Source organism: Crotalus tigris, unplaced genomic scaffold, assembly GCF_016545835.1.
Source record: "Crotalus tigris isolate CLP2741 ecotype Arizona unplaced genomic scaffold, ASM1654583v1 scf7180000024506.7606697, whole genome shotgun sequence".
Taxonomy (NCBI): Eukaryota; Metazoa; Chordata; class Lepidosauria; order Squamata; family Viperidae; genus Crotalus; species Crotalus tigris.
Genome location: NW_024100678.1, coordinates 2,402,742 through 2,546,920, shown reverse-complemented (window position 1 = coordinate 2,546,920; position 144,179 = coordinate 2,402,742). Strand labels below are relative to the sequence as shown.

Here is a 144,179-nt window from a genome sequence, read left to right as displayed (position 1 = left end):
TTAATATCTTATTCAAAGCAGAGTTCTCAAGAGCCAATTATGATGGAGAGCAAATATTCAAGCTGAGTAACAGATCTACAAAGAGTTCTATGGGCAGCTCAATATATAATTGTGTTTGCTTATTTATTTTGTCATATCTATATGCTGTCCAACTCACAACAGATAAAAGAAACAAAAAATAAACATAAAAATAATTAACACCATAAATATACCCTCCCATACACAATCTCAACTCCAAATTAGATCAACCCTGAGTATATTTCAAACAATTGAATATCCAGCTGTTGTACCTATTGCTATACAATCTGAGGGTTAAAGCCCACCCATCTGGAAGGTGCCTAGGTAGAGTACATGTATGATGGCTGCTCCTGAAACTTTTGAGTCAACTAAATATTTAACTAAATTAAGCAGGTCAGGTTTCTAATTCCATCATTTGGGAAGAAGCTGTTGGTTCTTAAGAGAGCCCAATGTAATCTTGCAGATTTTGGTTGGGTTGAAATCCTTTCCCATTTAAATGGCAAAAAGCCTATAATGCAGCAGTTTGATTTTAAGTTAGCATGCTGTATGAGCACGACCACTGTAATTTGTCAAACATGGTTTATGGCTTGCTGGGCCAACACCCAGCTGTGATTTTTCAACAAACCATAGTTAAGGAAAACATAGCTTTATGCAAAGAGGAATGTCAACTATTGGTTCTGATAAGGTAGAACCTCTGTCTTTACCTTTGGTTCAGCTGTGGAATTTTAAGGGTGGGAGGAAAAGGCTAAAGTGACCAAATCAGGTTCATAAATGGTTCTTGAAGAAGTTACAATTTTCTTTCATTTCTGAAGGTTCCCACCAAATGATCTTTACTCTATTAGCTTGAAATCTAATTTTCATACCCATTTTTCTCCTCTTGATGCCTTCAAAATGTTATTTAAACCACCATTATTCATAAATGTGGGAGGTATCTGGCTGTCCAAAGTTGCTGAATTACAATTACATCCCTTATTGTTGGCCATGCTACCTAAAGATTTGGACTAAAATAAAATAATAAATTTGGAATACTTTGGAATAAAATATATTCCCAGATATGCAATTCATTTTATATTTATATGAGAGATAAGTTAAATAATACGCCAAATATATCTGATGCCGTTTGTTATGTCCTGGGCCGGCAGGCACAGGCTGCAGCGATTGGCCCCGGCAGACCATGTGGATGCCCGGGACAAGTAACGCTGCTCCGCACAGCGGGAAAAGATCCTTTGCAATGATTGGCCAGCAAGGTATTGTGCAGGGAGGCTATAAAAGGAGGCCACACCATTTTTAAATCTGTTTTGTTGGTGTTTGCAATAAAGGAGAGCTGTTGGAACTCGTTGCTTCATCTCAATGCCTCTTTTCCTGAAACAGAACATTGGCGATGAGGCAAACAGATTAAGAAGCCAAGCTGACTCACCACAGGGGGGCTTGCAGCTCGGAGAAGTGTGGCTCCTGGGGATTGACTTAGCCTGCCAGCACTGAGACGCTGGAGGTTGAGCTCAGAAAAGGGGGGCCCTTCTCAATCCTTGCAGCAGGAGGTGTGGATGAAGTTCCTGGGCTGAAATGATGGCAAAGATAGGCTGCTTTCAGAGTTTGACACAGCTCACACAGAACACTGGAGCTCGTACATGGCCCGGGTGGAGAACTATCTCCAGGTGAATCAAATTCATGAAGATGACCTCAAAGCTGCCATGCTGCTGTGTGTGTGTGTGGGCAAGAGACCTTCGAGATTGCAGAGAATCTGGTCGCCCCAGCACCACTGGAATCAATCACCTACACAGAATTGAAGAGGATGCTTTGAGAGCATTTTGAACCCAAGCTCTCAGTGATTGCCTGGCAACACATATTCGAGCAGAGGGACCAGAGGCCTGGTGAGTCTGCAGCAGAGTTTGTTGCAGCCTTGCGACAAGCAGCTAGGCCCTGCGAATTCAAAGACTTGGAAGAGAGACTGAGGGATCGGCTGGTCTGTGGTCTGCGAAGCCGGGACTTGCAGCAGAAGCTCTTTGTGAAGGAAGACCTCACGTTCCAAGATGCCCTGAGGGAAGTTTCAGCCAAAGAAGCAGCAGGCAGAGCTGTGAAGGCCTTGCGGCTTGCCAAACCCCCTCAAGTTCCAGCCACCGTCCATCAAGAGGTTGCTCACAAAGAATCCTAACAGGATCCAGAATTGGAAGTGGACTGGCTGCATCAGACTCTAGAGAGAAGGCCTCATGGAGGGAAGGCCCAGCCAGCATCATCCCCTCGGTGCATCGGTTGTGGAGGCTGCCATCACCGCACAGACTGCCGTTTCTGCTCCGCCATCTGCAGGGCCTGTGGGAGGCAAGGCCACATTGCCTCCATCGGTTTGGGTCACCAGAAGGAACGTTACCCAGAAGAATTGCCTCAGAAAGGTACCAAGGTCCCCAGCCAGAACAGGGTGGGCTTCTGCGTGTCACGTATGAGCGTTTTTAGAACGGGGGTCCACAGGCCACTTAGGAAGAAGCTTCACATTGACGTGAAGTTGCAAGGGGTCCCTTTGTTGATGGAGCTGGACACTGGGTCTGCTCTATCGATCATCTCCCTAGACACCTTTAACAAGGTCTGCAGCAGAAGCGGCCTACGGTGAAACTCAGGCCGTCAAACCTCATCCTCACAGATTTCCAAAATTCCAGAGTCAACGTGAGGGGGGAGGCCACACTCAAGGTGCAGTGTAGGAATTTTGAGGGGCTAGTGGATGTAATTGTGGTTGGGGCAGACCGTACAAGTCTCATTGGACTCGACTGGTTTGAGGCCCTGGGAATTCAGGTGATTGAAATACACACGTGCAAACAACAGGCCTGGCTGGGGTCTGCAAGGAGTTTGCAGATGTGTTTAGTCCAGAACTTGACTCCTACAAAGTCCCTCCTATTTCTCTGAGGCTAGACCCAGCCATAGCCCCCATTAGAATCAAGCCACACAGGGTGCCCTTTGCCTTAAAGGGTGAAATAGATGCAGAGCTGGATAAACTGATTCAGCAGGGTATCTTAAAGCCTGTGGACAGTAGTCCATGGGAAACGCCCATAGCTACACCACTGAAGGCCAATGGTGAAGTCCGAATCTGTGCAGACAACAAGTGCATGCTTAACAAAGCGCTGCAGCAGCATTCATACCCAGTACCAGTGGTCAGTCACATTCTAGCCTCCCTCAAGGGGGGCCAGATCTTTGCTAAGCTTGATCTGTCTCAGGCCTATCAACAATTGCCAGTTGATGAGGAAACGGCTGAGGCCCAAACTATAGTGACTCACGGGGTATTCAAGGTAAAAAGATTGCAATTTAGAGTAAACGTGGCCCCCAGCATCTTCCAGAGTGTAATGGAGCGAATGCTCCGAAATATCCCTGGTGTTTGCCCATACTTTGACGATGTTCTCATCGCTGGGGACTCAGCTGACAATTTAGCCAAAAGGCTGAGAGCCATTTTGCTACGTTTCCGCCAAGCGGGGCTGAAGCTTAAGCAAGACAAGTGCAAGATCGGGGTTACCTCCACGAGTTTCTAGGATTCCGCATTGATGCTCAGGGCATCCACCCTGCTGAATCCAAGCTGCAAGCAATTCAGCAGGCCCCAAGCCCCAAATCCAAGGGCGAACTTTAGGCCTTTCTAGGACTGCTAAATATTTACCAGTCATTCCTTCCTCACAAGGCTGCAGTGGCTGAGCCGTTACACTGGCTCTTGGACAAACAGGCCCCTTGGCAGTGGACACAAGCACATGAAAAGAGCTTCAAAGTGCTCAAGGCCTTGTTCTCTTCAAATGTGGTCCTTGCGCACTTCAATGAGAACTTGCCAGTGTGCATCGCCTGTGATGCGTCCCCTTATAGGATTGGGGCTGTGTTAAGTCACTTGAAGGCTAATGAAATGGAAGTCCTAACAGCATACTACTCTAGAATCCTATCATCAGCTGAACGCAATTATGCACAGATAGATAGGGAAGCCTTAGCCATAGTGGCTGGCATAAAGAAGTTCCATGACTTCGTATATGGCCGCCACTTCATGGTCTTTACAGACCATAAGCCACTGCTGGAGTTGTTCACAATGAACAAACAAACCCCACACATAATATCCCCATGAATGCTGAGGTGGTCTATCTTCCTGTCTGCATATGACCATACACTGGTTCACAAGCCAGGCAAAGAAATGGGTCATGCAGATGGTCTCAGCAGATTGCCATTACAGCAGATAGAGGCAGATCCAGCACCTGCCAACCGCATCCTGTCTATTCAGGATTTGCCTGAATCTCCCCTCAGTGCTAGGGACGTGGCTGCAGAAACAGCCACCGATCACACGCTAACACGCATGCTGACCTGAGCGTTGTCTGGATGGCCTGACACATGTCCAGGCTCAGAATTCCAGAGCTTCTGATGTGAATTTGATGAAACAAATTAAAGATCAAAGTCATACTCATATAAAAAGAGTTTATAGTGTTTTAGTGGAATTGGATTCAGAAACAGAATTAGTTAAAGATTGTATGGTTAAGTGGGCTCAAAATTTTGATGAGCCGATTTTATTAGATACTTGGGAGACAATTTGGGTGAGGAATGTTAAATTTACTCAAGCCCAAAATTTACGAGAAAATTTTTATAAAATGTTTTATAAGTGGCACCTTGATCCACAAAAGATGTCTTGTATGTATCCAAATCTGCAGCCTAAATGTTGGAGGTGTGGTTGTTTGGATGCAACATACTATCATATCTGGTGGTCATGTAAAAATATAAAGGTTTTTTGGATTAAGATATGGTGGAATATTCAGAAAATTTTTAACAGAAGGATAAAATTTACACCACAATTGTTTCTGTTAGGTATTATTGTTGATTGTAATGATAAAGAAATTATTTTAATGTTGAATTTAATTACAGCGGCAAGGTTGCTGATAGGGCAATATTGGAAGAAGGATACTTTGCCTACTTTAGAAGAATGGTTTTTTAAAGTTTCTTATTTATCTGAAATGGCAAAAATTTCGGCTTATCTAAAAGACCAATCGCAAGAGAAATATATTTTGGTGTGGAAAAGATGGGTGAATTTTATACAGAATAAATATGAGATTAGAAAGTATTATTTAGCTTTTGAATAATTTATGCTTAAGGGTAATGATTAGAAGTTTTGTTTTGTTTTTATGTATTGGAGTTAAAGTATTTAAAATTTTGTTTTTGAATGTATTTATAATTGTTTGATGTTTACTTAAGATGTATGTTTTTTCTTGTTTTTTTAACCCTGTATTCAGCTCTGGGAAGGAGGGGGGAGGGTGAGGGTGGGGGGGAGGGGGGAGTATTTTATTGTAAAACTGTAAAAATTTTCAATAAAAAAAAAGAATTCCAGAGCAGAGGAAGCACGAGATTTCCATCTTCAAGGGGTATGTTCTATGGGGTAGCCAGGTAGTAATCCCAACCTCATTGAGGACTAGAGTCCTGTAGTCTCTGCATGAGGGACATCCGGGAATAGTCCGGATGAAGGCGTTAGCGCACAGGCATTTTTGGTAGCCTGGGCTTGACAAAGATGTCGAGGCCCAGGTCCACAAGTGCACTGTTTGTCAACAGTCAAGGCCAGAGATGCCCCAGGCCCCAGTTCATAGGTGGGAGGAGACTCATTCCCCATGGTCGAGGGTCCATATAGAGTATACTGGGCCCTTTTAGAGTCAATTCTTCTTAATTCTCATGGACAGCCATTCCACGTGGCTAGAGGTCATGCCTGCCTTCTCTACTACCACTGCTAGGACCATCCAGGTGCTAAGAGGGATCTTCACCGCACATGGACTTCCAGATGTCCTTGTCTCCGACAACGGGCCCCAATTCACTTCGTTTGAGTTCAAGGCGTTCCTCCAGGCCAACATGATCCAGCATGCCACATCTGCACCGTTCCATCCAGCTTCCAACGGACAGGCTGAACGAATGGTGCGCACAACCAAGGATGCCTTAAAGAGGATCACTCACGGGATCACAGGCTAGCGGACTTTCTTCTGTGCCACCTCACCACACCTTGCACAGCTACTGGGAAGAGCCCAGCTGAACTCCGCTGGGGTTGCCGCCTCATCACGAAACTGGACAGATTGTACCCAGACCGGGTGGCTTCACAGGTGTCACAGCCGCGGGCACCTATGAGACTACAAGTGGGCGATCTGGTCTGGGCAAGGAACTATGGACCAGGACATCTCTGGGTCACAGCAATAGTATGCAAGGTCTCTGGGCCGCTGTCATACGAAGTGGCCTTGGACGATGGCTGTGTGATCTGACGTCACATTGACCACCTGCACTGGAGGCTTCCCAGCAACTCTTCCACTCCTGGCTCGGATCTTGGTGGGAGGAGGACCACAATTACGATTGGGGACCACGGTCTCTCCAACATCCCCAGGCTTCAGCTATTGCTCCAAACAGGGAGTCCGCAGAAAGGGGGTTCGCCATGGAGGCAGCTCCAGCCTCTGGCACTTAGGCCACTCCAGCTGCTGGCCTAGGGCTCAAGGGACAGTGCTCCCAAGAGGAGTCCATTGTGGACTTGGGGAATTCCATCCCACCACTGGATTTGGGGAATTCCACCCCCCCCCAAGGAACCCTGGCTTGGATTTAGTAGATCCAGCCAGTCAGCAGCTCGGTGGGTCCCCTGGGTCTTTGGGGCAACAAAGTCCTGGTCTGCCTAGCCTGGCAGGCGAGCTGGCAGGCCAGGCACACACATCGGCCATGAGAAGATCAGGGCGGGCCAGAGGTCCTCCCAAATACTTACAAGACTATGTACGGTCCTTGTCAATTCATGGGCAGGCCTAGTAGTCTGGGTTAAGTAATGCAGCTCAAGGGGAGTGGGAACATGGCGGTAGCAAGACTGTAGTGTTGTGTATATATAGATGCAACATAAGCAATGCAATGGAGTGTTGGAGTATTTAAAATAAGTGTGCCTTATTATTTTAGCCAAGGGGGAGGGGTGTTATGTCCTGGGCCGGCAGGCATAGGCTGCAGCTATTGGCCTGGGCAGACCATGTGGATGCCCGGGACAAGAAAGGCTGCTCCCAGCCTTGCATGCACATGCACGGCGGGAAAAGATCCTTTGCAATGATTGGCCAGCAAGGTATTGTGCAGGGGGGCTATAAAAGGGGGCCGCACCATTTTAAAATCTGTTGCATTGGTGTTCGCAATAAAGGAGAACTGTTGGAACTTGTTGCTTCATCTCAATGCCTCTTTTCCTGAAACAGAACACCGTTGATACATCTGATATTCATGGTTTCAGTAAGAGTAACCAGGATTAGAAAACTGAGAAGCCATGAAAATAACTGAAAACTGCCACTCCTGTAGAATGGTACAAATATTAGCCAAAAGTAGGAATAAGTTCAGAGATTTTTGCTTGGACTGCAGCTTCTGGAAAAGCATCTGTTATCCCACTTCTTTTCATATGGCTACTATTGAAATAGCAAAGAAAGATTTATGCTAAAGGATTTTTTATCCTTTGCATAAATGTACTACTAAATTGGCTATAAGAGTCAGTTAGTCTAGTGCCTAAGGCACCAAACTAGATACCAGAGACTGTGAGTTCTAGTCCTACCTTAGGTGTGGAAAGAGGTTGGGTGACTTTGGGCCCATCATTCTATCTCAGTCCATGACATCAGGCTCGGATGACAAGCCAGTTTGTCAATTTCTGTTGCAACCAATGGATCAATGGTGCAGACCCTGAATTTGCAGGGAAAAATGGTAGAAAGAAATAAAATATTACTAAATCAGCTCCAAATATAGGAACTGGATTAACTGTATAGATCTGGTATGTTTAACTAGAAAGCACACCCCAAATCATCAACCTTTTCAAAGAAATAAAATTCATTAGGAAAGAAAACAAAAAATGCAAACACACTGCGACAACACTGAACATCAGAAGAGATCATCTATATATCATCCAACAATATAGATACCTTTGCAACGTCATCAAAAGGTGCCTGACCACTCAACCCAATGTAGCAGAAACAACACAAGCTGTTGAAAGGATAACACTGCTATATATCAAAAGCATCTCAAAAACCACCAACAGACTATTACAATGATTTGGCATCAACCTAGCACACAAACCAACTAAAGCACTCCAAAACACCCTAAGAAAAATAAAAGACCCAGCAGCCCCAGAAAAAAAAAACAGGAGTCATCTGCAATAGACAGTGTAAGGACTATAATAGCTACTATGTAGGACAAACAGGCAGAAGACTAGAAGAGTAGATCCATGAACACCAACTAGCAGTCAGAAGACATGATTAAAAACGCCTTAATTTCGCAACACATGGACAGGTTTAACTGTAGTTTTAATTGGGAAACTGTGAGCATCCTAGACCAAGCCAAGTCCAATAATGCTAGAGAATTCCTGGAAGCCTGGCATTCAGACAAACTGGCCATAAACAGGCACATAGAGATAAACAATATCCACATACTGTTCAAAGGAGACAATCAGAAAGCAAAAAAAGGAAACAAAAAGACCAAAATACCTCTGCACCAACAATCAATAATCAGATGAGCAAAGATTAACACCAAGATTAGCATTAGAACAAGAATCTAGAAGCAAACAATACCCCAACAGCCCAAGGAACCACCAAGACCATTCCCACCAATACTGACAGAGCAAGCCACGAGCATATAAAATGAAAGCAAACCTCACTCCCTTCTAGCACTGAAGTTGTTACCTAGTTTGATAATGAAATGTCTGCAAGAAAACAACCAAGCTCAAAGCAAGGACCCCACGGTTCAACCCTGAGCTACAAAAATTCTCTTCTATTGGTATAGGCTTAACTACATTATTCTTTTGACCATTAAGTATGAAATAATACATAATCTAAATCTCATATCCTATCTAGGATCACCATTTTTTAAATTGTCATTACATCAGACATTTTTTTAGTATGATGCTGAAAATGGAGCATCATGTACCGAGCTGGAGATGTCTCTTAAAACAAAAGGATGTCCCTTAAAGAAGTAAACTTATTTAAGATACAAGCCACTATAGGTAGGACCATATTGCCACTGCCTCTCGTCCTCCCCACCTGCTCCATCTGCCTTTCAAAGGAAGAATAGACACATTTGGTGGGAGCTGGAGATGGCGTGGTCTTTTGGGGCATTGGTAAATGCAGAGGCCCGGCTCTCTAAAAAGCAAGCAGAGAATGGAGCAAGAGAGAGGAGCATAGCTTAGCTCTGTACAGCTGCAGGGCGCTCACAACAGGGCAGAGTTCTCGCAGAATGCACTCTTTGTTCCCAGCCTTTAAAGGGTAGGAGAAACACTTATGCATGGCAAATTAGCCCAAAAATGTATTTCTCTAAAACACCCGATTGTCTAGCCAGCTCTGCAGCTGCAAGGATCTTTCAGGGAGTGAGTGAGTGAGAGAGAGAGAGAGAGAGAAAGAGAGAGAGAGAGAGAAAACGCGCACACACCACACACACACACACACACACACACACACACACACTGGTTTGGGGAGTGGGGGACAAGGTGGCAGGGAGTAAGAAATTTGGATTGGGGGGGAGGTGAGGAAGAGGAAGATAAATTGCATTTTTTTGTCCAAAAGCTGCAAATCTTTTATCACAAGAGGAAAAGCTGGGAAAGATCATGTCAAGGGAAGTATGTGTGATGATATTTAAAGTTACAAATTAGGGGAAAACTAAATAATGAAGACATGCTGGATAGATTGAATAGGACAGTAGTTCAGTGCTCTGGCCATCTTGGAGATTCACTTTTTAAAGAAATAAATATTTTCAGAATGTGCAATATTTAATCAAAGCACGTTGTAAGCATAATATGGTTAATTGCCATTGTTGCATTCATATCCTCACAACAATTCTTTCTCTGTTATTAATAAATTATCAATTTATTGCTAACATATTTTCCCTAATCTTATTACACTTGATTTCTGATAACACATTTATATATTAAACTTACATATCAATATGTATTTTCCCCATGCTAACACATTTTTATATACTGTAGTGAAATATTAGATATGATTATTATTATTTTGCTTCATGTTTCCTATTGCTGAAGTTAGCAGTTTCCCTCCTTAACCCCTTCCCTTTACATCATATCCATATGGTCACATGATCAAAATCCAGACACTTGGCAACTGGCATGTACTTGTGATAGTTGTAGTGTCCTGGATCATGTGATCGCCTTTTGTGATAAGCAAAGTCAGTGGAGAAGTCAGATTTACTTAACAACCTTGTTACCAACCCAATTACTTCAGTGATTCACTTAACAAATATGGCAAGAACGGTCATAAAATGGGGCAAAATTTACATCTTGTTTAGCAATAGTTTGGCTCAATTGTGGTCATAAATCGAGGACCATCTGTACTTTCCATGCCTTAATTGGAAGCCATAGGAATTAATGATAACTTACCCAGTAAGCATTCCAATTATATCATTTAATCCATTTTTTTATTAATTTCATTATCCCTTGTCTCTACAGAGGTGTCTAATGCCTATGGATGATTTATTCTTGAATAAATACAAGATTGACAACAAAGCTTTAGCATCTGGGACAACTGAGCCTTTCCACTATGACCATTGAACTTCTTCCTTGAGGCCCAATCTTACTTCATTTATATATTTATTTTGCAAAGTGCTTTTTAAATAGCAGTAGAAAAGTTCACTGCCATTGTTCTGATCCTGGTGGGCAAAATTAGGAATTCTGAATGAGATGGATTGGAGGAAGTTCTCATTTTCTCAAATGTGTCTTGGAAATGGGGACATGTACATCAGACTTGGGATTAGCGTATTCATTTTCCCTTCTACTGAGTATAGCAGTGGTGGCAAACCTATGGCACACGTGCCAGAGGCAGCACTCGGAGCCCTCTCTATGGGCACACGTGCCATTGCCCCAGCCTTGCCTCCCCTTGCGATCCCCTCACCAGCAGCCCCCCTGGAGGAGAGTCGTCCCCGAGTGTGGCCCACACGGAGCAGTGCAGCCAAGGACATGGCAGCCAGGCAGTGTAGACAAGACTCTGCCCTCACGCCCCATCGTGCATAGTTAATGCTGCGGGGTGCGGGCAGAGGCCATGGCTGCCATGGCATTGCTGGGCGATCTGCGGTAGGCCCTGGAGGCGGTGAGTGGCCCTGCGGGCAGGCAGGGTGGGAGTGGGGCAGGGGCAGGGCCAGTTTTTTGGCACTCAGTCTCTAAAAGGTTGGCCATCACTGGACTATAGCATCTGATCACACTAAAGATATATTTTATATCTTTATTTGTTTCTCACCTTTATCATTTTTATAAATTATTCAATGCAGTGAACATATCCAATGCACGTATATGGCGATTCTGTCATCCAGGTCATAATTATCCCAAAAGTGCTTTTTCACGAGGCAACCAGACTTCTTCAGCTCTGTTATCCAATGCATCTTTCTCTTCCTATTTTCCCCACAACAACTACCCTGAGGCTGAGAGAGAGCGAGAGAGCGAGAGAGCGAGAGAACGAGAGAGAGAGAGAGAGAGAGAGAGAGAGAGAGAGAGAGAGAGAGAGAGAGAGAGAGAGAGAGAGAGAGAGAGAGAGAGAGAGCACTGCTGGATATCTTTTTTCCCCCCTTGCGTCCACCTTTCCCAGCATTAGAGCATTTTCCAGGGAGCTATTGTAAAACTGAGTAGCTTATTCCAGTTAGTCCCTTGAGGACCATTTACCAGCAAGTTCCAGCCATTTGAGAGCTATTATTGTCAACCTGAGAAGCAAAAGATAAAGGGATTCCTATTTTGCTTTCCAGCCCTGGGATTCCCTTGTAACCTCCCAAATACTAACCAAACCTCCTTAAGCTTCTGAGCCCAGATGAATTCCACCAAATACAATCAAATACAGGTTCACACTTATTGGTGTGAAACTATTAAAAATGTATATTTTTTAAATTATTGGAATCATTTCATTTTAAAAAAGAGAAGAGGAAAACAGTCTTTTTATGAATGATGTGTCTACTGTGTTATTCTCATTATTATTATTATGGATCATCGCACAGTCAGCCAGATGTTCAGACTGGATTTGGCATTTTGTCTACCTATCGAGTCCTTACCCAGGACCTGGGATAGGCAGATGTGGATGTTTGATGGTATTACAGGTATCGTCGCAGAATGGAAGCAGTTCCTAATAAGGCCGCCTTTTGCAATTGACTAATAGCGAATTTGTCAATGCCAATGGTGTTCAAGTGGTGCTCCAGTTGTTTTGGGATTGCACCCAAGGAGCCTATGACTATTGGTACTACCCTTGCTTGCTTTTGCCACAGTCTTTCTATTTCTATTTGTAGGTCTTTGTATTTTGTTATCTTCTCCAGTTCTTTCTCTTCTATTCTGCTGTCTCCAGGCACTGCCACGTCCACTATCCAGACTTTTTTGTCTTTCTTATCGACAATTGTTAAGTCTGGGGTGTTATGTTGCAGGTGCTTGTCTGTTTGAATTCTGAAGTCCAGAGCAGTTTAATTTTATCATTTTCTATGACTTTCTCTATTTTATGATCCCACCAGTTTTTGCTTACAGGCAAATGATATTTTTTGCAGATCTTCCAATGCACCATTGTTGCGACTTTGTCATGCCGCTGCTTGTAGTCAGTCTGTGCAATCTTCTTGCAACAGCTTACCATGTGGTCCACTGTTTCTTCAGCTTCTTTGCATAGGCGGCACTTCCTGTCTGTTGCTGTCTTCTCAATTTTGACTTTATATGCATTTGTCCTTAAGGCTTGGTCTTGTGCAGCCAGAATTAGTCCCTCGGTCTCTTTCTTCAATTTTCCTGCTCTTAGCCATTGCCAGGTCTTGTTATTATCTGCTTTCCCAGCTATTTTTATTATTATTATTATTATTGTTGTTGTTGTTGTTGTTGTTGTTATTAAATCTATTTGGTTACTTTTTGTTTATTGTTATATTTTACCAATTAGTTTTTGTAAATTGCACTGATAACAAAACGGAGCATAAAATATTGGGCAGCATGTAAATATTGTTAATAACAAATAAATGCCAGTAAAATGTGCTCTTCATGTACGCCTCAGCATTAAAAACCCTGATCAGTCAGAGGAGGACTCTTTAGCATCAATTACTACACCCTTCCATGCTATAGGAGCACATCTTGAGAAATTCACATTTTTTAAGAAAAATGTACTCAAGAATGTATTGGATATTATTTAAAAGCAATTTTCTATGCAGATTTTGTAAAACTGCAAATCAATATGTAGGGAAGTAGAATGTTTCTGATTTATGAGCAGACACAAAAGTGACATAATCCAGAAATGAACTCTGCCATCCATGCAGAATAAGTACTATCCATTGCAAACAAATAGCCTGCTGGAGAAGGATATATCTGCTTGATTGCCTGGAGCCATTATGTGGTGATGCACCAGTGTTAGAATGTTGGACTAAATCCATAAAGAGCCACATTCAAACACAGCGTCAGCCATACAACTCACGGTAAGTTTTGGACAATCACTGTTATTTAGTTCAGCATATCTCAAGGAAGTGTGGAAAAAAATGGACAAAAGAATGCTACATACAGTATTGTGAGCATTTTAATAAAATAAAGGATGTAAACCACCTAAATAAATTATTTGATTGCAACAGGTTGCAACTGTCTGAACTCAAATGAACATTTGTAAAGACAGCATAAAAAGCAAAGGATAACAACAATGAAACCTGTCCTGCCAATTTCACAGTTGGGGCATGGCCAGGTGCTAAATACTGTATCATGACTTCCAACTAGTCTTTAATAACTAAAAGTGGATGCACTGCAGTATAATTATTATTGTAATTGAGTTCACCACCACATCGCTTTTTGGGCAGTAACATCAAATACTGTATCTATCTTGAAAAAAAACAAAGCATTATTATTTAAAAACACTAACAATCAATACAGAAATGAATCCTGATGCAGTACTGAAAACATTCATACATTAAACACAGAGTGTTCCATAATAGCAGATCAGGACATTTAAAATTCATTAAAAAAGAAGTTATAATAAACAACAACCTTCAAAAAATTTATGAAGGAGCCTAAGGATTTGCAAAAAAAGACATTCCAAAGTTTTGGCACAACTATTGAACAAGTCCTGTTTCTAGTATTCATTAATCTGATGGGACAGATCATGAAACGTATCTTGAAAATCACACAGGAAACTGTGATGGTTCAGTTAACAACCTGAGGGAAAAGATGACTCTGTAATAGAGCATCTGCTTTTCATGATATTTGCTTTGACACGAAGATCTCAAATTCAACCTCAGGGATCTATGATGAAAACGATTAAGCAGCATGTGATAGAAAGACCTCTGCCTGGGAATCTGAGTCTTTGGAAATCCATCAGACCCCCTGTGATAGGAAGTATTGAATTATTATTGTTGTTGATGATGATGATGTTATTAATCATTGCACAGTCAGCCAGATGTTCAGACTGGATTTGGCATTTTTGTCTACCTATCGAGTCCTTACCAAGGATGATGATAATAATTTATTTTTATTTATTAAATTTGTATGTTGCCAAATCCTTCCAGACTCGTATCAGCTTACCACAATATGTAACGTTCATAGTACAATTAACTCATAGCCCTAAACAACCCCTATATCGGCGCTTTCCAGTTTTGGGACCCTAAATAGCATTGAACTCCAATTCACCCACAATTTTGATCACATTCCAGAAGCAGCTGAAAATGGTGTTTTCCATGAGGCATGTAGGGGTTGAAAAGCCACATGCTTTTCAGCTTGTACACCTGACTTGTATTAATATGTATTGTTCTATTAGATATCGTTAGCCACCAAAAATCTATTCATGATTGTGATATAAATGTGATTAATAAATAAATAAACTCCTAATATTCCTAATTGTTAATCAGGGTGGCTGAGGATTATGAAAATTATTGTCCAACAAATTAATACCATAGCTAAAATTGACTTTGTTATATAGACACGTAGTCAACTTTGTAAAAAGGACCTCTTCAGTAATGTGAAGGCTCTTAGGCAGAGATTCTGGCTTAAGAATTTAGGCATCATAGTCAAGGGTAGTGTCCCCATTGGTCAAATAACAGAAGGTATGTGAATGTATAGAACCAATTTTAATTTATAATTATGCAGGACTGGAAAAAGACAGTTTAAAAACTGTCATCAACTTGAAAAAATTGTTTTTTCATCAGACTGATTCTATTTGACTAAGCCGGGCACATCCATACAAGGATTCCTTATCTATTCAAAAGTAGACTATTGTGAATCATCTTGATACCGCTTTGGGAACTGAAGGACTGGGAAACAGATATGTGGAAGTGCCTTCAATCTCAAAAACAAGGCCAAAGAAGTTTCTGAAATAGAACAACAATCTGATTGCTAGAGGGTGAGGCAAAACGGGTCTATATAACCCAAGGAGTAATACTTCCTTCAATTTGTTTTCTGGAACAAATCATATTTTTTTTCCTTTAGATCCTGCAACAAAGACTATTTTATCTCTATTTTCAGTTTCAAGGACAAATCTAGCTGAAAGCATGTGAAACTCTTCCATCTGAATGTTTCCTTGCAATGCATATTTGTGAGATGTGTGAGAAGCTGCTGGTAATGGAGGGACTGGTTCTTTGAGGTTTGATTCTAAAGGTTGCAAAAAGACATGACATTTCTATTGCCCATAATCACTCCCTGATCTCCCCACTTGCATCAAGATACTGAGTAATAAACTAACAATAGGTTATCAACAATGAAACAGAAGCATCATTCAATGTACCCATTTGGGTTTCTGCAAAGTAGTACAGCAGGATGAACAAAGTCAGGGACCCAGAGGAGTTTTATTGTGGAAATTAGCATAAAAGAACCCTGTTGGATCAGAAAACATTCCATCTAATTCTGCATTTTGCCATATAAGTTATCATTCAGAAGCATTCAGGAAACGCCTAAGCATGGACATGATGTTGATAATTTTCTTTTGATGTTGCTCCATTTGCAGGTGATTTTCAAGGTCTGCTGCCTATGATTCCAGAGACAGTAACCAACCAACAACACTCAGTCCATTGATAGTCTGATTCTCCCTAAGTCTGTTCATTCCTTTTAAAACCATCTATATTTGTTGGAAACAAATTCAATATAATTTGTTCTATAAATTGTGTAAAGAAATACTTTTTTCAGCTCTACATTTTTCTATAATTAATTTCAATGGATGATCCTGAAACCTAACTTTATAAGAGAAATATCTTTGGTTGCAAATCAATTAATTGATGATGATTTGGGGAAGTAAGGCCCATAAGATTTGTATTCTATAGTTTTGAGTCAAGTTTGATGTGATCCCATAACTCTTAAAAAAGAAAAACTATTCATCTTTTCCAAACTACTCATCTTTTCCAATACATTACCATTTTTACTATTTCATTGGCTCAATTCTTCCAAAAATCAAAATATTGACATTGATTTAAAAATTAAATAAAGTGTTTGTCTGTCTTCTGGATGTAAAGCTTTCATTCATGTACTATTCATGTCAATAATACCACTTAAATCTTTTAAATGTCCACTAGCTTGTATTATAGGCTTTGAAAATCTAATCCTATTGGGTGCCATCCTGACATAATGAATTATACTGCCATAATTCCTAGTTAGTAATAATGGAAAATGCCATGATAAGGAAGGCTAGTATATTGGGAATACAAATAAGCACTAATAATGAAATTATAGATGATACATTGATTGACCATCCATAATCTACGTATGAAAATTTGTTAAGCATAGTCCTAATAATTGCCCAGTCCAAATTCAATGAGAAGATAAGGAAAGAAATGTACTTAAGAAAGTTGAGCAGGAACCTTTAATACTATGGCAGCAGTCTGAGCTAGCCCATAAACCATTCCATCACAGTGTTCTTTCTTATAAAAGCATTTTATTTATATAATACTTATTTCTACATGTGCATCTCAATATGTAAACTAGCACATATTACATGCAAATTATTATCATGTTTTAAACTCATTTATGCCACACATTTTCCCTTTTTTGGCAATAATCTCTTGTCAGCCTTTGGAATTATAACGTCTATATTTTTTTCTCTCCAAAAGTTGCATCCATAATGCAATTAAGTTTTCACATGTCAGTATTAGCTCAGGGTTTTTTTTTCAATAATGGAGAGGCGTTAAATGAAAACAGTTGTATTTAAAAATAATTCCCATACACATGGATCAGAAAGAAGGATTAATCTAGAATTCTGTCAAGTTTAGAAAAAGAAGATGGAATATTCCTTGAAATGAATACTTTTTTATATGAAACGTGGAGATAAATTTTTACCATATCAAAAGTGTCCCATCCTACACAATGCATGAATTAGCCCTAAGTTATCTATCTAATCAAGATACAATGCCAGTGGGGGTTGATTAAAACAATGTGCTAATTTTAAAAAAACAAAATGAAATTCATGGGTAGTAAACATAACTTCTGCTCCTTTTTACAATAATAATTAAGAAGTGTTTCAAAGACAAATCTTGTGGCATCATAAAAGCAAATTTATTATTATCTCACTTTTTGTTGACAATGTAATCATCAGATATATGGAGTCTAATCCCATGAGAGGATTATTATATAAATATAGCTTTGCTAGAAAGGGGAAGGAAAAAGGAGGGATAGAGAGAAGAGTTGTGACAAAAACATATTAGCAATAACTTTATAATAATGCCCTTGATATCTATATTGTATGAACTCCTTGTCACAGCAAGCTTCTTTTGAACAGATGTGAAAGTCAGAGGATGACCACTGATTATTTTTTAAAAATAATTGACACCTGTGGATTCCAGTACTTGTCACAGGGTGACAGATCAGAATCCAAAGTAGTAGAATAAAGGGCCACTGCAGCCCCGTCATGCGTCTGTCCTGGGCCATCCTCCAGCTGCAGCAGCATCCGCTCAAGACCCAGACAACAATTCCAACCAAGTCCTTTGCACAGATTTCTCTCTCTCTCTCTCTCTCTCTCTCTCTCTCTCTCTCTCTCCTTTTCTTTTTAAATCCCCCCCCTTTTTTTTCAAACATATCATTACAGCGAAACAAAAATGGTGGGACAATAACGCCATTGATATAGCCTTTTCATCACCCGCTCCCCCCTCCTTCCTTGGTGCGTGCCAGCACTCTTTCCACCCGCCCAGAGCTGGAACCAGTGCCAAACAACCTCTGCTAATAAACAAGAGGAACCAGATAAACCAGGAAGACAATAGAGGGATTTGTTGCATTTAGAGATGGTGGGAACAATGTCAACGTCGCGCGCAGCTGCATAGAGCCCCCACACACTTGCACCCAAACTAGTATGATTTATGAAAGGTCAAGGTTTGTCGTGTCTCAAATGGCCCCCTCTTTACATCATTTATTAACCCTTCCTGTACAATGGGCCCTTATTTTATAGGGTGAAGGGTTTGTATATTCAGAATTTCTTTGAGGAACTGAGGAAGAAGCACACAGAGATTCAACTGTAGGCATTCTTCCATTTTTGTGCTCCCATGGATGATGGCTGGTATGAAATAGCAGCCCGGTTTATAAAATTGAGGATAAAGCAACGCAAATTAATAACAAACATTGGGGAAAAAGAATAGCCCCAAAGAATGTGCCCCAAAGATAAAAGATTATAACTGAGAAAATGCAGAAACTGAAATGGAGAGGACTTAAAGAAAAGCATGGTGTGATACAACAGATTTACATATTAGCAAATCACATAGAGTGAACAATAGGTGTGAATTATTTTTATTGCTACTTTTTTACTAGTCTGATAAATAAAAATTATAAAAAATGTATTAACAGAATTTAAAATTTGTCCCTTCAGTTATTTATTCATTATTTTCAGTTTACAAATATTGACATCAATCAGTAGTTACAAAACAGCAATTGCCACTCCAATCTCTATATTCATTTTATAATTTGAGAGTTTCATTGACAGTATAATTGGCAACTTTATAGGGGATTGAGTTTTGTATCTTTCCAACATCTAGTTGCTAAAATATATTTGTAATCTGCAGGTGGTCCTGGGAAAAATATGTAGGCATTCTTGATTAAATATATCAAACTCTGAGGATTAATGTGTGAACTTATAAGACTGATCATATTATTTTATTTTATTATTTTAAATTTATATGCTGCCCATCTCAATATCCAGAGTGTCTGTCCACATATCACACATAAAACTGAAAGGACTTTCATATCCAATCATTTGGAATTTAGAATTAATTAGCAGTTCCATAATTCTATACTAGGAAAGGCAAATATCTGTGCACTGTAATATAAAAAAGATAGTAATTCTGGTGTATTTGGATATTATTGGAACTCATTCTGCTCCCTGAGGAGAGTTCCCCAGCGCCATTTGTGCTGGCCTTCCAACTAACCAAGAAGGGAATGCATCCTGCCAGCTCCTACCTCCTACTCAGATTTTGGTGCAGTGCTTTTTCCCTTGACCACTTTAAAAAACACTGTCTGCCATTGTGAGGGTAAGTTGCATAGTGTCTCTTGGGTCCAGTTTAAAAAGACAGTTGCAAAGGTAACATGGATGAGAAGTTTAAGGGAGGGGGGGAAAGCTTAGGAATTGGGAACCCTGTCAGTGGGAAAATCCAACTGCAAGATACATTAACAATGATTCTTTAACTACGGTAACTTGGCAAAGTTAATCTACTGCCCCAACAGAGATTATAGAATTTGACCAAATTTGACAAAATTGACTTGGATGCTATAAAATTTTGTAGGTGAACAATGTGCAACATGCCCCAAACATTCCCCGAGTTATGGCTCTTGAGCCAGAAAAAGTTGCACATCATTTTTTAAAGCAAGTAATATTGATCTAATCAGAAATTTGTCAGAATATAGATTCAGGCACAGGCATAGCAAATAAGAGCAGCTATATTTTAAAGGAGAGAGATCTGGTCAATGTGGCTCAAAACAACTGGCTGGGCCAATGGGATGGAAACTATTTAAACAAAGGAAAAATGTCTTCCTGAACATTTTCCATTTTGTTCTCTGCTTGCCAACAGAATTATTTCTGCCCTTGCTTTGGCATCTCGGCCTCAGGGACCCTCTATTCTCTCCCCCTCTCTTTTACACACACACACACACACACACACACACACACACACACACACACACACACATTCTTCTGGAAGCTGATCAGGGTTTGAATGACACCCCAGATGACTCTTTGCTATTAATTCTTGAAAACAGAAAGAGCTCCTTGTTCTTATTCCCTGGGAGGAATTACAAGGAAGGAGGCAGCAAGCTGAAATGTTCCTGGCTTAACCCTTTCTCTGACTTCCTGGGATGTTTCATAGAGCAAGGGTGCCAAAGACACAAGTGCTCCTGCGTGATTCTGGTTTTCCATGATTGTTCCCTAAAAGAATGAGTGCCTTGCCAAAACATCCGCCAAACACCCCTCATATCTATTTTACACATACATGCTAACCTTCAGCCTAGCAAACTGTTTTAAAGATATTCTCTGTCACACTGATTATGATACCAAAACCTATATTGGACTTTATGGTAAAAGTTACCTATAATCTTACAGTAGATAATGTAAGTCTGGGAGGGTAAGGGCTACTTTTTTAAAAGCTATTAAAACTGATGTTCTAGTTCATACTAGAAACTTCTTATTTTACATCAGGGCAGGAAGGGTTAAGAACAAAGGAATAGGAAGCAAAGAGGCACACCTGTCCTCTTTCATCTTCTGAAGCTGGAAGTAGGCAAAGAAATGGATCCTTCAGCAGTTGTAGACCTTGTTTTCTTCTTAAACACTTTCTAAAATAGTTGGATATGTTATGTTGACTCTCTAATTAAGTCTTCCAGATCAATCCAAAAATTTCAATAAAATCATACTGCATAGCTATTCTACCTTTTCTTCATGCACAAAAGAACATATGAAAAGTTGAAAAATTTACAAATAATGAACAGATATATCTGGGTCCCCACAGAAAATATTATGGGCAATTAGCCAGGTAGTGTATACAAAAAGCCTAATCTAGATGCATTTTGGTTCCCAAAGTCATAAAAATCATTCCAGTTACTTTTGCCTATAAAAATTTAAAAGAGAGAAAGATACAGCATGCAATCCTTCTGGTATACTGTATTCCACAATGAGATACATGATACTGATAATATTCTTATGTTCTTCTGTTAGAATGAACTATCTGCAAGTAGGCCTATCAGTATGGTTGGCACAGAAGCAATATTTTAATTTGACAAAGTAGTCCTAATAATCTATGGTGCTAAATGATCAGAAGCGATCACTAGACCCTCATTCCTCTATGTAAGGGAAGCAGGCAAATGTTTGTCAGTAAAGACAAAATCACCATAGTTTGAATGCAACTTGAGAAAAACACTGGGAAGTATAAACCTGAGTTTAGTCTTTAATTATCTTAAGATGGGTTCATTTGGAATACTTTCTTAAAAGTCTTGCTAAGGTAGGGCAGACCATTACGAAATGATTGCATGTGCATGCACAGATATTTATTTTTTAAAAAAGAGCACGGAGCCATTTGTGCCCCAAAAACATTTTTGGAAATAAAAGTACTTTTCTTTTGTACCATCCCAGCTTCCTATGTACTTATTATTGTAATGTGAAAAATTAGGTGAAGCAAGAAGCCTGGGCAGTTGTGTGTATATGTGTTGTGTCCGTCACATGCTGGCTTCTCTGAGTGCTATCCAGAGGCTTATAGATTCCATTAGAGAGAAGGACACTCAATCGCACCTTCAAATGTATGTATGCATGCATTCAATATTAAAAGTCCGCCTCCATCTGTTTATCATATATTTTTAAATAAATACAAACATTACCAAAAGTTAATGTTCTGTTTTGTTTGTGAAAACAAATTCAGTCTTCCTCCTTTATTTCATCCTTGTTTCTATCCATCCATCCATCATCTAACAGCTATCTATTGCCAACAAATTTCCAGCTACCTTCTAAAAAGAACAAAACTGAAGTTTCTTTCAATACAGAGAAGCATAATACAATATTTATAGCATTTTTGGCAAGCAAGAAGTAAAAATATCACAGATGTCAGTAAAATTCAGAATTGTACCATGATTTTGAATCATGATCTTCTAAATTCATCTCAACAAGTGGTGAATAACCTGCAGATCATAAACCTTTTCTGATCATTCCATCCCAAGTCAGCAGAGATACAACATTTCATGGCAGGAAGCATATGTAAACTATAATATAACTCCTAAAAGATGTTTTGGAAGACAAAGATACCCAGCCTGAACATATGATTCTTCTAATCCTAGAAAATTACACTGTCCAAATAGGACAGACACAAGGCATGCGACCTATTCCATAACCGAGGGCCCTTTCCTTCACTCTTTATGCAATAAACCACAAAATAACCAAGCATCTGTACTGGGAGCCTTGAGGAGCAGAGCAGACTGGCAGACCTCTTTGCATATATTGCAGATATTAATACTCTGTCACCACTCATATGATTAATAGCATTTACTAAAACTTAGCTGCAATATCTGAGAATCCAAGCTAAAAAATTACTCTACATGGAAGGGCATGACTTTTTTCAAGCTTTCCTTTAATCTTAAGAACTGATTATGTACACACAGCAATCCAGCACACAAATAAGGCTATGGAAAAGACTAAATCAATTGTAGTGTATACTCCAGATTGTTTATTAAATTATTAAATAACTCATTAGAGAAGAATCAGAATAATTAATTAATTAATTAGCTACTAAAGTTTACCAGGAACCTTAATGTTCAGAGATATTCCCTGGTCAGGTTTCTTCACAAGCACATGGATTTCTAGGAGAGTTAGAAATACTTTCAATGAAAAAAATTAAAACTGCTAATCAATATCCTGGAGATTTGATCCTATAATATCTGTCTAACATAATGTGTCAACCTGTGATGCAGAGTGATTCTTATCAGTGATTAAGCCAACAGAAAGCATGGCATTTCTGAATCAGTTAAACAGACATGAAGATAAATTGGGACCAAGATGGTCCAATTAAATACATCCCTGGTAATAATGATCCATTTTACAAGTGAATCCTTATGTATAAAATAAATTGATTTATGTTGCTACCGTATCAAATTAGAACTGCATTTTCCAAAATTCTTTGGGAAAGGATATCCATAGCTTCTATGTAGCTGCTGCTGACCTCATGGTGCTTCCAGTTTTCTGTGACTTAAATCATCTTACTTCAACATGAAATGAAACAAGATTAACAAGGGCTTTCTTGATAAAGAAGAGTATGGGAATTTGCATGTTTATTCCTTTGCAAGAGATCCAATATCATTCAGATACACATAGCTAGGAAGTCAGTCAGTCAGCTAGTAAAGAGCATCCCACAACCCCTTAGATTTATGCAATGATAGTTACTGCCTAAAAATGGAAATTCCTGTTTCCAAGAAATTTCCCAACTGCAGCAGAATGCAACCAGGAAAAAGCATATTGAGAAATGCATCTTAATTTTAATACATTTTAATATGGCAATTTAATCCCAATCTGGAAGAGACTCTAGGAAAACTAATATTGATCCAAGATCTGTCTAGGCTGAATTACACATTACATTAACTTCCCAACCCTTACTCCTTCCAGAATTGTAATTACAATTAGAATTTCCCAATTACAGTTTGACATAGCACTGCATTTGTAGCCTCAAAAGAGTCAATAACTACATAGAAAAGATGGCTCAGATTGTGTCCTATATCTTCTATTTCTCCACAGAGTTCATTAAGATCTCATACTTCTGAAAAAGAAATATGTTAAAATAGACTTGTTTCTTTAAGTGCATATATTCACAATACAGAGATTACAAATCTGAAGCTTCATTCTAAGCAAGGAAATTAATAAATAAGCTACCTTTATAAAAATAAGAGTGTCTTCCGAGGCCTTAGGCTCCATGATATCTCTGAAACTTTTGGATACAACTCATAGAGATATCTCAGAATGGTTATCAATTTGTAAGAAAAAAAACATATATAGTGTACATAATATCAGACAATAATAGTATCAATTATATTAATTCTAATTACACTTAATGCAAATAAATGGAAATCAAATTTCCTTTTTTTAGTTTCATCCACTAATTTTGTAGTGGCAGTACCTAACATCCAACTCAAAGAACATTTGTATATTTGTGGCATAGACATGATAGACTTCAGACTGTCACAGAAGTTAAATGTACTTAATAAAGATCAATATCTAACAATATGAGGAATAATCAGCCAATTTTCATTCATGTTCATAATTAAAGACATAGTTTTAGCATCATCCTAAGGGAAGCATTCCATTCTCCCTTCCTTCTGTTCATCATATTTGAATCTATATTGCACAAAAGGAATGTTTTGTAGATCCTTTGTAAATTTGTCGGACTTTACTGGCATTTTTTTTTATAGATTTGGGATAAGGATTCAGATTGTTGTGTCATTAGAAACTCTCACTGACTTTGTGCAGCAGTTCTCAAATCCCAGGATTTTCTGTTGGGAGGGGGGGATGGTATTAAAAGTCCTTGCAGCAAACATGTTTCACTATTTGTAATACAGAAAAAATTAAATAAAGTAGAAAATATGGAAATAAGGAGATGATGATAATGATGATAAAGAAGGAAAAGAAACACATATATACATACAAATATTCTGTTACTTCTTACAATTCTTCAACACCTGTGGCTGTATTACTTTTTTACACATTAGACTTCATCACAACAAAATCATTTTCATTTATCTCCGTTAGATTATAAGTTGTTTGAAATACATTGGCTCCCATTTGTAGCTTTCTGTCTTAACTCCAGTCTGAAAAGGTCTAATGGAAATCAGCTTCCCCATCTCCATCTCTTTGCCCATCTGCTTTTGCAAGGGAGCCTAGCCCACAGAACCCAGTAGAGGGTGACATTTATTTCTGTGTTTCTACCAAAGAAGAACCTAGACGTTTTTCATGACATGTGAAAAAGGAAGAGGACATGTGAGTCCTTTCTTGAATGGATTCCAGCATCTTAGTATCTATCAGACTTGAAGAGAAGCTAGATCTCTTTATACATCTCCTGCTCCTACAGATATAAAATAAAAAGAAATAAAACTAACCTTCATTCCCCTGATTTAACTCCAGCAAGACTTCCAAACATTGGCAAGTGGCAGATTGAGTTGACAATTCCAAGTAGTGCCAACAATCTGCTCTACCACTATGACCTAGGAAAGTGGTGGAGAAGCAGAAAACCATCATGATAATCTCAAAGATATTAAAAAGGTACCACCAACCAGGGGTTTATAGTTCCCTCTGATGCAAGGAATAAAATGGACCACATTCTCTCACTGTCTGAGGCTATTTCTTGTTCTTTGAGGAAGCATTTCATTCCAGAAAGGCCCTGAACAGTCCAGAACCATCAGAAAAGGTTCAGCCATAGTTGTGTTGTGGCCACTAGCCCGGCTCTTGTGGTCTCTGCTTCTTACAGCCCTAAGTGCTCCCTGGTTCTGGGCAAGAAAGGACGGGCCTTTAAGAAGCTGTGTGCATGTGTATGTGTGTGTGTTTTAATCACATGATTATTGTTCACCTGTATCTTGAACAAAGGCAGTGCACTGTTAAAAAGCCCAAACAAGAAAGCAGGCAAGAGAAGGGGGGAGAAATTGAAGGGGTTGTTGAGAGAAAGAGAGAGCCCTTATCAAACTTTCAATTCATGGGTCTCTCTTTCTGTCTGCACACTGGCGTTATTGTTCAGCCATTGCGTGTTGAACATTTCCCCCTCTTTCCTTCACCCGTTATTGCTCTAGTGTATAGAAATAATTAATAGAGTCCCTCCAATTTTCCAAAGGGGTATGACATCAGTCCGTTGCCCCGAAGACAAGCATCATCTGCAACAGATACCTCTATCGTATTTACAAAGTGGCTGGACACATGGGTTATGCAATTGAGAGTATAACCCACCTGTGTGTGTAATTCCCCCAAAGGTTCAGATAATTAAAATACCAGTGGCTGAAAATTCTTCTAAGAAAATAGAAAATATCATGGAAGCTTAATTTTCTTCCTTCAGTACCTCTTCATATGTGGAATTTATTGATTATTTTCTCTTCTCACAAGTTGTTTTTCTGATGTGTTCACTATTTTCTCTATTTAATTTTGAATAGAAAATTAGTTCATTTGGGGAGGACTAGATTAGATCTTTCTTTCTGCTGATGATGTAAAGTTTGAACAGAGAAAGTTAAGATGGACATCACTATGTAGAGAAGTTCATACTATCCAAAAATATCAAAAGTAAAATAATATCAGTGTAAAGGAGACTAATGCTGAACACTGACTACCACAACCACAGTAGCCCAATTTTTATTAATGTAACATACTTGTAATGCATTTTCGTTAGTGCCAGCCTAAAGGAGAAGAAACCTTAATACAATTAGTGTTTAAGGGTATCTTTCTCACTCAGAAAATCTGAAGTTCAGTCACTGACACTTTCAATTAGAAATAAATTCAATTAGAAATAAGCAAGTGCTAGCAAATCATGTGCCAGAGATCCTGAATCTCCAGTAGATAGAGACAAAGAATTGAAGGCCATATATGACTCTTAAAAGCCTGGTATGTGATACCCAGATGCTTATTAATGTTGCTACAAAATTGCAATTGTAATGCAACAGAAAATGGAAATCATGAAATACATGGGAAGTATATTAATTATGTTTAATTAAGCTCTGTGGGAAAATGGAATTCAGAATCTAGAGTCCACATTTTCCTATCTTTGTTTATTATTTCAAATTTCCAGACAGTCTAACTCTAAAATATCTGAGTGGCTTAATATTATTTCGTATTTAATGTATCTTATTTTCTAATTCTGACCTGCTTTGAGACTACAAAAACAACTGGAGTTACAACTCTCAGGATTTCCAGTTTGTAATTCCACACATTTGGAACAAGCCCTGTCTAGTAAAGCTATGCAAGAATTCGGTTTCAGAGGCAAAAAAAGTACTTCAGAGCAGGCAGAGCTGCTCATGTAGCACCTCTGCAACTGTTGAAGCAGCTGAGTGTTTTTCTAGGATTGCACATCTGCCCTCCATAACTACAGCATAATCCTGGGAAAAGATACATTTCATTTAAGATTTGCAGACAGGTGTTATTCAGCCCAAAGCTGAATAGAATGAACAAAAGCTCCCTTAACCAGAGGCTCCTTCAGACAAGGATGCAATTGCAACATTAAAATCAATTGAACCCCCTCCCCACCTGAATTGAGAGTTGGTGCTATTGTGTATTGTTCTGGGATCTTCTTTTCATAGTGATCAGGTGTGCTACTTAATTTTTTGTTTTCAGTAGAAGTTGGTTCCACATTTCCTTGTCTGCCAGCAACCTCGGAATTTTAAACAGCAAAAACAATCCACCAAAATTATGCTATGAAATCAGACAATTGGAGCATAAATAGGAAGGCTGCCTACCTGCAAATATCCAGATTTATAGACAGGTATCTTGCCAACATGTTCATGAGGAAGTGAGGAATGAACTTGAAAAACTATTTTTCCAAGCATGAGATCTAGTCTAATCAGAGTAGCACAGGATTGTAATGTCACTTTCATTGTAGCTGTAATATGTAGCTGTTGAAAATATATTAGAAAACTCCATACTGACACTGTATGTTCACTAAATGGGGTGCCTGTAGTTGTAGAATTATCCTTAGAAAGTGGGAAGGTACCACATGCTTAGCAGTGTTTCACATTCAAAGTGTAAGGGGGGGGACCCAACCCACAGGGATGATGCCACATAAAGTGTAAAGACGACTAGAAATAAACTCAATATTGTTACTTGTTCTCTTTCTGAAAATCAGTGAAGCTGTGAGAATCAGAGTTTTTCCTTGTCTTTGTAGTATTTTTTAAAAAAATAAACATCAAATTTATTTGTGACCATGGACTTGTGAATGTGTTTCAGCTCCACTAATAGGCTGTTTCCTGGTGCAACAATTATTTATTTATTAAATTTATATAGCTGCCTATCTCACATAATGACTCTGAGCAGTGTACACTGTCAAGAAACAAAAAACCTGAACCTTCAAATAAATTAACAACAAAGCCATTAAAAAGACAATTAAAACAGCTAAAAACAATAATAAAAACATGGAAGACTACATTCTAAACTTAAACACAATGCAACCATTTAATTATTTAATTAGCCAGTTTAAAGAAAATAACAAAGTAAACAAGTTACATTTTCCAGGTTTCTCATGTCATAAATTATCACTTTGATGCTTTCCAAAATAATTGTGGTTATGAAAAATTTCTTCTGGTTCTCAAATCCACAACTCCCCCCTCACCTTCTATTGTGATGGGAAAAGCTATCTCTGATTGTAAAGCATGACAGATGGGGGGAGGAGATAATAATTTAAATCCAGAGGTAGATAACCTTTGGGTACTTTTAGAGCATCCTGTGGGTTATTTCACAAAATGGTTGCCGTATGATTTGTGTTTTGATTGTAACATTCCAGTCTATTTTCTACAATCTCAGTTGTTGTTTTTGGCAAATGAGCACTTTTCAAAACAGAGCACTAAGTTGAAATTATCCATCATTGTTATTGGCTAAAAATATCTAGGGGACTAGTTTGCAGCTCAGGATGATTCCTAGAAATGAAGATTTTTTTGGAGGTTAATGGTTGGCTTAGCTGCATCCTAACTTCCCATTTACTTACAGCTTAAAGAATCTTTTTTAAAAAATAAGGGCAAGTAAAACAGGGAACCTGGATAGTCATGTTGCTACAGAGTCCTGTTCCCATTTTAACTAGGATCCATTTTTCTTCTGAGATTTAAAGAAGCAATGATTTATACATGTTGTTCTCTGAAATATATCTTTCTTTGCGCTGGCCTAGTTAAGCAGCTTCATTCACAGTTAACATAGAAACAAAGAGAAACTTCTGTGGGTGTCTATTTTTCCATCATAAAGTCTTAGGAGAAGCAAGTTGGCAAAATTCTCCTTTCTAGGTGAGATTTGGGGTGCCCTCCCAGGTTTGAGGTCTAGTCCCCTTTCATGAAGTGGACTCTTCTGTCAGTTGATGCCTCATTTCCTCTTGCTTGATCATGTAATTCCAGATGCTTGAAGATAGCTATAGCTTCCAAAATACTATTGTCTTTCACTAGCAAAGTGCACCTGGGCACGGGGAAGATTGCTGCCCTACCTCTTTTCTTTCCCATTGTTTCCCAAGTTGCACTTCCCCACTCTAAGCTGAATTTTAGCCTGACTCTGGAACAATCGGACCAGTGTTTCCAAGCCATGGTGATATCTCAGGGGACCAAAAGATCCTCCTCCCCCCCCACCGTGCCTTCCCCTCCCTGAGGCTATTGCTCCATCTGAAGAGTCTTCCATCTCTCACGCTGGCTGAAGATGACCCTTTCTAACCAGGATTGATACAGCTGAGTTGATGTAATATAATTATACCATTTGAAGTAGGCCATGGAAATGAACAGTTCCCCTGGGTAGAAATTACCAAACCCTTGTTTGTTCTTTTTAAGTGGTGGGATGAAGATATTCAGGTTATGGCCGCAGAGGGGTCTGCTTTAAAATGCAAAGTTATTTCTCCCAATTAGCACACATTTTCTAGAAAAACACTATATTACCACTATATTTTCCATAAAATATAGTCAGACAGAATTTAGATACAGGTGCAGAATTATAGTGTGTCATAATATATTTTTAAAAGCGGTACATTTTGATATAATATTAGGCATGACTTAATCATTTTTGTAGTTTTTGTGCAACAATTTTGTCAGGGACGTATAGGGACATTTTCATTGTCCTGGCTGTGGAATTCTGGGAGTTGAAGTCCACATGCCTTAAAATTGTCAAGGTTGAGAAACACTGTCCTAGAGCTAACAGAAAATAACATGTTCGTGTTTTCACAAATATATATTTTATATATTTGGAGAATAAAATCATATATTATCATTCACATGAGGAAACTAACTGACCTCAACAAAGCTGGCTGGAAAATTCTGGGAGTTGAAGTCCACTCATCTTAAACTTGCTGAGGTTGAGAAACACTGCTTCAAGCTATAACCAGGGCTCTCTTTTTTTGTCATAGAACGCCCAGAACGGAGTTCCGGCACCTTTTTTCGATGGTACCTTGTAGGGTAGGCAAGGCAGGTGGTATAATGTGTGTGAGTTCCGGCACCTTCTTTTTTTAAAAAAAACACTGGCTATAACTACATGCACAATCCCGACAATTTGCTGTATTGGCTAGGGTTTATGGTTATTATAATCCAAAGTAGTAATGTGTAACAAATACACATTTGTTAACAAAACCAATCAATTTTACTTGCCAGTTTTTATAATGTTTTGTCCTGTTAATCTGTCCACTTTATTTTTTTATTTTTATTTATCAAATTTAAAAATCATCCCTCTCCTTCACAGAGGGAATCTAGGCAGTAGGCAAGTAAAATATTCAAACCTAAAAACTGTATGGAATTTAGATAAGAGGCAAAGATAGTTAAAATTCAATATTAAAAGTTAATTCAAAAGTGGGGGGAGGGTCTTTGCTACAACATCAATTATTTATCATACTCCATGTTGACAATTTGACCATTGTTGTTGGTTTACTGTTACAGAGGTATAATATTTGTCAGTCATAATCTTTGCTGCAACCATGTCTTTAACTATTGTTAAAAGAGAGAAAAGTTACCATTCTGCTGCTAATTTTGTTTTGTAGTGCAACCTGATGCAATCTTATACCACTCAGTGACCCTCAGGTTGCCTCCTCTCATTTGGGTGGCCCACCATGTACTCAGCTTCTGTTACTATCCTTAATGTAATTGTTCAGTTGAATATATTGCTCATATGGGGCAAATGGCAGCTTGGCATTAGGAGTTTAGTTAAGACATGAGTGAGAAAGCATTGAGTCTTGGTGTCCCAGTGGGTCCATTCTCTCTCCTTCTGTAATAATTTAAGACGGCATTAGGACAATAGCTAAGTTCATACAACATGTGAAAACCAAATTATATCCTATTATTGGTTTAGGCTTCGTATGTTGGAATTGTTTTTATTTAATTGTATGATTTATATCTGTTTTAATTATATATTTTGAATGTATGCATTTATTATTTTTAAACACAAGCTATAATTTTATTAAAGACTTCCCTACTTTACAGTAGTTTGTAAATCACTGTGCTGCTCTATGAAGGAAAATGGCACAGGAATAAAACATAATAAAAGTCCTCTCCATAGGCTTAATAATTTTCTTCTTGTGTCATATTAAAATTATTGTTGGATGAATGGCAATATATGGGAGGGTTTTAAGAGCTGCACTTGACCAATTCTGAATTACATCCACAACATCTGCAGGAGGTTGTCTAATTCTTAGACCATTGCTAGAGACTGACTGCACCTTAAGTCATAATATTGTTCAGTTGGTTTTAGTTTAACATGTTATGTGAAACCAGCTAGTTTTGATTTATTAAATATACTATGGTTAAACAGATTATGGCTTTGTATGCAATAGTTGTGAGTCCACCTATCATGTTGAAATCACAGTTGCTTTTAGTGTGCATCTTAGTATCCCAAGATTGTGTTCACCCATCTTTGTTTGCTGGAGCAAATACTACAACATTGTTATTACAGTATCTTCCCAACAAACAGGAGAGAAAAACAGCAGTTATATTCTCAAGAGTAGCCTAGACAAAAATATAGCAACTTCCTGTTCTGAGGCATGATTTCTCAGCTTCCTGACCAAAAAGAAAGAAAGATAGTATAGCCTACACAACACCAGATTTCACCGATGTCCCAAATATACAATAATCTGATCTGTATTTATTTTTGGTGTGGAATGGGGATTGTTAGGCATCACAGTTTAAACAGTTTAAACATTGTAGAATCATCTATACTTGAATCTATACTTCATGGTTTTGGTGTGCAAATGTCTTTTCTCAGTTTTACTGCATCTTTGGAACTGTCTCCTGAGGATTGTATTAAATGTCTGTAAGCCCATTTCATCAATATTAATATTAATATTGCAAGAATCATTGGAGACTTAAAATGGTGATTCAAAGGGAAAGAAAGATGTAGATTTTTTTGTCTATGTGTTTTCTCCACAAGAATGTGGAAAAATCTTAGGAGGGATGGTTTTTAGCCCTTCTTCTCTATGAATACGATAGATTCCAGTCATCAGATACATGTATTAGCCAGTGCACTGAGGTATGTTTAATTTTTATCTTCATTTCAGGAGTGTTTATATAGATAGGTTGAACAAAAACAATAAACTACATAACTTTAAATATACAAATTCTACCTCCTCCCACAAAACTACAATTTTCAAAACTGGCCCAAATCATCTTAATCAATCCACCAATTCCTTGCCCTCAGTATCTTCTAAGAATGGAATCTACAACAAGAGAAGTATAACCTACCTCAGCGTGTCTCAACTTCAGCAACTTTAAGATGTATTGACTTCAATTCCTTTAATATGCAGACTGGGGGATTCTGGAACTTGATGTCCATGCATCTAAAAGTTGCACAGGCCTAGCTGCAACTGGCCACAGGCAATTCAATTACAATTCTTTCTAGATTGCTCTTTGTTTTTCCTAGAATGTTCTGAACTCTTTATGTAGGAGAAAAATATTTATCTTGAGGGTTCACAGAACATTCAAGTATTGGAAGCTTGCCCAATATCAGAACAGTAAACTTCATCCTAAAGGCAATTCCATATAACTGCACATACATGGAAACTATCATGTTTTCAGTAGATGCATGTATCAAATAATTAACTATTATTCACACAATCATGGATTCATATATATAAATAAATAAAAATAAAACTATTGGTGTAGCCATCATAGGGAATGACACACAAAGTTTGTTCATTCTGTAGAGGATTGATAAAACAAAGTGGTCCTTAAAAGATGGTTTGAAAAGGAGTATTTGGGGAGGAAGAGAGGAAGGTCTGATGCTAACCTTTTGAATAGATGAAATAAAAGTTGACTATAGCCACCTTCTAAATAGGCCATACAGTAGAAAAGTGTAAATTTGAGATGGGGACTGAAATGTAGATGGGGATGCCGAATGTCTCCTGTCTGCATACAGTAGATGTATTTGGGCCATAGAGAGCTCTTAGCTCCACCCTTTGACTTTCCCTCCCCCAGTGTTAAGCAATGAGCCAGTCACAGAGACATTCATGCAGGGTATTAGGAGCAACCAAGCCTCCCTCCAGGAATGGCACTTCTGATAGTTCTCCCAGCACACAGCTCTTGAAAGCTACCAGCCTCGTGAAAAGAGAACAGACACAGAGAGAGCAGAGAGGCTAGTGGGACACAAATTACAGCTAACTCAGGATTTGCCCAGAGACCGGCTGATGTAAGTTTCCTTACCTGTACTTAATAACTTGCTTCTTCTCTTTTTTCCTTTTCTCTCTCCCTTCTTTTTAACTGACAGCTTTCACTTCACTTATTCCTTTAGTAGATCAAAGTTACTACTATTCTGTTCAAAATACTGTAAATATGTAACTGGAAACCAAATTTTAGTTTGGCTAATTTCTCTGAAGGTGTTTGAGTCAACTTTATTTTTAAATATTGTTTCCCTATGGTTGGATAATATCTCACAGAATCTAGGTGGTGATAGAAGTAACAAGTAATGATGAACTAAAGCTAACAGCTTTGAATTTCCTAAAAGATCCCCCCCCCTTTAATCATAGAGTAAGTGAAACAGGATTAGAACCTAAAGACAAAATATTTGTATCCCCTCTATGCTGCTTTTTACCTGTTGGCTTCAAGGGGCACAATATATAAAGACGCATTCTGAAATGTATGTCTTACACAATCACAAGGCGTTCTTGTTATGATCCTTTAATACTAAAACCACCTATTTCTCCTTCACTGCCAATATTCTTGACTCCAGTCTCAAAAGAAGCTTATATTAGAAGCCATATTTGGAATGTAGAAGGACGAATTAGAACATGGAGATTTTTTTTTATTCTCACCCTTCTAAGACCACCCCAATTTTTATTTCATGCTCATGTGCTCAAAAAGTCGGTTGCCATATTAGAAACTTCCCCAACAAAAATTGGAAGCATCAATTAATTTAGACCTTGTCCTCCCATTTTTGATCATCATTTTTGATTTTGCAAGTGATAAAATATAGCCCTGCTCTTTTTTTAATGGTTACTGGCTGTTTGTTTGATTGTTCAGGAATTTTCAACACTTTTGACTTTAATATTCACATCTATTTTTTTAATGGTAGTTCAAGCTTGAAGACTTGATTTTTGAGGGGTAAAATCAAGAGGAAACAATGACAGATGATCAAGACCTTTCTGAAGTAGAAATGAGTCCTGTTGGTTCTGAAGACCATCACTGCCTTTCACCAGGACCTTCCATGGCATCAGAAACCAACTCTCATCTTACCAACTCTGGCAGTGGCGAGATGGGGAAAGTGAAGAAGGAACAACAAGACACAGAGGCAGATGATGATAAGTTTCCAGTGTGCATCCGGGAGGCAGTGAGCCAGGTACTGAGTGGTTATGATTGGACCCTAGTGCCTATGCCTGTGCGTGTCAATGGAAGCAGCAAGAGCAAGCCCCATGTCAAGCGGCCTATGAATGCCTTCATGGTGTGGGCTCAAGCAGCCCGGAGGAAGCTGGCTGATCAGTATCCTCACCTTCACAATGCAGAACTTAGTAAGACGCTTGGGAAGCTCTGGAGGTAAGAACAATTGGGGGTTAAAGAAACCACATAAGGGCAAGATCAGCATAATGGAGAGTGAAAGAAGCTCAGCAAGTATTGATTTAGTGGATCTATTTTTGCAATTTATGGGGTTAATATAGGGAGTGTCAAAGAATAGGCAGACAGCCAATAGAATGAAACATCCCGAGTGCTGTGAATGTAAAATTTAGCTCATATTTGGATCTTGTCTATTCTCTTATCTCTGCCATGAGGCCCAGTTGACCTGGCCATTCAGTCTTAGGCCCATGAGATTTTATTTCACATACTATGTACTCTGCCCCTTCTCAGCTGTGTTCCTTCAATCTGGATTCTTGATCATCTTCTAATCCAAAGCATTTGGCATGCTGGCTGGGAATGATGGAAATTACATTTGGAGGCACTTGGAGGGCACCCAAGTGGGATAGGCAAGTTTAAACCTTTGCTTCCTTGTCAAACCAAAGGTCTTTGTTCTGCTGGGGAGCATCTAACACTGGAGCAATGATTTTCATGAATCCAACAATGTTGGAAAAGAGAATTTTACAGAATATTTTCTAAAACAATTCAAATAGCAACCTTTTTTCTCCATGAGGGAAAACAAATCCTTTTATTGGAGAGAAAGAACAAAATGATTACTAATAATATGGTGAAATGCAGGTACAATGAAAGAAACAGCTTGTTTTTATTAGAAACCATCCCATTTTTAATCACGGGGATAAATAATTTACAGTTGTCTGAAAGTGATATTGTGATGGGATTTGATATAGGATTGGTAACAAGCTTTGAAAAAAAAGGATAGTGGAGAAATGAGGAATTTAAAATTAAAGATAGGATCCTTTATATTGCTAATTAATCACCTTCCTCCTTTATAAATAGGTAATACTTGACTTATCAACTGGGCATAGGTAACTTTTCGGTGATCAAACTGAGGGACAGAATTATCTTTATGGAACTATACTACTCCATACTTAGCAGAAATAAGCCAGCACCTACTGGGATTGTTGCATTGTCCATGCTCTTCTGTTACATGGACCTAGACTTGAGGAGGCACTTACATTTCAGAGACACTACGTTTTCCCAGCATTCAGATCATATTAAATTGCTGCTGGGAGAAAAATGCAATCAATTATCACATCTAGAAGAACCTATTAGAATACAATTATGAGGATGTCAAGGGTATCCACTGGAGAGTGTTCATGACATCATTGATTTAAAACAGATATAACTCAATATATATGTGCCATAATAATAGCTTGGAAAAGAGGACTCACAATGGAGCTGAAACTAAATAGATGGAAACAAAGCATGGAAAGGCCTTTGATTGTTTCATCTTCACATCAGATAATCCTAATGCTATAGCCTAAGGATTCATTTATATAATTAAAATGGTTATTTTAGCATGGGACTTTTAGCATTAGAGGTTAGCTGATTTTAGATTCTTCATTTTGTGGGGAAAGTATAAGCTGACTTATACACTGACGTCTAATCAAACATTTAAAAAGATGATTAAGAGGAAAGTATAAAATTTGCCTCTCTTCCTGTCATATTGCATTATAACTTCAGAATTCTGGATATGCAGGAGTTTCATGCGAAATCTCAGATGAGGCAGACTTGCTTTGATTGATCATCCAAATAAACCTTAAAGTTGGATTCTGTTGCTGGGAGATATTCTTTTGAATTCAGTGTAACACATCTGAAGCAATTAAACATCACAACAAAAGCTTGAATAAAGGTTAAATTAATTATATTATTTCTAATATGATCCTCAGAATTGGGGTTTTAAAAAAATCTACTTTTATCCAGATAGTGGAATATTAGAAAATAGCTTTGGAACAAAACAAACTGAAATATATAATTTTCATCATATCACGTGATTCTTTCAGACAAGGAAATATAAAAACAAGGGACTCGAAATTCCAGGATCTAGCCACACTGCTTGCTTTTAAAACTTTGCCCCATCCACCCGACTATCATTCTTTCAAAAGATCTAAATAAGTCTTAGTTCATGTGATTCATTTTGCTAAGCAATTTGGTTATGGGGAGCAACAGAGTACCCATGTGATGTTGGGTTAAGAATTCCACTTCTTTCTTGGCACATTTGTAACTGACTTCAGCTAAAAGGCAACTGATTGACTAGAGCTCAATAGTGTATAATAGTACATATTGCATACTGAGCTTCTATGTTCTTCTCAAAAAGGGCTGAAAATGTTTAAACCTTAAAGAGCCACTGGCTAATAGGACAAGCAACTGAGGTGATCTAACTTTATATGCAGCACACTTTTTTTTATTACCTCCCTAAAATTGTTTGATACATACTCCATTAAGACACTGGGATTTTCTTAATGAAAACAAACTTAATATTAAGGACCTCAGTTCTTTAGCCATGTGATTTAAAGGCAATTATCTTTCTGGATTAGATAGATGTGAAACAGAGATATTGACTACAAGTCATATTAAATTGCAGAACCTCTATGAAATCTATTCTCTCCAGTATTTTAGTTTGTCTCTTTGGTGCTGGAGAAAAGCATTCACAAAATATCTGACAGACTAATTTCTTGAGTGCGGTTTATCAGAATCAGAATCTGTTCCTTCTTCTTTTGACTAACTCAAGCAGAAGGGCTTCCTAAAAATAAATAAATATAAAGAAACATAGTAGAACACAAATAAGATTTCTAAGGTATCCTGCTCATATCTCATTTTTTTCCCCAAAATACCCTACAAAAGAATTTTTGTAAACAGTTCATGATGAACTACTTTGATAACTCTGGCTTCTTAAGGTTACAAAGACATTGTTACTTCACAGCAGCCTGTTTGCATTCACTATTGCACAGACTATTAAATCTACTGTTACTACTACAACTGCTATTGCTGCTACTAATATTTGGAGTTTGAAACCAGATTAACATATTTTTGACACCCAGACAATTTAAGTTTTACGAAACCAACCCATTCTATTAAAAATGACATTTATTTATTTATTTATTAAATATTTATTTAGTTGAAGAAAAAATTAATGCACATTAATTTTCTTGATCCTTATAAACAATTATTTGTGATGATTTGTTCTTTGACCAGCTACAAATTTATTGCTGCTAATACTGGTATAATCATAGGTTAGTTATACATTAGTAGACAGTGTTGAGATATAAACCAATAAGGCAATCAATGTATTTGTTTAATTGCATTAGGATCAGTGTTAAGTACATACTGTAAATGCTAAATCAGTGTTGATCATATCGTCAATGAGTAGATTAAGCAGCAGTGTAAGTATCTTCCCTTTCTTCTACTTTGTTATTAGATCAAGTCAGTAATCATAATAAGATCCTTCTTCCTATTTTTTCTCTGATGATTAGATGCAGTAATTATCAAACTATTACAATAGTGTAAAAATCAACTATATTAAATATTGTGACTGTGCAAGGGCAAATCAAATAAGTTGAGCGTTTTGAAGTGCATCTCTTCTTTAGGCGGGAGGGAGATATACCAAATTTTTTATTTGTTTTAAAGTCATCTTCAAGCTCATTGATGATACTAGATTGTAGCCATTAGCTTTTGAACATGTCTGATTTGTAACAGAGGACACAGAATGCTAGTCATATTTTTATCTTTTTATTTTCATTAATGTGATGTTGCATTTACTTTTATATTTGTCTTATTATATTTTTGCTTGTATATTTTTCAAAATGAGAGTTTATAATCTTAAACACATCAAAATAATGATGCATGCTGAATTCAACAGAATCTGCTTCTATATATATACCCTTAGGGTACCATACAATCAAAATCATACAGTTATAATTAGTTATTATGTACCTGCTAATTATACTCTATATAATGAAGAGCTCCATAGAATATCTATGACTTCTTTTTAAATATTATATAGTGGTATATATATCCCTTGTTTCATGCACAACTCTTGATCGTATATAGATTTCTTTTTGCCTTAATATCCCATTATATTTATTGACGCTTGCTGTGGTCCTGCTTGGTTAGTTCTTGTTTTAGGAAAACAGTCACAGCATGTCTAAGGGACAAATCAAAACGGCTGATTTCTCAATAATCTTGATTTATGTCTCTATTTGCTTTGCCTTGTTTGCTTTTGTTAACAAAAACTTCCTTGTCTCACTCTTCTCTTACACAGCATTTCTCTTTTTTTTCTTTTTATATCTTGCTGCCAACATTTTAAAATCACCTTAAATATTCTTTAAATAAATATTATCTTAACTATATAGTCATAAACAAACAAACAAACAAACAAATAAATAAATATTTCAGGTTTTTTAAAGTATTTTGTCCTAATTGAAAAACAATTTTACTTCCTGCTTTCGATATAAAGCTCACATACAGAGAATGTCAGTCATTAAAATGTTAAGTTTGGAAAAGTCATTTTCTTTTCTGATCCCAGACACACAGAGGGTGTCTCCCAGATCTCGTGGCTGTGTTCTATGGGACCTACAGCTGCCACTCCTATCCTTGAGACTTCCAGGAATTCTGAACGGGCAGAAGCCCCATGTCTGCCTTCCCAGGTCAATTAGACAGGAAAGCCACCAGATGAGCTAATTTTACTTAATTGTAAGACTGCATTAAGAGAATCTTCCAAGTCTGACAGTAGAAACTTTTTGCCATTTCTTTTACTGTCTGATAAATTAGAACTGTTCCTTTCTGAGTTTCTTTCTCTGCCCATTATGCAGCTGCAAGTTGTATCTAGGTAGCATCTCTTCTCTCCATCTCCCAAGGTTATTCTCACATACCATTACATCCATTGCAATCAAGGGACAACACAGTAAATAGCTTTCAGTAGATTGGTGCTACAGTGATTTATTTATTGAGTCACTTAACTTGGAACCGGACAATAACAATTCTGTAGAATAACTTCTGGCCATCAGATGTCCTCCAGGTATGTTGGACTACAACTCCCATGCCCTGGAATAGAATGATGGTGATATAGTCCAATACATCCAGAAGGCATCGAGCTATAGAAGGCTAATTTAGGATACCAAAAAGCAAGAAGGAGAGAGTGCTTGCACTTAAAGCGGTATATAAGTCTCATAAATGAATAAATAAATAAGCTGCATTACAAAGGCATTTGTGAGCAAGGAGATATCAATGGTGTCCCCAGGTTTGAAACAGCCTCTAGAGTTCTTCAGAAGTTGTCCCTGAGTTGCATTTTTTAAGAGGTAAATTATTAAACATGGAAATAATGCTCATGAGCATTATCAATTAATTCATTTCAATTTGATTGCATTTAGGTTTTGTTCTGGCCTTCTATCCATTTCTGGGAGTGCAACTCTTGGCACACTATTCACAGGTCAAATGTAGCCAAAGGCTTAAAAATCAGTTCATGACCCTGTATTAAAGAAATGCTCACTGACAATAATACTTTTCTTATGAAAATGCAGGAAAGATTTCAATCTCTTCTTTTGTATGTTTATTTGTTACATGCATACATACGTCGCCTGCTCTATCAATTCCTGATATTTATAATACCCCAATAAATATCATAATCCCAAATTAAAATGTATTTAATAGATATTTAAAAGCATAATCCAAGAAAACAGAAAAAAATTTACAAATGAATAAAACACAGAGTAAAAGCTTCAAAGTTAACATTAGATCACTGTGTTTAACAGTGATCAAAATCATTAGTAAAGTCAATATGATTCATATTATCTCGGCCACTTTAGTTAACTATAGAATATTTCCCAAACTCTCCCAGATGTTTCCTGCTTCAAAACTCTTGCATCTTGAAAGGGAAAGTTTTCATTGCCTTCCTAAATGTTCGCAGGGAGAAAGCTATCCTCACCTTGTGGGATGGGCTATTCCACAGCAGGCAATTGATATATGAACACATCCAGGAATCAGAAACCTACCTGATTCCTAAAGTGGAACTGAAGTCAAAGTCTGGATTGTCGCTTCTCTTGTCCTGTCAAGCATGCCTGCATTATCCTAAACTAAAAAGGCCAACAAATAGCATCAACATTTATCTTTTATACTGTACTTTCAGCCAGCAACTAGAACAAACAAGTAAAACTTTGCCTCATACACTGCCTTTTCTGGATAAAAGTGAAATAAAATCAAAATCACAGTTTTCACTTTTATTTTAGAAGTGTAGATAGCATCTCCTCCTCCGTGTGGAATGAAAACCTGCTGTTGAAGTTCTATTTATTTTTTAAGATATAGTCCACAATATAACTCACAGGCACCCAAAACATAACAAATACCTTTACTGGCTTCATAAACCATAATGGTGTTTATCTCTTGCTTCTCATCACATCTCCAAAGCATCTGCTATGGCTCAAGGACAACTGTTTTACTCCCTATGGACTAGAGTGCATGACTTTTGCCTGATGTGTTGAATTTGTAACTGTTGTACAACTGGAATCCAAGACCATTTCAACTCCATTGTATCCAGAAGATTTTTTTAAAAAGATTCTTCTCTTCGTATCAATATTTTTCAGTGGCAATATCCAAAAGGATATTCCCCAGCCACCCACCAAAATTCCTGCATTATTGTTTCCACAATCTGCTGTAATCAGGAATCTTTCTTTAATTTGGAAATTCCTCTGGATTTTTACAGATAGAGGCAGTAGTCAATTTGCATTATTCATTGTGGAAATAATACCCACACCTTCATGGGAAAATTAATATTTTAATGGGAAGACAAAACTTGTATTTCCTAAGATCCCTTAAAATTGTACTTAATTTTTTTAGTATACAGTATTTACTATATTTAGTACTTATTTAATATAGCTCATGCTCTCATAATAAGGCTACAATTTATGCCAGTAATATTCCTACTTTACTGAGAATAGCTTGTCTAAAGTATCCTCTCATATTGTATAGTTTTTACAAACAGTATCGGAGCTGAACTGAAATTTGGGATAGTCTCTCAATTACCAGACTGTTCTTATTCTCAATCTGTGATTTATGACCTCATGTGTAATGAATTTCCTACACAGTGCTATCTTTTATTTAAGGAATTGTATGTGCTTACCTCATGTGTACATTTTTATTTTTGCCACACATTGATTGATTATGTGCCATCGCGTTAGTGTTAACTTTTAGCAACGACAGAGATAGATTTTCTCTAAGCCAATCTGTTCCTAACCGTCATTCAGGTCTTCCAATGGGGTATGCATCATCACTCAAACTGAGTCCATCCACTTTGCTGCCGGTTGTCCCTTCTTCTCCTTCCTTCCACCTTTCCCAGCATAATGGATTTCAGCAGAGAACTAGGTTTTCACTTAATGTGTCTGATGTAGAAAACAATTGAGCCTGGTCATTTCTGCCTCATGTGAGAACTCTGAGTTGATTTGTTCAATGATCCGTTGGTTTGCTTTCTTGACTGCTCACAGTATTTCCAGAGTCTTTTCCGACACCAACATTCAAAGGGGTCAATATTCTTTCTATCCTGCTTCTTCTATCCTTACCTTTCATAGAGTGTAACAAGGAATATCATTAGTTGCATTATACTAATTTTCATAGGTATATACATGACAGCATCTGAATATCTTTTTCAATTGCCACATGTATATGTTGGGAAATAAATATGATAGCATTTTACATATAAGTGTGCACAAGTAAATTGGTATGGGAGCATTAACAATGATATACCCAAGGGATATCATAAGCTGCTCATGGGTTTCATTCGATGCATAGGTTCGCATCCAGAATACTTACCTTGTAGTTCCTGATTTTGCAGAGGCCATTATCCTTTTTGTCCAGAAGAAAGATAATTGTTAATTTCTTGCAGCAAAACCAATATTTTTGTGACATCTTAAAGATTAATAGACTTTCATTTTGTTCAATGTTGATTCTGCTCAAAGTTGAATAATCAGTTGAATAAATGTATTGGCAGATTTTAATATTGAAGATCAGTTATAATTCAATACGTAGAATTATAATTATGCCTGAAAATTTTTATATGTGATTCTTAATTGTTAAAGACACTTTAAAATAAAATGTAGATAATTGAACATTACTAATAGTATTAATGTACTTGAGTGCTAAGATGAAGAAAGCAGAATTTTCAATTCCTATGGAACCAATTTATAGAACAGATCCCTATATCTCTTCTAAAAATTCATTGCTGACCAATAAAAAGGATTCAGGCAAAGGGCTGTAATAGATGAATGATTACTACATAAATAAAATGAAAATTGAGATCTAATTTCACATATACATTTTTCTTCTGTTTATTGCATCGTTAGCGGACAATATTGATGATAATTCTCATTTGATACGGTTTTAATTTTCATCATGATCAAACCAGATTCGACATTAGGTTCAAGTCCCAGTTTGCTTTTAAATGGTTTGTTGGTTATTCAAAACCAGCTATGTTCACAGAACAGACTAAGCTAAAATCCATGGATTTTAAGTATGTGTACATCATTTGGAAGTTGAATGCCATGAAAATAGAATTTTTATCCATTTTGCCAATTTCAACGAGAATGAAGTAAGAGTAGAACAGGTTTTTGAATTATACATTTTTGCACTTAATAATTTGTTGGTTGATTCTTGCCAAGGACTTTTTCTTTATGGAAATAGTATCTAGTGCCTGAGAATAAATGCTAAAGAAATTATTGTGTGCCAGATTCACTGGGAAAGATACAGAAGTGCAGGGTTTTTCCAGCCCAGAAAATCCATGAGATGTAGAAGCCTTGAGATTCCTTCAGATTGAAAGGGCGTTTTTGCACAGGCAGAGGTACAAAGTCCCGTAAAGAATTGTAGAGAGGGATGTAAGTGTGGATTCTTGTACCTGTTGTGAGGAGCGCAAGTGTGATCCATTTGGAAAGAAAGACAATAACAAAATTAGTATCTGTCATAATGTGAGAAGACCAGGCTGCTGCATGTAGAGACTAAAATGCTGCTATTTACAGCACCCTCTCCTGGACAAGATATCCAATAATACATTCCAACAAGAATAAAAATTGTTCCCTAAAATAAATCCATAGGAATTCACAGTGGTTGCAAAAAGAAAAGAATAGTTAGACTTATGATGGCCTAATTAACACATTGCTGCATGTATTCAGGAGAAGAAGAAGATGAACTTGTGGTATGTTGTAAAAATTCTCTGGTGTACTTTTAGTTTTTGATGGGCAAATTCAGATATTCGGAAGAAGATCATTAAGCACTGAACATTGCAAGATATGTTAAGCATCAGTGCAATGTATACATCCATGCACACAGACCAAAAATCAGTCTGCCAGTTTGGTGAAAGTGTTCCCGAGAGTTTTTGACAGCATCATAGTATATAAGCGATTGTACATCTTTCCAGTTTTTTTTATATCAAATAGTTCAGTGTTCCCAATTTGATGTCTTCCAGATGTGTTGACCTCTAACTCCCATTATTCCTAATCAGCATATTTATGAAAATATAAGAATAGAACAAAACCAAAGCCCATCTTAGACCAGGATTTTGTTTCTCATTGATCAACTGGATGCTCACAAGTAGGAGACGGAGACATATTTCTCTTCTGCTGTTGTTTGCCTGCAACTAATTTTTGAGCAACACTGCCTGTAATCCAAAGATGACTTTTCAAGACTAATAGCCCTTAACTGATCTTCCTCCGTGAATGTATCCATTCCCTCTTTAAAGACATCTAAATTAGGGTTATTATGTGCTGGTTGAAGAAGTGCTTTCTTTTGATTGTTCTGAATGTTAATCTAGTCATCTTCACTGGATCACAACTGGCCCCAGTGTTTTGACAGAGGAAAAAAAATTCCTCCCAGCTCACTTTCTTAATATCATGCTGCATAAACACTTCAGTTGTCCACCCGCCACTTCCTCAGGTGCTTTCTTCCTATGCTAAGAATCCTGCATGTTCTATTTTTGATTTTTTAAAGGAGTCTCCCAACTATTCACTCTTCTGCAGCTATGTCTCTAACTCTATTATATCTTTCTTTCAACTGTGACCAGAAATGTAAATAGTGTTCCAAACATAGATGTGCCATAGATGTATATAATGAAAAAAAATGCCAATGTTATTCTCAGTCCCTTTCCTAATTATTTCTAGAAGGAATCTGCTTTTTTCGACAACTGCTGTGGACAGAGTTAACCTCTTTGTTGAGCTATCCACTGTGACCCCGAGATCTTTTTCTTGATTAGTTTACAGGCAGCTCAGATCATATTAATGTATAGATGGAGTTAGATTGTTGCCCTAATGTGCATCATTTAACTTTTAAATTGAAATTCACAGTTTGCCATACATAGTTAGGCTGGTTAGAAATTAATGGTTGAAATCTTGTGATTGAGCCCCAGATTGGCAGTAGGTGAGTGCAATAGCTCAGGATATGCCCTACTTTTATCACTAGCCACCCAATAATATTGGCACATCAAACCTAGGCATGCATAATCAATAGAATCATGGCAAGAAAATTGTGGAAGGATAATACTGCTCTTGCTTTTTTTCCTGATTCTTTTTTCATTATTATGCCTTAGCACAGAGGTCCCCAACCTTTTGAGCACCAGGGACCGGTTCCGTGGAGAGAGGTTTTTCTGTGGACCAGAGGGGATATGGTTTCTTGTACTGCCTGTATCCCGTGGATGGGGCTTTGCTTGTTTGTGCAGACCTGTTTCTGGCATGCCACAGCCCAATGCCAGTTGGGGACCCCTGCCTTAGCACATGCACTGTTATTCATGAACTGAGCAGGGTGAATTGCATCCAATGTTTTGATTTTAATATTCACAGAAAAAGGTCTGTCAACCTAGGAAAGTGAGCAAATTGTTCAGCTTGTATTTGCATGCAGTTCACTAAATTATTTGTTCTAACCAATATTCAAACAGAAGTGTAAATTGTCCTTCAGGAATGGTACTTTTTTGATAAAGCAATTCTCTACTCTGAATTGTTTATTCTAATGTGCATGTTGGGGAAAATTAAAGAAAATGCATATGTGAATAAGAATGGCACAAATAAATGCATATTAAAGCAATAACTTGGAAAAATGAATCTATTAAACCAAATTATACATCTTAGGAGAAATTCATTTAAACATATGCATTTTTTAAAAATTGTAAACAAATAGCAAATGGAAAAGAGAACATGAGTAGAAAACTGAGAAACTGTGAGAAACCAAAACTAATAAAATTATGCTCTTAAATGTGGCAATGTGTTGTGTGAATAAAGAGGAATTGTTTTAAAATTGTGCCACTGGTGGAATCTGGTAGGTGCTAAAATTGTTTCTGTGAGAACAAGTTATCCTACAGTTAAGAAAGGTAACTTTTTATCATGTGTTATATAGGTTTGGCTCAACATTTACAAACTATTCATACAAATTACACTGAACAAATAGAAGTGTGTATGTAATGTGTTTAAGTGGACGAGTGGGCAGATACATGCCTAGAATTCTTTTGAAACAAGTTGAAAAAGGAGAACTAATTATCTTTCCTGGTAATGGGAAGCAGCTTCCATCTATTTGGGCTAATATTGTCAACATTCCGAGATTATGAGAACTATACCCAACATGATATGGAGGATTATAAGTCCTTCATCCTTGTAAATGAGGGCAACACTTTTGACTTTTAAAAATACTTCCATTTTTTTCTCAAACAACTTTTCATTGTAACTTTATATGAACTGAGTTGTTAGCACACAGATGAGCAGAAACTACACCAGAATATGTGAGTAGATAAGGTGCTCATTTATTCAATTATCACTAACTTTTTGGACCAAATGTATATTGCTTCACCAGGACTGTCAGCATCTGCCTGGGTGCATTTTCGCCCACTTGTGCTTGTCACATGTCTGATATTATCTAGCCTTCTTGGCAGACAAGCTTGCCAAATACAAAAAGAGACAGACTTCTTGACCCTTCATGGGTTGTGAATAAGAGAATGATATCAACAGACGTAGTTTGTCATAAAGCTACCCTTGCAGACTTTGTTTTCTTTGTCTACAGAGAACTACAGGAGCATAACCTTATCTTTTTGGCATGTGATCATTTAGATTTGACGTTAGGAATGATTTGTACAGATTAGGAAGAACTTCATATCTTTAAAATAGCCTTTATTTATAGAAAGTGAACTTTTGTACAAAAGAAAAAAAACATGTTTAGCATTTATTCAGAAGTATCCTTGTTCCAAATCCCAAAGATGGCACATTACTGTCAATTGAGCTAGATTTGACTGGTAGAACTCATGATTAAAGAAACATAAAACAAATAATTAAATAGATAGTACAAATTTGTGATAGCTCAATTAAATTTCAGATACATACTATCAGCAGAAAAGATATTTACAACAATACTCATTGGAAATAATAACATTGTCTTAGCATTGCTAAATTAATTAACCCCAGGATGGGGCAGAAAACTGTTTTATTCAATTGAAACCCAGATTAGCACCAATGATTTTGATAAAGTCTAATTTAATTTCATGCTGAATTTTTCTTATATCTCTTTTCTATATTCTGCATGTGATAAAATCAAATGTCCAAAATATATCCTATCTTTTTAGGTGTTGCTTGCTTTAGGTGTTGAAGCATCTGTTTTTGACTCAGTAGACTATCAAAAAGTCAAATATGAGTTGGTAGAAATTTTGATGTGCATTATAAGAGTTTTCAAGTCTCAGCCCAAATAACTTTGAGCCATGTCATGTTGGAATAGTATTGTCATAGTCACAATGTTCAAGCATCTGTATTTGTCTATGGGTATTCATGTCGAATGTGTGGTCTTCTATCCTCCATTTTCTCCTTGTTTTCATTGTTCACCACACTGATTCAGCAGAAGCTGCTACTGATGAGTAAGTGGAGACGGTTGTGACTTTATCATTTGCGGTCACTTTCAAGGATATTCACCAGATTTCTTACTGTCATGACAGGGAAAAACTAAGACTGAAAGACCATCTCTCACTGATGTTATAGCCAATGTGAAGACTTCTTTTGAACTGTGTGAAATATTCTTTATTTGTGGGTCAAGAAACTGGGAGTTTCATATTTGGTGGACTTGTAGAAATATAAAAGCTTTTTGGATTAAGATTTGGTGGAACATTCAAAAGATTTTTAATAGAAAGATAAAGTTTACACCACAATTATTTTTATTAGGTATTATTGAAGATTGTGATGTTAAAGAAACTATTTTAATGTTGAATCTTATTATGGCGGCAAGGTTATTGGTTGGGCAATATTGGAGGAAAGATTTTTTGCGTTCTATAGAAGAATGGTTGTTTAAAGTTTCTAATTTAGCAGAAATGGCCAAAATTTCTGCCTATTTGAAAGATCATTCACAAGAAAGATACATCTCGGTGTGGAGAAGATGGATAAATTTTGTACAGAATAAGTATGGGATTAAAAAGTATTATTTAGTTTTTGATTAACTCATAGTTTAAACTGGGAGTTTTTGTATTTGAGTTAAAGTATTTTAGGGATTTTGTTATTGGTATAGTTGGATAAGCTTAGTTAAAATTTGTTTGCTTATTTTTTTTTTTAACCCTGTTATCAGCTCTGGGAAGAGAGGGGGGGAGGGTTGGGGTGGGGGGAGGGTGGGAGAGTTATTGTATTATTATAATAAATTTGTATAAAACTTTTCAATAAAAAAAAGAAACTGGGAGTTCAATTAAAGCTTTCTTAGGACTAATAGCTTTACAGGTTTTTTTTTGCCTTCCCCCATCTGTTTTGGTGGGGGTTTTTTTTTATGTGTGTGAGGAGGAAAGGTTGCATCCAATTCCTTTTAAAAAAAATCATACAAACAAGAAGATTGAGTTGAAAAAAACCTCAGATCTTTGCCTGCTCATATCACTTTCTATTTATTATAGCTGGTTTGGTTAGGTGCACGGAGATGGGAAGATCACCATGAGTTTGATTGCAATTCATTGAAAGATGGTGAAAACAAAAATGCACAGGTTCAGCTCTGGGTACAAAGGCTGATACAAAAAGAATTGAAACTGATTTTGTAGCATGGATCTTCCTGTCAACTGTGTTTTCATAAAACAACATAATTAAGGGAGATCCTTTTAAATAAAAAGCACATCCTGCTATATAAGAGTCCCTCTGCGAGTGAGATAGACAGTTCTTAAATACAATAAATATATAATATAATGCAATCAGAAGAAGCAGCCCACTGAATCACTGATGAAGGCAGACACTGAACAAGAATGCCTATGAATCTCCAAGCAAGGACTGAAAACATTGGGTCTTCTTGCACAGACCCTATTTTCTGTTGACAAGTATTTAATACCAAGCAGGTTAAAAGGTTCTGAATGAATTTCCAATGACTTTTTTGTTTTATCCCATTTCCAGAATAATATTCAGCACTTTTTCAAAGTATGTTGATTGGCTTGCCCAGATTTCATCCTTCCAGAAAATAATTGTTAACTGAGTATTGTTGAGCTGGGGCTCTACTTAGCTTTTTAGACCCATTGAAGAACTCTGCTTAGAACAATTCAAGACAAAGGAGGTGGGTGGTTTTAATCTCTGAATACAATCCATAAAGAGCCATAAACAGAAACAGGAAAGCTGGTACTGAACTTCTGAAAGATCAGTGCATTTAATATCCTGGATTAAAATGATGAAGTAAAAGAATGAAATTTGGGGCATATAAACCATTCAGCACTTGTTGGTGTGATAGAAAGTCAGGATTGCAAGAGACTCTGATGTAGATCATAGAAAAGAAAAGCCAAGTCTTACATTTGCCCATTATTAACATTGTTATGGGCTGCTAATCATTCATCAGTATTTAGTATTCTTATTCATATAATAAACTAAGCCAGAAGATGTGTGATTGATTTTGTATTGTTAAAAATATGTTCTGTGATTACAATTTTAGTTTATAAACCATGGTTTCTAGTAATAATGTGCAAACCAGCCAGCAAGCCATTTAAAAAGCATAAGTTATGTGACGTGTGAACCTAGTCTCTGCTTATCTTTCTAATATTAAAGTCTGCTTCGATGTTAATTTCAATAATGTAAGAACCTTCAGAGCTTGCACAGACTCATAGAAACTCCAATCAATTTAGTATTTTGGTACTCCTTTCCAGAACTTAATCAAAATTCTTAACTGGAAATCTTGTACAGAGTGACAGACTTGCATGATAATTTACAACTGTGTCTAAATTAGCTGGAAATCACACAAGAAAAGAAACACCGGAGAATTGTTCTGTTTCTCATTTAATCTGAAAGAAACAGTATTTATGGAGAGAAACAGTAGAGTCAGTCCATGTTTTAACAAGGAATGCTGTGGAGTGATATTCAGAATATAGCACAGCAGTTCTTGAGATCTACGTTGGTGGGAATTTTCAGGAATCAGAACCCAGGCTGTAGAAACCTGATGTAAAAGCTATATATCTCTGAAAACTATAGTTATGCTAATAGGCTAGCTAAAAGAGTCTTTTGGGGGAATGTAGAGAAATATCTAAAAACAGGTGCTGTCATACTAATGAAACATATTCCCTAGTGCTTTTAGATGTGCCAATCCCTTCTTGGTCTAAAATTTTGCATTTTGAGAGACTCATTGTTATTGCCTGTTGTCATGGTCCCTCCTTCTCTTGAGAGCAATTTCACATCTTAACAGACACAATTTAAAAACTTTTAAGCTTGCCTGAAGGGCAAAGGCACAAAATCAACCGGTACTTCAAAATGGTAGCAGATGTAGCTGACCATGGCAAACCTGACAATGTAAGGCAGAGAAAAAGTAATAGTTCCAGGCATTAGGCATGACTACATGAATCCATATTTCCACAGGTCCTTTATTTCTTTAATTTGGAAATTAATTGCCCTATTTTTTTTTTAATAATCCAATTGGCGATTAATAGATTGTAAGCATGTTTGCAAGAAGATAGAAGGATATGGGGGGGGGGGAAATCCACCAGAAAAATAGGAATGCACTGTCATCATTATGACATTCTTCTTCTTCTTGTGCCATATCCGTTATCGCATGTTGGCGATCATGTTTTTATCAGCAGCCGCACAAAAAAGTGCTGCTGAGCCCAAAGTATTTCTCTGATTGTTATTATAATACTTGATTATAGAGTGGTTAGTTCACTAGTCATCTAAGTTTTAAAACATCTATGACTGATCAATTAAATGTAAATTAATTTGGCATTTGTCAAAAACCTCAAAAATCTGCCTTTTCTTTTCTTGCTTTTGCTCTCCTCCTGAAGATGAAATATTTTGAGGCAGAGATTGCTAGAAATCAGTGGAAACTGTCAGACATAATTTGTGTACCTATTATATAATTGTATTAAATATTTCATTTTGATAGTCAAATGTGGCAGAAAACTGGGCCATAAGTTTCAAGAGGAGAAAGGAGAGCAAAGGCAAGAAGAGAAAAGTTATATGACTTTTCTTTTACCTATATATAAATATAGGAAGTTAGGATTATCTTGAATCTTTTTATTTGATTCCCCATTGTTGTAAAACCCTATAAATAATAAACCAGTATGGTTTTGTAATTTCTATACCAATTAAAACTAAGATCCATTTGCTAGTAAGCAATGCCAACAAAACAAAGCTTGCAGTCCTAATAAAATAGAGTTTCACATGTTTCAAGCAGCTGCTTGATATTTACAACAAATACCAGAGCTCAAGCTTTTGTTCCAATGAAGCTCTGTCATTATACTCCATGTTTACATATTATCCATTAAACACTGCCAATCTCTGTGCCTGATTTATAGTGCCTTAGAATGAAAGCCTTGGATGTTGCAAAATTAAGTCCCAATTAAAGCAACTCAGTTAGTTGGTTTTAAAATACAAATCTGTAAAACCATTTTGAGGGGGTTTTTTTCCCCACTCTGCTGGAAGATTCTCAGCACTTCCAGACTTCAGGGAAATGGGTTCCCCTGAAGGGTTCCAAGCAGTGATGGGATTCAAATATGTGAACAACCGGTTCTCTGTATGGATGCCGCTTCCGGAAGTCCATGCTGGGCCTGGGCCACAAAGAATTAGCTACCGGTTCTGCCGAAGTGGTGCGAACTGGCTGAATCCCACCACTGGTTCCAAGGCTGCAAAAAGTGGAGTTTCTAGATGTACTGGCTATCCTTGACATACAGTTGCTTTCAGCGTGCTGATATGTGCCAAAATTTCATGAAGAACCATTTCATCACAAAAACAAAGCACTGAATTTATTCAAGATTCATGCAAAGACAGAGCATGTGAATAACAGAATAATATTAAATAATAATATGAATTGAAGCTCAGAATATTTGTGGTTTAATCTCTTTCTCTCTCTCTCTCTCTCTCTCTTAACTTATAGAACTGCCCATCTTAATCTCATGACCTTGGGCAGCGAACAGCAATTAAAAACATAAAGCAACAATAATAGCATACTAAAGATTGGCAGCCAAGGTAAAAACCATCATAACCATCAATGCAGGTATCCCATTGGCTCTCATTTTGATTCCATGCCTGGTAGCATATTCTTCAAAACCATCCAAAAGGTTAACAAGGTTATGGCTAATTTAATGATATTCCAAAGAGTGGGCATCACAACAAGCTTTCTTTCTGGATTCCACTAGATGACAGTTTCTAATAAATGGGATCCATATGCTGGGCCTATAGACATATCAGGAAGCAGTGGTCCCTCAAAAACTAACCCTATGCCATGAACGGGTTTATATTTACATAAACAAATAGAGTATTTATGTTCTTATTGATGAAAGCAAAATCCACTGATTGCTAAGTAAGAAATAGCCAAAGTAATTTTTCATAGGTTATTTGAGGAATAAAAAGATTCATTCTGTCTGTTCTTTATCTATCAAGCAGAGGTTTTCCCTCACTGGATAAGACAGAGAAAGGGAGAAAAGAGTTCATTTTTATTGAGAGATCCCCAAAATCTGAGATTTGTTTTGTTAAAATTTAACGCAAATAATAACATTCCTTGGGCACTGGGAAGACAATCTGTAATCTGAATATTATATATATAGTGTAGCAAGCCTTACATAGCCTTCATTCTGGGATGGGCTTTACAGTACCATTAAATAGTCATAGTGGTCAGTGGTTAGAATGCAGTACTGCAAGCTAACTCTGCCCACAGCCAGGAATTTGATCCTGACTGGCTCATGGTTGATTCAACCTTCCATTCTTCCAAGATTGGTAAATTGTTGGGGGCAATATGCTGACTTTGTAAACTGCTTAGAGAGGGCTATAAAGCACTAGGAGCAGTATATAAATGTAAATGCTATTGCTATTAAATAGTCAATTGACTGCCTCAGGTAGTAGATGCTGAAAGACGGAGAACAAAGTGATATGTTGAAGTGATACCTGCCTTATACTTCCCCTTCCTGTGATATACCTGCCCTATATTCCCCCTCCCCCCCCCTTGGAAACAATGATCATCTAAGCAGATAGACAAATGTTGAGATTTTGAAACTCCAGATAATAGGTTTTCTGTTCAGGACTCCAAAATTAAGGTGACCAACCATCCTCCTTTAGGGAGGACAGTCCTCCTTTTGCAAGTTCTGTCCTCCCTCGAAAAGTGTCCTCCTACATGTCCTCCTTTTTGATATTTGAAGACTAATCTGCAGGGCTTTTTTTTTTTCTTATAGAACACTTAGAACGGCGTTCCGGCACCTTTTTTTGATGTTTTTTTTTTTCAACTTTTGCATGAGCTGTGCTACTCGCACTATTGGTTTTCAAAAGCCAATAGGAATTGCTGCTGAGCGCGCCAAAACACCTGGCTGGCAAACTTTGCACATGCAAGTTGTCTGTATTATTGTTGCAATGAATAAAATGTTTCTTTTATTTACGATATTTTTTTCTTCAATTTATCTGTGTCTTCCTTTTCATTGTAAAAAAGTTGGTCACCTTACCAAAATACTACTTAACTTCACAACTCTGCCTGCTTGCAGCGACTTAGCAGGAAATATTGTCTCAAATGAGAACACAAGCCATTTAGGGATTATGTTAAGAGATTGAAAAATTCTTGATTAGATGAGGCAATGAAATAAGAGTCTGATTGGTCTCATGGTTAATGTTGGGCTCAAACTGGTCTGAACAGCAATCCCCATTAAGAGGCAAAGTCCACAATGTTTTAGGGAGGTAGTTTCTCTTCTTTACAAACACTTGCAATAACCCAGTGTAGATTTGGGCTGGATAGCAGAAGTTTATCTTTCTTTCCCCCTTGTTTATCAAAAGTAAAACATTCTCCTGCATCTGTATGGAATTTTTAAGGGGATAGGATGCTCTTCATTGTTATAAATGACATTTTAGAACAACACAATACTTCATTTACATAGTATCTGTGAGAATTTTTTGAAGATGGCATCTGGAGATCCAAATATTATCTACTTAACGTATAATGGTCCCAATCTGAAAAATAAAGCTGCCATAGCAAATGCATGTTAAAGATTCAACATGCGATGTACTTTGACCCATGGAAAAAAACACCAGAGTGTACCAATCTCTTACAGTTTCACTTAATCCTAGGAGTTTGTTCTGTGAATAAATTGAAAAAGATTGTATATAAATGGAAATCGATCTTATTGCAGAAAGACTATAATTTTTATAAGTGAATGATGTAAAATTTTTCCCACTTATACAATCTTTGAGGAACATCTTTCTGTTCCATTTCAATGAAACTGATTACAAACATTTAACCAATTCTCCTAAATAAAAATTTCACACATTACAAGGCTTGGTAGGTCAGTAGAAAAACATGTACCAGATGTGCTTTTCGTGCCTTCAGGTCAGTCCTGATTCCTGGCAATTGTCTGGGCAAGTCCCTGCAGTTTTCTTGACAAGATTTTCGGAAGTGGTTTGCCGTTGCCTGCTTCTTATGGCTGAGAGAGAGGAGAGGAGGAGCTGCCCAAAGTAACCTAGTTGGCTTTATGCCCAAAAAGAGGATTAGAACTCTTGGTTTCTAGCCCAGAGCTTGTAGCCACTACACCAGACTGGTTCTCGGCTGAATAAAATACATAACTGTTTACATTTGCTCATGCCAGTGAATTTTACATAAAAGCATGATTATGGCAAAAAAAAACCCTTGCTGATGTGTTAAATTGAAATCTGTTCATGATATAAAACTAGCTGAGTGTAGAATTCTTGCTGAGTTTAAAAGAAAATGGCCGCTGGTGTTTCTAGTAGCATCATCGATTGTCTTAAAGTTCTCACTATTCCATTGCAAAATTTCTGGTCAATCTCCTTCCAGAGTCATGGTAGAGCAGCTTTCAACATCTCTCCTTTGCTGATCTTCTTTTCCATCTGTAATGCTGTGTCTGATAATCATTAATGGTTTGTATTATCAATTGATATGATCCTGATTATTTAGAATTCCCCTTTTAAAATTGGTTGCTTACATTTTGTCCTGTTCTCTTATCTCTCCATCTTTTTAAGATTATTGAATGAAAGTGACAAACGGCCTTTCATTGAAGAAGCAGAGCGGCTACGGATGCAGCACAAGAAGGACCATCCTGATTATAAATACCAACCACGGCGTCGGAAAAACGGCAAGGCTGCCCAGGGAGAAAATGATGGCCAGGCTGATGGGGAAGCTGGTGGAGCTGCAGCTATTCAAGCCCACTATAAGAATGCCCATTTGGACCATAGGCATCCTGGAGAAGGATCTCCCTTGTCTGATGGGCACCCTGAACATCCTTCAGGTTAGTTTATAAATTTAGCCAGCAGTCAGATCCATAGCAATCTGAATTCCAGTTGCATAGTAAATCAGCAACTGTTTAAATGTAGAGCAGAATCATGAAAACCACCATTTATTTTTCTGACAAAGCTGAACATTTAACTGAATTGGTATAGATGAGTATCATAACAAGAGTATCACAATTGCCACAGCCCATGGAATGTGTTACATCTTGCAATTTTACGGATTACCAGCTTATTTTATTTTATTTTATTATTTTTTGCCTTTTCACTGGAATCTCTTGTGAAGCCAGCTCAAGTCAGGCAGTGCCTAAATGAAATAAAACAAACAAATAAAAACTAAGTAGTCTGTGTAATGAAGGTAAAAAATTTACCTAAGATACTGGTTTGTTAGGGTTCATGTTCATAGAGGCAAAATCTGGTAACCTGGAAAGGATCCAATTCAAACATAAAGTCAGATTTGTATAAAGTAAAAAGTTTACACACTATCTCTCTTCCTTCTTTTGTGATATCAACCTTACAGGTCAGAGCCATGGACCTCCCACTCCACCAACTACACCGAAGACGGAGCTCCAGACGGGTAAGGCTGACTCCAAACGGGATGGGCGTTCCCTTGGGGAAGGAGGAAAGCCTCACATCGACTTTGGCAATGTGGATATCGGGGAGATCAGCCACGAAGTGATGTCCAATATGGAGCCCTTTGATGTCAACGAGTTTGATCAATATCTTCCACCAAATGGACACGCTGCTCACCCAGGCCATGTGGGGGGTTATGCCACAGCTGCTGGTTATGGCCTTGGTAGTGCCCTGGCTGCAGCCAGTGGACACTCTGCCTGGATCTCCAAGCAGCATGGAGTCTCTTTGTCTGCTGCCACATCCTCAGTGGTAGATTCGAAGACACAAGTAAAAACAGAGGGCTCTACTCCAGGGGGTCATTATACTGACCAACCCTCCACTTCCCAGTTAGCTTACACATCACTCGGTCTGCCCCATTATGGCTCAGCTTTTCCCTCTATATCCAGGCCCCAGTTTGATTATCCTGATCACCAACCTTCAGGACCCTATTACAGCCACTCTAGTCAGGCTTCTGGTCTCTATTCAGCCTTCTCATATATGGGGCCCTCTCAGCGTCCTCTGTACACTGCCATCTCTGACCCAGCCCCTTCAGTGCCACAGTCCCACAGTCCCACACACTGGGAACAGCCTGTGTATACAACCCTCTCAAGACCCTAGGGAATGGGGAGCAGTGATCAAAGCAGCAGCGGAAAGGCTCCAAAGAATCAGCCCCAGAAGATGAGCCTCCAAGTTCCAAGGTCTTTTGGTGTCATCCATTCGCCAGAATCCACAGAATATCCGGGGATGTCTATCATGACCACAGTTATCGATGGCTCACCTGGCTGGAGGAAGGTTCCCAACCACCCCCCCTACTCCCAGTCCCTGAGTGGCTTTCAAGATCCCATAGGCCTTCTAAAGGAGGGTGATTCTAGGCATGGAGCAACAAGTCATGGTTGGTTTTTGTAAGGCAGATTGAGAGTTTAAAGTAATTACAAGAAGAATAAAATTGAGAGATAATTCCTCCCTTCTCTTCCCCCATCCTCAACTGTCCAAACTATCAGTCTGATATTTTAAGAAAGAAACCAATAACCATAACTTTGCCACGATCTATGGGTAAATTATGGCTAGAGCTGGGCACGCTGTGGTGGATATGTTACAGAAGAAATCCAGTAACGCAGCTGTTGTGGACAGAGCTCTAGGACGTTTGTGCTTCAGAGTTGCACATGCATGAAATTTAGTTCTCCATTGGAAGATCACCCTGTGCTTGCTTTTCCTGTTGTACTTGGCATCTCTGTTTCCGCCTATCTATTCCATCACCTCTCTGCTGTCTGGCTCTCTTAAGACTTAACTACACAGTACATTGGACTCAGGAACTGTATTACATGATCTGTCCAACTTTGCATGTAAGTTCATTCATGTGTGCACACCTGCTGGTCCCTGGACCATAAATGGCAAAGTAGACTGAATTTTCCTTCTTGGTAATGAACATTTTGTATTCCTAATCTGTTCCCACTTCTTCATGGTTGCCTTCTAACTCTCCCAGCTACCCTTCTAATAGTCAAAAAGATATCCTGCCAAAGCCAATGTTTTTTCTTCTGGCATGCTTATGAATGGGTTTTCCGTGTATGAGTGTGTATATTGTGGATGTAGGGAAATTGAGGAAAGAGAGCAAGTCAGTATGGTTTTTCCTACATGCTTCATTAGAGATCAAAATTGCCATAGCATTAACTAATGTAATCTTATCGTTTCATGAAACACCTCAAGATGCTTGGGTGCCTGAGACAGATTGTTCAAATGGTACCCAGAAATGGTAAAAAGATAGTAAAAATATTAGCTGATCATTTGGTACCTTTCAATCATTCATCAAAATCTGCTATGAACTGAGGAGTGTGTTACCATGCCTGTTGGCTGAAATGTAAAAGCATGAAAACGTCAATGCCCTAGAAACAACAGATGCTATGCAAGTCCATGAGAAAAGGCCATTACTGGCTGTAGCAGTGTTTCTCAATCTTGGCAACTTGAAGATGCATGGACTTTAATTCCCAGAATTCTCCAGCCAACATCTTCAAGTTGCCATGGTTGAGAAACAGTGGGCTATATAGTATTGTATGTTACGGTTACATTTTGTTCTTCCCAACATCTTTAGACTGAGACAGCTGAGGCTTGCCTGCCCTGCATTATGAACTTATATATGCTTACTTCCATGTTCAGCTATGGATAATTATATTTTCTCTATGGTATTTGAAAAGGAACACGTAGTATGGCTGTATTCTTTATAATCTATTAACTGCTATGCACCCTTATTTATGCAAGTAGCACATCTTTTCCTGTCCCCAATGCTACAAACTTAAGTTGTCCTAGCATCATTAACTTTGCATCAAATGTATGGAGTAATAAACTTAAAATGTTTTAGCTATGTATGTCAATGTGTGTTTCCTATTTTGGTCTATGCTCTGCCTCATACCCCTCCAAAATTGGCTAAGAGAGAGAAAAAATCCTAGTATGCTACACATCACCTTATTAGCCATAGATTTCTCCCTGTGCATTGTTAACAGATCAACCTGTCTTTTCACACCTAATCAGAACTACAATTCCCACTTTTTTCACCCAGCAATGGACCAGATGAGAATCGTTGGTCTTTCCAGTTAAACATTCCAAGCACCCTTTTTATTGTACTTTTCCAGTTCCATGGTTGTCTGTTAAAGCCAATTGGGATATTCACACGCACCTAGTCATCTTTTCTAGCTCTTTTATTACATTTGCTATTCTAAAGTCAGCTGCCTTTGAATATGAGGTAACATCTTTAATTTCCAAGGATAACTATAATTGATTTTACAGAACTGTATCTAATCCTTCTGTGGCATACATTCTATAAATCAACTGCATCACATTAATGAGGGATCCTTTTCGTGATGCAGCCAAACAGGTTGACTGTATAATTTTAAATTCTAAATATATTTTTTAACTGAGATTAGAATTAAACCATTCTAATTCAATTTATCCAGCCAGTTTACCATCCCACTTGATTTGCAGCCCTTTACTTGAGAGAAAAAGTGGGCCTTCTTCGTCAAGCAGCTGTCAAATCACTTTAGCTATTTCTTTCATCTCCATTATTGCCATTTCTATTTTGGGAATTTCGCAAATTGACTTTCAAGCTTCCCCTCTATCCCTGAAACCAACTGATCCTTCCTGATTTCTCAGGTAGGTACTTAACAATTAGGAGGAGCAAATTCCCACTTTCATCTGCTCCCCCAACTTTGTTTCATTCCACAAGATTTCTAAGATTAGGAATAGATAATACATTTTTCAAAGGGTTGCAAAGTAAAAGAAAAGTGTATATATATATATATATATATATATATATATATATATATATATATATATATATATATATATATATATATATATCTCCAAGATAATATTTACAATTCAGAAATTGCCATATTTTGCATACCAGAGTACCTTTTGACTTATTCTGTGTGGGGGCACATGAAAAAATGCAATGGTGGGCGGGTTGTGCATTTGGCCTGACATTATCTCCTTTGACTCTGATGGAAATCTTTGGCTCTAGGCTTCTGTTTAAATGTCTGGCCAAATGCTTTAAATTCCCAACAATTGGCAACTTGTGCCATGTTTACCATGGCACTAGGAGTTATTTAACCAGATGATTCAGTGATCCCTAAGCAATCTGAGTTGAACTTTCCTAGGTAAAGGACAGTAACAAGAGGAGATTAATAGGAAAGTGATAACATCGATACAAATATATATCTTCAGCTGACCAATGAATTAATTTAAGATATACTTCATTTTAGATCAGAACACCCATAGCTTCTTTCTTCACCCCTCTTACTGCAAATCCTAAAGACTAGAAGCATAGAATTAGAATTGGAAGAGGGTGTGTGGGCCCTCTAAGTCCAACCTCCTGTGAAGGAATCCAAATTAAAGCATCCTAGTCATATGGTTTCCAGTCCTAATTTGAATATATTGTGAAAAGCAGTCCACCATTCTAGATAGCATGTTTCATTGTTGATAGAGAAGGCATCTGTCTTCCTATATTTTAAACTCATTACTCTGTGTCCCAGATTCTGGACATCTATATGGACATTTCGATATCCAATAAAAGAGATTTGATTCACAGAAAAGGGTGAAGCTTCCTTTGCAAAGTTTTATTCTTGCAAATCCTTTTGATGGTAGATAATTATTTAAGCATAAAAGCATGTTTAAATAATTATCTAAATTATAAAGAATGATACTTGGTTCTCCTGCTTGAGCAGGGGGCTAGACTAGAAGACCTCCAAGGTCCCTTCCAGCTCTATTCTATTCTATACCCATGCTGGCTGGGAGAATTCTGGGATAGAACTCCATACATCTTAAAGTGGGTGAGGATGAGAAACTCAGGTATACAGAAAAGGCAAAAACAGAGTAAAAAAAAGCTACTAATGTAATATAGTGAAATAATGAAACAACAGTAAAAAAAAATATCAAAGCAAGAATGTTTGACTCCATTTTAAAGTATTGAAACATCTGTGCAAATAGTAAGTTTATACACGAAGGAGAAATACCAGCATTTGCACAAGTTGAAAATCATGGAGGGAATAGTTCAAAAAGAGGGTACCACCACTCAAAAGGCCCTGTCTCATTCTATAAATTTCCCTTTGGGAAAAATAAAAAATCTACCAGAGTTCTGGGTTTTGATGCAATGCTGCAATTTAAAACAGTTGCCTTTGGGATATTCAAGCAAAGGCAAAGATGTGTGGCCTTCTATGTCCTCCCCAATGTAGCTGTGCCAATTTCCAAAATTGGTCAACTGGCATAGCCTTTTTTGAAAATTCCAAACTGGAGTTCACACAACCGGAGGATACCCTATTTGGAGGAAGCTCATTGAAAATAAGGAAAAAGCTAATGGGAAAACTCTTTGGCAAAGTTGGGATGGACAGCCGAAAGAACTTTTGTAATAGCTCTAGGGAAGTACAGTTAAGACTGGAAATACATGATCTATTGCCAATAGGGAGATTGTCACAGCTAAAGGAACCACACACAAGGGACAAAAGGGATTGTTCCAGATTACTTCAAGAGCTCTCTATGTGCATCCTCAGAAGGAAAGCTGATTAAGAAGAGGTGATGTGCTTTCTTAGCCAATAAATTGCAGGAGTTAATGCCAAAGTGCCATGTTTCTGTCTTAAGAAAGTAGGATCCAGCATTTGCCAGCTTACAGGCTAGGCACAAAGGGACTGCACATTCCCCTACCAGTCTGGTGGGAGCTGGCCTAGAGCCTTTGCTACCCTTTTAATTGTATCTGATTTAGATGCAAGGGTTGGGGAAGGGGGATGAGGAAGGGAGAGTATTAAAACAAAGAAGCTTTTTTTTTTTTTTTTTTTTTTTTTAAAAAGAGGACCAGGGGAACAACACCTGCGCTCCATTGTGGATGCCAAAATGATCACACAAAGAAACATTTCATTACTGAAATTTCATCACACAAACGTGATTAAACGCCAGAGGGAGTGGGGAGGCCAAGGAGATTTGTAAGTTATAACTCTGCAGATTAACCTATTATTGGCATAGTTGCTGTCAGCAAACACGACAGATTCCTTGTGGTTTCAGTGCCTTTGTTGGTTGACAGTTGTTGTATTCTGTTAACTTCCATTTCACATTATTTCTGAAACTACTCCTTTTTTTAAAAAAAATCATTTATATTTCCAAATATAAATTTCATTTGCATATATCAGTGTTAACGTATATATAAAATGGCAACGGGGGGAGGGGGGGACAAGAATAGGTAAGCTGAAGTCCTAGGACTGTCTGCAGCCTTTGCCCTAATTCCACAAGCTCACTGGAAAAATCAGCTCAGATCTGGGATAAGTCTAAAGTAGAATTATAAAAGAATTTTGCCACAGTTTACATTGGGAGCAAATCTGGATATTCCAGCAGGAATGTTTCTTCAGAGTCTAGTTAGCATTAGTTTTTCTCCCAAAACTCCACATCTGAAACAAAGATACAGGAATGTTGCATACAAAAAGCAGTAGTTATATTTTTAAAAAGAACTTGCATTAAAATAAATTACACTTTAAGAAATTATGCATCAAGAGCCAAAAGCAAGGTATCGTATATGCCGGCGTATTAGGTGACCCGGCATATAAGACGACCCCCGTCTTTATCGCCGAGCTGCATTCCTAGAACGTCGTCTTATACGCCGGAAACTACCAGTATTTCCGGCATATAAGACGACTCGATGTATAAGACGATCCCCGTCTTTGGCGCTGAGTTTAGCGCTTCCGGAAGTCGTCTTATACGCAGGCATATATGGTAATTTGCATCTTAAGCAAACCATTATCGACATGCATTAATAACTTATAGCAGTGGTCCCCAACCTTTCCGGCTGTGGACCAGCAACAGCTGCAACGAGGAGGGGATGTTTTCGCACGCACCCCAGCCGCTTATACAAAATGGAGCTTCGTGTGCTTGCCCGCTACTTGCACCGCTCAGTTTCCATCAGGCCACGGACTGGGAATTGGGGACCCCTGACTTATAGGAATGATGTTTACAAAGCCTTTGTAGAGTATATTAAAAAATCTTTACTGATTTCTTTTTTAAAAAACAATGGTAACAATACATTTATTTTATAAAGATTAAAAAAAAAGTTCATTGCATAAAGCAAAGTGTTCTTGAGAAGCATAAAAAATTTTCATTGCAAAAGTACTTTTAAAATATTCTTTTACCATTTGAGTGACACAATGGATTTGGAGGTTTATTTTGCAATAGAGTTTGCTTATTTATGTAAATTTAAAACTTATTTTCCTGACATTTTAGGAATTGTGTAATTCTTCATAATATGAACGTGCACTTACAGTAAGGCTATGCCAGATAGAGTGGGAAAGAAATGTACTGATACATAGGTACCATAAAGCATAGATTACAGATGTCAAGCTGACTCTCTCTAGATAGCTCATCAAGGCAACTATGCTTTTTGCTGTAAAACAGCCCACTGTAAGGGGATCCTGTTGATTGATAAGAAGTCAGGGCAGGAAAAGGAACAATGGAAGATTTGATGAGAGTTGCTCTGTGATACTCCTGAGAAGCCCAGAGAGCCAGCCTTGATCAGAGGGGAAATTTGGGGTTTCCAAGGCAACTTGTTCCCGGGCACAAAGGCATGTCTGTTTGGTAGCAAGCAATAGAAATGCCTCCTCTGCTACAGACCCCTGGAAAAAAGCGTAGGTTGAAGGCAAAGGGGTCTTTCAGTTGTCTTAAAGGACATCTGGAAGTTTGGCAGCTGCAGGATCACTTTAAAATCATTTGCGTATAACATGATGATTAGATAGAACACTGAGGAAGCTTCTCCTGTGCCACCTTTGCATTTATAGCATTTGAAAGGTAGCAGCTACCTCGCTTGGCTCTGCAAAAACAACAGAACTAAACCTATTGGGTCTTCAAGATAATGGAAGACTGAACTGTAAAGAAGAAAGAAAGAAAGAAAGAAAGAAAGAAAGAAAGAAAGAAAGAAAGAAAGAAAGAAAGAAAGAAAGAAAGAAAGAAAGAAAGAAAGAAAGAAAGAAAGAAAGAAAGAGGAAGGGAGGGAGGGAGGGAGGGAGGGAGGGAGGAAGGAAGGAAGGAAGGAAGGAAGGAAGGAAGGAAGGAAGGAAGGAAGGAAGGAAGGAAGGAAGGAAGGAAGACCACTGGTTTTCTTTAGCATTATTTTGGGTAAAAGGGAAACATCGAAGACATTTATAGGGGGATTTTGGTATTTATTTACACAATATATAATATATATCCATATGTGCATTCTATAAAAGTTCGAGTTGGAGCACAGAAGACATTTAATCTGTGATAATTAGTTCATCTACACCCCAGTCTTCATAACTTCCATCTGGCAGGTACCTACGGATAATTATAGGAATCTTCCGAGCTCTGGAGGACAGAAAGAGACATTCATAGCCAAGGACACTAAATCGTTGGTATTCAGTAGAACTCCAATAGTGTAATAAAACATTTGAAAGCCTTCAAAACCAAATCTAAAAATTCACCCACAGAAAATCATTGACTGTTCCTTCCTACTTCTTGAAATTAAGCAGGAAATAATCTGAATGTAGGACTTCTGAATCTTAATTTTCCATGGAACTTTCCTAAGAGACAGGGGTACAACTGCACTGTGGAAAGACCACATTGGGATCACACAAATGACCTTTCTAATACGCATTGTTTAATCGTATATAAAGTGTTCATATAGTGTAATGCCATAAACCAAAAAAAAAAAAAAATGCTCTGAGTGGAATACATAAACTATTAAAAACCTTTGGCAAACTGAATAACATGGAACCTAAAGGGAAGAAATTTAAATCCAGTTTAATAGAAATAAGACTTTTTAAGTCAACAATGTAATTAGTGAGCTTGGAATTTTTCCAGGACGTCAGGTTTATAATTGCAATACGTGAAAAGTTAAAAAATAAAAATATTTTTAAAAAGTTATAGGAGTTCAACAGGATGGTCCTGAAACCATAACCAGAATAGAATTTTTCAAGGAAATTCTCACATTATGATTTTGTATTGGGGTTATACTAGTCAGAGCTTCGCATAGCTCAAGTAAATATTAAAGCAAGTTTAGTTACATTAATGTTTGGGCTTACAAACACCTTTCCATTAAATAATGTACAAATCTTGCATTATGTGCACAATGGGAGCCAAATATGAAGAAAGAAAAAAGTAGCTTTCTTTCTATAATGGGAACTCATGAATCTCAAGTGCTTATAACAGAACAGTTTACTGTCATTTTTTTTTAGTTTCTACATAACATCTGACATTATAGTTCTCTAGCCAATGACACTTATAAAAAAAGAGAAATTATTATCTATTTAAACTCTGAATTTCAAAATAACAGTCTGAAACATTTCAGTGTTGAGAAAAGGGAAATCATCTATTGTGATTATACTTCTATGGAAAATAACAGAGATGGCAGGAATCAAATCATTAACTATTTTAAAGCTTTTAATTAACGCACCTGGGAAAATTATGGTACTGAAAATGTGACAAAAAATAATTATAAAAATACTATTTTATAACTAGTATTTTATTCCTATGCAAAACAATAGTATTATTACCTCTACTTAGAAAAGTAAAGGCACTTACAAAATGGAATACTGTATATAACACTCTGTTAGTCTCTTATTGGACAACAGAAATTGTATTCAGATGTTGTACATGTGCATAAAATTAACTAGCTCTCTCTTCCCAATAATTGCCTTTTTGTCACTTACAAATTGTAGGACAAACATCTGTAGCAGTAAATATCTACTGTTTATAGACATTCATCAATGTCCTAAAAATCATGGTTTTAAACTGTATGTAGAACCATACATGTAAGTAAGATTCCAGAGTGCAGAAAATTATCTTGATCTGATGGACAACTGGAAGAACAGGAAGAGTGAAACTAGCATGTTCACCCTACAGCCTGTCCTGTCTTAAAGTAGAATGTCCAAATCTAATTAGAGAGGGAACCGTTTACGCACACCTGCACATGGATAAAACTTCTCAACTTACTTCAGTTCTTTCATTGCAATCAGCAAGGGATCTCTTTCTCCTTCAAGCTCTACCATTACTGGAGCACACATCCTGAGAGGAAAAAAGATTTAAAAACTTTTACTGCAACTGGAGTAAACCGTGGATATTAAAAGTTATCAAGTTAGATGAGAATAAGATATACCATTTGGTTTCCTGTCAAACTTGTAAGTAGCCTGGAGTTTTTATTCTTGAAAACCTATGCTGCTGTCTCACATTTTAAATATTTTCATTTTGGAGTTGGGGGGGAGGTGTTGTACCTTTGAGTCAAGTCTTGACTTCTAGCAACCCTGGAGAGTCCCTGCAGTTTTCTTGGCAAGGGTTTTCAGAAGTAATTTACCACTGTCTGCTTCCTAGGGCTGAGAGAAAGTGGCTGACCCAAGGTTATCTGACTGGGCATAAAATGGAATATAATACAAAAATAAAAGTAGGAGAGGCTAAATTCTCACACATGGACATTATTGTTATATACCTCTAACAAACAAATCTCCATTGGCTTATCAAAGCAACTGTCTACCATGCGACTGAAATGAAGAAGAAAAATAACCAGCTACTAGTCCTCACTAATCACAGTTGGGACCAGTAACTCCATCACTAAGTGACATAGTTGTAAAGTAAAACTTCATGTGACCATAAGAGTTATGACATCAGTTCTGGCTATAATCATTAAACAAATCATCCATGGCCATTAAGTGAGATGTTACATGACTGCAGCTTGCAACTTACTGCCAGTTTCTCTGGTTTTATTGGAAGCCAGCTGCGAAGGGAGCAAATAACAATCACGTGACCAGAAGTTGATGACCATCATAAATGCAAACTGGTTGCCAAGCACCCAAACTGCAATCACATGACTACAGGGACCCTGTGATGTAAGTTTAAGAACTGGTCATAAACCTAATTTGTCAGGGCCATCATAATTTTGAATGGTCACTGAATGTGCAGTTGATAAACAAGGGCAACCTGTAAAGTTTTGCCTTGTTAAACCTCTCGTAAGATACTTCAAAGAAGCTCAAGAGCACTACATTCCTTCCTGGAGCAATACTGGGAACATATTGGATAATGAAACATCTATCTGCTTTTAGAGGCCAATTCTTCTAAATATTTAGTTTTCCACAAAAAAGGAAAATTTTCCTGTTTAGCACCTTCAGAATGGTGAAAAGATTTAATCTGAAAAATACTGTGTAACCCCAAAAATACAATCTTATTCATGGATCTGTTTTCAGTTGCTCATCCCAAAGTTCATCTGTACCACTCTTACTGCCCAATTCTTGATTGCAGGATAGGAATATTCTGCTAGCAGCCTTCCCCTCCCATTATTCATATATGTCCCTGTATGAACTCTGAAAGCCATGTACATAGTAACATTTAAAATAAATGGCCTATTTTTAATGAAACCTCACTAATAATTTAAATACATGCTCTGCCAAAGAGCCTTTCTGAAATATAGCCTCAGCTGCTGGAAGTTGTTATAAGCTCAGATTTTGCCTAAACCTATAGCAAAATAGTTCTCTGATAGAGCAACTGGTATCAACGACTAATTTAATAAAGGGAAAATGTTTATTTTTAAAAAAGAGACTTTACTCTTCTCTAATCCAAAGTATATATCCATTGCATCCTCACTTGCAGATGCATGCAAGAATGTGTACTTCAAATCATATCAAGGTATGCAAAGTCACTGAAATCCTCTGAGGTTTGCCTATGGTTGTTTCAACTTTGCCTTTAAGCAACTTGAGGATGAGCTTACTTTGCTACTGGGTCTCTGAAAGCCACTTCCTGTTCAATTATTGAAACTGATATTTTTGCTTTAAAGACATCTTTCTGAAAAGATTTGTATTCATAATTTTAATTTTCTACTTTAATAACTTTTAAAATGTTTTTATGATATACTGAAATAATTAAGCTAGTTCCACACTTCCAGTTTAACCCAGTAAGAGGACAGGGCGCTCACTGTTTCATGAAGATAGAAATGTATGATGCCATCTTAGTGTCATCTTTACCCTGCTGGTAAGGTAACTGACATCAGTATTTTTTTTGCTGAATCATGGTGCAAGCAGGGAAATCCTGTCTAACTGTGCTGCTTCATTCCATTTTACAGAAATATTTCCATTACAATTCGCTGATGTGTGTCACTAGTCCTCAAACATATGCCCAATGAAGGGAAAGCAATAATTGCCTTTTTTCTAGGATGGGTGGGAAGGAAAAGAAGCACAGGAATTGACCAATCGGGGGCTGTCTTGAGATCTAGATAGAATACCAAGCCATAACTATGACAAAGTAGAAGAAAGGGTAGAAATCTACAAAGAAATTTCATTATGCATTGGAGGCAAACAGCTGAAATCTGGAAAAGCCTTCAGACAATCATTAGTATAAAAGGTGAGTAAGTAAATAAATATATATTTACGCTATCTGGAGGGCACGGGTACCAAGAACTCTGGCCCGTTCATATTTGGTCATGTAAGGAGTAGTGATCCGCTTCTGATTTGCCTGTTGTCGCTCTCCAGATGGCAAGATTTCCACATTTTCCTGACCCTCCTATGGAATAATGCAAAGCAAATGTAAACACACAGAGATGTATGCCTTGTCATCTGAGCAGTCATCAAATTGAAACCAATGGAGAATATGAATGGAAAATGTTAAATAAGGTTCTACAACAAGAATGCTATTAGGTAAAAGGTCTAATACATGATGGTAAGTTTTTTCTTTGAAAACAGGCATTAACTATGAATTCATATATTTTCTAACCCATTTTCTAAAGTTCACATTTTATACCACTTAAACATTGGGACTTTACAGATCTAAGTTACCACTATAAATTTGTATTCTATTCCCATTGTCCTTAGTTTCTAGTCAAAGAAACAAATTATATGCCTTGGGTAAAAAAAAAAAAAAAAAACATAGAACAGACTTTGAGAGAGATAAGAGGGATACAAATGACCAAAACTTTCAAGATTCTATTATTCTGCCTTACTATGATAAAGAGTATTCCTGGAATCCCTGCCAGTTTCTGGCCTACTTCAAAGGACTGACATAATTTTTGAAAACATGTCCAAGTTTCTTTCTATCCCATCTTATACCAAACAAAATCATGGTAAGGTTATTTTGAGTTTGTTTTTCATACTTTCCTCTAAGGACTGTATAACCTTTTCTCAAAGTCCCTCTTTAACAGTTTGCTCCTTCTTTCTCCTTTAAGTAGTCCTTTCATAAATTCCCTCAAATCACTTCTATATTCATTTATACCCTAATAACATACATAAATGTAATCTTCCAAAAGTATTCATTTTGCTGATTAAGAATGACAGAAGTCTAATACATCTAGAAGCTATTTCACTCATAAAATGTATATCTTCCTATTTCAAATCATTCACCAGATTGAAGGCTGTTTTAGAATATCACAAACTGAAGTCACTTACCTCCTCAACATTTTCTAGATCATCAAGTCCTTCATCTTCTTCCACATCATCAAAATCATCTCCATCGAAACTAACAGGAGAAATGTATTAATAACTTATGGATAATTCTCTAGTAAAACCCTTCATCCCTAAAGTATTCACCATAAGTACTACAAGCTAAATGTCACAGCTGATGTCAATTAGCTATAGTAGTAGTAGTAGCAATAATAATAATAATAATAATAATAATAATAATAATAAAGTTGGAAGGGACCTTGGAAGTCATCTAGTCCAACCCCCTGCTCAGGCAGGAAACCCTATACCATATCTTGACCTTATAGCTATCTTGACCAAAACAATGCAAGACTGGACTTGATTTATATGTGGAAGGAAAATCACTAGGTTTATAAATCAGGCTGTGAATGGATCACAGAGAAGTCAAAAAGGGAACAATTCTGTCTTTAGGCTGGAGAAAACGAGCTTCTTTCAAATTCTGTGGCACAAGCCAGAAAAAAGAAACATTCATGATCTTTTAAAAGTCATTAAATCAACAGGCATGAACTTGGAAACTACAGCAATTCTGTTCCCTGAATGTACTCTGTAATGGTGATAAGCAACAGCTAGTTATTAGGCTTTCCAAATTTGTAACTTCAGAGACCACTATAACCTACTGATTCCTTCTTAAGTTCTAAGGAATTTAGAGCCAAATAATACATGAATAAATGACCTATGTGCATGGCTGTTGTTATTTAACATAGATCTAGAGAATGCATTCTATTCTCAAATTCCTTCCAACAGCTCAGGATGAAGTTTGAGCAAAAGTATAAAGTTAATTAAAATATACATATTAACACATTTAGAAGTCTGATTTGACTAGGTGTATCCCAATTCCTCATTGACAGGTGATAAAGAAGACAAAATTATAAAACAAAGGATTCTTATTTTAACTGTATTTCAACTGCCACATCTAAATGTTGGTCATTTAGCTTCTCAGAATAAAGCATGCTAAATGGAGCTTTAGTCAGATCCAAATTTATATATATTTATATACAGAGACTGTAATTACTCTCCAGTTTCAGTGATGAACAGAGAAAGAATATGCCTTGCCAGTTAAAAATATTTTTGGAAAAATCAGTGTGTAGTACAATTATTTAAGTAAGGCTACTACTTGGATTCAAATTTCTCCATAACCATGGGCCCAGCTCATTATTATGTAATTACTCCAAAATCCGTGCATGGGTAGCTATCACTTTGGGACTGGTTTAACAGTGAAAGTGGGATATACATTTTAATAATAAAAACAGTGTTAATATTAATCATAGCAATATAGGGGAAAACAATAGCTGAAAATTAACATTCTTCTTTAAATCACGAACTGAAGTTGAATCCAGGGCAGCATCTCACAGCTCGGTTTAAAGCAGTTCCAGGAGGCTGTTTTCCCAACTGCAGGTGGACTGGCTAAGCAACCCCTTCCTTCCACCCTGGATCGGCTTTGGAAAATGAGAACTAGCCCAACACCCCGGAGGTTAAAGATTGATTTCTTATTCACGCGCTTACTTATCCTCGTTGTCCGACATGTTGAGGCCTTCCCTCGTTCAGAACAGACTCTCCCGATCACAATTCCCACCACAAACCAAGCGACCTCACGGGAGACGTGAAGAACCCGGGAATATCCTCACCGGCGAGCACGGGAAAGAAAACAAACCCACACACTTCCCGTCAAAGAGCACGCAGAGTGCGAATACTTCCGAGGTCAGATTTGACGTTGGCGGAAGCGAGTGCCGGAGATGGTTGTCATGGTGACGGGAGCCGCCAATTCGGGTAAGAGAAGGAAAATTAAGATTTTTCCTTTGCGAACCTCTCTCGCTTCCCACTTTATATTCCTATCCCTCCAGAAAAGGGAGCCGTGATGTGGGAATAGTTGACATGGGGTGCATGCAAGCCGAGATTTCACGCGTCCGTTTTAGTTGCCTGGTTGCAACTCCACTAAGTTAAAATTGCACCTTGATGTCAAGTACGGTGCAATGGCTGGAATAAGATGGCGGTTGCAATTGTTGTCCATGATGTAGCGCAAATGTCTCGAGTTTTTGCCTTAAAACGTCAGTTTGGATTTTCTACATGCAGTCCATAATACTGTACAAATGAATATGCAGTTGGAAAAAGTGGCGTACAGCTGGTCCACGACTTACGACTACAATTGAGCCCAAACTTTGTTGCTAAGCAAGACAGTTTTAAAGTGAGTTTTGCCCCATTTTATGACCTTTCTTGCCAGTTGTTAAGTGACTCACTGCAGTTGTTAAGTTAGTAACATAGGTTGTTAAGTGAATCTAGCTTCTTCATTGACTTTGCTTATCGGGTTGCAAAAGGTGATCACATTACCCTGGGACACTGCAACCGTCATAAATATTATGAGTCAGTTGCCAAGCTTCCGAATTTTGGTCATATGACTATGGGTATTCTGCAATGGTCATAAGTGTGAAAAATGGTCATAAGTCACTTTTTCAATACCATTGTAACTTCGTATTGCCACTAAATGAGCACTACATGTATTCCAATAGGCAAAAACTGGTATCTCTCCTGCCATTTCAGTGATGCCTAGGAGGATTCAGATTGTTGGGGGTAATATGCTAGCTCTGTAAACTGCTTAGAGAGGGCTGTAAAGCACTGTGAAGTGGTATATAAGTCTAAGTGCTATTGCTATTTATGAGACTGTTGTGTTTTGATTGTGTTACCAGAACAATGCTGGGGAGTAAGTAATAGTAGTAAAGTTGGAAGGGACCTTGGAGGTCATCTAGTCCAACCCCCTGCTCAGGCAGGAAACCCTACACCATTTCGGACAAATGGCTGTCCAGTCTCTTCTTAAAAACTTCAGTGTTGGAGCATTTACTGCTTCGGGAGGCAGGCTGTTCCACTGATTAATTGTTCTCACTGTCAGGAAGTTTCTCCTTAGTTCTAGGTTGCTTCTCTCCTTGATTAGTTTCCACCCGTTGCTTCTTGTCCTGCCTTCAGGTGCTTTTGAAAATAGATTAATTCCCTCTTCTTTATGGCAGCCCCTGAGATATTGGAATACTGCTATCATGTCCCCCCTTGTCCTTCTCTTCGTTAAACTAGACATACCCAATTCTAGCAACTGTTCCTTATATGTTTTAGCCTCCAGTCCCCTAATCATCTTTGTTGCTCTTCTCTGTACTCTTTCTAGAGTCTCAACATCTTTCTTACATCGTGGTGACCAAAACTGGATGCAGTATTCCAAGTGTGGCCTTACCAAGGCATTGAAGAGTGGTATTAATACTTCACGTGATCTTGATTCTATCCTCTGTTAATGCAGCCTAGCACTGTGTTGGCCTTTTTGGCAGCTGCAGCACACGGCTGGCTCATATTTAGGTGATTGTCTACTAGGACTCCGAGGTCCCTCTCACAGTTACTACTATTGAGCATGGTGCCACCTATGCTGTACTTGTGCATTTGGTTTTTCTTGCCTAAATGTAGAACCTTGCTTTTTCACCATTGAATTTCATTTTGTTAGTTAGTGCCCAGTGTTCAAGTCTGTCCAGATACTTCTGTATCTTAAGCCTGTCTTCTGGAGTGTTGGCTATTCCTGCCAGCTTGGTGTCGTCTGCAAATTTGATGAGTTCCCCATCTATCCCTTCATCCAAATCGTTGATGAAAATGTTGAAGGGTACTGGGCCCACAACAGAGCCCTGGGGCACCCCACTACACACTTCCCTCCATATAGATGCAGTTCCATTGAGGACCATTCGCTGAGTATGGCCAGTCAGCCAGCTACGGATCCATCTGGTGGTGATTCTGTCTACCCCACATTTTTCTATCTTATCAAATAGTAGGTTGTGATCTACTTTATCAAATGCCTTACTGAAGTCCAAGTAAATTATGTCCACAGCATTCCTCTGATCCACTAATTTTGTCACTTGGTCAAAGAAGGCAATAAGATTTGTCTGGCATGATCTATTTTTGACAAACCCATGTTGGCTTTTAGTAATGACTTTGTTTGCCTCTAGGTGTTCATTGATTCATTGTTTGATTATCTTTTCTAGGATCTTCCCAGGTATTGAGGTCAGGCTGATAGGTCTGTAATTTCCTGGATCCATTTTTTTTCCTTTTTTGAGATGGGAACTACATCAGCTCTTTTCCAGTCCTCTGGTAGTTCCCCTGTGTTCCAGGATCTTTGAAAAATATAGTTCAGTGGCTCCGATATTACATCTGCCAGTTCCTTGAGAACTCTGGGGTGTAATCCATCTGGTCCTGGCGATTTGAACTCATCTAGGCTGGACAGGTGCTCCCTAACCATTTTCTTGCCTATCTTAACTTGTGTTTCTGTTTTGTTTTTTATGGCACTATTTTTTATAGGTTGGTCTGTTTTTTCCCTTTGTGTAAAGACAGATGCAAAAAAACGAGTTAAATAGTTCTGCTTTCTCCCTGTTGCTTGTCACCTTCTTGCCACTTCCACCCACTAATGGACCAATCATTTCCTTCACTTTTTTCTTGTTTTTTACATGTTGAAAGAAGATTTTTTTGTTATTTTTGACTTTGGTCGCAAGCCTTAGTTCATTTTGAGCCTTGGCTTTCTTCACTTCATCTTTGCAGGCTCGGGCTATTTGCTGATATTCTGACTTAGTTATGTTCCCCTCTTTCCACTTTCTATACTTGTCCTTTTTATCTTTCAATTTGTCAGAGAGTTTTTTATGCAGCCATGCTGGTTTCTTTTGAGAGCTGTTGTTTTTCCTCTTTGTTGGTATTGTGCTAGACTGTGTTTTTATTATTTCATTTTTCAAAATTTCCCAAGTTTCTTGAGTTGTTTTCCCCTTGAGGATTCTCATCCATGGAATCCTTCCCAAGTCCTCTCTAAGTTTATTGAAATTAGCTCTCTTGAAGTCCAAGACTCTAGTTTGACTGTGTTCTATTGCTTGTGCTTCTATAATGTTGAATTCTAATATTGCATGATCACTTCCTCCCAGGGTTCCTATGGCTTCAACACCGTCTATCATTTCATCTCTGTTAGTGAGAATTAGATCCAAAATGGCTAATCCCCTAGTTCCCTTCTCTACTTTTTGGGAGACAAAGTTGTCTGCTAGGTTTGCCAGGAATCTGTTTGATCTTCCACTTGGTGCGGAGTTTGTCTCCCAGTTGATGTCAGGGTAGTTAAAGTCCCCCATTACTATTGTGATGTGCTTCCTACATACCTTAGTTAGCTGACTAGCAAAAAGTTCATCTATTTCCTCTGTTTGGTTGGGTGGTCTGTAGTATACACCTAGCAGACAACTTTGTCTCCCAAAAAGTAGAGAAGGGAACTAGGGGATTAGCCATTTTGGATCTAATGGTGAGCCAGCAAATAATGTATTGCCATTATATTAATGTGTTTATATTAATTTATGAACATGAAAAGGCTACTATTGCCAAAATCTTCCACTTTACACGTGACTTTGTCTTTGTCTTTCCATATTATTTCATTTGGTTACTGTATAAATGTTTTTTGAGATTATACACTCATTGATATTTTTTCAAATAGAGAAAAATTACACTGACACAGGAGGTAATAATAAAAATAATACAGCAAGAAGGGAATTCAAATGATCATGCTGTCTTGGGTCTTTCAAGAAGGCTTTCTACTAGCAAATTTACCAGATGAAGTGATTAGAATGTTCTGGAATCACACAATATGGTAGTTGCCAAGGGAAAATACACAGTCCTGGGAAAAGGTATAGTAGCTTTAAGGAGGTGCAATACAAGTTCAATATGCACATCCTGCATGCTCTGAAAATATCTTTTTGTCTTAAAATTGGAAGTGCTACATAGCTTTAAAAAGTATATGCTGCCAGACATAACTTGTTAGAGAAATTCAGAATATCCAGTGTTCCTTGGAACCCCTCCTGTTTAAGATTTCAATTAAAATCTTCAACTGAATATTCTGCCCATATTTTAAAGTCTAAAAATATGGCTTTGTCCTTTGGTCTGGGGCCCCAACAGTGGCTTACTATTTTGTGGGTGGCTGCCAGGTGGCTAACAGAGAAGATCTTGGCTTTTAACTTTTAACTTCCTTATTGAATTTTTCTAATTGTAACTGTTTTCAGCACTTTTTATCTTTTCATTCTATTTTAAGCCTCCCAAAGTTGCTGTATGAGCAACACAGGCAGCATAGAATTTTAATAAATAAAATAAATATGACAAATAAACACTGGTGAAAAATCAGTAGGAGAAATAAAGATGTGATCTTAAAAACTGTTTTAATGTTTGAGATGTGATCTTAATAACTATAGATCTCTTTATCAAGTTCTTTCAGGATATTGTATTACAATGGCTTCTCAAGAGAGGATCAGGCCTGTGGTAAAAGGAACTGGATTTTGGCATGTTCCCACTGTGAAAGAATATAGCCAGGAAACGCAAGAGCTGTTAAAAGGTAATCAAGCAGAATAGAAAAGTATCTCGGGAAGTAATCTCCTCAGTCCTGGTTATTATCTTGTTGCATTTTAAAACTACTATCTAAATTACTGTTTGTACAAATTGAGAATGTTAAGTTAAGGATCCCTAGTCTTTGATGATTTTAGTGACTGTAGAAAAAAGCCTGTGTTGAATATCTTCCTTAATATGTTATAAATTCTTGCATACCTTTCTCCACAGCAGCTAATCACAAGATCTAGTCATGCCAATAAAGTTATAAGTTGAAAACTGGTTACAGGAAAAAATACAGCCTTTTGAATATTACTTGTTTAAAGTAAAAAAAAAACAGAAAAAAATTCACTTTGGATTTCTGTATTCCAGAATAACAACAATAATAAAAAATAGTTTTGTGGAGAAAACCCGTTGTTGCAATTGGTTAGATATTCTGAAAAGGGTTTTGAATATTAATTATGCTATAGTATTCTACAATTGGATGCCCTTCAATTATATTTATATCCAAAAGAGAGCAGGAAGACATCTCATTGGAAAAGGCTGCTATATATAGATTGGACTATAGCTTTTTAGCATTTGTGGGTATCTGTTCTCAAGGTATCTGTTCTCAAGTACCTTTTTATATGTAGGTACTGTTTGGGTAAATCTGTTTCTGCAAAGGTAGTGATGTTGTTGCTGATCTGTATAGATATTTTTTCTCTTTCAGTGATGATGCAAGAATCTAAGCTTACTTGTTTCCAGCAACGCCATCTTGTAAATTGCATGAAACGTAAGTATGCCTTTTTAAAGTCTACAAAGCTATTAGTTCTGGTTTTCGGATTTCTAAATTTAGTTCAGCCACTTGACTTCCTCCAGCTAAAAAAAACAAACTGTTCCCTTGCAAAAGAAATGTATATAAACTCAGGAAGTGAACAGAACATTAGTAGAATTGAGTTAAGTCAGATGATGGATACTTCTTAATAAACTCTAGTTTATCCAACTCTCTAGAACCATAAGGAATCTTCTGTAAAAGTTTGGGATTTTCAGCATGTATTATAAAGGTAGGTCGAGGGACTATTTAGTTTTAAATAATTCTGAATTCATATTAAAACATGAATCATTCCTATTATACATTTTCTTTTATGCGTTTATAAGAAGCCAATTTACAGAATCCTTCCTGAAATATTAAATTGGAACACATATTTGTACTTAGCAATTTAATCTTGGGGTCAAATCTAGACACTGCCAAGAATACTACATGGACATATCTAAGAAGCTGACAGAGACTGAGTTTGGCTGAAAGGAGACTCTGCCATGTATACTTAAAATAGTACAGGCATGCCACCAGCTTTACATTTACTTCCTTTCTGACCAATCTTTGCCCTTCTTTCTTAGGTGGTGATGCTTTCCCCATACAGTGTTATCCAACATCCAGCAAAGAACCAGAGCTTCCAAAGCCTGTATCATCAAAGATTATTTTGACCACCAGTCCCTTTGGTAGACCTCACCTCCGGCCTGCAGAAATTTGTCGTGCAGGAAATGCATATATCAGAGAAAAATTCAAACCTCAAGCCACTCGTAAGCAAGAAACATTTGCAAATGATAAATGCAGGAATCGAGAGATAAATAACGATGATTATATTTATTATTTACAAGTAATCTTTGTTCAGCTACTGTACTGCCTGGGCAGCAACCACTTGTTACCACAGTGTTGAAAATTACTTTACAACCTATGAAAATATAACTTTACAACCAATGACCACATTTATGTTCACCATTTCACACAGAACATGTTGTCCATTGCCTGATCTGCTTTTTTTTTTCTTTACCTCCTTTACAGTACAAAAGGATTGCCTAAGCTGCTTCTCTCTTCAATGCAGAGGGTCACTGAAAAGTGCTAACCCCAATTCTGTGATTTTAATTACTTGATTAGAACCCTGGATCTGCACAGTTGCTGTCTGAAATTGACAAGACCATAATCGATGTTTCACTCATTTTTTTGCATCCTAAGTGGCTCAAGCCTCCCATGTGTGCTAGGCAAACAGCTGATGATCCACATTGTGTGCCTGCTTACTTCTTATAATCTCTTCCTCTCCAGTGAATGTAGATACAAACATGAATGAACTAATTCCCTTGCTAATTATCCCAGTACTAAAGTGAGCACCCAAAATGGTGAAAAGGAGCCCTAAGATTTGCCCTTTTACCTGGCTTCCTTGTGAGTCAAGTTCCAGAAGCCTTCCCTGCTGTTTGAGGTCATATCCTTTTGATGTTGTAAAGCTGATGTAAAATTGTAAACACAGTGACATATTTTTTCTGCTTAGCTACCATTTTGCTTAATGACTGATTGGTGGTTCCCAGTTGCAGTAGTTAAAGAAGGACTATCCGCTGAAAGGCTTGATGAATCTAAATGATCTGCCAGATTAGTGCAACTCTTCAGAGAGAAATGTCTGAGAAAGAATATGATAACCAAGGGAATGTCTTGTGTGCACAAGTACTAAAATTCTCTCCATTTAGCAGTCTCAACTGCTGCCATTTGTGTATCAGGATTCATTTGTACTCATTTGCTTAGACATTTTAAATTTGTCTTCTTTTGAACACAGTCTGTTCTTTATGTTTTGCATTGTGTGGTAATTTTTATTTACTATTTAGTAGGTTAGGATAAGTTTGGTCAGAAAGAATAGTTTTCCTACAACCATTAATATATAAATGTTTGAGTTTTGAATCAATGCTTGAGCATCAATCTTCAGCAATCCAAAATTCAAACAAGTCCATGGTCCTTCTTCCCAAATGTGAAGGGGGGGGGGGACAGTGAGCTATCCTCTCCAGGATAGTTTATTTTTATAAACAGTAATAATATTTCTTTTGTATTTACAGGAGACCTGGAGAAGGAGAAAGAAAGACTGCAAAACATCTTAGCAACAGGAAAGGACAAAGTGGAGAAGAAAACTCAAAAGAAACCAGTCAAGGTAGAAGAAACAGTACTAGAGCTGGACCGATTTGATGAATGTAAGTAGACCTCCTTAGTTAAAAGGATGCACTCTGGTAGGGTTCATGCCATACATTAGCCTAGGATAAAAGGTTGGTTGTAGTTCAGGAACTCAAACATTTACACCCACAGGCACCACTGGAATACAGATATAATACAAAGAACTGCAATAGAAGGACTGTGGCAAAAGAAAGCAAAGATGGTACCAATAGTAATAGGTACATTATGTGCAATCCTAAAACAATTGGATCACTATTAGAACATCATCAGCACTGACAAAATCCCCATCAGTCAATTGTAAAAGGCAGCGGTACTTGAAACAGCTTACCTCCTGCAACAATACCTTTAACACTATCAAAAATTTGCCTATAACCAGTCCTTGAAAAGACTCAATTGATTGATAAAAATACCAAATCCAATGTAAATATTTGGCTGTGTGATGATCCCTAATTTATAATGCTAATCCACTTACTGAATTGGCATCATACATTGAAACAGAAGATAAGCAAACGTGCTATGTTCATATAGTATGCCATCACTAAAAACTAAGATTAGCTCTAACCAAGTTAGATGTTAGATCCACACCATTAGGATGTGTAAAATGCAGCTTCTAAGAATTGATCTGATCTGATTAAAGCATGTTCTATGAATACTGCCTGTTTGTAGCTAGTAGAGATTTATTCCCTCCCGCTTGTCTCCTTAAATTCTGAGCACTGTCAAATTGGTGACTTATGTGCTATATTGTCTTTGCAAAAGATTACTCATACTTCCAGGATGAAGCACAGAAAACAACCCTTATCCCACTAATGCAGTATGGCAGAATCATTACTTTAGCATAGTGTTGTAGACTACTACCCAGGATGACACCAAACCATTTGATGCAACAGTTTCTAGAATGCTTTGATATACAGAGGACTTCATGGTCGACTCAATGACTGTAAGGTGCCCAGGTCCTCTGGTTGTAAAATAAGCCCAAATCACCACCCTTCCACTACCGTGCTTGACAATTGGTATGAGATGTTTGTGCTGATATTTGGTGTTTGCCAAACATGGCACTGTGCATTATGGCCAAACATCTTTAATCTCATCTGTCTAAAGGACAGTGTTCTAGAAGACTTGTGATTTGTTCAGATGCAACTTTGCAAACCGAAGCTGTGCAGCCATGTTCTTTTTAGAAGAAAAGAGGCTTTCTCCTGGTAACCCTTCCAAAAAAACCATACTTTAGTTTTTTGTAATTGTACTGTCATGAACTTCAACATATAACATGCTATATGAAGCCTATAGAGTCTGAGATGTAACTCTTGGATTTTTTGCAATTTCTGTGACCTTTGCACGGCCTGACCTTGGGGTGAAGTTACTGAGACAGCCACTCCTGGGAAAATTGGAAACTGCCTTGAATGTTTTCCACTTGTGAATAATCTTCCTCACTGTAGAATGATGGATTTTAAATTGTTTGGAAATGGCCTTATAATCCTCCCCAGACTGATGGGCAGCAACAATTGTTTCTCTAAGATCATTGCTGATGTCTTTCCTCTTTGGCATTGTGTTAACACATACCTCAATACTGAAGACCAGCAAACTCCTAAACCTTGGGCTTTTATAGAGATAGTCACACTTGCTGATGATCAACTGATCGAGGATACTTGATTAGCAGCACCTGGCTGCTATTTAGCCTCTTCATAGCTATGAAAGCAGTAAGGCTGTACTTAGTTCTTCACATACAGCTGCTCTGTTTTGGCTTTCTTTTTGTAAAATAACATGGTGTAATATGTCATGTGTTCTTGTTCATCTGAGGTTAGATTTATCTACTTTTAAGAACTGCTAAGGACCAAATGATTTTTTTTACTATGTCCTGATATGTAAAACCATAGAACTCAAAGAGGGTGCACTTTCTTTTTCACATCACTATATATCACATTGCATCTATTTTCCCCCAATGGAAGCGGTGGTCATGAACAGGTTTAAATAGCATACAGAGAATTAAGGTAGCATGTTTCAGTGTTTTTTATTTCATGTTGATGCTGTTGCAAGCCTCCCAGGGTTATGACCCATAAGATGGGCTGCTACAGACGTCTTTTAAATAAAATAAATGGGAAATTAATTATTCAGACTTCAGAAGAACAACTATGTTCCTGCCCCTTAAGTCTTTCATTCCACATTGCTTCATTTGTCTTTGTGCTTAGTGGTGAATGAAATTCAAGATCGACAAAATTTCCTGTCAGAAATGGAAGCTTTGGGACAGAGCAAAGCGTATCAAGGAATTATCCAAACTGAAATATCACAGGTACTTCATAATTCTGACCTTAAATGCAATCTTTTTTTCATTTGAAAATTGGATATGATGATATTTTGAGAAAGTGTGAAAAGATTTGGCAGAGGGGCCTTTTAAAAATGTTAAAGTGGAGGTGGTAATACATCTTCATCTGGAGTAAGACTTGTGTATTACCTTGTAAGAAAATTAAAATTTATTGAATTCTTATTATGTTTCCTTTTTCTGCTGTTTGCAGAAGCTCCGGGAGATGGAGATGATTGACAAACAGAGAACAGCAGAACTAAAAGGGGCAATAGCCAAGTCTTTCAATATAGGCATCAAACATGACAATCCAAGCACGGTTCAAGTAGACCAATAGTTCCCCCCCCACCTCCCCCCACACCTAAGGATATAACTCCTTCTCCCTTACTTTTTCTGCAGACGTAAGAGAATGTGAAGAATATTTTATTAGTACAGTTTTTACTCTTTTGTGGCAAGTACCTATAGAATATATTTAATGTCCAGAAATATTTATGACTCTGGAAAAGTAGGAACAACCTGTTTCAATATGTAATGGCAGGAAGCCTTTTCAAAAATGTGATCCAGGAACAAAAGGATTCAAATGAATCACAAGGTTAGAATGAGCATCAGCTTGCTTGCCTTGACAAACAAGAGGAAAGGATTTCTACATACTTCATCTCTGGAAAAAAGCATCTATGTTTCTACCATTTATGTGCTGCTGTTTTTTAGAATTAGAATAGATCAAAAATATTTTATATATGATTCTGCCATCAACTGGGAAGCTGCTTCCACTCAAAATTTGTTTCTCACTCAGCATATAACTCTTAAGTGAACAGTGGTGACTCTATTGGAGTAAGAAAGAGAAAATTGGAAGATTTTAGATGGCAGTTATTTTTGATGAATGCTTCTTCAGTAAAATTACAGACATAGGACCATTTTCATTATGACTAAGTGACTGTTCACATGTCTGTCACTTGTTAAAAAAAGACTTAATATCACAAAAGTAATTGGACAGGAGTTAAGGGATGTTTTTTTCATTGACACACTTTTTGCTTTGGTCCAGTTCACTTTTGATAGCTGTATATTACTCCACTTGTAAAAAAAATAAATAAAAGTCCACAGAATTTTGTAATTTTCTATTTTTCATTCCATATACCGTAATGTATTGTGTTCACTTTCTGCCAAGACATCTCGAACTATAGAAACAAATACAAAATATAGTGGTTTTATTGGTTTTATTGATTTCATCTGTGCCCATCAGTGGAGATTGCAATTAACACAGGATAATTATGTTCACCGGAATCCGATATTTTCTGATGGGAATGTATCTGATGACATTTTAAAAGATTGACTGTTTTGTTTTTTATAAGAGAGAAAGTTATGCATTGGACCACCTTGTAGCTAAGAGCAAGAATCTTGTAGAGGCTGAGAAGGTGGTCCCAATCAGAGCTGACACCACCAATGAATTTGGTTCTGCTTTGAAAGGGTCTAACCCCTAACTGCTGCTTTCCAGATGTGTTGAATTATCCATCACCCCCAACTAATATTAAAATGATATACTGGCTGACAAGATGTAAATGGTAGTATAACACATCTGGAGGGCTCCAAGTTAGGGAGGGCATTCCAGGCTGAATATCTCAGTCAAGGACTATTTGCCAATTCATCACATTTGAATAAAGCAGCACAGCAATTTGCTAATATGAATTCAAACCAACACCTATAATATTATCAACATTTAACTCAGACCAAACAAACATCTCAATAAATAGTCCCTCAAGTTAAAGAAGCCAGAAGAGGAAAAAAAGATATTCTCCCCTCTGAATTCATACATACAAACAAAACTAAAACAAAGCTGAAAGTCAGGTAGAGGATGGGAGTTTGGCTACAAAAATTATAACTCTTAGGGGAAAAAAAACATGCCCATAAAACCTGAGGGGAGGGAGCTAAGAATGAATTACAATGGTACCTTGTTGATACTGAATACAGCCTGACATCCTCTTCTGGCCCTAATGTTTGGCAGGCAATGAGTTATTGTCCCAGTCTGCTGTGTCCCCTGATATATATAGCAGCAGCAGCAACTAATGGGATTAAAAAGATCCAGTTGTTTTCCATTCACACCTGGACAAATCTACCCTCTGATAGCATGGCTGGTCATGCTGGGAACTGCAATTTGCTTTACAACACATGCCATCGCTGTCTTAACCTTTCCTCTGAGGTTTGTTAATTGGTTGCCAAGACAATCGGCATTCACAGCATAGTATCTTCTTTGGTGGCAGAGAAATCTTCCAGAAATAGAGTATTGGTTAGATTTTTGGCTGTTTTTGCAGACTTTATAATAGACGTTTCTGGGGTCAATATATAGTATTTTAAAAACTTAAGCCCACAATAATAATCTGCCCTGAAAGCCCAATTTTTTTTTGAATGATCAAAGAAGAGAAAAAGAATAAGAAAAGGAATTCAGAAGAGATATCCAGAGGCTCCCAAACTGCAATGGGGATTCTCTTCTTCCTCCCTCCCCCAAGAAATTATTAGGCACATGTGACTATCACAGTTAAAGGAGAACAATTAGTGCAACTTTCCCCAAGACACTCATGATTAAAAGTTCTGAACAGTCAAAGATATAATAGGTGCACAACTGAGGAAGTCTAAAGCTATTTTATTTGTCCATTCCCATCCCACCTTGAAAGAGAAAATGGCAAACAGCTTCTTCCTCCATGTCTGCCCCTATGTAATGTGCTCATAAGACTTGCCATATTTCCCCCTTCTCTAGGCAAAGGAACACCTGCTGCTGGAAGGTAGTAGGATTTTTACAAGATAAAGCCAGCTTTGGTGTATGGCAAGGCACAACCTCTTTTTAAAAAATGGGCAAAAGCAGGAAGCCATCCTACTTGCCAGGTATGCCCAGCTAAATGGGGCTGAGCAGTCAAAGAGACTAGCAGCTCGTCCTTGCTCTTCTAGCTGCCAGCTGCTTTAGCTTTTTTCTTTGGGGGATCTGCTTTTTGAGTCAGGTTTATTTCCAAGTAACTTCAGCACTTTCATTGGTTTGAATTTTCCTTTCTTCTTGTTATCTGCCTCAGAGTCCCTGTGAAATTCTGGAGAGAGAAAGGATTAGGGTTAGTGGAATGCAATGTGGAGAGAGGAAGGGGAGATTAGGAGCAGAGAAAGCTCACTTAGAATCAGTTATACCAGTCAACTGTCTTTGCCTAAACTGAACAAAATTGCAAAGCTCTTGGTTTCAGAAACAATTCTTCCTAAGCCTACCTCCTCAAGCACTGAACTAGCCCAATGTCCTTTCTATACATATGGAAAGGCTTTCTTAGAATACAGATGCTTAAGCAATACGTCCAGAAAATGCCTCAATGACAGGATTTACAGGAATGTAAATTTTACATTTTAAAATTTATATTTAGTGATTGTAATATTCAAAACTTGTACATGCCTATTATCTAAGAATATAAATTTATTTATCTGCATGTTTTCTAAAATTTTGATCAGCTTGGAATCAGAGCTAGCAAAGTTTACAGAGGTAGCAAAGTTTACAGAATTTTGATCAGCTTGGAATCAGAGCTAGCAAAGTTTACAGAATCAGATTTTTTTTCCCTCCTGTATTGGATTAAGAAAGATTTTCAGATGGCAAATATTAAGACCACAACAGCCACTGAACATGTTCATTACTCAATCTGCACCACTCTGGGAATGAAAATAGAATCTCAATTTAGAATTATTACAGTGTGCTCAGAATCAACCGGCATGTATGCTGCGATTCTCCAGGTCAAAGAAAAAATTATGTTCTCTTGGCAATGAGCTGTTCTTGTTACAGAACAAGCTTCTAGTGTTTATGACTGAAAAAGTTTTGAAAACATAATAAAACCCCAGATCACAAAAGGAGCCTGGATTTCCAATATTTTGGGCAGAACTTCTATGACTTCTATCTGTTTTTGCTCCACAGCTATCAAAATCAATGTGAAATAACAAAATTAAGTGCACATCCCTAAAAAATGTTTATGACTTGCATTCTTTCCTTAAGATATCTGCTTCAAAGGAAAGGAGGATTGCCCTCTTCTAAACTGGCACTGGAGGAGAAAGGCAGATCTAGATTCATTGGTACAATTCCTCAGTTTACCTCCTCTTTTCACATAGCTTTCTCTGATCCCTAAGCTAAAAGTGATTTGCTACTCCTGTGTTAGCAAAGGGAAATACCCTTGACCGAAGAGCGGTACATTCCTTCTCTCTGGGATGGTCGTCCTCTTCCACCAAGCGTGCAGCTTCATGAGGGACGCACATGGAGAGCCAGATCAGCTAAATCAACCCTGGCGATCAATGGGGTGACAGATGTCGCAGCCAGATCACCCTCACATCCATCAATGGCAAAGGGAAAGAAGCTAAACCAACACAACTTCCCTCTCCCTTGGTTCATGGTAGCAAATGTGCTGCCCCTTTTGGCAAAGATGTTCCCTAACAACAGAGAAAGTGTGCCAACACCACATATTGCCAAAGCCAGTTTAGGATGAAGAAACATTACTTTATATTCCCCACTTCCAATTCCTCCCATCTGCAAGAAGCAAGAAGTGTACTTTGCTGCTATGATGTGTTGTGGAAAAGAGGGTAAGTTACCTAGATGTATTTGGTTTGTATTTTATACCTAATTATACAATTAGCTTTTGTCAGGATAGAACTGAAGTTGACTTGGGTACAGACATTTAACATATTTTGTACAGAAAACAAACATATTTAATTAGTAGTTGAACAACAATATCAGTGCATAATTCTGCAAACAACAACTGCATCTGAAACTGGGAAGTCTGACTGGATCTCATTCTTACCTTTTTTTTTAATCATGGCTTCCAACATTTTATCCTCCTCTTCCTCCCTAGCAAAACAAGAAAATCAGATTTTGTTTTAGTCAACGTAGCCAAAGTGGGATTGATTAGAACAACAACAAACCAGAGATGAGCTATTATTTGGTGTCTAAAGTCTGAATTTAATATTTAAGCAGGTGAAGATCCAAAGAGGGAAAATGCATCACACACATGCTGTGGCCTGGATTTTCAATTAAAAAAAGTTTTTAAGTTGTATTAAATCTATTTTGGGATATCCATTACAGTCTGTGAATGTATAGCTAATGGTGGCAGAGGATTCCTGGAGCCCACCCCTCTCCTACATATACTAACACTACTCTTTTGCTCAAATTACTAGCATCACCTGGCTTTGCTTATCAAAGAATTAATAGTAAGAATCACACATGCAATTATGCTTTGCGGTGCTACTATCAACATTTCTCAGGCCAATTGTTTGCAATGAACCAAAGATTCACCCATTTGCTTTTCATTTCACTACCTTTGCCGATCCTCATCCAGACTGTTAACAATGGCATTCCGTTGTTCAATAATGGTTACAAGCTCCTCCATCAATACTTTCTCTCTGATCCGGTCATCATCTGTCCAGTCTTTATCTAGCACGCAACAGAAAAAGAGGAGACATATTATATAATAAAGACAACTTATGGTCTATGAAATGTTACATGAGAAAAGTGATTTTGACCCCCCCCCCATTATGAGTCTTCTTTAATACGTATTATAAAGTGCTGAGACTGGGCAAAGTTTGCTTGTCTATCTTTCTGTATAGTGGCATCTTCAGTAACATAGCACCAGGATTCTGTAGAAATCCACTGCCATCAGAACAGGCTATAGTAGATTAATACTAGGCAGATTCCTATATTTTAGGTGCCTGAAAATGAACAATGAGCTGACCAAAAATATATTAAAAGGCGGGATTAAATAATAATAATCCGAAAACATTTGGATCACCACTTGAACACCATTGGTATCGACAAAATCACTATCAGTCAATTGCAAACGGCAGCTTTATTTGGAAGAGCTTGCATCCTGTGACAATACCTTTAACACGATCAAACAACATCTGCCTATCCCAGGTCCTTGGGAGATAATTGATAGGTGTATAAAAATGCCAAATCCAGTCTAAACATCTGGCTGATTATGTGACTATGATTATTATTATCATTTATATTAAAAGATCAACTGTGGACTCAATACACATTTGAATCAATTCATGAATCAGTAAGTTCTGATATCTTTCAACAGGTCATTACGCTTTCAGCCTACTTCTGGAGTTTGTTTGTTGGATTCTTGCTATTAGGGCAGAAATAGAGTGCATGCAGAAAAGCTGTTGGTAGAAACAGAGCCTCTCCTTTTATAGAACAGTACTCCCTGCTGGCAGCCAAGTTGTGTTGAAACAAATAAAAAACACAAAAAAGCAATAAACACAGCTCAGTTTTCCTACATGTAATTCCTCCCAGATGTGTCAAACTGTTAATTCTCAGTATTTCCCACCAGCAGAGCCCATGGATGATAATAATTGGATTAGGGAAGAGCCAAGCCTAGTGAGAAAACAGATGCTTATGATTTAAATAATTTCCTAATGCTACAACATATTTCATTTAAGATCATTTTTTAAAAAATCAAAAAGCAGGCCAACACCCTTTAAGACTTGCCAGGTTTATTAAGAAGACATCGCAGTTCATACTCCACATCAGCTTGACGCTGCTCCAAGTTCTGCTGCTTAAAACTCAAAGAAGAAACAGAGCGTGTATTATTGCCTTAATTATTGTAAAAACTGATATACCAACTTTAAGGACCAAGATAGTTCTCTCAAATCGGCAGTAAAAGAAAATAGGCTTTAGTCTCCTGCCTTTTTGTACAGTTTCTGCTATGTAAGAAAGAAACTGCTTATGGCTACCCCCATATTTGCATTTCTGTTGTCATTACTGAATTTGTCGCTATTGAATACTTAATGAAATCCAGGTAAATCACTTTTTTCAAAGGTCAAAAGAGCTACTTTGAATGTTTTACACTCTTTTCTCTGCCCTTCTTACACATAATCAGCTGTTTTGAAACAATATTGAATTAAATAGGTAAGCATTCATTTTTATGGAATATCCTTCAGGACTGTCCATAGGAGGGAAAGCCAGTTCAATGTCTGATGCCATGAGTTTGGCAGGAAAGTTGCTTAACAATAAAAGTGTGCTTCAACCAGAGGCTTAGAAAGTATCAGACATTGGTAGGTAGCAGGTGTGATGGGCTAAATAGCATTAAATTGTTTAGTTCTACCGTTTTAGCTTGGAAGATCTTGACAAGAAATGATTCCTGAATCATCTAGATTCTGCTATGTTACTTCTATTTCTGTAGAATATTTGAGGGTGATTTTATTTCTGATTATATTGCTCCAAGATTCTGCCATAATTTTCCAGGGATATCAGTGGCATATAGGTAAATGAAAAAAACACTAGCCCATTTTGCTTCTATTCTGGGCTCCATGTGCAGGAAACTGCCCAGCTAATAAACTGCAGGCATTTTAGAAGGAGAGCCATATTGATTTATAGTGGCGAAAAATCTAAAGTCTAATAGCACTGTTTCTGACTAATAAATTTTATTAATTCATAAACTTTCATGAGCTGCAGCTCACATAACCAGATGCATAAATGAGGTGAACTGTGGCTTATGGAAATTTAATGAGTTTTAATAAAATTTATTTAAAATCATTAAGTTTCAGGAAAAGTGCTATCAGATTATTGAATTTTTTTTGCCAGCCAACAAATATAATTCATAGCATATTTATTCAAAAGTAAGTCTCACTGGACTCAATACATTAATAAGCATGTTTGAGATTGCAGCTTAAGTCAATTATTTGTACTCACATATAGATAAGTTCAGACTCCCGACGCACTAGCATATGTTTCTCATGAATCAGCTTAAACCAATCCACCAGCAAACCATCTTCAGGGACATCTGCCAATTACAAACAGGGACAGAGTGAGGTCAGAAAAACACATTTCCTTTCCTTGTCCAGCCTTACGAGTAGTATCAGCTATCCTACCATTCTCTATACTACGGAGTTTTCTTTCCAGCTCAACTCCTCGGTGTTCTAACTCATCCAGCTGCTGCTCAATGCTGTCCATCTCACCATAAATATTCTCCACTGGGACGTACTGATCTGACTGAACCTATAAAAAAAAAAAGGAACCATATATTTTATTCCAAACAAAAAAGCATCAGCTATTTCCAGAGTAGGCAGAGAGGAATATAGTTACTGATAATGAGCCGAAAGCAGGACAGGAGGGAGAAAATACAACATGCCAAGTTCCTTCTGACTTCTTGCCTAAAACAGACATTGACTGCCTAGTTCCTTCACAACCATGAAAGGTAGGCAGGGAGGGGTTTATTTTATTTAACTAAACATTCATGCCTAAGGAAGTAAATTCACTGTTATCAGGAATCAGACTTCCCCCCACCCCATTCCATTGTGTCCGATTCTCAGATTGCCTGGACAAATCCCTGAAGTTTTCTTGACAAGGTTTTTCAGAAGTGGTTTGCCATTGCCTCCTTCCTAGGGCTGATACAAAGTGACTTGCCCAAGGTCACCCAGCTGCCTTTATGCCTGAGGCGGAATTAGAATTCACGGTTTCCCAGTTTCTAGCCTGATGCCTTAACCACTACACCAAATTCACTCTCAACTTATGTCATTCTTTATGTTGTTTTATATAAAAGCTTAGGCAACTCTAGTCAAACTGTACATTTCAGTAAGAAGTTGGCATAGTCCGTACATGATACAAAGCTAAAATACGTATTTCTACAAATCTGAATGCATGCATATTATCTATGTATATCTATTTGTAGATTTAAAGTAAGGAAAGAATGAATATTGCATGCAGAGTTTGGGAGCACCCTTTTAGTCACCACTCGTAACACAGCCTTGAAAGAATGGAAAACTTCCAAGTGTTTCCTGTAGTCAGATAAGTATCTTTGTTGTTGGAATTTTTTTCCATCTTCTTGCTGGAACTCTTCTAGCTTAAAAATTCTTTTAGGAAGTTTGAGATCTCCACACAGAATCTCAATAATGTTCCAGTCTGGGGACCGTGAAGGCACTGAAATATACTATTTGACCAAGTTTACCTAAATTTATGCATGCAGCTGTAATTTTGACTATGGCAATAACAATATATGGAAATCATTATAAAAAGAGAATTGGAGGTTGGAATGTTCGACCCAAGTTCTAAGGCCACAATTTTGGAACCTGAGACAGTGACTTTTACTTTAGTGCAGTCTTCAGAAGAAGCCACTATACCATTACATAGTAACACACTTCCTTATAGCATCTCTTGGCAGCTCTCTTATGCTGGGCCCCTTTGAGGTATGTGAAGTTCAACTCCCAAAATTTGCCACCCACAATCGGCATTGATGAAAATTCTGGAAAATGAAGATTATCTGGAGGATGTCCAGGATGGGAAAAGCTATTTTAGTATTCAATCCCTCTCTTAAGAGGTTAGTAACCCTCTTCCAACATCTGTAAAAAAAAAAAAAAGGAAGTTCAGGAAGCACCATGCAAAAATACTTCCCCATTTTTCCCCAATCCTAATTACCTTCCGTTTGATTAGTGGGAAACCATGTCCAGGAGCAGGAGGCCTTGCTGGTTTGGGTCCCTTTGAAGCTTTCTTAATAGAGGGGGAAGCAGAAGGTGATGGCTTCCGGTTGAAAGGATTCTCCTTACAGGATGACTAGGTACAAACACATAAAACAGATAAAAACACATGTTGTGATTTTGGGTTGCATCCTCATTCTTTAACAGAAATGCTCCACATGCATGGCTAAAGAGTGTATCTCCTTCAAAAAATGAGGAATTTTCTCCTCCAGATCAAATAAGTAGGAACAAATGAGTGTATTGTCCAGGTCATTTTACATCAAGATGAATATGAAATTTCTGAGAAAGGAAAAGTAAGCACTATAAGAAGTCACAAGTACTGTGGGCACCCTCAAGGATTAGACAGATTTTTCTGTCAACATTAAAACCAAAAAGCTAAATTGCACTTAAACTGTTAATCCATCTTTTAGAATCTAACGGACAACTTCTCATCACAATTTAAGATAACAGTCCTGCCAGCCCTAATGTTTAATTGACAGCTTGAATTTGTACAGCAAGATTTAATTCAGAAACTGAATGTTGAGCAATGTATTTTGTTTGCTTGTTCGTATTAGGTAAGAGATACAGACTCTTTAGGTGGTATGGAATCACTGCATAAAGATCTAAAAGTACCATTAGGTAACTATCTTATAACATAGGTACATCTAGTTCAGTTTTATTATTACTGACTAGTTTTCTCAGATTTCACGATGAAGTCCTCCCAGCCCTACCCTATCCTTAGTATGCAAAGTATCCATTATTGAGCTATGGTCCTTCCCTGTAGGGCAGTTTTTGTCTTCTCTAGTTTACATAATTTTTCCCATAATCATTTCTGGGGAAATAATTCAGAAGAAAATAAATGAACTTCTTGGTGAAGGCATTGTCTAGAGCAGGGGTAGGCAACCTTGACTTTTATGACTTGTGGACTTCAACTCCCAAAATTCCTGAGTCAGCATGGCTGGTTAAGGAATTCTGGGTATTGAAGTCCACAAGTCATAAAAGAGCCAAGGTTGCCTACTCCTGGTCTAGAGTATCCTTATTAATCAAAGTGAGATCGATTTTTAGTCTCCAAATGAGCCTAGTTCTTTAACCCTCTGCAGAAAACCAATTTGTGGTCAAAAGCGAACCAAATAATTTTTAAAATGGCCAGTTCTAAACAGAACTTCCAAACCAAATATCATTGGCCCTAATTCTAAATGATGCCAAGAAACCAAAGAAGCATTTCATGGATAAAGATAGAATTGTCTGAATACTTTATAGTATTGTCATAGAAAGACATGTATATCAATGAATAGCTTTGGTAGGGGAAGTCAGGGGAGAGAAAGGGAAGGAAGGAAAAAAACAGAGAGCTTCTAGCTATGCTTGCTACCTACCTTTGGCTGTGCTTTGGGTGAAGGAGAGTTACTTGCAGACCCACTGTTCAACTCTGATGCCAAGAGAATGGGTGTGGGAGATGCTCCAGCAGGAGGCTTAGGAAACATATTCCCAGGGCTGGTTTTCAAGTTCCCAGACGAACAAGTTCTGGCAGTCTGTAAATGTCCACCTTGTGCCTCATCACCGTAGCCCGTCAAATCACTGGATGATGATAAGGAGGAATCAGCAGAACAGCCAGGCAGAACTGCAGGGCCCTCACCAGAAGGGACACTGATAAGTGGGGAGTCCGAGTGGGAAAGGATGGAAGCAGCTGGAGCATGGACTGTAGGCTCAGAGGAGCTCTTCAGCACAGAAGCATCATTTAGGTTATCAGCAGCCTTGGCCAAACACTCAGATGTGATACTCTCCAAGCTGGGGGCTGGAGATGGCGTGGAAGAAGATGGTTCTGAGTGGGAAAGCCTGGAGATGGGATGGTGAGCTGCAATAGGAAAGACACAGTTTGGAGGTAGTATGAAGAATCTTTTGGCTAGTCAGGTCCATCGATGGAAGTCCTGCAGCATAAGCCCTAGTGGCAGAAGAGCACCATACTTCAAGTTCCCACCCTTTTGTCGCTTAAGGATGTGCAACCTTCTCCAAAATAAAGGCTACGCTCCAGAAAGGCCATTCCAAAAGTAGATGAGGCCTGAACGAAACAGTACTTGGAAAGAAAACAATTTCTAATTTAAATTAAATTATGTTGATTTTATTATTAAGATATTTAATAATTTCTCTCTTCTATTGCATAACCTTACATTTCAGCAGCAGTGTTGTGAGGGCTCCCCTCAGGTTTTTGAAGACCGCACAAGACCATGAAATTCAGGTCATGCACCACTGCTCTGTGCCCTCCAAACTATAGTGGGTAAAAACAGAGGGGAAAGGGAAGAAATGAAAATACCTAGAGGAAAAAAAACTAGGCAAGTCCTTCCCAGTCTTTAAGCTGCAGATCAGTTAAGTTTCATTAATAACACACCTTTAAAAAAATAGGAGGAAAGAAGAGACTATACAGCATCTTGTCTTTAGATGAAGAATGAAAATTTATTTTCAAGACTGAATGCGGGAGGGGAAGTTACCATCTCAAAAGTCCTTCACTAAGGATCAGAAGAGAAATGGAGGAGAGGGGAGAAAATATTCAACAATAGCTCTCTGCCATTTCCTTAGTCCTTCAAGAGTAACCGGGGAAGGACTAGGTAAATGCATTTGTTTTGGAAACAACTGAAAGATCAAATCACCTGTGATCTATACTGTAAAAAAGAAAGGGATTTTTTTTTTCCATTTTAAAACATGCTGAAAAAACTCACCAAGTGGGGAGGCACTGGGTGCTCTTGGAGCCGGTCGCTTCTTTGTCTTGGGGCTGCTTGTAGGAGTAATGCCGTACCAGGGATGAGCAGGTTTGAGACCACCCTCCCCCTCCCTTTGATCTTGCTTTGGCGTGCTCTGTGGTATGAAAACTTCCTTCTCGTCCTCTTCCTCTTCTTCATCTTCAAAGGGATTATAAGGTTTTGGCTCCTCCAGAACAGGCCTCTCTTCTCTGATTTGTGCTTTTCCTTCTTCTACTCTCTCTTCGTTCTCTTCAAAGGCCACTGGTGAGCTTTCCTTGCTATTGCCTGGTGGTAGAGGAGCCGGCTTCTTCCTGGCTTCTGCCTGAACCAGTGCAATCCATGGAGGGTCTCGAGGTTTTAACAATTCACCAGCGCTGGTCAGAGGGCAAAAAAAGGATAGAACATAAGGAAGGATGAAAGGGAAAACTGGAATCCCAGCACCTAGAAAGTTCTCCGTGAGTAGAGAAAGATAGGCAGATGAGTTCCTGTGTATCCTTGAGAAAAAAACAAGATGCACTTTCTGATATGTATAAATCTAAATATTCTGCAAGTGTGCTACACAACACACAGAAAAGCTATAGAGGAATAGCTAAACACAAAATAATTATTCCTGCAATTTCATTTTGTCTTTCATTTTTATTTTGTAAGTTTATATCCTTCCGGCTTGCAAGTACAAATTTAAAAATGAATGATAACAAGAACAGAAATTGTTTCAGAGGAACAAAATGGATTTCTTCTCCATGCACACTTTCAGCTCTTCTTCAGAGGTAAAAGAAGCAAAACTAATTTAAATGTTATGGTTAGCTCCCACACTGATAAAGATTCAGTAGATAGTTATGTAAATGGCCAGCTGCACGTTTTCCTCTGATAAGTGAAAAAAAACAGCTCCCACAGAATAATGGAAAGGCTGCTAGAAAGAAACTAAAAAAAGCATTTACCTTAATGTATTATTGGATAAACTGTTTTCTCGGTGGGAAATAGTTCTGTTGCTATCCTTTTCATCTCAATAAATCATGCTAAAGAAGACTCCGTGGGAAGCTTGCTTGGAAAGATTTACTTGGGTTTCACGCAACTGCCAAAGAGCCTGACAGTAAACTAACTCAGACTAAAAGCCTGCAGTGAAATAACTGTTTAATTCAAATGTGTATATAAAGCTCAATAACTCACATATCCCTGCAGATTTTAGCCTTCAATATTCTACAATGTGGGTATAAGTAATAAGATCTCTTAAAAGGATGTAAATAAGCCTTTTATAACTCTGGAATTCCAGAAGTTTAAAACTACAATACTTACCATCCCTGACCAGTAGAAGAGCTGACTAAAGACAATGAATGTTAAGAGTTCAACAACATATGCAGATCCAAAGTTAGAATATTTGAGAAAGCAAACCTCTTGCCACTTTGTCTCCTGCCAATAATTTATAACTCTGCTTTCTCAGTCTCCTCAGACCTACATTTCTTCATTTCTCAAAACTCAATTCCTGAATACTTCCTTCAGATTCTCTCTACATTGTCTTGAATCTCAAGGATCCTTTCCTTTCTTTCCCTCTGGTCTATGACCTTTTCTTAAGTCCAACACTAAATAATTTTCCTTCCCTGAACTGAAAATTGTTTAGTTCAATGAGCAAGTTAAGTTTAGGGGTATGTATATTCCAGCACTATTCGTTCTGATCCAAAGATTGCTGTTCTGAATCTTCTGAGCTTGGAAGAGAACACAACCTTTGAGTATTTTGTTTCAAGTATGGATTAAAATGTGCTGGTTTTCCCTAATAAAAAAACAAAATGCCTCTTTTCGAACAATACTTTTTCAAGTACTGCATGATATTCTAGGCAATATGAATGGAATGATGCTTTACAACTAAGTTCTTACCTTTTAAATTTTTCTGCCTGGGCAAATATAGCATTATATGTCTATTGTTATTGATTCAAAATAGATGGTGAAATCTGATGGATGGAAAACTGCAAGCATTTAAGGGGCACTAAAGGAATCATTCTGGAACTATTACTGGCAAGAGACTAAAGAGAAAAAACCAGGAATTGCTGCAAGGCACCTATAGTTGGATTGCTCTCATGCTGATGAGAAGCATATCTGTGGCCTGCCCATATTCTCCATTCCTTCCATCCCATTTTAGCTTAAGTATGCATTTTTTTTAGCTTTAGAGCAGTGCAGGGGGAAATATTAAAGGGAAGGAGAAAGACACAAGTATTTCTTCACTTCCTTGCTTTTCAATTTAGCCTTTTTTTTTTTTTTTGAGTTTTCAATGTTTCCCACATTTTCCAATCTCTCCCTTCTTCCCACTCCAAATAAAGCTGGCTTGTTTACTTGGGAGAATGTAATTCTTCTAATTAGCTGTTGCATGTACACTACTAATGATAGTGCACTGAGATTTGCAATCCAAATACACTCTTTTACTTAGACTGTAAACAACATTTTGACTTTCAATAAGCCCACTTCCTTGTTATCTACTGGTTAGCTACCAATGAGGCTCAAGAGAAGCATCACCTTCTTTCTCTTGAATCCAATTCATACCATTTCGAGACATGGATTAGCAAGTGAAGTCTTCTAAACATCTTTTGACCTCAGGGATGATCAAATATCTATTTAGGCTTCATCCATTCTTCCTTATCTCAAGTAGCAGTAGGAAACCTATGATGTTCAACATCTTTTCTAAACTGAGCCAGGTAATTTTATAATGACTAAGGTAGGCATTAGGTGCATGTAACAAGATGGTTACACTAATAATTACACTAATTACATCACCTGCCCATACTTCATTCACTACTTCAGTGGGCAGGTGGTACTCCCTGCATCAGTGTTGCAATGAGGGAGTGATGAGAATCATGTGGAATATATATGTGTCTTATGATTCCTACAGAATGCACTAATCGTGGAACAAGACTGAGGCATCATTTGCCAATCTAAACTTCAGCAGATATCCTTATCCAGATCAGGCATATTTAGGGGACTGCTTTATGCTGAGCTGCTAGATGTAGCTCAAAGGTGAATGTAGCCATGAACAATATAAGGCAGGGATCTCTAAACCATGGCCTTATGATCAGCAGCAGTAAGTCAATACGTGATGGCCAATCTGTCAGACACTATCGGATTCAGCTGTGTTGGCTGCTGGATATGTACAATATATACTATACTGTTCATGTTCTGGGAGGGAGTGAGGAAAGAAGGAAGGAAAATTGGTAACAGATTTCCCTCCCCCTCAATATGATTTGCAATAAAAGAATATACCGGTCTGAGGAAGTAGGTCTGCTCCTGGGCTTTGGAACTGGAGGGCTGAGCTCAGGAAGTCTACCTGTTCCAGAAATGAAGAAGACATAATTATGTGTTACACTCTAAAACCACTTCCAAAACCATTAAACTGTGATTATTATTTTTTTAAATCTACTCTTTGCCTTTATGCCTAGGAATGAAAACTTGGCTATGCATCTATTCAGTATCTTACATTAAAGGGGGAGGTTTTCTGGAGGAAGATGCACTTTCTCTCATTTCTGGACTTGGCCATAATTCTTCTGCACATGCTTAAAAGCCAAAAGCCCTTTGAACGTATAGTACTATAATGCACATCATCCCAACTAGGATGGCCACTGCCAGTAGGGAATGATGGATATTCTGGCCCAATTGATGGGAAGGCACCAGATTAGGGATACCCAAGGAATAGCCATTTGTCATTTTCCACAATCTTTCTATGTATTTCATATATCAAGCTTTCCTAGTCATCATCAGGTTTTCAATCAGGACTTCAGACTACAAAGAAATATTAAAGTAAAATATTATTAAACTATGGGTATTAAAGTAGGCCAGGTTTTCCTAACCTGTGTCTTCCAAATGTGTTCCATTACAATTCCTATAATCCCAAATCAGAATGACCATACTGAGATCTGTTACCTAAAACATGTGGAAGGCACCAGACTTTGCTGGAGCAAGCAATACAAAACTGAATGAACGCTTATCTGCTCTATCATAAAATGTTTTAGAAAAACATTTCCTTTGAGAAAAAAAATCCAATATAAATACATGTCAGTATTCCTTGTTTCTATAAAAGATGCACATTTTTCTTACTTTGGCATGGCCTCACGATACAGGATTACAAGGAGTCCAGTTAGAAGGTTTAAATTACTTCCTGTGTCCATATTTCCTTACCATTGACCAAACCAGATGGTGACTCACTGGAACTCTCATTTTGCATATTGGCTCTGGGCCTTGGGACAGGATGCAAGCTCAGTGGCGACAGACTGGCTGGATCTGTGCTCCTCCGAGGGGCAGGGGTGGGTCGAGGCTCTTTGAGCTGCCCATGTTGCAGGCTAACCTTTTCTTGGATAAGTGTTGGTGGCTTGGTTGGTACAGGCGGCTTGGGAGGTATCTTTAAGCAAAACCCAGAACTGGAAGTGGAAGTGGGCACTTCATTCTTTGACTGGGGATAAGGTATCTCAAGCTCTGTGTTCACTTCATTAACAGTTCTTTCCCCCATTTTGCCCATCTCTTCCTTAGCTGATGAGTGACTTTCTGATATGCCATTCTTTTCTTCCGTCTCATTACTCATTGTCCCAGCTTCTGTACTTTCCTTTCCAAGTAGAGGTTCTGGAGTTAGCTGGTGCTCGGTCCTCCCACTCAGTATGCTCAGCTTACCACGATGGTGGGTACACACAAATGTGCCCAATTCAGGTCCAGGTTTGTAAGATCCAGGAATGAGCGTGCTGGAGCATTCCTTGCATCTGCCAGAGAGGTGAATCCATGATCAGAAAGAGAAGACAAAGAGGAAAACTCTCAGGTTCTTGCTTGACTTTTGATAATAGGAGCACCCAAACAAAATAAAATTCAATCCATGATTTTGCTACAGATACACTCAGAGACTGGGGAAAATCACTTATCATTTTTTATCAGTTCCCATCATCCCCACTTTTAAGCGACAAGAGCAGGTGGGTGGCAAAAGTTTTGCTTCACACACCAATACAAGTAGCACAGGCATTTTGCTGTTTCCCTCTCCCATAGTAGTTTTTTTTTTTTTTCTATTGCTTCATCACATTGAAACCTGTAAAAAGAAAAAAAAAACTATGCCAACTCCTAGGCTATTGTAAATTCAGGTCCCACATCTTGGAAGACTATAAAATTTTGAATATAGCAGATCCAAAACTGCCACCTCCAACAATGCCCACATAAAGACCAAATAACAGGAGTGACAATATTTTTGTTATTAAGCCTGTAATATTTTGTGTGGTTATATTGTAAGGTTCCATCTCACCTTCCCTTGGAGAGCTTCTCTTTATTGAAGTAGCACATCCCACCCTAATTTCCTGTATCTGACCTTACTGCTTGTAGAAATTGAAATCCACAATTATTCTCCAACATGAATAACATGGAAAACTGGTTTTTAAAATTGTATTCATAGTACTGCGTTCATGTTTTGCCTTTTCTCTGAGAGCTCAAGATTATGTGAAGAGGGTGGGCTGTTTCCCCTAATTTTATCCCCACAACAATATGTGATGTGAACCTGTGACAGCTCCACAGTAAGTAGTGAACTCTCTGCTCTAACTCCTTAACCACTGTGCTACCCGACAATGGCTTAAAGCAGGTCAGACCTGAAGGTTTTAGGGTTTGCTACTCAACAAGACAGTCTCATAGAGCTGAAAATGACACTACTGAATTTAATAATAATAATAAAGTTGGAAGGGGCCTTAGAGGTCATCTAGTCCAACCCCCTGCTCAGGCGGGCAGGAAACCCTGCATCATTTTGGACAGATAGCTGTCCAGTCTCTTCTTAAAAACTTCCAGTGTTGGAGCATTCACCGCTTCTGGAGGCAGGTTGTTCCACTGGTTAATTGTTCTAACTGTCAGGAAGTTTCTCCTTAGTTCTAGGTTGCTTCTCTCCTTGATTAGTTTCCATCCGTTGCTTCTTGTCCTGCCTTCAGGCGCCTTGGAAAATAGCTTGACTGCCTCTTCTTTGTGGCAGCCCCTGAGATACTGGAACACTGCTATCATGTCCCCCTCGTCCTTCTCTTCATTAAAATAGACATACCCAATTCCAGCAGCCATTCCTTATATGCTTTAGCCTCCAGTCCCCTAATCATCTTTGTTGCTCTTCTCTGTACTCTTTCTAGAGTCTCAGCATCTTTTTTACATCGTGGTGACCAAAACTGGATGCAGCATTCCTTAAATTCCTGTATCAGACAGTCCAGAAAAATCAAAATAGGGTTTCTCTTTATTTCTTTCAAAGGTACAAATTATGGGATTCATTTAAGCCTAGGAAACTGGAGATGATCTTATTTTTTCTTCTTTTTTAAAAACAAATAACACGGTAACATAGTAAACTATAAAGACATCACGGGCTCAGGATTGAAAAAGTAAGAGGTGTTCTAAGTTACCTGGCACAACTACATACTTTTTCTACTGAACTACAGATGAGAGACCCGTTTTCAGTGGGCTTTGATAGGAAGAGCTCACCTGAAACACTGACGGTGGTAAAGTTTGCCCTCAACCAAATAGCGCTGAACCAGGTGAACGTGTTGTTGGCAAGCTGCACAAGTGCTGCTAAGGGAAGTGTGCGAGGATTCCTCTGTCAGGTTTTCAGTAACACTGTCCTGAGACAACAAGAATTGAGATGTGAATGTCTCCATAAACTGTGATTTATGCAGACTTGAGACCAAGAGCTGGCTTTTCGGTTAAGGATATGAAAGACACAAAAAACATAGAATAATCTTTTTTTAACCTTCTCTCAAAGTTGCTAGGTTGATGAAGGCACGGGAGGAGTTTTTACAGTGCCTTAAAGTGATACTTATAAAATGCCACCCAGAGTTGTTTTGATATGAGATGGGCAGCAAATAAATGTAAAAAATAAAAACAGATAAAATAAAATACTTCTAAAATGACTTGATGCCATCTCTCAAAACTTATTTATTGATCCAAAAGTGACTATTTTGTTCAGAGGTACAATTGTAGCTGGGCTTTTAGCATTTTGGAATGGATGTTTTACTTTTTGTCATTTTAACACTGAGAGCTGATGAATATTAATATTGGTCTAATTTATGCTTTGTTTCTTTGTGTGTGTATCAGTCATCCCGGGACAAGTTTTAACCTAAAAAGATTTTACATTTTTAAAAGAAAGCAATATAATTAGGGATATCCTCCCCTCTCCTTCCCATCCAATCATATCTAATTCTCAGAGAAGTCCCTGTGGTTTTCTTGGCAGAACTGGTTTGCCATTGCCTCCTTCCTAGGGATGAGAGAATGTGACTGGCACAAGATGACCCAGGTGGCTTTGATCTAAGGGAGGGGATTAGAAGTTACAGTTTCCCAGTTTCTAGACCAGGGGTGTCAAACTGACGGCCCATGGGCCAGTTTCATCATACTGGAGCCACGCCCACCCCAGTGCCGGCAACGGCGAAAAAGCTCTGATAAGTTGCGCGACATCACATGACGTCGCGAGTTTGACATGTCTGTTCTAGATTGATGCCTTAACCACTACAAACTGGCTTTATATATAAACACTATATCCCACTTTTGGATTCTGTGTGCAAACATAGTATCTGCTTCTTTACGTATAATTTTCTTCTGAACCATAAAGCCCTTAAGCATATTTCTAATTCACAGGTGTCATTATTTTTCACTCAGTGTACATTTCTTTAATAAAACCATATGCATCTGTAGGCACTAAACTATGGAGACAAAGCAATCAAAGTAATAATGTGAACAATTAAAAGGGCTTATTCTTTGCAGACATTCAAGATTTGTTTTTCTTTGGCTTAGTCCAGTGATGGCGAACCTTTTAGAGACCAAGTGCCCAAAAACTGGCCCCGCCCCAATCCATTCCCTGCCCCGCCCCTGCTCCACTCCGTCCCCACCCCGCCTGCCCGTAGGACCACTCACTGCCTCCAGGGCCACAGATCGCCCAGACAGCCCAGCAGCGCCATGGCGGCCACACCCTCTGGCCACGCCCTGCAGCATCAACTGTGCGGGATGGGGCGTGAGGGCAGAGTCTTGTCTACACTGCCTGGCTACCATGTCCTTGGCTGCACTGCTCTGTGTGGGCCACGCTCGGAAGCGACTCTCCTCCAGGGGGGCTGCTGGTGAGGGGGTCGTGGGGGGAGGCGAGGCTGGGGCAACGGGACGTGTGCCCACAGAGAAGGCTCCGAGTGCCGCCTCTGGCACACATGCCATAGGTTCGCCACCACTGGCTTAGTCCTATGAAACTGTTAATACTGAAAATTTCAGACTAAGATTTATTGAAGGAAACAAAAGCATTAGCTTTGGTAGGCACTGGTTCCTGGAGATATCCAAATCAATGAAGAGTCTTATTATTCTGCAACTCTGAGGCAACCTTGGATGCAGCTTTTCCTCATGTAACTGATGTGTGGTTTGAGATGTATAAAACATACAAGTTCAACATCGCTACTATTTCTCTCTAGCAAACATTTTTACCCCAGTCTCTGGGACCCACCCCCCAAAAAAGAATATTTATCGATGTTTAATATAAAATAAATTAAATGGGATTACTGATTTTGCAAATGCGTTAATAACTGAGGTGTGCTAAGTGGCAATTATTGTAACTCAAGCATTGTGGGGTCTTTGACAACCTGTATTTGTATAATCCGAGACAGACAACATAAGCATTTATCAAGTTTGTATTGGTGTATCATACATGGCGTGATGAAGGAGGAATTTAAGTATAATCATAAAACCCACAAAAAGATGTTAAGTGATCAACAAAACCCATAATTGTAAAGAAGACAGAAGAGGATGAGTTGTTAAATCAGGCATTTCAAATTGCTTTTTCTTAAAGAACACTGATTCAGAAGCAAGTGCCTAAAATAGATTGGAGAGACCAAACAATCTCCAGTTTGATCAAACTGAATACCTGGGATGTAGATGTAGAAGTATTTTCAAGTACAGCCAAAGGTTTGTGAGCTGGCAGAGTCAGTGAGGAGGCAACAGCTGGGTGTTTCATAGGCATGGAGACTCTGGCTGCAAAAATGAGAGAAAAGGGGAATTAATCTGTGAGGCAATAGATAAGTAAAAAAAATAAGGTATGGAGCAACTTTTCTCTAGTCAGTTAGGCTAATTCCTGGTACCTTTACATTAGGTTGGGGATATTGCCTTAAACATCCTCCAGTATATGTGGTATAGCTACAAATTATTTTGCCAGAGGCAAGCATTCCATGTCTTTTAAGGATCCAGAAGTACACATCTTTTTTAAAAAATTGTTACTTGCACTTAATTCTCTCCTACAATGCTTTACTTTTTCTGTGCACTGAGAAAAATGAAGAAAATTCTGCCTCTCCTGTAAAAGATCTTAGGTAAAGGAGAGAGCCAGGGTGAAATATGAAAATAGTCAAAGCACACCTGAGTTGCATTACAGGTTCAAGCCAATATTCCACCCACAACCTTAGGACCAAAGTCCAAAGGAAAGGGTGGCAGAGTCTTTTTATATTCCATTATTATTTCAGACATATTTGGAAGGAAGACCACAGCCAGCTCTAACATTAAGCAAGGTCATAAAGGGATAGCTAAGCTTTTTGAACATATTACTTATCCTTTTTTACTGCCATAAGTAAGAAGTATCATTAATGGGACTTTGGGAGGCTTAATTGGTTATGGTCTTAGTACCTACAGTACACACTAACACCAAACTCAGAGCTTTTTAAAATTTCATTCTGCTTACTAAGAGATGTTTACCATTGGCAAATAACATTATGGATTCCTGGAGAGTCCACAGCCTCTAGCAAGGGTTAGGAAACTAGTTTTGCCACATCAAAGGAAATGAAGGAACTCTTCCTCCTCAATATATAATTATCTCTGGTATAAATAACCTGTTGAAGCTCTCACCTTGGGTGGGGTTGTTAAAATGGTTGTAATACTGGGACACATATGTCATGATGCTGAGGCAGTCAGGAACTCTCATGGAGACCATATCATTGGGATCCAGCAAGGCAGGGATCCCCAATTCTTGTTCAGCCACTTCAAATGCCTGTCAAAGCAATCAGGAGAGAACAGTTAGTTGATGGAGAGGCAGATGCACTCTAGTGCAGGGAACTCCACACTTGGCAACTTTAAGACTTGTGGACTTTAACTCCCAGAATTCCTCAGCCAGTTGTTCCCTGCTCTAGTCTAGTGGATCAACATGATCAACAAAGAAAGAGAAAAATGTCAAGACAGACATTTGACAGAAAAAATACTGTCAAGAATAATCAAGAATACTGATCATATATAATCAACTGAATTAATTTGAATTAATTTTCACTACACTTAAATTAAATCAAACTTAATTTTGTCCACCACATTAGGGGCATTATTCATAAGTAAAATAAGACTCACAAGCCTGTAAATCATCACTGATTTATAATCACTTCAGTATAAGAGAGGAGTTTCCACTTTGCCCATTAGTAAGCAAGGAGCAGGCCATGCTATTCCAGAATACTCAGAATGGCCTGATATGAAGTCAAACCTTCCATATTAGGATCATGACTTTGTGCAATATTGAGAATGGTTATGTTTGAGAGTGGAATGGTCTGCATAATCCTAGTTATACCATCTTTTGAGTCTCTTTACATCAGAGAATTGTACATGTATAGTATTTCTGTTTCCACATATGTTTGGCTGTAGTCGGAGTGAAACAAACTGACCCATAATTAAAAAGATAATAATGATGTAATAGTTAGTGTATCAGGCTATGATTAAGACAACTCAGCTTCAAATTCCTATTTAGCTACAAAGCTAATCACATGCTCTGGGGCAAATCAGCTTTCAGCCTGATTTATTTTGGCATGAATAAAATGGAGATTGATGGAACGCAAAAGCAATAAAAGAATGAATGTAAAGGTAATAAACATAAAACAAACAAACATATAAAAAGTGATGGAAAACAATATGTTCTGTTTTTCCCATGTATATCTTGTGGCAGGCCCCTTTGCCTCCTTTGAGTTGTTATATACATCACAATATCCCTTTTCTTTCCAACACTAAAATTCCTGCTGAATCCTCCTCCAAATGTTGACTGCACAAAAAATTGCTTTTAAAAAAAATTATACAACTAAATATGCTTTAATTAAAAAGAAGTTATGGTGATACACTCCTAATGGGCAAATGAAATTACCAAGACAAAGTATTTCCAGTCATAAGCAATTACCAGGGACAGTGAGTGAAGCAGAAATAAAAGAGATTAATGAAAATGCAGATTTGCTTCTTATATAATCCATTACAGTAAATGGAATGTTGGACTGTTGACTAATTCTCAGCTGAACTAAAATCTAACTGGATAAATCAATCAGTGCTCCTTAATCTAAGAAAACCAAAGCTTAACTGCTTTTACATAAAAATTATAATGGGAAGTATTTGTAATTTATGGTTACATTATAATTACAAATAATTTAACCTTCCTTTCCTAAAGCAAAACATACAATATATTAAAAATAACAGCAGTAAACTGTAAATAAACTAGCAAGAAGTGCATTATTTTTAAAAGAATCTATAATCAGATGCATGTAATCCATCTCTGAAAATGCCCATTATAAAAGAATATGTTTTCATCAACAGTCCATAAATGGATCGCTCATGCAAAATGTTGAGACATAAAAATTTGATGCCATAAACTTGGTAATGAGCAAAAACAAACAGTATCTTAACCGATACTGTTAAAAAGTGTGCATCAATATCTATACATTAAAAAGTACTAATATTGTGTCCTTGCTCATTTTCCCTCAGATTAAAACCAGCAAGGATTACATCTCAACTAGTCTATTGCTAATCAGAACTTTACAATTACATCAGTACTGTTTTCCTAGTGTAGATTATTATTTACAGTAATTGGATAATTTACACTAGCCACACAGGCAAAATCTAAGCATTCTTTTTTTATTATTATTAATTTTTTTCATCAACATATGTTAATTTTTCCAATCAACAAAGTTGTCTGGAGTTTGTTAAGCTAATACATGTTCAATTCCTAATCCTTCATTCTTTTCTCTAACCAAGAATAAAATAAATTCCAAATTTGATAGTAGTCTGTATCTTCTTTATCTTTCAACCTCATAGTTAATCTGTCCATCTCTGCACATTCCAGTATTTTCCTGATTATTTCTTCTTCTGATGGCAATCCTTCATTCTTCCAGTATTGTGCAAAAATTATTCTCGCTGCTGTGGTGATGTGTAAAATTAAATATAATTTCTGCTTATTTGTCTTTTCAGGCATAATGCCTAGTAGAAAAAGTTCAGGTTTAAAATCCACTTGTTCGCCCAATATTTTTTCTAACCACATATGTATATTTTTCCAATAAGCCTTTGCCTTCCCACATGTCCACCAAATATGATATGTGCCTATGTTATGTTTACATTTCCAACATCTATCTGACATATTTTTAAACATTTTTGCTAATCTTTCTAAGCACATTCTTTCATTGGCATGACATGCCCATAATACTGGATTGCATGCTTGAATCTGCCAAGTTTGCTGTACAAATATGAAATCTATTACAGCAATACTGTACATAAGATTAAACACCTTTAGAATGCAAATATGTTTCTTTTCAAGGGAAAAAAATCTAACTATTGAAGAACCTTGCTAGCAGAACAATTGGATTATAAGGTGATGAGACTTACCTTGACCTATGTACTAATGATCTCCTGGAAAAGTATTTACATCTTAATCCCTCTTCCCTGATACCAACTTCTAGAAAGGTTGTAGTGGTGAAAATTAGAAATAAGCTTGCATAAGAAATTAAAGAAATTTAAATCAACAAGAATAAGCCAATTTAAGTATTGGTATGAAGCTTCCACCAAGCACAGCCAGTTAAGGGCACCAGATTGGGAAAAATATAAAAACTTTTCAAGTTGAGCTCAGCTTCAGGTGAACTTCATACACCTATCCACGTAGTTGTCTTGGCATCAATATGGAACACGTTTTTTTTCTCAAGAGTTTCTTCAACTTCCCAGTCAAGCCCATAGCTCTGGTATTCCCAAGAAAATTCCCAATCAGGACTAACCAGCCAGCTTCTGAGCCTGCATTGTCAATCAATTGCTGTCACTGCCAGAGATACTATATTGGAAAAGGCTGCACTTAATGAATATTGATAAAAATGTGGAAATATGTAACATAGAAAAAAAGGACACATAGAAATTTCTCCTCCCCTCTTTACAGAACTGATGCTTTATTCTATTTCTCTTGTCCCTATATCTTCAACAAATGTCTTTGCTGCAGTTTTCCCAAACCTGATGACTTCCAGATGCTTTGGAATTTACAACTTTAGAACTGGTTAATAGCCATGCTATCCAGAAATATGGAGCGTTATAAATCAACATATCTGGATAACGGCCTGTCGAACAAAGATGAATTCATTCTAACAAAAATTACGGTAGCTTTTTTCACCAGCAGATTTTTAGTTATCTATACATAGCATGCATGACACTCATTTAATGTAGCCAGCATATGCATTTCAAGTTGAGCTATGTCTGCTGATTTTCATAGCAGGCATATCAACTACAGTTAGAAAAAAGGACTAAAAACCAAGTGTGATGAAGTATGATTACAATGAAGCCAGAGGCCAGAACTTACCAAACGATTGTTCTCATATACATTTTCTTTGGAGAGGGAAGTAAAGTCCCTGAAAATTGAAAAAGAAAAGAGATGTCATAAAATAAGTACATTAGATTATATAGCTCAATGTTGCAGTATTTCTCAGTAAACAATGGTAAAATTTTCAGAGAACAGAACCTTTATAGTTCATTCTTTGACATTACAGTTGAACAAGAAAGTTTTAAATTGTGGACTTTTCAAGAATACAGAAGGAAGGAAACTTTAAACTTTAAACAATCACAATAAAAGTGCCTTTAAAAAAAGATATCTAGCATAAAAAGCATTCTGATTAGCAAAGGAACAGCTTTACAGCTCGTTCTTTGCAACTTGCCAAAATTATGTCCCAATGGGTTCACCTGAAATCTAGGTTCAAAACAATTTTTCTTTGATGCACTCCAATTTCTCAATTCCTTTACACAGTTTCCTTGCACATATTTCCACTATGTGAGAAAATCACTGAAAGTGTGAATAGTTATTGAAAATTGTACTGACAATGAAGCTAAAGTCAAGAAAAACAGAATACAAGGGCGGGACCAGTATAATCTTTCTGCAAATGGGAGATATGTTTTTACAATACACAGAGAATACACCAACATGTCTATAGTTCTAAGGTGGGTTTTTTAATAATTCCTAAATTTCCATGCAATTATGTTTCTAGAAAGCAGAGTTTCAAGCATGCTTTCCATGCTGTCAAGAGGAAATAAATTTAGTTTAACACTTATTTAATACCCTCTTCATGATTCCTAGTGTTTTGCTGCTGCAAAACTTCTAGCCCAGATTTTCTTCTCCATTCAACAATTGGAAAAATAAAGGGGGTGGGGGACAAAAGCAGATTATTGGTACATGATGCCAATATCTATTCATGTGACACCTACATTTGAAATGCATATGCTTATGTTTCAATGCAAAACTTCAATCTTCAATGCCGTCAATTTCTGTCTTATAAACATGTTTTCTAGTCTTGTCTGTCTACTTTGGAATATGCTATGACTGAATTATGTGATTTTTCCTCAGCCCTGCCACCAAAAGATACTTCTCTGAAGCTTAGCCTTCTTTTCTATGAACTTACTAATAGGTTCAGAAATAGTCAGTTGTTCTAATCAACAGAAGAAAATAAACAAGTTAGGACTGGCCTACAAATAGCTAAGTTGCTATGAGTAAATCTCATTGGTTATAATAGCATTATCTGTTCTGTCATCACAGAGGGTTTTTTTAGATTTATACTGAGCCGAGGTGGCGCAGCAGTTAGAGTGCAGTACTGCAGGCCACTTTAGCTGACTGTGTTCAGCAGGTCAGCGGTTCAAATCTCACCAGCTCAAGGTTGACTCAGCCTTCCATCCTTCCGGGGTAGGTAAAATGAGGACCCAGATTGTTGGGGGCAATGTAAATATATATATACATTGCTTACTGGTGTACACTGCTTAGAGAGTGCTTGCACTTAAAGCGGTATATAAGTCTCATAAATAAATAAATAAATTTGAAGCCAAGGTAAAGTTGAAAACCACAGTAAGTTGCTTTTTCTTGTACTGTATGGATAAATATGTGAATTCAGGCAAAATTTATTTAATTGATGGGTACATTTTTAAACTTTGTTAAACTTGAGTTTGTTCCTTGCCTACCATGATATTTGTCTGCAAAAGTCTCCTTCACCAAAAATTCTTCAGGAACACTGTAATTTTCCTTTAAGTGAGGGTTTATGAGCGCTCTAATACAATAAATAGTCACTTTGGGCAGGAATGACAATACCCCAACATATTTGGAGAGGGGGAAGTTGATTAAATCCTATTTGGCTAAGGAAGGCAGCAGAGGAAGGCAGCAGAACTATATGTCAATATAATCAAATAATTGCATATATAGTTGGAAGTGAGCTTTATGATTATTTATCACTCATATATCTGCCGGATCAGCCTTTATTTATCTTTTTATTTATCATGTTTACTTATTATGGAAACTTAGTAATTTAAATTTGAAGCAGTATCTACTAATAGTGATTACACACAACACTGCAGCAACTGTACTGTTATATAGCAGAACTTAATAACACTGGGAGTAAAAATATACATTTCCTTAAGCTTTATTTATGATGCCAAAAATTGGCCTCAGTATTGGACTTTGGTATGATTTGATACTGTTTTGCCTTTTCAGTCAGCAGTTCTTGCTGATGGACTTTTTTATGATTTTCAAGTCCGTGTTTTAACTCTTAATAATCAAATACTGTAGATATACTTTCTCCAAGATGAACCAGGCCTTTCAGGGCTTCTGACAAGGATCTTTTGCTGCTGTAATCAAGTCCATCACCTCCTATTAGTTGTCCCCTTTCACATTTCCCAGCATTATGGACTTTTACAAAGAGATAGATCCATAATGTGTTCAAAGTATGATAATTTTAGCGGTCATTCATATGTCAACTAAGAGCTCTAGGCTGGTTCTTTCACTTAACCCCAAATCATTTTTGAATTCTTTTACAGATTCTGAGCTTCTAAATCAGGGAGTTGCAGCCCACTACTGGGCCATGGCTTATTCAAAACTGGGCCGTCCAAGAGGTAAGCCGGTGGCCATGTGCATGCGCAGTTCCACTCACACAAGCGGTGCTCCAAAGGCTTCTTTTCTCTCTTGTGTGAGTGAAGCTGTTTGCGCTTGCGCAGGCCCGCCACTCACATAGCCCGGTTCCCCTTTTCCCTCCCGCCCAGCTGGGCCACTAAGCCGCAAAGGTTGGTGATCGCTGTTCTATAGATACAGATTGTCAAGGCATGTGTATATCCAAGGCCTTCGCTACTACTCTAACAAGTATTAGCCTATAGAATATTTTTGACTATTTCCTTTACTGTTGATATTAGTCAAGCCCAAAAGGCAAAAGTCTACCACTTCAATATGTTCATTTCAATCTAAGGCTGGTTATTGTATCTGTTGTCATTATTGTGACTTTTTTATATTTAATCTTATGCCCTTTTTTTCTCCATGACCCTTGACTTTCATTACTAGAACTTTCAAATAATTTGCATTTACAGTTATCAGAATAACATAATCACTATGGCACAGGTTATTGCTTTTTCTTCCTCCAATTTTAAAACCATGCTTCAAATGCAGCCCCCTTCACCATATATTCAGCCGTGAGGTTGAATACAGGAAGAAAAAGTCTTGTCTCACTCTTGCCAACCTGGGGCGAGTCTCTTTCACCATGTTCCATCCAGACTGTAGCTTCCTGACTGTGTGTAACTTTTGCTTAAGGACAATGAGATGTCCTAGGTTTCCTATTTTTTAAGGACATTCCATAGTTTGATGCGACAGACACAATCAAAGGTTTTTTTTCTACAAATAATGAAGCACATTATTTACTTTTTAAAAAATAGTCTTATTTTTTGTATAATTTATACAGCTGCCCATCTCTTAACAGTGACTCTGGACACTATACAAAGATTAAAACTAAAACAAGAAAATAAAATCTATGGCATTCAAAGTTAACAACAATGACCAGATTAAGAATATATCACCAGCAATCTTTGGCCTTCTCAATTATCAGCATCAGCAATCATGTCTTTTCTAAAATCATTTTGAATGTCTGATATCTCTCCTTCTATGTGGGGCTTTAATCTGTGTTGGATGATCCTAAGATATTGTCTGATATTTTGCATAATCTGTTAAATGTCCTTGTTTCGCCTTTGGTATATATTTCTTCTAATTTTTTGGTATATATTTCTTCTAAATTTTTGGACATTGTTTCATTCTTCAAATTTCTCGCATAGCTTGGTTATATCTTTCTGGTTTCTCTTCCGCTGCATGCTAGTCCATTATCTTTTAGTACCAGAAGCTCTTGTAAAGTACGTAATATCTTCTAAGATATCCCAGATGCTAACATCTTTACTGTACAGAATTTCAATATATTCCTTCCAACCCTATTTGATCTTTTTGGAATAAGGTACTATCTAGCCAATGGCATATTAATTTAATGTTGGAACCAGCTTCTGCGTTCAGAAATATTTTGGAAGTCCTTCCCTGCTTTTCCATGTCTCTTTTCATCCTCAATATCAATGCAATACTATTTCTGTATCTTCTAACAGCTTTCCAAAATCCTTTGTTAAGCTCTTTCATGAGATTTCTTTTCCTTAGCTTTGGCTTCTCTTCTCTTAGCAATTTCCATCATCTGTTCCAACACCCATTTTGCTTTTTTTGTTTGTTTGTTTCTTGATATTTGGCAGCCTGCTTTCTCATTCATCCTTAATAACTTCTTTGATTTCAATACATAATTTCTCTGGTACTCTATCAATAAGGTTCAGGACTTCAAAATGATTTCTGATATTTCCCTTGAAAATAGTGTGTATGTTTGTGTGTGTGTATGTATGTGTGTGTGTGTATTTGATATAATTTTGGGAAACTGTTTGGCTCTGCTTTTCTAATTAGCTTCATTTAGAACTTACACATGAATAGTTCACAACTTGTTCCATAGTCAGCCCCTGGCCGCAACTTTGCAACTGAGTTTTTCCATCTCCTTATACCAATAATATAGTCAATTTGATTTCTGGGTATTCTATCTGGTGATGTCCATGCATATAGATGTTGTTTTGGTCATCCAAAGAATATGCTAGTAATGAAAAAAATATCTGTTGTTCTGTTTCATTTCAACCTCCTAGGCTATATAGTTCAACTACATTTTTCTCTTTCCCAATCTGACTTTCTTGTCTCCAAGAAGAAGCATAGAATAAGCTGTAAATGTTACTGGGAAAGGAAATACAGGCAGCACAAACAGGGTGTATAATTACACACCTCAAATCCAAGTCACCTCCCTGAGCAGTTTGCCTGAGGAGAAGTCCAAGCACATGAGTCCAGAGCAGGATTCAGAGTCAGTGTCAAAAGGCAATCCAAAAGTCTAAGATACAATTGTAGGTCATACTGAAAAAGCAAGAGGTAGTTTTTCACAAGATGCAGTTAGGTAGTTGTTCCCAACAAGGGACTGATTTCTAGAAGTGTTCTAAAATAGAGCCTCCACCAGGTGCAAGCAATTACCAGTGGGAACACCCTTGTGTGGCAAAGAGCTGCTCAGATCTCCTCTGTCCTGCCCTTTACTCAGCCTTATATGCCTTAGGGCTAGGAGGAGATCCTAGATCAGAAATCTCACCCTCTGCTGCTTTCAGCTGCTCAGAATGCTCTGCAACCATATCAGCCCCAGGTGTGTCCCTGGTGCTTTCTAAGACACCTCCTTAGACTTCTTCCAGTTTGAGTTGGTCCTGACACATGTTCTGTTAGTTTCAATTTGAATTTGACTAGAAAACTTGTGAATTTCCTTTTTTTTCCTGCAAGTGATTAAAGCATAAACTTAGATAACTATTGCACTAAAGGATTGTCCACAAAGTTTAATTAATATTATTTAGTCACTGTATTTCTATATCTTCTTGACTACGAAAGTAGTGACATTCCTTTTTTTGTTTTTTTTTTGTATCCTGAGTTGAAAGTGTCAATTCTTAATCCATTTCAATTTGTTGATATTGCAGATGTTAATGTAAAGATAAAGGTTTCCCCTGTCCTGTCGTGTCCAACTCTAGGGGGCAGTGCTCATCTCCATTTCTTAAAGGGAGCCAGCATTGTCCAAAGACACTTTCTGTGGTCATATAGTCAGCATGACTATGCAGAGGTCATTGGAATGCTGTTACCTTTTCACCAAAGTGGTACCTATTTGTCTACTCATTTGCATGGTTTTGAACTGCTATGTGGGCAGGAATTGAGGGCAGTAATGGGAGCTCACTCCATTGTGTAGGACCTGGTTGTCCAACCTGGGCTGTGAGCTTTCCAGCTGACAAGCTCAGTGTCTTTAACCACTCGGCTACTGTGCCCCCCAACATGCAGTAGATTCATTTAATCTTTCATTGTGTTGTGTTTTCGCATTTTCCATATTCCTAATATAAATCTGTCTTCACATCTTGAGAGTGTCTTTTCTGCAGAGCAACATTAGGAACTTAGATGCCTTAATGACTTCAATGCAGCTGCATCATAGATACCATTAATATTGTACATCTAAAAATACTCAGCTCTTCCTCAATAGCATATTGAATGCTATCCAACTGGAGGGACCCCTCAACTGGTATCATATCATCCATTAATGCAACTCATTTCACACAAGTCGTCTTCCTTCTACCATTTTGAAGAGGGTAGAAGGGATGATAATCTAACCTATCAAGCCTCACTCCTACAACTGTTACAATGTTTTGGTCTTTTTATTGACAACAGGAATCCAGGCTTCTCACTGGAAACCAGTATGCTGTCTCAGTGCTTTAAAACATAAGAAGACAACCAATAACCTGATTGGTCATTGCTTCAGGGATATTTCTTTGCCACATTCTTCAAGGCCTTCAACAAAGGCAGAGCTTCTAACATATTAGAAAAGTTCTTAAAAATTCAGGAAGATATTCAGAGATGTATTTGCCTTGAAACAGCCCATGTTGAACTATGCAGCATAGTCAAAAAAAATCTTTTATGACATTTTGTATTATTTTTGTAATTTATATGTCAAGTTTTATAAAATTTGCCAAATTTCAATTCCATGGGAGTCATGGATCCCAGATTTAGGACATATTTAAGTTTAGTAAATTTGGTTCAAAATGTTTTGTCCAAAGATTTTCCCTATAATGCACTGTTCATCCAGTTAAAGGTTACAGACACAAAGCTTTTAGCAGTATATAGATTATACAAGTAGACTATATTACAAATTCATATAAATCACTTCTATTTCTATCTTCATTTTCCATGTGAGTACACAAAGTAAAATACAATTATGACTGAATATTATTATTATTATTTTATTAATAATAATAATAAAATAATAATAATAAATAAATAATAATAATAAAATTAATAATAATAATAATATAATAAAATAATGACTGAATACTCTCCCTAACCAAGAGTTGAGAACATAGAAATCACAAGTCACAGAAGGGAGATGTGATTTCCCATCAGACAGGACTTTATTATCCAAACAGTTTACCAAGAACTCTGATAAAATAAGGGAATACAGGATTTCTTTTGATCTACCAATGGAGTGATTTTTGATCATTTCTTTCCATTCTTCAATCCTCTAGCTTCCAAGTTAAGACATGCTGAAGTAGTTAAAATGATTCAACACTCCCTTCAGATGTTCCTTGGAAAGTTATTTCTTAACATGTTATGTCCTTGTAAGGCTCTAATGTGTCAAGCTGGCAACTCAGTTCACTCCCGTTAAATAAGAAGTGCTTACTTAGACCATTTGCAAGAGCAGAGATTCATAACTGAGATATTTCAGAGCAGTAACTTGTGTTTAATGGGCTCTGGGCTGAATTCATCTCTTTGGAGCAACTTGCTTCAAGGCCACATCAGGCCTTGCGCTTATTAGACAGCTGCTTCATAGGACTCAACACTATCACATTTATTTTAAAATTACTAAATGACTATCACCAAGTATCTTTATCAGACATTCATCAATGTCATACCTAATCTAGTTTGGTCTAAAAGAGCAGTGTTCCCCAACCTTTCCAAGTTGGCAGCCTGGCGTGGGAGGGGGAGGGAGGAGGGGAAGAGGGTATAGTTTTGTGTGAGGGACAGGTGCACATGCGCACAGCTTCATTTGTGTGAGCAGCTGGCATCCATGCCCACCCTCGTGTGAGGGGAGGCTATAAGCACTGGTGCCCACCGCTGGCGTGAATTGGGATTTGTGTGCACGCACCCGCTCGTGCATGCCGGCCCACATCTCACATGGCCCAGTTGCGAATAGCCATTGTCTGGTAGCAGGCTGCAGCTCACAGGTTGGGGACTCCTGTAGTAGAGAGCTAGTGTGGTCTCGTGTTTAAGGCACCAGGCTAGGAGCCATAGGACTGTGAACTGTCCTGCCATATGCATGAAAGCTGGCAGGGTGACTTTGGATCAGTAACTCTCTCTAGCTCAACTTACCTCACAGAATGGTTGTTGTGAGGAAAATAGGAGGAGGAAGAAGTATCCTATTTGTTCTCTGCCTTGAATTATTTATAAAAATAATAAAGGGGGATAAAAATAAACATTCTAGTCTAGCTTTCCCCACTCTGATGTTCTACAGCTATTGTACTTCAATAATTCAAGAATTTTAGCAACTGCAATCCCACTATATCTGGAAGGCACCAAGATGAGGAAGGTTGCTAACACAGTACTTCCATATAAATGCATAAATTTACTAAAGACATTTCTATTCTTTATTCTCATATCCAATAATTATAAACCTTATAGAGATAACTGGTGGAATAGAAATGAGATAAAGATGATGGCAACAATTGTCTGTTGATTTTTCTGCTAATAATTTATCACATTTTTCAAAGTTGTAAGAGAAGAGTGCTAAACAAGAAATTGAATTTGGTGCTATGCTTTCTAACTCTATAATTCTGTAATTGTATCATAGCATTATACTAGGGTAGGCAAACAGGAAAGGAGGATTAACAGATATGTAGAGTAGACAAATATCCCCTAAATAATTATTTGCAATATTTTTCCCCAGAGTTAAATTGGATCGGGATACTTACATAATATACTTAATCATTGGCTAAACTAAAGACTCCTATTATTTGAAAGCAGCTCAGGCTTATCCAGAACTAAAAATGAGGGGATCTTTGGATGGAGACCATCCTGCACCCACTTTCCTGCTTGTTATTCCACCGAAGCACTTATGATTAGAAAAAGCAATATATTAAACAGAGCTCTTCTGGAGGGCTTTTAACTAATTAGAATAGACCACAGGAATTGTTTATACATTATTCCAGTTTAAATGTTAAATATTGTTTATGGTTATATTTGTAATAATTGTTATACTATTGTTATTATGGAAGTTTTATTCTCTATAAACCGAGTCATACAATTGCAGTGGCTTAAAAATCTAGTAAATAAACAAATTTAACTCCATCTCCATTATATACAACACAGAAATAAATATAGGACACATACGGGATCATATTTTGCTAGCTTCGGTGGTTATTACCTAGATCAGTGTTTTTTTCAAACACATCTGTAACATCATGGACAACAAAGTAGTTTGACAAGGGCAACACAAGTTCGCAAGATAACATTCTAAAAGAGAAGCATTAATATTTGTCTGCAGGAATACAGTTGAAAAGTGTAATTCTGTTAAATAACAGGGATGGGACATACTAATTTAAACAGTATAGTTTTTAAGATAATGAACATTTATCTATTTCTTTTCTCAAAAATTCTGAATTTGCACTAACCAGAAATTCTGTAAAAAAAACAACTTCAATCATGTACTACCAACAACTTCGTAAGCGACCATGTTAAAAGGCAATGATTGTGAATGTGTTTACAATTGTAAATGATCTACAAAAGTGGGGGCGTATCCTTCAGGGGGTGGTTAATAGAGATAAGACCTCCCCTCCTCTCCTTCAGTGTGCACTTGGCTCCCTTCCTCCCCATCTTTGTCAATTTTAATCAAACATTATGACTATTTATTGTCTTAACATTTAATCCTTTATATCAATGTTTTAATGGTTGTAAGCCGCCTAGAGGCACCTTCTGACAAAATGTGTAGCATATAGTTTTAATAAATAATGTGTTTGCTGTAATAAATAAAAAATAAGATAGTATTGTTTGGCTAGATGAAATAGTTTAACTGATCTAGAATGCTAAAACTGAGTTTCTAATTCATGATTAATACCAGAACTCCAATACCTATCTCCAAACTGGAAAGCTCCTTTAGGATAACAAAATAATTAAAGTAATGGCAGACATAGAGCCATATATCCATGCAACATCAAAAAAGACTAAAAAGCATCAAGCAGTGCTGGGTGGAAATTTTCATTTGAGAAAGCTTCTGAAAGTACAACCATAAAGTAAGATTTCATATTTTTCCAATCAAAAAGAAGAGGTTCTCCTACTCTTCTCTTATATATTATTTCGCTTTGTCAGTTAGAATCTTACAGCAGAAAGTACAAAAACGTATTTCATAGAGCTTCAAACAGTATTCCCTGATTATGGTCTAATTGATAATAGCTTTAGAAAGTCACTTTCTAAAGTGTACATATTCTACACTTGTTTTTTCTAGTGATAAAGATTGGCTATTTTGACACAGGCCAGGTTGTCAACCAGCTTGAACTAAAAGAGTCTGTGATGCTAAAAATATCATTCTATTGTAGGATGAGATTTCAATTTCTTGCACAAGCCATCTCAGAGATGAGGAACAAGGAGATTTAGACTTTCAGCTTAATCTGATAAGTATAAAACTCAGCTTCATAAATTTTTTGTCATGAATGTGGACACATCCTTTTCATTACTGTAGACAGGCAAAATTACAATTATTAAAACATGAACTTTGGTTAGCCTTTGATTTGTAGCAGAAAGAAAAAGCTTATTAAGGGGTCAATCAAATTTTCAGCCAAAAAAATCAGGAACCAGTTTTATACACTATTTTATACACAATTTATACACTATTCACAACTGAATAGTCACCCTATTTCATGAAATTTCTGAATTAGAGGGAGTAGATCCCATTTCAGAGACATTTGAATGGCCCAGCTCTTTTGACACAACGAGTTTCCAGTTGCATTGCACTACTGATTGCAGAGTTGGAAACAGTCCTTGTTTGGGATCAGTTGCTATGGAGTAAAAGGGTGCCAGTTGGTGCTTTGCTATGAGGGGTATGAACAGCTGGGTGGGGGTCTCTCCAAGGCTCTAAGTACTACTTTAGGAGGACTTCATGTCCGTCTCTTGGAGAGGGCGCCTCTGTCCAGCAAGATTTTTTAGCCAGTAGCCCATCTTTTCCCTCTTCAAAATTCCCAGGAGGAAGGCGCTGGTTCCCCTACACGGGAGCTGGAGAGGAACTCCTCCTCGAGCGGCTGGTGGTCGAGCCGAGCTCGAGGTTGCTGGGCCTAGTCCCGCACGTCCTGTATGCGGAGAGTAAGGGGTGGGGAACGAGAGGCGGTCGCCCGGTACTCACAGCAAATCAGGCCGGTTCCTATGGAGGATGGCGCAAAAGGCCAGGCCATCCCGGAAGGAGCTGCTGAGGTCTCGGATCTCCACGCCCGGGTAGCCCTCGCATTGGCGGCGGCACCAGGCCTGCAAGGCGCTGCGGGGGCCCGACATCGGAGAGAAGGAAATGAAGAGGGAGCCTCTGCCCGGGAAAGCGGCATGGACGGAGCGGAGAGCTGCCCGGACTGGCCGCGCCTCCCGGGCGAGCCAACGGAAGGCGGCGCGGCCGAGCCTTCGAGCTAGTGCGGCTCCCGGCCCGGTGCCTGGGCGGGGAGGCTGAGCACCGCCGTTCCCCGCTCGGGTTCTCTGGCGGTTCCCCGCTCCCCTCCTACCCCCGGGGGGCGCCTCCTTCCTCTCCCGCCCAGCAACACCGTCGGACTCTGCTCAGACCTGTCCCTTCTCCGCCCATGATCATCCCCGCGCAGCGCGTTCCTCTTAGTCATCCGCCATCCCGGAGACGGGAGAAGGCGGCTGGGCGCGAACGGACGCCCGGGAAGAGTTACCCTGCGGTCGCCTCGCAATTCTGGGGAAGTCGCTAGTTCGGGACGTCCGTTCACGGTCACTCAATAGAGCCTTCCATGTTCAGAAACCGTAAGGAAACTAGCACGACCACCTTGACATCCGGCTCTGACCTTTGTGGAAGTAGGGTACTGTGCCAAAGGACATTTGATTTAATCCACCGTTAGGGTTTGACTGGAAATGGAGATCCCGAGCATTCAAGCTAGAACGATTCACAATTAGATCAGGCCACATCAGACCAAATTTGGTCCAGGTTATCCCTCCATTGTGCATAATTTAGTGGGAACCACATACTTAATGTTACGAAATTTGAAATCTATACGTTGACTCACACCCTCATCAAGATGCTCTTCCCTACATGCACACACCATCAAGTCTTCATACAATTAGATTAATCTGAGATACATACCGTATATATCTTAAATTCTTTTTTTCCCTTGCAGATACAAGAGAAAACTATTCAGGGGCTCTGGGTAAAGATCTAGTAATTTGAAATACTGAATTTTTTGAATTTGAGGTTTTGCTTGAGCCCAAAATTGTTTGCTAAGCAAGACAGTTGTTAAGTAAATTTTGCCCCATTTTATGACCTTTCTTCCACAGTTGTTAAGTGAATCACTGCAGATGTTAGTAACATAGTTGTTAAATGAATCTGGCTTCCCCATTAACTTTGGTTGTCAGAATGTAGCAGAGGGTGAGCACATGATCCCAGGACACTGCAACCATCATAAATATTTGCCAGTTGCCAAATGTCTTAATTTTGATCATTTAATCATGGGGATGCTGCAATGATTGTAAGTGTGAAAACTGGTCATAAATTATTTTTTTCAGTGCCATTGTAACTTCAAACAGTAACTAAATGAATGATTGTAAGTCAAGGACTAACTATTTACTGTTAGTAACTATGCTATCCATAGGAAAATATAGGAATAATTGGACATGTTATCCAGAATTAATAGAGGGTGTGGATGAATGTGTACATGCTTACACACACATGTTTTCATGCTGTTTTAAGAGGTTGAATTATCTGCAATGAAATTAGAAAGAAATGAAATGGCTCTGTAGGAAACAGTGGAACAGACTCAATCCTATTCACAATGCAGCCAGTTGTATTTCCACATCAGCAGTGTCACCAAAGAGCTGTGATTTATTTCTGGCATTAATAGTATACACCTTTTTATTTGTTTGCTTTAAGAATTAATGCTTCTTTCCTATTGTAAGGATCATCTATTTCCATGCTGTTCCCCTCAGTAGCACAAGCAAAAAGAACTTTTTGAATTTATTTTGTTTTTCCTGTTTTGCCTTTCTCCTCAGAACCGTTTGAGGATGCATGGAAAACATCAGGTTTGGGGGGAATTTTATTGCACTATACTTCTCCCTTATTTGGAGTGAAACTGAGGGCAGTTTATTCTGCAGCAGAAGCCAGTCGGGAAAACTTGGGAATTTTCACTGCTAATTCTTAGCATTTCAAGTCAGAAGATGTCAAGTCTAATAATGCTATAAATATGCTATAAATAGTGCTCAGATAGCAGGCACTTCCTTTCTTTCACCATTTTCATTTTTTAAATCATATTTCAAATACAGAATCCCCAAGTAGAAATGCCCAGCTTTTGAGGATTTAGGAATATTCAAATTTATACTACTATTTATAAATTCAAATTGCAGAATTGTTTCCAAAGCTTTCTTTACCCTAAATCTAGGATACATAATATGTGCCTCCCCTAATGTTTTGCCCTGTCATATAATATAAACATATGATTACTTATGTGTCTTCTAAGGCATTTAATTAAAATATAGCTTTTCTCTGCCCTTGCCCACCTTTTATTTATTTATATCTTATATTCCTTAACTAACCATCTTCCTCAGAGAGAGGCTCATTTTGGAATGCGTAGCTTTGTAAACTCTTTTAATATCAAATAATACACAGACACCCCCCAAAATTGCCCTTCCAACAGATGCCCCTATTATTTATTCTATAGGTTGTTCTTCAGGAAGTCTCCAAGAGAGACTGGCATACTAAATATTATATTTCAACATACATACCAGAGCAGATATGAAGTTCAACAATAGCAAATTCCTCAGACAAAGAAATTAAATTTCATTGAAGAGAATATCAATAAAAGAATTCAGCAATCACTGGAGAAGTAGTATTCATTCAGGCAGATCCGTCAGGTTATCCCATTTCAGAGCTACATTATGCAAAGCACAAAAAACATTCTGCAGAACTCAGAAGAGAACTGGTAGGCAAAAAAAAAATATCCATGAGATAAGAAAAGGATACATAACTAAATTTTGTTTACATCAATGCCATTCTCTCTAGCTATCCCTTCTCTTTTTCTTTCCAAACCATCTTAGCTTTTATCACATCCATCCAGATTTGTACAAAACCTCTTATTCTTTAAATATCTCACTGTTTTTTCAGGATCTTCCCAATATCATAAAACAACAGTGTTCTCATTCTTACCATTCCTATATGCAAATGTGTGTGTGTACATGTATTCAAGATGGCAAACATTTTTCATATACAATAACCCTGTGAGGTTGGCTTGAGAGACAATCCCTGGCTCAAAGTCACCCAGATGGTTTTCATGGATAAAATGGGAGAGAACTCACACTCTCCTTGTTCCTAGTTTTCTGGATTCTTATTCAATCTCTTATATATGTCTACACTTTTGTATTGTTCATACATGATTACATCCAGTTTGCATTAATTTAGTATTCATCCATTCTTGACTTCCTGTGTCAATCACTGAGGAAATAGCATTTAAACAGTACTGAAGAATAGCTATGTACAACTCAGGAGTTGCTAACAGGACAGAGGATGCTGCAAGTTTTGTGGAAAAGATTGGGCACAAAGTTCTAAATCAGTTTCGGGGTGTTGTTTGTTGCCTTTGTTTTATATTTAGCTGAAAAACATCTTATCTGTAACCGGATAGAGGGAGAAGAGGGAGAAGAAAGAAAACAACAGGATGACAACCCAGCCTGTAAGAGATAATAGACAGATCTGGGGGAAGGAAGAAGGAAAAGCTTGTATTTGAAAATTGTGTGGGCAAGCAGGCAGGTTATTAATAAGCATTGCTTTGTAGTAACCCCATGTTTCAATAATTACTCTATTATAAAAGCTTTCCTCCTGTATAAACTTTAAAAAGGTACTGTATATGGATGATAAGGATGAGAGTATCTCAGGATCAGCTTGAAAAGAAAATGGGATGGGGGTGCTGTTCAAAGCCTGGACTTCATTATAAATCCTTTGCCACTGTACATGCATATTGTAGTGGACAGAATTACACCAATTTTTGTATAAAAGTATAGTAGCAGGTTTGTTTGATTTGGAATATCAAATACTTTACCTGAAACTTTATCAAACTGCACAGACCAGTCAGACAAGGAAGACTGGAATGAGGAGTTGCACAAGGTAGGTGTGGATGGGTGTGACTTTTGTTAGAGCTGTTCCAGCCAAGCAAAGCATCAACTTCACCTTTACGTATGCACACAGAAATGTTTGACTCTGAACTCTCAATTGCCTTGCAGTGCTATAATTAACCAACCTTTATGAAAGCTAATGTTTCTCATGCTGGCTGGGGAATTCTGGGAGCTGAAGTCCATACCTCTTAAAGTTGCTAAGTTTGAGAATCACTGATTTAAGCAATTACAAACATTGCATGAGTTTGTAAAGCCATCAGATAGAGTGGTATCTAAGGTATAAACAATAGAAATTAAGATTCTGAACAATTGGCACTTGAAAAGAATGCCAAAGAATACTGCACACTGCTTTAGGGTGTTGCTGCAGATGTTGAACCATAACCATGGCAGGAACTGTTAGATAGGATCATAGGACTGGAAGGGATCTTGGAGGTCTACTAGTCCAACCCCGTGTTCTGGTTATATAATTATATATTTTCATAGTTTGTGAATTCCTCAACTCATTAATTGGTTCCCATATTCCAAACAGTCTGCAGAAGAACCATTCTTCGACTTCTTCCTGTTGGTATTACCTGAGAACCGGAAAGGTCCTGAGTGGGACCTTGGAGGGAATGAAGCTGCATTGCCTGAGCTCATCCTCCTGTTATAGTCTCTAGCTATGAATATTATAAAGCCAGGAAGCTGTTCTTTGGCAGAATCTCCACTTGAAGCATCTTTGTACCAAAATAATACCCTTTGTTTTACCTTTGCAATAACTGCCCAATACTTTATTTAGTGAGGAAACAGCTTCCTCCTGATTCATTTCTATTCATGAGTTTTTCTATTGCAATGGCTACTTCTACTGCTTAAAATGTCTAAAGGCAACTTGAGTGTGGATTAGGCGTGGTCAGACCTCCACTCTCCCAGGTCTATTATTTTTCATGGTTACAGTAGTTGGGATAAAATCCCTTGTGCCTGAATCACCACTCGATCTTTAAATCTTACTGTAAGTTAATTCATATAAGTTTTAATTAGGGTATTAGTATTTTTGTGATAATTTCAGCTCTGTTCAGCGATGAAATTCTTTTTTTAAAATGTTGCTGTAGGATGGAAAACAGCATAGAAACTGAATGCTGAGATGTTTTCCAGCTGCAGCTGTACTTTAGGGATGGGCAGGAAGCGAACATGATAAATGGCTGGAAGGAAAAAGAAGATAATCTATTTTTAGTTATCATGAAAGTGCACCTTTTTTTACTGAGGTATTAAAAAAAATTCTAAAAGCAAAGTACTAACAATGGAGAAAAGGCAGCAGCACTGCATGAATTTTTACCTATTTGAAGATCTAGAAATTACACAAAGTGAAAGTTTATCTCTAAATCTATTTGTCATAAGATCAAGATTTGTTATTTTTCAGACACACAACATATGTTGCATAATTTTGAGATGAGATTTGCAGAGCATGATAGTACAGAGCACACCATTTCTTTTGACTTGCATTAATCGTAGAAGAATAAAATGGATGATAAACTTTTATAGAATAGGCTTCAAAGATACATTCATTCCTCGGCTCTCCCCACATTCACCTCATTTTTATGCTGTGTTCTGTAACTTATTCACAAAATTATCACAGTGCACTCCATAATTCATAATTGAGATAAAACACGAGTCTGAAGTTAGAGATGGAAAATTGGTATATAAGTTAGATGACAACTCATTGTCACTGTCCAGGCCAAAATATTCTAAGCTTGTCTCCACAAAAAATATCTTAAGACAACTAATTAACTCCGGACTATAACTGATATAAACTTTCCCATTTTAAAAGCAAATTTCTAATGTGATCCTTTATGGTGGCTGATAAATATGCAAACCTGTTGAAGTGAGCTAAACCAGGCTTCAGAATATGTTTACCTCTGTGAAGCGGAGTCCTGTACAGCCTTTTCACATGTATAATTCTACCCTTCTCCACCTGCTTTTCAATCCTTGTTTGGGCTTTTTCAATGGCTGACTGTCTTCAAAATAAGATTTAAAAAAGAGCCATACTGGATTAGACCAACAGCCTGTCTAGTCCAGTACACAGGATTAGATTGTGGCCAACCAAATGAATTCGGGAAGTTTGTCACTGCAGAAAGGAAGTGATTTCCCTCTTCAATTGCTCTTTTCTAGCGTATGGTATTTAACATATACTATGTATTACAGTAGTACTATAGACATAAAGCCTAACGGGCACTGATAGCCAACTCTATATGCACATTTGCAATACCATCAAAATTGCTGTTTCTTGTTGCACCTGATGGTAGCAAATACCATTTTAACTATTCATTGTGTAAAATACTTTTAAACTGGTCCTGAATCTCTTTACTTGAAGTTAGCAAAGAAGGTAGAAAGAGCTTTTCAAGGGGATTTTATTCTGCAGAATAATATTGGAAAGGGTGAAATCATTTTAAGACTAACTTCAAGATTCCAAAAGTGGTATGATGCCAGCAAATTAAGGTAAACAACTTCTATAATAAATTAGAAATGGCAAGCTAAACACTAGACCAGTGGTTCTTAACCTGTGGGTCGGGACCCCATTTGGGGTCGAACGACCATTTCACGGGGGTCGCCAAACAACGCAGTCCGCCATTTTTTCCCCCTTTTCCTTAGCTGTGCCAGTCCCTTTTATTCTACTGGCTTTTGAAAGCCAATAGAATAGACTTTCTTGAATAGAATCTAATTCTATTGGCTTTCAAAAGCCAATAGGAATTGTCCAGGCTGCCTCTGCCCTCCTGAGCCCACCAAAAGTCCCATTCTGCAAACGGTGCTGCACCACTTGAGTAATCCTCGATTTACGACCGGTTGAGTAGTCCTTGACTTACGACCGGTTGGGGGTCGCGGCATTAAAAAGGTTGAGAACCACTGCACTAGACTTTTAAAATAACTTTGGTGATAAAAAAAAGCACAGCCATTCCTGGATTGCTAACAGTCTATTGACTGACTTGAATCTAGCTGTCCATAGGTCAGGATTTGGCATAATGCCAATTCATAGAATGTCTTATTTGGCTTTGGTTTAAAATGTAATATAAATATAAATAAATATTTCTTCCAGCCATGCTGTATGAACCCAGCTTTTATGGATTTTTCAACAAATTATAGTTAAAATAACCATGGATTAATGAGGAATCGCTCAAAAAATGGCTACCATAATGGCTGCTAATCAGGAAACACCAGAACACAAACCGATAAGATTACTTCATAATAAGCCACCAACTCTATAGTGTTGCTTTTTTTCTGAGTAGGTGGACTCAGTTCCATAAGAATATCAGGCTGAAATTGTCTATCATTTTATTTTATGAGTGCCGCTGAATACTATGCAAGACTTGGAGGAATTGCTGAAAATACAAATTAGGCTTGAATGTATTGCTTTGCTTCTCATTTATTTTTTTAATTGTTTTTTTAATGAAATCAGGTAGATCAGACAACTTGGTATTCAGAGTGGCATTGACAGACAGATTGTTGCCTATATCTTCATACTGAGACTTTTAAAGATGCCATAAATAAGGAAGTATGCCTTTGATCAAATTTATAGGGTCTTATGTCAAACAACACTGTATAAAAATATATCAGTATAATATTCTGTATGCTTGGTGTCTTGTTTGAACAAAATCATTTTTCATTAGGCACTTCCTTGACATGACTCTAAGATTACAATACTGATCACCATACTAAATTAATACTGGATGCAAGTGGATCACGAAGCCAACTTAAATTGTGATAGGTCAGTGGTGGTGAACCTATGGCACGGGTGCCAGAGGCGGCACTTGGAGCCCTCTCTGTGGACACGCGTGCCATTGCCTTAGTCCTAGACCTTCAGCTGGATTTTATAAAACCTTTTTGCTTTAGGCCTCTGCCGCCATGTGCAAAAAAAAAAAAAAGGTTCAATCAGTCAATTTCAATCTTGCAAAGTTGGAATTGATTGATTGAACTTTTTAGTCCCACCCAGTCTGCTGTTACCGCAGCCACCACAGCCACCCAATGGGCCACACCCACCCAATTGGCCACACCCATGCATAAGTGGGTGTTGGGTTGCAGTTTGGGCACTCAGTCTCTAAAAGGTTCCCCATCACTGTGATAGGTCATACAGATAGGCCATTTTGCTTGGTCAGCATCAACTTTACACTGGATCTGGTCAGTATAAAGCAGTATCTTCCTGTCAAGAAATGTGAAACAAATCACTTGTAGCACCAATTTAATTTCATGATTTCAGCAGTTAAGAGTTCTGAGGGGGGTTTATCACTGAGCTACATCAGCCCAGAATTTATTACGGCAGTTTTGCCCGGAGCTGAGATTTAAAAACAATGTGGCTATACAGAAACTTCACCAGCATTTCAACAATTGGGCTCTCTGTTAATGTGGCTGCATACTTTGAATTCCTTTAGTTTCAGTTGGTGCCAGGCACAGACTGAAACAGCCTGTCCTTCCTCTTGCTACAAAGAGCAACTGGCCAGAAGGTCTTTTCAGAAGGTCAGCTGTGATGAAGTGAACCCACCCACACCTTTTTGCCACTTAACATTAAGTGTGATGCAGGCGTAAATGTGCAGCATGTGATATCTCTTTCATTCTCAGAAATTGTGGAGGGAATGATAATGGGTGCAAATGCAAAGACCACTTCATGTACTATTTGATCACATTTGCTAAAAGGTAATCCTAAACTAGATTTGAGAATGCTACAGGAGGCATCTTCATAAGAAGAAAGTCCCTGAAGAGATTCTTCAGGCTGTTTGAAGTGAACCTATTGGTCTATAAAATTCTAAAATAGCTGGGGGGGGGGGGAAACAGCGGGGAAAAATGAAGAATAGCATGACACTGATATAATAAATTCTTTGCAGAACATAGACTACAGAAATAAACTATATTTAAGAGAGGAATTGACAAATTATTGGCAGATACATTTATCAAAATAGCTTTTTACAGTGGCTTTATCTTTCTCTACCACCAGAGACAGAGTGCTTGTTAACACTAATTGCTGGGAAGAATGCTGTTATCCTCATGAACTTTCAACAGCCATCTAGTTGGTCACTGTGGGGACAGAAATCTGGATTTGGTAATCCTATAGTCTGATGCAAATAGTGATTCTTATTTCTGAAGTGGCACATAGCCACTTTTTAAAGTGGACCCATAATATTATATCAAGTCTTATTTATTCTCAATGCAATCTAGGATAATAACAATTCACATTAAAAAATGGTAAACAGAAAAATATGAAAAATAGAGGCTAGCCAAAAATCACCCATAAAGATTTGTGGCTGAGTAAGGATTTGAATTCAGGTTTTCAATTTAAATTTTAGGTGCTATCCACTATACCATACTCAGTGCTACAATATATAGTTGTAAAACTGCTTATCAGTGACAAAAATATTACAAAAAATTGAAGAATATATTTATAAGCAGGAGATCATACACAACCCGAGCACTCCTGAAACCTTTGCCGTCCAATCTATGGTATAATATACTTTCTTTCTACACAAGTGGCAGGACAGAGATCTTTTAGAAAAAAGATCTAAAAACTGCATTTCAGTTACTGGAAGAATTCCACTGAACAAAAACAATCAGTTCTATATAAACACATGTAAAATCAGGCTTTTTTACTTCCAAGCAAACACATACATGGCCAGGCTTTAAATTCCTTACGATTTTTTTATTGAAAATTTTAATTACGGTAATAAAAATTAATACAAACTAAAGTCAGAGATATAGAAAGTAAAAAACAAAGTGCAAAGAAAAAAAGAAAAGAAAAATAAAGGGTGAAATAATAAAAAAGTAGTAATTTCCAATGTTCATCACAAGTATAAATGAGTTTAAGTCTTTGCCCCCCTATAAGATTACAAACAAGTATCTCTTCTTCCCATCACCCATCCCTTATTTATAAACAAATCTGTAAGACATCAACTTTTCAATCCTGGTGTCAGCAAAAAGTCGATTTAGGATTGCCAGAATTTCATAAAAACATATTATTTTAACCATGATCAAATAAATCAACTTTATATTTCTTCCTTTTACTTCTGAAAATCTAAATCTTTAATTCATTCAAATATTGTTGTAGGATATGATTTCAAAAACCTGTCTCCCTGATAGGCCTCTTGAGACTTTAACAAGTCTCTTTCTTAAATCTCATAGAAAGACATTATCCAGGCCATTCTCTACATTTGTCATTTGCATTTCCCTTTTAATTTTCAAAACTTATCCAAAGAATGAAATCAAAAGTTTTTTTCTTTTTGTCTGGAATCCAGTCCCTTCTAGTGTCTAATTTAAATCATATAGTCTCTAATCTCTGTTATGACTTATGTAGACAAAATAATGTATCGTTCCCACAAAAAGCTGTTTTATATAATTCCAAAATCTTACAGTAAAAGTTTCAATATTCCAAATTTGTCTGTACCCTTAATTCAGTTATAACTTTTTTGGTTCAAAATCTTTAGATTTTTGCCATTCATTTCAAATTCTTTAAGTTATTGTTAGTTGTTCAGTTAATGAAGACAGATTCACCAGGTGGCTTTTCAAACCTGTTATTTGGAAGATCTCTAATATCTTTAATTTCTGAAAATAATTAGAAATGAGGTTAGCAAATTTAAATGTTTTTTTTAAAACTCCTGCCATCTGTGAACTTATCGATCCCTTCTTCTGTTAGTACTCAAACCCATGAGAGACCAGTGGTTTCCTCATGAGGAACAGCAGTTTGGAGCATATGTGGGTGATCTCCTGTCTCACCAGGTCTTTGGTCATTGCTGCAGTCATCTCTGCTCTCCAGAGAGGTTTGTTTAGTTCATATGTCTCTGCCAGAAGTCAACAACAGGCTTCATATTCCATTGAAATGTGTGCATCATAATATATATAGTTCTAGAATATAGTTATAATTAGAACTGTTCATTTACGACAAAACAAGCTCCACTGAAATCTCAAGAGTCTTAAATATTTGTGGCTATATTAGACTGCAAAGCATAACATTCTTCAATATTATTTTTTTATCATTAGTCTATCTAGTCTAGTCTAGTCTAGTCTAGTCTAGTCTAGAATATAATACAGTAGAGTAGAATAGAGTAGAATAGAATAGAATAGAATAGAATAGAATAGAATAGAATAGAATAGAATAGAATAGAATATTTGGCCTAGGAATTTATCTCCAGTGCTAGAAGTTAGGAAATATTCAACTCCTATGATTGTCACATTGTCTGCTGCCAAAATCTGTTAACACTGTTTTTCATTAAGATGGAATCTCTAGCAAAGGAAGCATGGCTCTACTTTTCCACATCAATATTGCTACATAAAGTAGGGAGTATTCTTGTAGGCTCCACATGGATGCTACTAGAGGCCCATAATGTACGTTTTAAATCTTATATGAACAGCTGACAAAGGTTTTTTTAGAACAGCTCATTATAATATTTGAAAATCATTTTAGCATTTACAAAGTTCTGAAAAATGTAAATTTTTCAAATTTGTTTATGTATTCTTGTTAATACACAGATCTCCAGCTGAGAGATTAATACTGTTTAGCTATTTTGTGGCAACCTTGTATTAGGAAAAAAGCTTGCAGATTTGTAGTTTTTGTATGAACTCAGGACTTCCTAATATGCCTATTCTGAGAAACAAACATTTTCCAAAAGGCATTAGGTAGCCTCACATTAAGTGTACAATTGAAACAATTGGCAGTCCTAATTTCATGTGCTTATCCTCACTAAGAAAGCTGAAAGGAGTCTGGCATGAACAAATTGCTGCTATTTTTTAGTAATGCTGATTCACTGCTGTCAGAAGCATTCCATAACGTGTTACTTTGTCACACACGGAAAACCCCTAATATTTGACCCAATGTAAGCAGACCTATCCTTTGTGCAGCCCAATCCTACATATGTTTTCCAAAACTACCAAGTTTAAGAGAATGATTTCCAACTTACACGGGACTGTAATCATAATTTCTTTTATTTCATATAAAAGGACTCTGAAGGTTTGCAGTATTTTTCAGTATCATTTTTTAAAAGAGAGAAATTTAATCATAAATGATAAGAAGGATGCTATCTGATGTCAACTTCACTATCTACTGGATGTAGACTGGTTTGGGGCATTAAAAATAAAATAGGATACATGGATATTGCCAAAAATCATGTGTGGACATATCCATGAGGTCACCAAGAGCTAAGCCTGATTCAGAGACTTTGTCTTTACTGTCCCAGTGCTTTACATTAAAAGAAAAAGAAAAAGAACTATATCATAAAAGATCTGGAAGACACTCTGAAGGCATTCAATCTTAGAGGGATTAAATCTACAGCCTCACGGAAATAATTTTGACATATAGCATTTTGTCTTTGCTTTCTTTTAGCAAAGCAGGGCATTGTGATTTTACATTTGAAAACTATAGGAGAAAGAACAAGCTCATATTTTTGCGAAATCAGCATTACAGCAGATCAGCTTTCAAAACAGAGGTGAAGACCTGTACTTGAGTCCTGGCAAACACTCTGCCAGCTTTCAAAAAACCCTCCCTATAGAATGAATTTAGGCAGGCCCCACAACCAAGATATCAAAAGAAGCCAAAGATTAGCTATTTCTCCCTCAAAGGGATAAATGAACAAACTCCAGAGACACAAAGAAATTTCATTTATTGAATTAGACCTTCTAGTTTTTTGTATGAGCACAACCATCTGCTATGTAAGTAAAAATGGCAGAGATTATAGAAAATTCCAGAATTCTTAGCTCATATTTCTCCCAGGCTTACCCTCTTTAAATAGGGCAAATAGCTGATGCAAGACGAGTTTCAAGGTCTTTGGCCCATCTTCTTCAGAGTACGATTCAACTGAAAGAGACAGACATCTAATTACAAGTTAATTTGGGGGGGGGGAGAAATACCCACATAGTTAAGCACTTCAGTGTCATTGCCCCAATTATACATTCTCCAAACAAGTGTCTGCATCCTACCAAAAATGCTGAGTGCAGCTGAATGAGTAAATTAAATCTAGCCCACATGCAGACTGTACTAAGGTGGACAGATCTGTGGTGTTTGTAAAAACAGATAAACACCTGCAAATTACACAAGCTGCAAATGATTTTTACAGCATTTTGTCCAAATCTATACTGACAAAATTGCTTAGAAATAATCATTCCTGGAAAATGACTATTCAACTTCTAAAAAGAAAAACCTGAAAAATATTTTTTGTCAAAGATGGAAGGTGTGTAAGGACCCACCCCACTTTGAATCTTAAGAAGACAGAACTCTTGGAATAATTCTTCCAACAGGAATCCTTTATTAAGAAGAAGTGGTTGCAGGCATGCTAGACAGGACTTGGGGTCCAAGCTCTCCCATTCAAGGTTTTAAGGGGTTCCCCAGCAGTCCCACCCAATCACCCCCCCTTCCAGTGATAGTTTCAGGCATCACAATTCCACCCCCTTGCTCCTTTCTTTCGTCTGTATGGAGACTTCAGATAACTACATGAAAGGTAATTAGCTCTCTTTTGTCATGGTAAAGTTCTTTGATGCTATTTACATTCAAAGTCTCTCTTTGAAGTTGCAATAAACACTTTCAGCTCCCTAGAAGTCTACTGAAGGAAGTGAGGGCCATAAAGCCCCTTTGTTCTTCCCCTTCTCTCCCTCTTATGGCAGAATCCAGAGAAGGCAGAATTGGGAGCAGAATTGGGAGTTTCTATATTTGATAATTAAAGATGAAATATAATTGGATTCTGACAAGGTGATTACAAAGAATTGGTACTCATTGATCCAGCTGGTTATCTCAAATCTTTTTGCTCTTGGGACTGCTTTCAGGAACCTCATTACACAATAGTATGTCATCTCCTGCAGCATTTCTCCAAATTTTTGTGCTATACTATGCATTTCTAGATACTTCCTTATTCTCTCCTTCAGCAATTATATAATCCCCCCACATGTAAATGTGACCAACTAGTTATGTATTCTGAAAGCGAGTCAATACACTCCACTCCACCTCCTAGCTGGTGGGATGCAGGAAATTGTACTGTACATGAGATGTACAGAAAAGACTTAAGCAGGTGATAGAGATATGTATGGAGAAAGATTATTCCAATATATGATATTAGAAAAGAAGTCCAATAAAGTGATGAAGATCAGAATTATGGAATGTTTTGTACTATTATGAAGTATTAACTGCTGATTAGTAAAATCAGTGTATGCTACAAGTATCACAAGTGTAGGAATAAACAAATTGCTTAGCAAATGGCTGAGTATTTAGTGTGAGGATGTGTGATATGTCCTTGATTGTTTAATGCATTTTTAAAGAAATGTGTAAGGAACACTTGTGATCATGTTGGAGACGTTGATTTGGTACAAGTATTTCTATTGCCATACTGTTGGCCGAGAACCTGAATAATGGTGCAGCAAAATTAAATGAAATTTTGCAATGAAAACAGTGAACAATTACAAGTTATATATAAATATATATACTTTATACAAAAATGGGGAAAACAGAGCAAGTAGATGAATTTATGTATCTTAATAAAATACTTACATGGGAAAATGTAGAAATTTTAAAGATGTATGAATACTGGGAGAATGGTAGTGAGCAGTATATAATCTACTCTACAGAGTTCATCAGAAATAGCATAAATGGCTGCATAAAAAGTATGCTTCTGCCCAGTTTGTTATATAGGAATGAGGTTTGGATACATCAAGAGAAGTATAAAGCTAAATAGAGTGGGAATGGTGTACTTAAGTGTATGTGATAAAAAAGGAAATAAAGTCAGAAATGAGTGGATGCAATAAGATAGTAAACTGAATATAAGAAACCAATTTGTTGAATTGGTTTAGCTGTATAGACAAAATGAATGATCGAATTGCAGATGAAAAATAACATATGGAATAAGAGGAAGGGAAAGTAGATGAATTTGTTTTATAAGACAAAGGGAAAGACTGAGCAAAAATTAATGAAATCCTCCAAAAAAATCAGAAGTTTAAATAACAAAAAGGCAATGGGTGAATATGATGGAAACAGAGATCCTTTGTGAGTATTTAGAAGAGAGGTATGGAGACATGCAGAAGAAGTGATGATATAAATTAAAATCAGCTGCTTCCTTTCTCTTATTTTTAAATGTTTAACTGCTTTGGTTTATTGGTTCTTATTCCTTTTGGCTCCTTACACAATGATGCTTAACCTGACAGGGAATAGCATAATGGGCATGCATATATAAAGTTGTAAGTTTTTTGTAATCAAGAAAACCAACAGAAAGAACATATTACAGAAATTATTATAGTAAGCAATATGGAAAATAGACCATAAATATGTACCGTAGCTCAACTACACACAATACTTTCAAAATAATTCAGCCATTTCTATTTAAAACATTTGTTGCATCCTTTGCTTGACAGTGTAAGAGTCACCTTGCAATCTTCATTAGATAGCCCAAAATTAGCATCTACAAAAATTAGATTTGCCTGGCATTATTTGTAACATAAGCTGCTTCAAATCTTGGCAAGCCTCTGCAAAAACGTTGCAGTCGAGGAGAACATCTTTCACCGACTCTGACCTTTCATTTTTACGAGGGCAAACTCTCTGTGCAGTAGGGATCCCCTGACCCCTACTTTTTCAACATAAATACAGACATGTTTACTCAAAGCAATATGGTATCTACAATGGTTAGGATTAAATAAGAAAGCATAGTTATAATTAATGCCATGTTAACCATGCACTTTCTTATGAAGCTGGCTGGTATTTGTTATATTTTAAAGTTACGATGATAAAATGCACCACACAACTCTGAATGAACCTTGTATTTAATATAAATTTGGTGGTTGCAAGAATTAGGAACTGCATTCTCCTGAACTAATGGGGTGGCAAAGAAGGGTTGAAGCTCTCCATTCTTACTCTTCTGTCCAGAATAAAAAAAAACTGGGTATTTGGGGAGGGGAGAGCCTTTCTTCCCCTCCAGAAGAGACTTGCCAACTCCCAGCAGTGTGACAACCTCTGAGGACTTAATCACAGGGCAGCTTTATATGATGCTCATCTGGTAGTTTCCCTCAATTTTCCCACCATGATCCCATGTTAAATGACCTGTACAGATGGTAGCAAGCCATTTCAGTTTTTTTAAACAAAATAGGAATTAGGGATAACCATTTTACTTACACAAACACAAACACACACGCACACAGACATCCCTTTAATCTTTTGGATAGATTTCTGGGTAATGCAATGACCTCTTCAGGATAGCTAAAACAGCCACATTTTGATCTCTGGGCAGCAGGTTGCCGAGAATACGTGATATATTTTTGACAACTCTCTTCTCTCTCAGAAAGAGGGCAGCAACACCAGCAATTGCTTCCTTTGGGGGCTGCATACAAATGTTGGAACAACTGGTACTCTTTTAGTATTTGACCACCTTTGTATGGGAAAAAGCCCAGATTAAAGTAATAAAGAAGTGTAACTTTCATGGCCACTAGGTTTTGGGAACTATGCCATTTATTTGTTTATAAGTTTCTCCTATGCATTCAGCCATTAACTTACCTCTTCAAACTTATGAATCTGACGGATGAAGAAATCTCCATAGCGTCGAGCAACTTTTGTATCTGCAATATGGATCATGTCCTGCCAAGAGACAAGAAGAAGTTGGAAACATATTAGGATTCTGCTAGGAGACAACTGTTGGGATTAGGGTTTTATTTTTATACTGCTTTACATCATGCTAAAACATGAGATGTTTGTCCAGATAAGAACTTGCCCTCATGAAAATGAAAACAGACTTGTTATATTACCTGCTATTATCTTTGTTATATTACCTGCTATTATCTTAGACTGGTTTTAGTCTGTTTGGGAGTTTCTGTCTGAAGCTCATGCCCCTCAGAGAGGTGGCCTAGTGATCTGATTTCACAAGGGAAGGCCTTCAGAGAAAAGCTGAGGCCCCACCTCTATTACTATATGGCCCCTGAGAAATGGTCAAGGCAAAGGAATGGTGGGGCTTTCTAGTTTTTACATCAGTTTCCAACACAAATTTATCTCGGATGTATAAAGGAACTTGAACTCCAGAGAAGATGTAAATGACTTTGATGACAATGCATTCCATCTACCCTGTTGACTAGAATTCAGTACATCTTAACAGTATCAAGTTCAGATATTATGCACTTCTGTCAGAAGGGTTGGAGAAAAGTCAAATGACAGACCTTGTCGATGTAGAAGTCCACCTCAGAAGCCGATTGAAACTCTCCATCCAAGGCAGAGATGCCACTTGTCCAGACTAGGTTTTTCATTTTGTGTTTGAAGACCAGCAATTGGATGCAGAATTCCTGCTCTGTGAGGTCCAAGAAGCCAGCCAGCTTAGTCACAGGCATAGTAGTGTACAGTTTTAGGAAACTGCGGATGGTGGACAGTTGAGCTTGCTGCTGGACTTCATCAGCAAAGACTTTCAACTGCTGCAGGTATGGCTCCTTATGATAATTGGGATGCACATTGTCGTAGTTGGGTACCACGGGTGAGACAAATTTGGGACAAGCATAGCTGAACAGCTCCTCGTATACCTGGGGGTCTCCCTTCTGCATCCGCAGCATCTTATCCCCGTATTTCTCTCTGAGCTGCAGGTGAATGCTTTCATCAATGCGCATTGGATACATGGCAAGAGCAATGGCCAGAAGAGCATGCATCTGCTCATTTTGCTTGTTGATCTGAAAAATAAATAATGCCTGTAAGAAACATTCAAGATCAATTACTCTTTACATTTAAGAATATATATGTGTAGCGGCTACTGGCAAAGTAAAAGAAAGCCACATTATTAAGTCTTACTTCTGCCATGAAGCTTTCTGCCAGGTAGCTTTCAAAAGCAAAAACTCGAGAAGCTAAAGTAGAGAGACACATAATTGGAAAGTAAAAGCTGTCTTGATCCACTAAGCAGACAGTGGCAGCATTCTAGTTCTGTATTTCTTTGATTAATGGACCAATGCCTTTGGGTAACTGGACTAGCTTCTTTTTCATTTACATAAAGAACATATTTTTTAAAAAGTGCTTTGAAATCAATACTTAATGCTTTTGGTGGCTTTAAACTACTTTTAGCCTATTTTTAGCATATTCTTGCCACTTCATTTCTTTTCAGGAACACTTCAAAAATAAAATCCCAAAGAGTTCTCAGCTCTTCGAAAATTAATTTTGAATACCAACCCAATAAGGAAAACTATCTCTAAGAATTCATGATAGGAGTGACTACCAGGTTCAAGAAAGTAACAGCAAGAACAGAAGGAATTGAGATACCTTCATAGGCATATGGTGCAATGCAGCAGACTGGAAAGATCACCTGACAGGATACATTAACAAAGAATATAAATTTTGGACAGTTCACAATAAGGAGCCTGTCCCATAGAAACAAAATTTGAAAACAGTTTCAATACATGGAGGGGTGGGAAGGGGAGAGGGCATCAGCAGTACACGAGCAGATTAGGGAAATAAACAAGTTAAATCAAATTATCAAAGGTGTCTGAAAGTGAAGAGTAAAGTCTGACATACCTAGGGCAAATGAAAAGGAACAAAGAATAAACAGTCTCCTGAAAGATTTAACCAGTTGCCTACTGGATACCTCTGGAGCTATTGATGCCAGGAAGGTAAATAAGGCTCAGCTAAACCAGAAGGTATTTGCAAATTTTTAAACAAATTGATTTGAACTGAAAGCTGAATGCTGAGTAATATAGTCTACAACATGCTTCTTGATATCAGTGAAATAGATACTGGTAGAATTGTGCTGTAAGAAGATCACTATGCCTGGGAAGAAACGGCACTGTTAGCAAATAGGAAAGAATTTCCAAGGACACCTCTTAGAAAGAAGGGCAGAAACCTTACTCCCTTTTACCATTTCATATTTGTAGGTTGTTCTCTGGAACATGCTCTTGGTCCTCTGAATATATAGGAGAATATTAGCAAAGACACGGATTGCATCTTGGTAACGTCGCATCATGAAGTATGCAAAACCAACATAGTAATAGGTGGTGACCTGGCATTCCGGCACTCGTGAATACATACTCTGAGCAAAGGGAGACATTGTACAGCAAGTGAGGAGTCAGAAAAGAAATGTTAACAGTCTCTACAAAGAGAGAACAGCATCATTCCAAAGGCTATGATTTAAGAACTTTGCTCCAAATGCATTCAGTCTATAAATGAATATTATACGGGTAGATGCAAAATAATCTCAGCAAGTTTGGACTTCAACACCCAGAATTTCCCTAAGTAGTATGTTGGCTGGGGAAATTCTGGAAGTTGAAGTTCACACATCTTAAACTTGCTGAGGTTCAGAAATACAGGTAGTCCTCAACTTATGGCCACAATTAAGCCTTGAAATATTTTGCCCAATTTTACGACCTTTCTTGTCAGTTGTTAAGTGAATCACTGAAATTGTTAGGTTAGTAACACAGTTGTTAAGTGAATCTGGTTTCCGATTGACTTTGCTTGTCAGAAGGTCTCAAAAAGTTTTCCAAAGGCAGGACAAGAAGCAACGGGTGGAAACTAATCAAGGAGAGAAGCAACCTAGAACTAAGGAGAAACTTCCTGACAGTGAGAACAATTAACCAGGGGAACAACCTGCCTCCAGAAGCGGTGAATGCTCCAACACTGGAGGTTTTTAAGAAGAGACTGGACAGCCATTTGTCCGAAATGGTATAGGGCAGTGGTTCTCAACCTGTGGGTCGGGACCCCATTTGGGGTCGAATGACCATTTCATGGGGGTCACCCAACAATGGAGTCCGTCATTTTTTTTCCCCCTTTTCCTTAGCTGTGCTACTCCCTTTTATTCTATTGGCTTTTGAAAGCCAATAGAATAGACTCTCTTGAATAGAGTCTAATTCTATTGGCTTTCAAAAGCCAATAGGAATTGTCCAGGCTCTGTCCTGCTGAGCCCGCCAAAAGTCCCATTCTGCAAACGGTGCTGCACCAGTTGAATAGTCCTCGACTTACAACCGGTTGAGTAGTCCTCGACTTACGACCGGTTGGGGGTCGCAGCATTAAAAAGGTTGAGAACCACTGGTATAGGGTTTCCTGCCTGAGCAGGGTGTTGGACTAGATGACCTCCAAGGTCCCTTCCAACTTTACTATTATTATAAGGTGATCACATGACTTCAGGACACTGCAACCATCATAAATACGAGTCAGTTGCCAAGCGTCCAAATTTTGTTCACATGACTATGGGGATGTTGTAACAGATGTAAATTTGAAAAGCAGTCATAAGTCACTTTTTTCAGTACTGTTGTAACTTTGAATGGTTACTAAATGAACTATTGTAAGTGGAGGACTATATGCACTGTCCCATAGTGTCTTAGAAGCACCGCAGCAAAGAACCTGCTCTGTCAATCTCAATGTAGCATTTTAATCCTACAACTTTCAGAGAGATAGGCCTGTTAAGTTTCTTGCAACAAACATAATGAAGAGATACAGAATACCTTAAACTTGAGCAACAAGACATTGTTATTTTATTTTATTTAAACCAGTCTATGATTTTAAAAACAAATTTATTCAGCATTTTTAACCCAATCTTGATCATAGATATTTTAAAATAGTTATCTTCAGCTAGCTGGCAAAAAAGGAAAGATACACATTTTTCTGTGATTAAAAGGTACAATGTAACAAGTTTCACCACTGTAAAGATCTCATATTACAACCTTCCTCAACTTTGTACTTTCCAGATATGTGATGTGATTCTTGACAGGAGTAGTCTAAAAAGGTACAAGTAGCTGTCATCAGAAACTGTGGCAATCCTGTATGAAATCACAGGAGCTGTTTATTTTCAGCTCAAACATAGCCCAAATATAGATGGGGCTATATCTATATAGATCAGGGATTCTCAACCTTGGCAAGTTTAAGACTTGTGGACTTCAACTCCCAGAATTCCTCAGCCAGCTTTGCTGGCTGAGGAATTCTGGGAGTTGAAGTCCACAAGTCTTAAACTTGCCAAGGTTGAGAACCCCTGATATAGATACAGATTACTAGTTTTCTTCATATCACCTTGTTTATAGTATACAACCTACCTGATTTATTTGGAATCAAGGGAATAGCAGATTTGGAAAAAAGTGGTTAGTGAATGATGGGAGAAGTGCAGCTAACAGCTACCAGAGAAGAAAAGAAGTAATTTTGGAATATGCTTTAATTTTCTACATTATATTGTTAAAATGGGTTATAGCTTGAAAAAAAATTATATGAAATGCAAAACCTGAACAGTAATGATAACTTAGTATTTAATTGCCTGAGAATATAAAAGCATCAGAATCTTTTAAAAAGGCTCCACATCTCTTTTTAGTACTAAAAATAAAAGCAAGTGGAAAATCTCACCACACAGTTGAGACATTCACCAGGCTCAACTTAACATCCACTGTTTATATAAAAATTGTTTTGCAGAACATTTAGCATCCTACCAAATAAAAATTCTTTATTTATATAAATATAGCTGCCCAGAGCCATATCGGTGAGATCGATGGCCATATAAACCCATGCAAATAAATAAATATTCCAGAAGCCAAAGGTCTTTCTTTTTTAAAAAAAATCAATCTTCACATAATGGTGGCTCTATTACCTTCTTGTTAAGCTCAATATTTTCCAGAACTTTAATGGCTTGATAATAATCACCCAGCAATGAATGGAGGCGCAGCAGACCCACAAGGCTAAAATAGCCCAGCATCTTATATAAAGAATGACGACCGTATTCTCCAGCAACACTCTCGGGGTCACCTAAGGGAAAAAATGTAAAACTATATATGTGAACTCTAAATACAACCAAAATCATGGCATCCGGCCCTCTCAATTCCTGGCAAATAGATGGGGAAGAAATGGAGGCAGTGACAGATTTTATTTTTCTGGGCTCCAAGATCACCTCAGATGGCGACTGCAGCCAAGAAATTAAAAGACGCTTGCTCCTGGGGAGGAAAGCTATGGCAAATCTAGACAGCATTCTAAAAAGCAGAGACATCACCCTGCCAACAAAAGTGCGTATAGTCCAGGCCATGGTTTTCCCAGTTGCAATGTATGGCTGTGAAAGTTGGACCATAAGAAAGGCTGAGCGCCAAAGAATTGAGGCCTTTGAACTATGGTGCTGGAGAAGACTCCTGCGAGTCCCCTGGACTGCAAGGCGATCAAACCGGTCAGTCCTAGAGAGATCAACCCCGACTGCTCTTTAGAAGGCCAGATCCTGAAGTTGAAACTCAAGTACTTTGGCCACCTAATGAGAAGGAAGGATTCACTGGAGAAGAGCCTAATGCTGGGAAAGATTGAGGGCAATAGAAGAAGGGGACGACAGAGAATGAGATGGCTGGATGGAGTCACTGAAGCAGTAGGTGTGAATTTAAATGGACTCCAGAAGATGGTAGAGGACAGGAAGACCTGGAGGAACGTTGTCCATGGGGTCGCGATGGGTCGGACACGACTTCGCAATTAACAACGTAACAAAATACAACAATGAATAAAAATGCAAATTTCAATCTGCCAGCTTGATTCCTGATCAGAAAAAAATAGCTGGAGACTCACAATCAGAATGAAAATTGCTAGACCTTCCATATTAATAAATTACTGGATAATTATTGATAATTGATAGTGGTAAAGCCCACTTATTTTAAAATATTTACTCTCTTACCTCCACTGGTATAAACTTCCAGTTGCCTGTTGATGTTGGATTTGTCCACGATGGAATATAACACATTAAGAACACTGTGGACATTCCAGATCTTAGGATTTAACCTCAAAAAATCAATTTCTTCCTCAGATTTCTTGGCAGTCTTGCAGCGATACTGACTGTAGGACTGAAACTTTACAAGGATATAGAGAATACAAGAGAAAATGAGGATGGTATTGTTTTCCTCCTAGGACACTTTTTTTTTTTTACATAACCAAAATAAAATTGAAATGACTAAGTAAATTGGAATTACCCAAAGCGAAAAGGAATAAAGAGCAATTTATTAATGAGTACAAATGTTATGCTGTATTGTAACAAAACCAAACTATACATTATTTTACAAATGAAAATCTTTACCAACCTCCCCACATTAAAAAAACATCTTCTCACAAGTTTTCATAGTGCTAACCAGAAATCAAATTACAACTATAACAATTTGTAGGAGGAAAGACAAATAGTGTGAGAACATTGAATAAAATTACAACTCATCACAAAAATATTATTCCAAATCACTAACAATAGGCATATTCCTATCTAAAATACCTGTAGTATATGATAAACAGAACTGGCTCTAAACAGAGTTTAGAGCATACAAAATTATATACAAATTGCATTCTTATATGTCAATATAGAAATAAACCCCTCCATGCATGCATATATATGCTTGGATATCAAACAGAAAGACATATACGTTCTAACCACAAGTACCGGTATCTGGAATTCTTACTGCTTTGGGACGTTTTGTGCAAATTGCTTGCACGCTTAGCATCTGATTCTAATGATCTTCGCAGATTTTCATCATTGTTAAAAAACGGCATGCAGAATAGACAAAGAGAATAATCCATTTTTATACCTGATATATAAATTCATCTATAATATCCCAGAGCCATTGATTGGGTAGTTCTAGAGGAGCTGGGCCATCTGCATCTAGAAAGGAATATTCATACAGAATATGAAATGAATAATACCAGACAAAGAGTCTTTATATTTTCACTCCCGCCCCCCGCATCTTATTGATAAAAGATAAATAGGAAATCTTGGACTGCTGACTGAGCAGTTCCAAAGACAACTTAGAAGCCTAACTTTATAGCTTTATTAAACAATTCTGCATTGTGCCAAGGCCCACTTCAGAATGTAATTTACCAATTTTAGGGGAAAACATATATATCGCTGCATTTTCCTATGAGTTACTTTTAATCCAAAGTAGATCCCACCATTAATTAATGAACACTGAATATTTACCAACTGAACTAGAGCTGGCACAGTTGCTTCTTGGTTTAATTTTACATACTTGTATTGTTTTCTAGGTATTCTAAATGAACATTATATCATAGAAGATCATGTCCTTAGCAGAACAAAATGTAAAAAGGAAGAGAAGAAGCCAAAGAGAGCTATATAAAATAAGAATAAGGAAGGAAGTGGATTTTTCTTTAAAAATAAAATCAAATAAAGGTATACTAACAAAAGGGATCAGATAGCTTCAGAAGGTTTCAAGAAAAACACACCTGGGAACAGAGTTATATATTAGGATGCTAACATCCTACTCCCCGCATGTTATTCTAAATATAGAAGATATAATCTTATGACCCCTTACACAATACAAAGAATTATACATATATAATTTTAGAGACTCACTAAGAATATAGTTGAAGAGATTGCAGTAATTGTAATAAGACTCAAATCTTTGTTCCAGGGTTGGACCACCCTATAATAAATGAAAAAAGAGTAAATAGATGCCTGAATTTCTGAACTGAATGAATGTATAATCTCAGAGTTCTAAGTAATCAAAGCAATTGAACAAGTAAATGTACTTTTCATTAAGGACAATCTAAATCTGATACTCACACTGACTTTAGCATAGATGTGTCTGTAATACAACTCCTTGTACAAAATCAAGAACACAGCATCTACAATTAAAGAAAAGCTATAAATCATTGTATTTGAAGTATTTGCCTTTGAGTTTTCCATTCAGTCAGTCTTCAAGTATCTGACACAAGTGAATATAATACAATATATCAGAAATTCAAAAATTTCCTATAATAAATAAAAGTCACAAAATATGCTGCAAAAACATATCAACGGCACCATGCTCTGGCAAATAAAATTTCATATGCTATCTGAAAGTTAATGAATATATGCTGGAATATGCTACATTTTCATCTGAATATAATCTGCCTTGCTAATGAGCATCTGAGATATCTCAGAATTGGTGCATTTCACAAAAGCACCACAAAGTGTTTTTAATCCTATACTACCATTAAGATCCATAACTATAATAAAAACTATAATAAAATATTCATTTTTTAATAAAGGGAGAAAAACTATTCTTGTTGTATATTAAAATTTATAGTAGTGTACTATAAAATCTTCAAGCATTGAGTGGCATTGTTAAAAATTGATTCAAGGATAAAGAGTGATGCAAAAAACAGGAAAATAGCTAAGACAGGAGATTTCTTCTGGCAATAGAGGCCCTCTAATTTGTTGAAATTATGATATCAACAACTTAATACAGTAGGGTAGGACACAAAGATCAAGAACAATATTTTTATACCTCTTAAATTTGGCATGAGTCTCGCAATTTCCATGCAAAAAAACAAGCTAGATTTTTTACAATAAAAAAGAATAAAGTCATTTTTAAGTTTATCATATAAATGTTAGAAATGTGGATCAAATCAGATTGCATGTGACAAATCCTGTTAAAAGATCATTTGGAGTTAAGAGAGTTCAATGCAATTCTCAACCTGTCTTCTTCAATATGTACTGGTTTCTCCCTCCCCCCCCTAATAAAAAAATTACTCTTCCAATGCAGGACAAACATCAGAATAAAATTTTCTATTAAAAATTCTTACCATTTCCAACCTGTGGTGCAATAGCCTCTGCTTCTGGCCAGGGAGTGTTTTTAAAGAACCTTTCGGTTAATTTAGTCCAACTGCAATACACATCAGTATAGTATTTAGAAAATCATGGCAATACCGAGTATAATTAACCCACAATTTATATGATCCCCTCTCACTTTTTACCAATCTTACGTGTGTAAAGATTTCTATGAGAAAAGTGGTAAAAAAGATACTAAAGAACAAGATTCTTCAATGTCATATGCCATCATGTGGGCAGAACTACCTACATAATCTTTATTTCCCATTATATATTCACAAATATATAGTGATGTATCAGTTAGTCATTAATATTTATCTCTTTTAATGTTATTGAACCCTAATAAAAACTAGCCATACTGAAAATTCTCACTCTTTTCTGAAGCAAATGAAATCATACCTGTTTTCATAGATGTCTTGGATCTCATATACCTTCTGATCAATGACATCACTAGATATGCGACTGGCTTGAAGCTCATACACTTTCTGGTCAATCAGATCTGAAACAGTCTTATGAAAGTACTGGATAAAATTTTTTATCACTTCTGGAATCACCTGATAGGTTTGCTGTTCATATTGCCGTTCATAGGCTAAATCCTGTTTTGGATCTCCTATGAAATACAAGAAATAACTACATCAAAACAAAATATCAGGAAGACATAAAATAGCAACATTTTGAACCTAACATTTAAATGCATACATCTCTGTTTTAGAATCCTCATTTTTAATAAAGTTCTTCAAATGTGAACATGGGCAGATGCCAGCAAGGGGGAATGAGAAGAGGAATGATAACATACTGGTGATAATGTCATCCATGCAAATACCATTACTTTCATACTTGCAACAATATATCATGACGAAAATATATAATAGCAGCTTTTGCGTGATGAAATCTGTCTAATTTAGAAAGTGCCCATTTCCCTCACAGAAGCTCATAGGCCATCATAACCCATTCAACACTTTGGCAACATTAGGGTTTGCTGTGGAGGCCAACATGAATATTACTAAATAAGACAACAAAGGGCATGGGGAAAAAGCAAATGGAACAAAAGTAGGCATTCTAGAAGGCCCTCAAAAATGATTTTTGCCAACGAGCTTGGGGATCCCATGAATTTGGGGACTCTATTAAATGTGAGTTAACTAGATGCACTCTTTGTATGCTTTGCTGTCTTATTTCTTGTTCTGTCTTATTTCTTGTTTTTTTAATCTTGCTTTTATATTGTCTTTATTCTAATTTAAGTTGTGCTTTTTAATAGTATTTATGTATTTTGTTCTATTACAAATATTACCCAGAGTCACTATGCGACTTTAAGTTATAGTATTCTTGATATCCAAGTCATTAATTCGGTAATTTTTCTTAATTAAAATTTGCTTTTCAATTGGCAGCTTCAGAACACATATGGATGGCTATTTCATTATATTCCTAAACTACCCTAGGAAGTAATTTGTTTTGGGAGAGAGTGACTGCTCTATAATCACCCAATTGAATTCCATAACTGAGTGGACAGTTGAATCTGGATCTTCCCAATTCAATCCTGACAACTTTAAAAATGTATTAAATTAAATCCCATTATTCTTAAGCAAGCCAATCTGAATACAACACCTACAATGGATTACAAGAATGGAAAGTACAAGAATGGAAATGTCTAGGAGTTATTTTGTGTAGCCATTTTTTTTAGCATCTAGTTTCCACTCATTTTTTTTCACATTTTAGCCTATGACTATAAATTAAAGCAATTTGCAAAGAAACAAAGAAAAATTAAAGTTGCTAAAATGAATATAGGTCAAAGTACTTTCTTTCAATAAGAGACAAATATCAAAAGTTTCATAAAGCATATAATT

The 144,179-nt window shown here is 37.5% G+C and overlaps 5 protein-coding genes across 14 annotated transcripts in view; 2 read left to right on the top strand and 3 right to left on the bottom strand.

Moving 5' to 3' along the window:
- The first annotated feature begins 32,902 nt into the window (after nt 1–32,902).
- On the top strand, nt 32,903–58,030 carry SOX10 (SRY-box transcription factor 10). Of its 2 annotated transcripts, none has more exons than XM_039333526.1 (4): nt 32,903–33,200; nt 34,077–34,540; nt 54,799–55,064; nt 55,583–58,030. In XM_039333526.1, exons 2-4 carry the CDS (start codon nt 34,131–34,133, stop codon nt 56,290–56,292), a joined length of 1,386 nt encoding a protein of 461 aa, XP_039189460.1. In that variant the 5' UTR covers nt 32,903–33,200; nt 34,077–34,130; the 3' UTR covers nt 56,293–58,030. The 2 variants fall into 2 exon arrangements, with proteins under 2 accessions (XP_039189460.1, XP_039189459.1); XM_039333525.1 differs by having other exon boundaries at nt 32,904–33,200; nt 34,083–34,540.
- On the bottom strand, nt 55,283–70,266 carry POLR2F (RNA polymerase II, I and III subunit F). 3 transcript variants are annotated; one of them, XM_039333534.1, is made up of 5 exons: nt 70,107–70,266; nt 68,571–68,640; nt 67,562–67,692; nt 65,143–65,214; nt 55,283–55,369 (listed from the first exon to the last, which is right to left on the bottom strand). In XM_039333534.1, the coding sequence occupies exons 1-5, from the start codon at nt 70,124–70,126 to the stop codon at nt 55,354–55,356; spliced, it is 309 nt and encodes a 102-aa protein (XP_039189468.1). In that variant the 5' UTR covers nt 70,127–70,266; the 3' UTR covers nt 55,283–55,353. The 3 variants fall into 3 exon arrangements, with proteins under 3 accessions (XP_039189468.1, XP_039189467.1, XP_039189466.1); XM_039333533.1 differs by lacking the exon at nt 55,283–55,369 and adding an exon at nt 60,974–61,595; XM_039333532.1 differs by lacking the exon at nt 55,283–55,369 and adding an exon at nt 63,337–63,516.
- A 40-nt stretch (nt 70,267–70,306) lies between these two features.
- Nucleotides 70,307–81,318, top strand: CUNH22orf23 (chromosome unknown C22orf23 homolog). Of its 4 annotated transcripts, none has more exons than XM_039333529.1 (8): nt 70,325–70,370; nt 74,077–74,266; nt 74,839–74,964; nt 75,664–75,726; nt 76,332–76,514; nt 77,811–77,942; nt 80,106–80,206; nt 80,430–81,318. In XM_039333529.1, the coding sequence occupies exons 2-8, from the start codon at nt 74,227–74,229 to the stop codon at nt 80,550–80,552; spliced, it is 768 nt and encodes a 255-aa protein (XP_039189463.1). In that variant the 5' UTR covers nt 70,325–70,370; nt 74,077–74,226; the 3' UTR covers nt 80,553–81,318. The 4 variants fall into 4 exon arrangements, with proteins under 4 accessions (XP_039189464.1, XP_039189463.1, XP_039189462.1 ...); XM_039333528.1 differs by lacking the exon at nt 70,325–70,370 and adding an exon at nt 70,379–70,785; XM_039333530.1 differs by lacking the exon at nt 74,077–74,266 and having other exon boundaries at nt 70,307–70,370.
- A 97-nt stretch (nt 81,319–81,415) lies between these two features.
- Nucleotides 81,416–120,209, bottom strand: MICALL1 (MICAL like 1). 3 transcript variants are annotated; one of them, XM_039333521.1, is made up of 16 exons: nt 119,498–120,209; nt 105,953–106,001; nt 102,232–102,373; nt 101,264–101,370; nt 98,854–98,990; nt 96,556–97,127; nt 95,644–95,707; nt 92,380–92,774; nt 91,042–91,520; nt 89,631–89,765; nt 88,088–88,214; nt 87,909–87,999; nt 86,706–86,779; nt 85,532–85,646; nt 85,018–85,064; nt 81,416–83,286 (listed from the first exon to the last, which is right to left on the bottom strand). In XM_039333521.1, exons 3-16 carry the CDS (start codon nt 102,314–102,316, stop codon nt 83,165–83,167), a joined length of 2,550 nt encoding a protein of 849 aa, XP_039189455.1. In that variant the 5' UTR covers nt 102,317–102,373; nt 105,953–106,001; nt 119,498–120,209; the 3' UTR covers nt 81,416–83,164. The 3 variants fall into 3 exon arrangements, 2 of the variants coding, with proteins under 2 accessions (XP_039189455.1, XP_039189454.1); XM_039333520.1 differs by lacking the exon at nt 119,498–120,209 and adding an exon at nt 116,907–119,381; XR_005555533.1 differs by lacking the exons at nt 81,416–83,286; nt 85,018–85,064; nt 85,532–85,646; ... (1 more) ...; nt 87,909–87,999; nt 119,498–120,209 and adding exons at nt 89,438–89,554; nt 116,907–119,416 and having other exon boundaries at nt 88,101–88,214.
- A 9,252-nt stretch (nt 120,210–129,461) lies between these two features.
- The window catches only part of EIF3L (eukaryotic translation initiation factor 3 subunit L), a 15,363-nt gene continuing 645 nt past the window's right edge, over nt 129,462–144,179 (bottom strand). Inside the window, exons 3-13 of one of the 2 annotated variants that reach the window (XM_039333523.1) lie at nt 142,738–142,948; nt 142,314–142,393; nt 141,310–141,371; nt 141,100–141,169; nt 140,318–140,391; nt 139,426–139,597; nt 138,373–138,527; nt 135,667–135,837; nt 133,997–134,494; nt 133,344–133,424; nt 129,462–129,674 (exon numbers count right to left, since the gene is read on the bottom strand). In XM_039333523.1, the coding sequence (XP_039189457.1) occupies nt 129,636–129,674; nt 133,344–133,424; nt 133,997–134,494; nt 135,667–135,837; nt 138,373–138,527; nt 139,426–139,597; nt 140,318–140,391; nt 141,100–141,169; nt 141,310–141,371; nt 142,314–142,393; nt 142,738–142,948 (1,613 nt within the window). In that variant the 3' untranslated portion in view covers nt 129,462–129,635. Of the gene's footprint in view, nt 129,675–133,343; nt 133,425–133,996; nt 134,495–135,666; nt 135,838–138,372; nt 138,528–139,425; nt 139,598–140,317; nt 140,392–141,099; nt 141,170–141,309; nt 141,372–142,313; nt 142,394–142,737; nt 142,949–144,179 lie in introns of those variants that run through there. The other variant, XM_039333524.1, reaches the window with a different exon arrangement.

Excerpts from the sequence above, each read along its gene's own strand:
- SOX10 (XM_039333526.1), top strand. The coding sequence starts at position 34,131 with ATGACAGATGATCAAGACCTTTCTGAAGTAGAAATGAGTCCTGTTGGT. Across the intron at positions 34,541-54,798 it reads ACGCTTGGGAAGCTCTGGAG|ATTATTGAATGAAAGTGACA; the intron begins GTAAGAACAATT and ends CATCTTTTTAAG. Across the intron at positions 55,065-55,582 it reads GCACCCTGAACATCCTTCAG|GTCAGAGCCATGGACCTCCC; the intron begins GTTAGTTTATAA and ends TCAACCTTACAG.
- POLR2F (XM_039333532.1), bottom strand. The coding sequence starts at position 70,126 with ATGTCGGACAACGAGGATAA. Across the intron at positions 67,693-68,570 it reads ATCTAGAAAATGTTGAGGAG|GAGGGTCAGGAAAATGTGGA; the intron begins GTAAGTGACTTC and ends ATTATTCCATAG. Across the intron at positions 63,517-65,142 it reads ATTGCAATGAAAGAACTGAA|AGCTCGGAAGATTCCTATAA; the intron begins GTAAGTTGAGAA and ends TCTGTCCTCCAG.
- CUNH22orf23 (XM_039333529.1), top strand. The coding sequence starts at position 74,227 with ATGGTAGTTGCCAAGGGAAAATACACAGTCCTGGGAAAAG. Across the intron at positions 74,267-74,838 it reads ATACACAGTCCTGGGAAAAG|TTCTTTCAGGATATTGTATT; the intron begins GTATAGTAGCTT and ends CTCTTTATCAAG. Across the intron at positions 74,965-75,663 it reads AACGCAAGAGCTGTTAAAAG|TGATGATGCAAGAATCTAAG; the intron begins GTAATCAAGCAG and ends TTTCTCTTTCAG.
- MICALL1 (XM_039333520.1), bottom strand. The coding sequence starts at position 117,052 with ATGTCGGGCCCCCGCAGCGCCTTGCAGGCCTGGTGCCGCCGCCAATGC. Across the intron at positions 98,991-101,263 it reads CTTCTACATCTACATCCCAG|GACAGTGTTACTGAAAACCT; the intron begins GTATTCAGTTTG and ends TTGTTGTCTCAG. Across the intron at positions 91,521-92,379 it reads ACCCAGTGCCTCCCCACTTG|CTCACCATCCCATCTCCAGG; the intron begins GTGAGTTTTTTC and ends TTCCTATTGCAG.